General features: G+C 34.7%; 11 protein-coding genes and 1 long non-coding RNA gene across 17 annotated transcripts; 5 read left to right on the forward strand and 7 right to left on the reverse strand.

The window, feature by feature from the left end:
- Positions 1-8,600: 8,600 nt before the first annotated feature.
- LOC146740892 (uncharacterized) lies at positions 8,601-10,238 on the reverse strand. The gene is made up of 2 exons (XR_014929918.1): positions 10,158-10,238; positions 8,601-9,881 (listed from the first exon to the last, which is right to left on the reverse strand). It is a non-coding gene; the product is annotated as an uncharacterized LOC146740892 (long non-coding RNA).
- A 1,815-nt stretch (positions 10,239-12,053) lies between these two features.
- LOC100367188 (beta-1,4 N-acetylgalactosaminyltransferase 1-like) lies at positions 12,054-13,741 on the forward strand. The gene has a single exon (XM_002741392.3). It carries the CDS (start codon positions 12,133-12,135, stop codon positions 13,666-13,668), a length of 1,536 nt encoding a protein of 511 aa, XP_002741438.2. The 5' UTR covers positions 12,054-12,132; the 3' UTR covers positions 13,669-13,741.
- A 2,768-nt stretch (positions 13,742-16,509) lies between these two features.
- Positions 16,510-20,913, reverse strand: LOC100367037 (zinc finger CCCH domain-containing protein 10-like). Its single transcript, XM_002741391.4, has 2 exons — positions 20,802-20,913; positions 16,510-18,440 (listed from the first exon to the last, which is right to left on the reverse strand). The coding sequence occupies exon 2, from the start codon at positions 18,219-18,221 to the stop codon at positions 17,127-17,129; it is 1,095 nt and encodes a 364-aa protein (XP_002741437.1). The 5' UTR covers positions 18,222-18,440; positions 20,802-20,913; the 3' UTR covers positions 16,510-17,126.
- A 7,261-nt stretch (positions 20,914-28,174) lies between these two features.
- Positions 28,175-32,012, reverse strand: LOC100366883 (dephospho-CoA kinase domain-containing protein-like). Its single transcript, XM_002741390.4, has 4 exons — positions 31,836-32,012; positions 29,770-29,973; positions 28,796-28,883; positions 28,175-28,496 (listed from the first exon to the last, which is right to left on the reverse strand). The coding sequence occupies exons 1-4, from the start codon at positions 31,945-31,947 to the stop codon at positions 28,193-28,195; spliced, it is 708 nt and encodes a 235-aa protein (XP_002741436.2). The 5' UTR covers positions 31,948-32,012; the 3' UTR covers positions 28,175-28,192.
- Positions 32,013-32,103: 91 nt separating this feature from the next.
- LOC100366729 (uncharacterized) lies at positions 32,104-41,963 on the forward strand. The gene is made up of 5 exons (XM_006824855.3): positions 32,104-32,227; positions 36,924-37,114; positions 37,500-37,645; positions 37,854-38,785; positions 41,393-41,963. The coding sequence occupies exons 1-5, from the start codon at positions 32,138-32,140 to the stop codon at positions 41,468-41,470; spliced, it is 1,437 nt and encodes a 478-aa protein (XP_006824918.1). The 5' UTR covers positions 32,104-32,137; the 3' UTR covers positions 41,471-41,963.
- A 646-nt stretch (positions 41,964-42,609) lies between these two features.
- Positions 42,610-52,842, reverse strand: LOC100378935 (glycylpeptide N-tetradecanoyltransferase 2-like). The gene is made up of 13 exons (XM_006824854.3): positions 52,710-52,842; positions 49,242-49,329; positions 48,925-49,075; positions 48,510-48,634; positions 48,283-48,374; positions 47,709-47,825; positions 47,204-47,374; positions 46,859-46,967; positions 46,397-46,504; positions 45,474-45,533; positions 45,187-45,351; positions 44,183-44,320; positions 42,610-43,918 (listed from the first exon to the last, which is right to left on the reverse strand). The coding sequence occupies exons 1-13, from the start codon at positions 52,814-52,816 to the stop codon at positions 43,898-43,900; spliced, it is 1,452 nt and encodes a 483-aa protein (XP_006824917.1). The 5' UTR covers positions 52,817-52,842; the 3' UTR covers positions 42,610-43,897.
- A 2,599-nt stretch (positions 52,843-55,441) lies between these two features.
- Positions 55,442-60,322, forward strand: LOC100366575 (calaxin-like). Its single transcript, XM_002741388.4, has 6 exons — positions 55,442-55,649; positions 57,356-57,523; positions 57,913-58,017; positions 58,160-58,311; positions 58,859-58,963; positions 60,109-60,322. The coding sequence occupies exons 1-6, from the start codon at positions 55,586-55,588 to the stop codon at positions 60,184-60,186; spliced, it is 672 nt and encodes a 223-aa protein (XP_002741434.1). The 5' UTR covers positions 55,442-55,585; the 3' UTR covers positions 60,187-60,322.
- A 1,232-nt stretch (positions 60,323-61,554) lies between these two features.
- LOC100378788 (UPF0538 protein C2orf76 homolog) lies at positions 61,555-66,621 on the reverse strand. Its single transcript, XM_002741384.4, has 4 exons — positions 66,370-66,621; positions 65,253-65,341; positions 62,327-62,408; positions 61,555-61,776 (listed from the first exon to the last, which is right to left on the reverse strand). Exons 1-4 carry the CDS (start codon positions 66,518-66,520, stop codon positions 61,700-61,702), a joined length of 399 nt encoding a protein of 132 aa, XP_002741430.1. The 5' UTR covers positions 66,521-66,621; the 3' UTR covers positions 61,555-61,699.
- A 237-nt stretch (positions 66,622-66,858) lies between these two features.
- Positions 66,859-103,827, forward strand: LOC100366427 (SWI/SNF-related matrix-associated actin-dependent regulator of chromatin subfamily D member 1-like). 6 transcript variants are annotated; one of them, XM_085501410.1, is made up of 12 exons: positions 66,859-66,987; positions 89,628-89,746; positions 92,236-92,271; positions 93,771-93,936; positions 97,112-97,234; positions 98,170-98,283; positions 98,400-98,501; positions 98,989-99,150; positions 99,904-100,059; positions 100,827-100,913; positions 101,362-101,484; positions 102,453-103,827. In XM_085501410.1, the coding sequence occupies exons 1-12, from the start codon at positions 66,886-66,888 to the stop codon at positions 102,606-102,608; spliced, it is 1,446 nt and encodes a 481-aa protein (XP_085357536.1). In that variant the 5' UTR covers positions 66,859-66,885; the 3' UTR covers positions 102,609-103,827. The 6 variants fall into 6 exon arrangements, with proteins under 6 accessions (XP_085357536.1, XP_085357538.1, XP_085357537.1 ...); XM_085501412.1 differs by having other exon boundaries at positions 100,827-100,907; XM_085501411.1 differs by having other exon boundaries at positions 93,774-93,936.
- On the reverse strand, positions 75,047-81,346 carry LOC144342868 (steroid 17-alpha-hydroxylase/17,20 lyase-like). The gene is made up of 5 exons (XM_078005730.2): positions 81,267-81,346; positions 77,275-78,239; positions 76,552-76,704; positions 76,150-76,254; positions 75,047-75,499 (listed from the first exon to the last, which is right to left on the reverse strand). Exons 2-5 carry the CDS (start codon positions 78,161-78,163, stop codon positions 75,171-75,173), a joined length of 1,476 nt encoding a protein of 491 aa, XP_077861856.1. The 5' UTR covers positions 78,164-78,239; positions 81,267-81,346; the 3' UTR covers positions 75,047-75,170.
- Positions 103,828-108,991: 5,164 nt separating the features above from the next.
- On the reverse strand, positions 108,992-119,110 carry LOC100378640 (uncharacterized). The gene is made up of 5 exons (XM_002741383.4): positions 118,948-119,110; positions 113,177-113,211; positions 111,124-111,207; positions 109,963-110,179; positions 108,992-109,644 (listed from the first exon to the last, which is right to left on the reverse strand). Exons 1-5 carry the CDS (start codon positions 118,999-119,001, stop codon positions 109,477-109,479), a joined length of 558 nt encoding a protein of 185 aa, XP_002741429.1. The 5' UTR covers positions 119,002-119,110; the 3' UTR covers positions 108,992-109,476.
- Positions 119,111-125,933: 6,823 nt separating this feature from the next.
- On the forward strand, positions 125,934-136,597 carry LOC100379081 (peroxisomal carnitine O-octanoyltransferase-like). Its single transcript, XM_006824859.3, has 16 exons — positions 125,934-126,186; positions 126,915-127,056; positions 127,726-127,850; positions 128,390-128,571; positions 128,795-128,922; positions 129,033-129,144; positions 129,527-129,620; positions 129,790-129,903; positions 130,191-130,292; positions 131,925-132,008; positions 133,160-133,267; positions 133,676-133,803; positions 134,489-134,612; positions 135,054-135,226; positions 135,602-135,721; positions 135,913-136,597. Exons 1-16 carry the CDS (start codon positions 126,139-126,141, stop codon positions 136,031-136,033), a joined length of 1,905 nt encoding a protein of 634 aa, XP_006824922.1. The 5' UTR covers positions 125,934-126,138; the 3' UTR covers positions 136,034-136,597.
- Positions 136,598-144,179: the final 7,582 nt, after the last annotated feature.

Below are 144,179 nucleotides of genomic sequence, written 5' to 3' on the forward strand. Positions count from 1 at the left end.
GGCCTTGCTTGCGACACCCACGATAGTTGCAGCAGAAAATCGTAATTATATTTTTGTACTTTTGATCTTGGCTATGACCATTGTATAGGGGGGGGTGATAGTGTGACTCAGGTAGGTAGGTAGGTAGGTGGTAGGTATGTGCACCGAACGCACGTGGGTAGTAATTACTACTGCAAGTTATTATGTATGTCATTTATTTTAAAGTTGAGAATAAATTTCTAATCCCGTCTACGTAGAAGTAAAAGTTTACGATTACGTGATGTTGGGGTCGACCAAAAGTTGCCGCTGAGAATAACACGGGGTAATACGCAATGATATACAGATAAGCATGTTTTATGGTTCTAGGTCACCTCAGTGGAAATAATGGCCAATCCCTTACGCATGTGAACGTAATCTTTGAAAGTGAGATTTGTGATTCATTCGGTTCATGCATCGTTAAACAACTCAATCTAGCTAACACACTATAATAAAACTGTGCTATTAATCAGTTTTTTTTCTTAATTCAACCCATGTAGTGATTTATTTAGTGTGATGAAATTTTATCTCGCGGAAAATAAAGATAAAGATACAATTTTTTTATTTGGTGCGGGAACATATAAAATGCCATGACCAAGAACAAGAGAGAAAAATTACATAACTACTAAACTAAAATAAAAGCTCTAAAATACTAAAAAACAAATTTGGCTAAGCCTGAATAGATAAATTTATCGGTACTTGAAAACATTTCTGCAAATAAATTTGTCATCCCTATGATTTCAAGATTTGGTGCATATGTAAATAAAGTTGTAAAAAAAAATCATTTCTAAAATAACTAATTTGACTATTATTACAATTAAAGATATAATGTAACTCATCCCCAATTTCATTATTTGAACACTTTGTACAAAATCTGTTCTCTTTAGGAATACCTTTGTGCCTTCCTGTCTCTATAGGTAATTTGTGTGCAGACAGGCGAAACTTAGTCATTGCCACTCTGTGTTTTGCAGACTTAATGTCACATAAATACTTTTCCATTGCATAGTCATTTTTAAATAAACTACATTTTGTATATGTTTTTAATTTATTATGTGCTATTTGTCCATACCATTTGTCATAATAAATTTGCTTTAATTTTGTGTTGAACTGATTACCAAAACTTGGATTATTAATGTCAGCTGGTTTTAAATTAGTAATATCTAACAAATTTTTTAACAAAGCAAAACCACTGACCAGTCTCTATTAAATTGCTTGTATTCCAATATGTCAGTGCGAAACGGAGTGAAAATACGCTCGTTTCAGTTGTCCGTTATTAAACATAGCACAACAATCTAGTACCTTGTGTTATGTAAGTATGAATGAGTGAGAATTCTGAATTTCAAACAGGAAAAAAGTGTGTCAAACAAGGGAATTTTGACCGATCACTGATAAGAGTGGAAAAAACAAACTCGAAATGACATCACGAAACACGCCTTGGGATGGGAGTTACTACTCTAGCAATTCTCCAAGCCTCGACTGATGACTACCGTTGAAAATGTATTCTGGCAATAAGAAATGGTTGTGCTGCTACTTATCGCAGACCTATATTATATTCTAGACAGCGAAGATTCATTCCCTATTACTAAGTTTGGCTAAATATATATACACCTCTGTGAATACTGGATTCATTTGTATGTTGTCATTTGTTTCGTTGTAGTATGCTACGACAAATAACAGCAGCAGCTGGTATAGGTTAATAGTCGGCTAATACGAGCATGCCCCCAACGGAATATTCTATAGGCTGATGCTTAGAAAATTTGACTCCTTTTGTCGGCACCTGCATTAGTACTACTCTAGTATACAGCATATAAGTACCACCCTCATTCCACACATCTACGTGTTATATACAGCAATAACATGCATTTTATGAGAGTAGAATTTGCAAACAAACAAACAAACTGTCTGATTGTTCTTCCCTTTCATTAAAAGAAACGATCTTGTATTTGATTTACACAAAGACTGTCTTTGATTGACTTCCTGGAAAACTGCATTGGTGATGAATTAACATTGCACGATTTACTGCCAAGGGCACCACGTGACATTAAGCATCGAGCCCTACACAACATGACATAATATTTTTTTTTTAAATCTGTTTTTATTTCTACTCTTCAGGTAATTTTTAGATTATTAATCCTGCTTTGTCTAGATCGTATAGCTCCACGTACAATTCGTTGTTGTCATGGTGATATTACACAGAGTTATACCACAATCAGATGAAAAAAAAAAAACGGGTTGTTGCAAGCCTGGTGGACAAACAAATGTTAGACAAGGAAAACTCGACTGGATTAGGGACCCCCGTCTAAATGCAGTGTTTGTTATAAAGCCGGCTAGCGACTTAGTAAATTATATTTATTTATTGAGGACCTTTGACCTCTGCACTGCAAAATCATTCAATTAAAACAAATTATAACCACACACCATCACACACACCACATGCAGTTATAATCATTGAATCATGCACTACATGGAGTTGTAATCATTGAATCATGTACTACATGGAGTTGTAATCATTGAATCATGCACTACATGGAGTTGTAATCATTGAATCATGTACTACATGGAGTTGCAATCATTGAATCATGCACTGCATGGAGTTGCAATCATTGAATCATGCACTACATGGAGTTGTAATCATTGAATCATGCACTACATGGAGTTGTAATCATTGAATCATGCACTACATGGAGTTGTAATCATTGAATCATGCACTACATGGAGTTGTAATCATTGAATCATGTACTACATGGAGTTGCAATCATTGAATCATGCACTGCATGGAGTTGCAATCATTGAATCATGCACTGCATGGAGTTGTAATCATTGAATCATGCACTACATGGAGTTGTAATCATTGAATCATGCACTACATGGAGTTGTAATCATTGAATCATGCACTGCATGGAGTTGCAATCATTGAATCATGCACTACATGGAGTTGTAATCATTGAATCATGCACTACATGGAGTTGTAATCATTGAATCATGCACTACATGGAGTTGTAATCATTTAATCATGCACTACATGGAGTTGTAATCATTGAATCATGCACTACGTGGAGTTGTAATCATTGAATCATGCACTACGTGGAGTTACAATCATTGAATCATGCACTACATGGAGTTGTAATCATTGAATCATGCACTACATGGAGTTGTAATCATTGAATCATGTACTACATGGAGTTGCAATCATTGAATCATGCACTGCATGGAGTTGCAATCATTGAATCATGCACTACATAGAGTTGTAATCATTGAATCATGCACTACATGGAGTTGTAATCATTGAATCATGCACTACATGGAGTTGTAATCATTGAATCATACACTACATGGAGTTGTAATCATTGAATCATGCACTACATGGAGTTGTGATCATTGAATCATAAACCACATGGGATTACATTTATTGAATAATACACTAGATGAAATTATACTCATTGAATCACAAACTACATGTAATCGTAATCATTAAATCACACACTACACGAAATTATAATCACTGAATCATAATTTTTGTGTGATATTATACTAATTGAATCATATACTGCATGGAATTGTATTCATTGAATCGTGTATTACATAACACGGCCCGGCTAGATACTTTAAAGCGCGGTGGTCGTCGAGCAGCGCGTGTTCGAATTTCATAAATAAATAAAAAAATGTATTTTACACGCGTTGTATACGTCGCTATGAGTCCCATATCGAACAGGACGCGGCACGACGACTGCCGCCCTTTAAATTAAATTTGTTATTGAGCTTTGACGTCTGCGCTTCAAAATCATTTAATTAAAACAAATTATAATCATTGAATCACAACCCACGTGGAATTATAATCTTTGAATCATACACTACATGGATGTGTGAACATTGGATCATACACCACGTAGTGTTATAGTCATTGAAACATATGCTACGTGAAACTATAATCACTGAATCACACACCACGTGGATTTTGCCAAATGAAATCATAATCTAATAACGAACCACACATGAAATCATCAACCACGCCACGTGGAATCAATATATACAACACCCATAATTATAATCATACTATATGTAGAAGTATAATCATCAAATCATATCAACACTGCCGTTCATTCGTTTACTGACGGCTGAATATATCAAGGGTATTTCATAAACCATGGTCTGTTCACTACGTAATGGTGAGAATTGCCCAAAATCATAACAGTGACAGAGGTCAAAAGAGAGACGAGTGTCAGCTTTCCTTCTGATCTCACCCATTACTATCCAAGGACATTGAGTAGAAAGTAGATTACATCTTCAATAATGCCTCTAGCAAGCCGCATGTACAATCAGAAAATGTTGTACTGTGGCATGTATAAAGTATATAAAGGGTTTCCCCATTTAAAAACAAGGGGGAATGAAGGAGTTTGGAAAATCATAGAAAATCTGTCTGAGCCGTGCCTGTATACAGTAGGTAGTTCAGATTTGTGTCAGGAGATATCTGTGAATTAAAATAGATGTTGTCTCATAGCAGATCTTTGTCAAGTTTTGCCAATGTTTGCATCCCATTTCAACAGACAATCAGATGAACATGAAATAGCAATGCCGTATTTTTTATTTTAGAACTACATCTCCAATAGAAGTGTACATAAACCTAAAATTATATTTGATGCACCGTATTTGCTTAATTAGGAACACCCTAAGCCACAAATTACATTCGCTTTATACTGAAGCATGAAAATATTAATTACTTTGACTATATAAATATCTGTAATTTATCTATGGTGTTTACTAATAGAGCAAATACAGTATACGGAACCACTAAAATATGACTTAATTTGAACACACTGGCACGCATTCTATGTGGCAGAGTTACAGTATAACACATGTTCCATTGTGAAGAACAATTGTATTATAATTGGTTTCAAGGAGAAGTATATTAACTATCATTCAAGTCTAATCAATGCAGATTTTGAAGAGGCATATTTCACTCACTCGAAGCGGGAGGGTCGTCACCTGCGTACGCGCGGGAATTGAGTCCCAAGCGACAATAACAACACACGCTAAAAACGCAAAGGCTCATGGGTAGACGCTTGTTTGTAACAATTACACGCTATGGCCATCTGACGCATGCGCAGGTGACGACTCCCCGCTTTAATTAAGCTCCAACAATATAATGCGCTAATTGACGATACACATAAGTTTGAGAACGATTACTCTAGTTAGACACAATGAATTGTTACCGATGACGACGGCGATGCCGACGCCAGACAGACAACCTAACCTAGAGGGTCCCTTTCATTTCTTTACAAGCACAAGCAAACCAGCAATTGTCACTAGTGTAGGGATAATAATTTACACGACAACATAATGTGAAAACTGTCGCGATGTAAATGTTAAAAACATATTTGTATCGCCAAAAAAATCATTCATTTATTGCAAAGATTAGATGCAAATATTTTCAAATCTGTAGGAGAATTTATAAACAATGCAGTAAGAAATGAAAAAGATTGTTGTTATCATTTGTACTTTATTCTTGTTGTTATTTATTGATAGAAAAATGTGTAATTATAAAGATATAATAAAGTCATTATACTAAAAGGAAAACATTGGGACTGTGTCATTTATACGTGGGTGAAATAGGGTCTAGAACAGTGTTGCATACGACTTATGTACCACTTCCGTGTCACTGAGAATGTTCTAGAACCGTACTGTGTCTGGGTGGAATATTTTATATCTTTTTTAGAAACTGGTTGAATAGGTAATAGAACACTGTAGGAGGCAATGGAAGGTAATGGAACATTCTAGAAATTTGTAGTAAGTTCAAGACTCATTATGTATGCTGATGTAATGAATGGTCTATTTATAGACAGTGCGGGTATATATAGAGGAGTTGTTCAGCACTGAGATCAGATCGGAGATCTCGTTGAATTGTATTGGAGTTTAAGTATCTAGTTATTGGAGTAGTGGAGTTTTACCGCGTTATTGTACTTGATGTTTGCAGAGTATAATAATACCAGTACCAGTTGAAACCTCATCTGCTGCCTCCGTGTTCGTATTTTATCATCGCCGCCAGGGAAGTCTTTCTGTTACTGTTGCCATTTTGGTATTTGAACCATCACACCCGTACTATACCAATTACGGTAGTATTACGTTGCGTGTGAAAAAAAAGATGTGCACAGAATTCGGTAAATACCGAAAACTACATAGTTCTGAACGGAAAATGTAGCGCATGTCAACAATTAGAAAGAACACAGTTATGGCAGAACAGAAACATAACATATGCACAACATTTCTACCCGCGCTATATAAGAACAGTTCTGATATAATATTTATATTGAATTGATAGAATTCAGAATATTTAATTTCAATTTTGTATTACAGAAAAAAATGATAAATTCGCTATATTCTCTATATTTTTTGCATTTTATTTGTTTTGATTATGATCGATAGATGAAGCTGAATGGAATTACAAACTATGTACATGCAGTGTGTTTAACAAGTCATGTATGAAACAATAAATTTATTAAATACTGTAAAACATTCTACTGTTCGATATAAAAACGAAAGAAAGTCAAAATCAGAAAATCTTCAACACTTTGGGTATTTACTTGTGAATTAGTCTATACGGCGATCACTCATGGTACGTAGTAAAAAATATGTCTTTGGATCAGTCAAACTATATATTCCTTTTGATGCATCATATTTGAAATGCCGTGGTATGAATATGTTCCTAAGATCGAAGTGAAACAGACACACTCGACCGAAATGATATTCATTATCAAGGAGATCCAGCACATAGACACTTTGATCTGTGTAAGCCATTATGTACTGTAATCCCACAAAGTGTGATATATAATGTACTAGAGCATAGGTCAATCCTGACACATTCGAGTATTGAATTTTATCATTTTAATTATTACAAAATTGGCCATCCAAGTCACAAATATTTATTGAGACCACAAAACACAATTAAGTGTACGTGCATCTTATGAAATAACGTCTGTGTGGTTCGTTTCAATATAATTGGCCACTGAAAGCAAAAGAAACGGACTCTATATACTGTAAAACACATTGAAATAGCTACATGCCATTTTAGCGAATTTGACCCAATACACGAATTATCAAAATCTTAATTTAGCTAAAATGCCAATAAACTCGTTGTGAAAATATACTTTATTCTAAATTAGCGACATCTTGAATTAGCGAAATTACAGGTTAGCTAAATTAGCTAAAATGACATGCTAGCTGAAAATACGTGATTTACAGTAGTAAAGAAAATGGCTGCAATTGAGACAACTTGAATACTTAGTCTAGTAAACTAACGTGGCCGGCCAGCGACCCAATATGTAGTGTCACCATATCATACCTGGTTGCGGGGGACACATTCAAATATTTAGGTTCAGGCATATACATTAAGGCGGTCATACAGTATTTTGTTCGATTAAAAAAAAAGAATTGACATGTAAATGGATGACAAAATGTATTGGCTTTGTATAAGTAGTTGGCCGCTGTATTTCCGAGAAATAGCTCCAGACGACCTGTTTTTTGCTTCGTCCCGAACGGGGACAAACTAGACAGTGTACGATTCCCCCACTCCCAACATTCAAACATTATTCCCAGATTAGCCAATTTTAAACTGGAAACAATAACACTGGTGGAAAAAAACGACGACAGTTAATAATTTTTAACCGGTATCATTTCCGATATATTTTTTTCAATGTCGTCATGTTCATAAAAATATTTCTGCTAAATAAACTTGTATGGACTGTGTTTCATAGTAACATATTTCCATGGCGAGTTCTCCATCAATATTAGTGAAATATACGTCTGTTATCACGTGATTGGGTGTGTTCGATGTCATTCTCAACAATCAGAGTATCTCATTTCTAATTTATGCTCGTTGTGAAACATTTTTTATGATTGTTTCAAGAACCGACCTTTTTTTGAATGTCACAACGTTAATTTAACCTTGGAACCATTACTTCATCTACCAACATAATTTACATTTACTTTTTACTGTGATTAAACCAACGAAAATTCGTTAAGTCTGTTGATATTCAGAAAAAGTCTTTTTAATCGACATAGGCATTTGGGGGGAAACATTAGCTGAAAATTTAGCAAAAGTATAACATTCAATTCAGCAACGAGTTGCAGATTGCTGCAAACGTTTTTTTTTACAGTGAGATAAATCCTACATACTTGCATGTACCAATGAGATTTAATTAATATCAGCCAAAATGAAAAATATTTTTTCCGAACATCGACAGATTTCCCGAAATTGGTTTGGAACGGCGTACTCCGCACCCGCCACGGTTATTTTACAATGTGAAATATTCTAAATGTCAAAAGTAATAACAATAACGGTACACGTGCCCTCAGGCTCACTGTAAGTTAATTATTCCCATGGCGATAATATTACGTAGTCTTGTAGACAACTCAATCATTTCTCTGTTGTTTGTCATGTGATTGATATCTTTACTCGGGGAGTGAAACGCGGTGCCTGTGATGCATCAATTATCGCATAGGTGTGAATATCTAGAAAATGATAAGGTAACACGTAATTTATGAACTCCGGAAGATAGTGATTGTATAAACCATACCAGACACGCCTTAACTTCAATATAATTACCGAATGCTTTAATTGCCGATAGCCACATTGATGTGATTCATGTAGTTCTTATCAGAAAACCGAATTTATTATTTATCTAATTTAATTCAATATCTAATTCAATTATCAGTCATTGCGTGAATCTTGTGTGATGTTTGGTAACCTGTAATGGTGTGGCCTTGACTGTTTTGTTATTGTCAACGAAGCGGTGGATTTTAACTCAATTATTTGTCAGACGTACGCGTGCAAGATGACGTCATCGGATTGAAATTATACATCCGGCAGGAACGTAAAAGATGATGTCACCATATTCAAATTATTTGTCTGACATGAGCGTAGCAGATGACGTCACTGCTACAGCAATCACATACTCTCGGTTCATGACATATATATACACACCATACAATGAAACGTTCGAATCGTGGTTACATAGTCGGCAATCCTCACAAAAAACATCAAAGTGGCTATTAGTACAGTATTATACACGGGATATCACACACCTCACTTCACCTGATATATAATGTATGCACGGAAATGTCATAGTATTTACAACTGATATTCTTAAAAAAACGTCACTGACCAACGTCATATTCAGCGAAGCGTAAATAACAGAGGTCGGTGCACATCCATCTCCATGGCGACGATTCGAACTATCTTTTACAACCGCGCAGGTGTGACCATGGTGACGAGCAATGTCCGAGTCAGTTACAACACGATTGTTAAATTTTGAGTAACCGTGGTTAGAAACATGAAATTGCGCGGAGCTAGATGCTCGATCGAGACGAGCACAATTCACTCCTACAGAGAATAAAGTTTTGAAAACCGTGTTAACTTTCCATTATCTGTGTTTTACCGACGATTTGATGATGAATTTGAGAACAACTCGACATGAGAGAAGCAACAAGATCCCAATCACTGCAACAAGTACGACGGCTTTGATGAGCGCGAACGAATATGACGGTGAAATGTCCCGATCACTCACGCTGATATCCGTTGAATTCATCCGAGTTTCATTCAAACCTGTCAGGTTAGATAATATATCATTTGTGTAGTTGTTTGTCAACATGCCGAGTGTCGGCGTCGACGACGATCCCACATTCACCGTGTAAGCATTGTACGGCATTGTCGTGATGTTCACAGGAGCCATGGGTGATTATCAGAAGGATAAAATGAATTGAATCAAAGCAATTCCCGAGTCCCATTTATTTCTGACTTGATGTTAACAGCTTGTTCATGTTGACTTCGTGCTTCACCGCGTTTTCAATCCTGTTGGAACACTCTTGTATAGCTGAAAACACCGTGACATATTGATTAGTTCGTACACATACATATATACACCAATCATTAATTTGTTTGACGGTACTGACTTACCTTCCATATGCACATCAGACAGACTATTTGCGAACATATTGTGTATTAATACGGCTGATATAATTATAAATCATGCAATTATTGTTATAAATCTTATGATAACATTTTAAATGTACGAGAATTATTAAAATCAATGTTTGTTCGGAGTTTATGTCGATGGCAATACACAAACGAGCTCTACTATCACACTCACCTGCAACGTCTCGAGCGCACGCAGTGAATGGTTGTAAAGATAGAACGCATCTACAGCAAACAATACGTGAGCGTATCGGTGAAATGGGCGTGTGGGGGCGTTTGTGAATCGTAGTAGACAGAATACGAATACAAATGTATATTGACAGTGTGTTACGTATTTGATGCAGTGGAAAATAACACAGCCAATCTGTTTTCGGTGTCACGTATACAACGCGTTGCAGATATTGTGCAAATATTGTCAACTCTTGACGCCAATGTGACGATGGCGTGATGTTTCTCATATGCAAGTCAGAGACATCGCCTGGGTACTGTAATACAGAGAATAACATCACATCTAGTCTAGACCAAATCTTTGAACCGTCAATATGTCATTAAACCACGCCGGGGGTCAACATATATCCTCCTACAACGCTTACTGTCCAATAAGTTTATTGCAAGAAGGAAATGCGCTGATGTACGTCACTGATTTTCATGTTGCATGCATGCCTGTTATCATGAAGCACAACAAATCACTTGTATTACTTATTTGCAGGAGTCTGTGACACCAAAGCCATGCATGGGGGATTTGACGGATATGAAATCACGAATGAATATACTTCCGTGTTCGTATTCTGTCCGGACAGTAACCAAGGCCGTAATATACTGTCGGGAGTGCCGATTGTCGTCAGTGATTGGTCACGTGACCGCTGTTGCCGGATAGAATGTTCAGTGGCGGATCCAGAGGGGGGGGGGGGGGCAGGGGGGCCATGGCCCCCTCCAAACGCATGACGATTCATATCATCTGGATTACGCATAGCTTCTCTGCGATTTACGCTCCGTAATTTTAAGCGTAGCTTGGCCCCCTCCAATACATTTTGCTGGATCCGCCGGCCACTGAGAATGTTCATTATTTGTTCGGTGTTGTGTTTGTTGCTGATAGGTCTGTCATTTAAAAACTACAATGACGTAATTCGTCTGCGTTGAATGAGATTTTATATTGTCAATGTGAATGCTTATTTCACAGACCCACGAAATGAATGTCGAACAATTTACGGGGTCGTGGGAATTTTTTTTTTTTTAAATGAAATTAATACACACAAAAAAATACTATGGAATATCAATAATAACGCGTTATGATATAAAGCATTGCGTTATAACGACCACCCAAGTAGTTGAAGAAAATGTATTTTATAGATAAGTAGCCTTTATATGGGACTGATTAATTTACACATATGATAAGAACTTTCCGTATAAGGGTTAGATTGTCGTCATAGAATGGTATACTGGGAATAAATAATATGACGTCTATCTGAAAATGCAAATGTGAGAAAACCAGGGTTAAATAATAAACATTTGGTTACAGTGCGCAATTTTTATTGATTTAAGTCGGGCATGGTTTTCAGGACAGCGGTTTTTTTTCCACCGATAGATGGCGTACTTCCAGTCTAGTTTTTTTTTTTTTTACTAATTATTAACCCTAACACATTGTATTGGCCTTGTCTGGTTAAGTTGTCTGTTCGTCGAACGGTTGATTTTACTTCTACGTACTTACGTTAGAACACAGTCGAGGTAAGTGAGTAAAATGCATTGTATATAAACGTCTGCCTTGATCTCTAACATATACATATATATCCGGTAGTAATAGGAGCAGCCGTGGCATAATTTATTTGAATCAACGGAAAATATGCAAATTAACAATACAGACGGTATATTCTTGACACATCACCAGGTGGAGTCAAGTCAACTTCTGTCTTCCTGAAAAAACTCTTAATGAAGGAACGTAACCCCAACTGAATTCTGGAAATGACTCAGGGCATCCAACCACGTGTTGGCTCAACTGTATAGTATCTCGTGTTTGCTATAAATATGATGTTACTAACAAGAGACAGTTTGATTTCAGGGACATGGGACATTATTTAATATAATAAATGTGTTTTCATCTGATTTTCTAACAGAGATGCCTGAGAAACTATTGAAGTTGTCATAATGTATTCATGAGAAACGTTTTTGCAAGACTTAAAATGGCAGAGAAACATCATCTAGTTAGCCTCATATGTCTCTGTGGACTAACTGTGGTTGCAGTTATCTCAGTTCATGGAGAATCCAATGAACAGCCCATCAGCAATGACGATCACGCCGCGTTTCCTTGGCAACTGTTGCCATACAACGAGGAGCTTACGGAGCAGGTATCCAGATATCGGGCAAAGATGTCAATGCAAGGTGACTCTTGTTCCTGTATGACTCTGAACACACACGGGGTGTTCTTCGGCCCATTGGATGACCATTTATTACACCGGCGGACTCGGGAGATGTCAAAATGGAAAAGTGAGCAACTGCTGACAGAGGAGCCACTGAGCTTATGTCGAGGCATGTCACCGTTAAGTTACGTGGGCGGCGGAATCACAGTTGAACCACTGAAAACTGTACGGATAGTCGGTCTATCACTGCACGATACTGTTACTGGGGAAAACAACTACGAAATATCGCTGACTTCATCAAATCAGTTAGGTGTGATTTTAGTAGAGTCCCCGTATAATTCAGCGAGTTTTTCTGGCAACGGAACACACAATTTAGTGATACAGACCATCTCAGATACAACAACAGTTAATAATCTGCTCCAACATCTGCTCTACAAAAGTACAATTTATGATATTCATGCGCGCGATGTGCTGGAAGTTAAGTTTTTCAATTACAATCTAAATATCAATGTTGAAGTCAAACGCCATCTACGTCCAAGAATATATAATATAAAACGCAACGATGATATAACTAAAAAAGTTACCATTATCACAAAGACGTTTGAGCGTTATAATTGTCTTGAAACTCTAATAGAAAGCCTAAATGTGTACTATCCTGGTATGACAGTTCTTGTAGCAGATGACTCCGAACATCCGCGGACAATTGACGCGCCAAACGTAAAGCAATACATCATGCCGTTTGCCGAAGGATGGTTTGCCGGAAGAAATCTACTTCTCAGCCAACTGACTACAAAGTATTTCGTATGGGTCGATGACGACTACATATTTACAGAAAACACAAAGCTTGAGAATTTTCTGGAAAAACTTGAAGATACCAACACAAAATTAGACGTTGTGGGCGCTTTTTTCGAGGACGAGGCCGGAAATAAATTTATTCGCAACCGTTTTTATAAGACGATGGAATTAGATCCCGGGGACGAGGATGGGGACTGTATGCGACGAGACGGTACCTACCACAGAAAGTTGGAGGGTTATCCTAGGTGTATGGTGGTCGATGTGGTTACTAATTTTTTTATGGCAAAGACCCAGTCAGTTCGAGCAGTCGGGTTTGATCCGGCGTACCAACGGATTGGACATACTGAATTCTTTCTTGATGGGTTCGGCTCACTACGTGTCGCAAGCTGCAAAGATGTTTTTATAATTCATAAGCGTGACAATGCCGGGAATAAAAAATATGTTGAATTTCGTAATAGACAACGGGGTGGTGACGATAAACACGAAAATATACAACATACATTATTTAAAAACAACTTGCATTGTTTTAGACTCTGAAATAGACATTTATAAACAAAATAATGAAAAGAAACAGAATAAACAAATAAAAGCGTAAAAAGGGGACAAAAAGATTACAAACCTAAACAAAAATAGTGTAAATACCATTACAATAATACGTACTGCAGAATATTTGAACAAAAAATGTCTAAAATGCCTAAACTGCATTTCGGAAATGTAAAATTTTCAAAAATGCAATACGTGCACGCCTTTTCCCGCCTAAAGGCCGGTCTCAGAAATGGAAAACGTGCATTTCAAAAATGTTAAACGACATTAAGTTTAAAACATTTTAAAATGTCAAATGTGTAATAATTCTTTTGACCATCATTTTTAGTTTTTCAAACATTCACTGCACCCGACGGCGTGATAGCTATTTATTTGATAAAAAAATGTACAAGGTGAATATTAGTCTGCTTTTGGTCGTGCCTGGCATACAGGTCCCTATCCCAAGTACACGTTAAGTGTGTCACAAGAACATTTACTGGAACCTAACCCACATACGTTCGAGTCATTATCTTTAATTGCAATCACATTGTAGTACAGTATATGGAGAGTATACTCGTATATTTCATATCTTCCGCATAACAATACATTAAGATTTTCTACGTTATTTTTTCATTATAGAAGCTATTGTGTTTTATCATAATAAAAACATCTTTTTTTAATCAAAAATACATTGTCAGTGATATAATCTTTTTATTTTAAAATGTCCTGTAACATAAAATGCCCCGGCTAGGTGGAAATCCGTATTTGTTACCGGTAAATTGCATTGATTATTACTAATTAGGATAATTACGTAAGCCTTTGTTAAAGTTTTTGAGTTTCGACCCATGATAGAGAATTTCAAATGAAATAAACGTCTCATTTTTTTCCTATGACACACTTCTATTTCATAGGAATGGATTGAATTCAAAGCGGACGTTTCGGATAAAAGTAACCTTCCAGTTTTCTGATTTCTCATTTGATTAGACCAGACTTTTATTATCCCTTGTTTCGCGAACCCGCCGAATGAACAGGAACCGAAAAAGAAATAAAAATATAATTTTATTTCAGCGTAATTTCTCACGCCCGCCGACTTGTAAGCGTAAACAAATATTTTTATCTTCATTTTTTTTTTACCGCCCGCCACATAAAAAATCCAAGTTGCATTTTCGTGGGAGTATCATGATCAAAGTACCGAAGTCTCGCGCAGATGAGAAACAAGGTTATACATGGAATAAAATTTTATTTCATTTCTTCTCTCCGATCAATGATCTCACTTACAATTCTTTGAGAATCACAGAAATCTAATAGAAAAAAATAATTAATTTTATTTTTTTAGTGATTTAAATTTTGCACAGTATTCAATACACTATGCTAACATTGTAGAAGGTAATTTCAGGTCAAAGGTTTTTAAATAAACTTTTGTAAGGCATTGAAAATCTTTTAATTACAGGCAGCAGGATGACTTCTTTCAGTCTACTCGGAACCACTTTTAGTCATATAATTGTGCTTGAATGTTTTTTTGTTTGTGCCAGGGGACAGTTCCGGACATTGAACTCTCCCAATTTTTTTTTTTCATGTGGAAAGTGCTAACACTGATGCATTTTTATTACAAAAGCCACATTTATGTTTGGGACTACACGACAGGCCTGTGTAGCCATCTCTCTATCAAATTGCAATTTAATGTGCGATCCTGGTGTCAACCAGGCTCTGTTGACAAATCCTTGTACTACTTTGTCAATATTAAACCATTTACAGACCCTGGTGAAGATTATGCAGCTTCAGTCAAGGTGAACTACAAGGAAAACAAAACTGTTACTGTAAAAGTATTAATTATTCACTGGGTTTTAATTTTGCTAAATTAAAACCCAATGAATGTCAAATTTAGCATAGAACACATTACCTAAATGACCAAACTGTAAATTTAAAACTCTAAATATGCCTGAAATGGTAAATCTGTGAAATTTAAACCCAGTGAAAATTAGTATTTTTACAGTAACTCTTAGTAAATACACTTTTATATTATTTGAAGTACTTGCTGCTTTTTCTATTTATGCAAGTACACAAAACAACTTGCCATGCAGAAGCCAATCTTAACTACTGCAATGAGACCTAACAATTCTCTGCTCCTTTAATCTGGTAACATCCAATAAGATTTACTGGTACAGTAAGGTGAGCATAATAAAATGAAATTACTGGATCATAGGACTCATTATGACCATACACTTGTCATCAGGGAATGGCAACCTGTTAAAATACTGATGGAATGCTCAACTCTTTTGGATCCTCATCTCCATACATTTGAAAAAAAAATAATTGAATCAAGTTCAGATACTAGGGAATTTGGTTGTTGCCATTCCCCTATCCTGCCACAGAAAAAGTTTCCAATAGATTTCCCTCAAACTTAATTTTGATCACCAACGTTGTACATTTTCTGATCATTCTCCAAAAAAAAAATTAAGGTCACTAAAATCTTTTGATGACATAATTACTTTTGGGTAGATTAACACTTGTGAATTGAGAGTTAGTAACCAAATTTTAAAGAATATCTAATCCAAAACCAACGCTGAAAAGCTCATTTGTATCAAGTTCTTCTGGCCTTACTCACAGCCGCTGGCTTTCGAAATGTATACAGACTTTGCATATTAGCAAGACTAAAACATGCATGCACGCACACACTAGCTTCAGTTTTCTTAAACCTAACTGAAGCGCAGATCCAATACCAGCATTGAGCAAATATTACCGGTATGAAGATTTGGATTCGCTTTAAATTTTATATAAACATGGGTCTCATCCAAAGCTGAGTACATGTAGTTCTATTCCAGTGAGGATTTTAATTAACAGAAGACAACTTCAAAGTGTACTACAAAGCTGCAACATTTATTTCGTTGATGCTGCAAATATAGGAAAAAATACAAAGGTCTTCTTCATGTGTGCAGTAACCACAAGCAGAACAGCGATTTAGCAAAAAAAAATGAAAGTTGAGTATATATCATGTACTGTATTTGAAAGTGTGTGCATGCAGTTTACATAAAAAAATTAACATTCAAAGGTTGGTATATATTTAACAAAATATCAATTTGGACAGGTTTTTAATAGAGCTAGTTTGTAGGTACAAATGAGATACTAGAGATGTACTTTTTTACCAGGTTAATGCAGTGGATAACTAAATGCTAATATACTGTCAAGGCTTAAGTTCTACTCAATGAATATACTCGTGTACAAAATTATAGATATTGTAATAATTGAGGTTTTCAAGACCATCTCACAGGACAAGGCTATCACAACATTGAAATTTAACTTAAAAAATACTCCGTACAAGAACACTATTATAAGGGAACATGGATTAAAATATACAAGGTCATGCAAGCAACATAACCTAAAAAAAACATGGCGTTGCGACTAAAAATGCAATTTACAGCTGCTGAGAAAAGTTTTCTTCACTGCAAAACCACTCTTATTTTGAATCGTACGCTTTACTGAGATAGGCTACTTTGCGGCATACTGCGCATACTTTGAGACACTATTGGATAGGTAACCATTGAATTTGGGTCACTAAGTAAAGGCTGCTGCAAGCTTTGTGAGAGAGAGACTGGAGTCATAGCTGGCGCAATAGACGTAATAGGTGGTGCTGGTGTTATTGCTTGAGCAATGGACACAAGCGGTTGCATCTCCTGCGCAATTAACTGGCGCTGCTCAGGTGTCAAGACTGACTGAGCAGTCGTTAATACACTACTAAGCTGACTGACACCATGGGTTGAGGGGATAACCTGACTATAACTAGAAACCTGACCTCTTTCATTTGGTGTGGGACTGGCACGCATTTTAGCTCTTAAGCGGGCGTTTTGATCTAATAGAACATCATTAGTTGCTGTGAGATCAGACACTTGCTTCTTGAGCTCATCTACACGTCGCCTGAGTAACATGCATTCATCCTCCAACTCGCGGTAGTCATGGCCTCTGGGTCTTGCAAACTCGTAACCATAATCTAGCTCAGTGCGGGACCTTTTACGCATCCTATCATATTCATAATCATCAAAGCTGCGCCGTGGATCATACAGATCATCTAATCTACTACGTGGTGGTGGCAGCGGTGGCGGTAAAGAATCACGCTGACGGGCCCTCATGTAGAAATCATAATCGCCCTGGCTCATGTGTCGGAACTTGCATTTCATGCCTCTGCGGCAATCTCCCTTTAAGTAATCGCGGCACACTGGGATATCGCCATCAGATGGTAAATCATTGCCAGGCACGCCAGGGGACATCCGGTCCATCCGCGCAGGCATGTCACCAGTGGATTTATAATACTCTTCTTCATCACGTGTGCAATGAATAAACTTGCAATTGGGGCGTCTGCATTCTTTGTTTTGAAAATCATGACAGAATACATGTGATTTCTGTTTTAGACCAAGCTTCTCAGCTTCTGAAGTATCTGGGTGTTTGTATTTACAATTATTACCTCGCCTGCAAACATTGCGCAGGAAATCGCGGCATATAGCATCATCTCCCTTTTGGCCACCCTTTCTGTCATCAAAAGAATCTACCGTATCCCTAGTGAAATCAGTGGACATGGTTATCTTGTAAAAATAATAGAGCTATGCAACGCAATATATCTAATGAATTGTTAGAAATGTTCAGCCAGCAGACGCAGGGTTCCTAATGCGCTTGCTTGTCAGTGGTATTGGTTAGACTTGTTGAATCACCGACGCCAATCAACTCTTGCTTGCTTGCTGCAATTCGCTCACGGTTCGTCACTAGCTTTGCAGATGCAGATTTACACGCATACGGCGCTGCAAAAAGAAGCACAAAACCACATTAATAACTTGTTTCTCTATTACAGTGTAGAATCAAAGGATTCAAGACAAAATGTCTTATTGGTTGCACTGGTCTTAGTATTAAATTGAGCATTGAATTTAGCACATGGTAGACTTTTTGGTGGACTGATCAGAGATCTGATCAGCTGCAATATAGAATTTCAGAGTGTATCATAGACACTTAGATCACTTCAACATGAAAGCATTTTAACACAAATTTACAGAGGGCATGATCAATTAGCAAATTGAAGTAAATGCCAAAATGAAATTGAATCCTCACAATAAATTTAATTATGGCCGACCTGAAAGGCATTAAACTATTAATGATTAGTTATTCTACAAAAAAGTATTTTAAATTTCATAAAAAAAAAAAAAAAAATACTGTCAATGACTTTGTCCTAATTTGAATAAGGCGTACAGTGTTCATTACCAGACCAGAATCAAATGACAAGTCAGTTGGCACAATATTTATTATAGTACACGATCAGCGCAGGCATGTACATATAGCAGTCTCAGGTTTGACAACATAAGTTTTCAAGACCAAAACAGTTACTGGTCAGCAAAATTAGATCTGTTCAAAACAGTAAATTAATATACTTCTCATATTTTGTACCAGCTTATAACAAAAGACTTTACACTATTACCAATGAACAAATACTAAAACTAAAGGACATGCATTAATAACCAACCAACCATTATATCTTACAGCAAGTCTCAGAAGTATTGGGGCAGCCAATTTGCAAACTCGCTAGCGAATTGGCTAACTGCTTGGGTTTTGACTAAACAGTTGGCTTTCGAATCTCGCTGGCGCCGTCTTGTGATCACGCCCACTTACGGCGAGTCTATATAACAGTAGGGGGACTATCGTCATACTTGAGGAACTAATCAGATCAGCTAATCAGACTGTTTTACAGTTGGGTGGCGATTTTGCTTTCAAATATACTAGGGAAAGTGTTCTATTTCTTTCGTATCCACATAAAAATGACGAATGACTTTAGCGGTCGGCTTAATTTTACCCCAACGGATCTTTTGTATGTGAAAGTTTGTTATTTTCTCCCTGATTTGTAGGAAAATGTTTCTCAACTTGACTATTTACATTTTGTAGTTTCAAGCAGTGTTTAAGATGGCTACCCCCATATAATATCGGTGAAATAATCGCATTTATCATATTATCATTTGTACGCCAGCTGACTGGTTATTTTCAAACTCAAACCGGGGGCTCAAATTACTAATGGGGAATCCAGACATGTACCAGGCTGCGTAAAAAAGCATTGATTGTCCCCTACTGCAATATAGACTCGCCCAGAGTGGACGCGATCACAAGTCGGCGCCAGCGAGATGCGAAAGCCAACCGTTTAGTCAAAACCCAAGCAGTTAGCCAATTCGCTAGCGAGTTTGCAAATTGGCTGCCCCAATACTACTGAGACTTGCTGTAATACGAATGACTATTCCTGACCAGCAATGTCCAAGAATCTGATGACTACCTGGTATATTAAACTGTTATTTCAAAAGTAAAAGATAAAATCAAATCAAAGTAATGACGTCATGTTTGAACAGGAACTTAACAGCCAAACAGGAAAATTGTGTTTTGCTAACACACAAAACAACCCATGCACACTCTTATCCCAATAAGAAATTACTTGTAGTTACATATACTTAAGTGTTGAATATAAGCCAAAATAACAATTTAAAACACCTAAATCAGATCGATCAGTAAGATGACAGAAATCAACAAGCCCTTGTTTTCAATATGAACTATGAGTTAAAACGTAACAATTAATTAAGAAAACCTATCTTAGAATAACATTTCATAATTTAGTCTCAAACACAACTGATATTAATTTATGAGAACTAATTGACGTTCAAAATTATATAAACTTAACTGTTAGCAAATTTGACAATCTGCGCACAAACCGACAGGTAACAAGACCCCAAATGACAGCGTTTTTAATAATAGTAAATCGTCCAGTATTGAACAAATAAACAATAACGTGTTTGCCCTAATTTGCATAAACCATTCATCTTTCTTCCGTCCAGATTCTCGCGGCAATGAAATATCCAATAAATGATTGAAGCGAACAAAAAATCTAAACTGAACTTCGATGAGGTTTTGCTCATCACCAGAGCCGCAAAAAGTTGCAACAAGATAAATTGATCAATGATGACACGAACCACAGAAAACGTGTACCCACGCTGTGAGTGACTGAAAAAAAACATGTAATGGTATCGTTGATCGCGTCGCCATAGCTGAATGACACACACCGCAAATAACTGAATGTTACTTTAGCCGAATGCCGACTCAGACTGAATATAAAGTATCTAAAAGTAATTATATACCAGGTTAAAGACAATTAAGTTATAAATAGTCAATTCTTTGAGGCGTCTTCGTTCTTCCCTTCGTGGCTTCGGTATCCAAACCTTCTTTCTTTGGGTAAAATGAAAATGGCGACGCGAACAATAATTAGCATATCGCACAAACTCCCTAAGTTTATCCAAATAAGATGTGTAGTACCAAAGATTTGTGAACTAAAAGCTCCATGGTAGTACCAATTTCAGCAGCCAATTCAAATACATCCAATCACTAAGTTAAAACTTACACATCTTCTATTTTTCTATCATTTTAAATTTACGATAGCAAATATTTCACTCGGCCATACAATGAGGTCATACAACCCCTTAGCCAGGTGGTTTACGAATGCCATTCGGAATGTCAGTACCCCAGACCGCTAGCGTACGGGCGATAGCGATAACACCGACACGAATGGTCTGGGTATTAAATCTAGGAAATATCCTGAATACTAGCGGAATGTAATTAGGAAGAGAAAAAAAAAACAATTGAATAAAATGTAATTAGTTTGTTACAAAATCTATTCTTTCAATTTTATGTCCGTGTTTGTTTGCAGCACACATGTAGAAATGGGAATAGAAAATATTACACTCTGCGACTCTTTCATATGGCTGTAGCTTTTCAGAGAAATATCTGAAATATTACGTAGTCTGAATATGTGTGAAATGTGAAAAATATCTGTAGATTCGTCCTAGTTATAAATTCAATTTCAATAAACAATCTAATGGGTAAATGAAATTGCAAACATTCGAACACATTCAGTCAGAACTATTTGTCGACCGGAAATATCGTTTTGTATTGCGATGTTTTTTTGTGTGTGACTTAGATCGCGTTGGCACACTTCATTGCACTATGGCTCATATTAAAACATCTCCCAAAGACCCACAATAAAACCACGGTCGAACATAGTTTTGCTATTTGTTGTTAAAGTATATTCTACCCGATCACGGGTCAGAAGGATTTTTTTCCACCCCGACTGATATATATATGTTCCGATCGGCGGTTAGTGCTGACTAAATCTTTGTCACGCCGAGACAAATGTCCTGACCGAGATATATTTGATCTAAGGTCAGTGCCCGGGGTCAGTGTCCAAAATAAGATATGGAATGGGACCTTTTTGGTGAATATGTAAAGAATTCTTACAAATACAGAATTCAGAAATTCGGTCGAATAACTCAAGTGTATCTACCATTTTCAGGTAAAAAATTAATCCAATTCGCATGCCAGTGAAATACAATTGCTTCTCTGTCTCGGTCTTTTAGCAAGCAAATTGTATCGACATTCACAAACAAAATTATGAAATATTCACCTTGTAAGGCCCTCACATACATTAAAAAACAAAGAAAAAGTTTTGATTGACTTGCCCTTTAAGTACAGTAATGCCCATTACCCATGAGTCTTTGTGTTTCTCCCTCAATCATGGCCTATTTACAAGAAAAATAGATCTCATCTGATTTACTCAAAAGTAGTATCGTTATTACAGTTTGCTACAACATTAAATTGCAAAATTATCCTGATAGTTCACTGACCTTTCTGGAACTCTTTGACAGTATTCATCTGTTCCGACATTGTGATTGGCCTAATGTTGTTCAAACATAATTTTAAATTTATAACAAGATTATGTTGTTTTTTAAATAGAAATTATTCATGCCTTTGAAAAAAACCACGAAAACACATTTATAATTATTTGTAAAAACCATTGCTTAGTTGTCAATCAAATTTATGATTATGATTGGCTCAGAGAATGCTTGCATGTGTATTCATTTGTTCCTCTCTGGTTATAGCCTTTATGTAGGTGACCTGACGAGGTTTCAAAAAGTTTAAAACCTGCGGCACACGCATTTTTTTAAAATTTTGCATACCAGTGAAGTACGCCACTTCGTATATGGGAAATGTATATGGGAAATCTAATGCATTTATGATGAAAATATATTGAACAATCTTAAAAAAAAAAGAAAAACACAATTTTTTTAAAATTTACCTTGAACAAAATATGAAATCTTTTTTTTTTTCAATACATATTAGCAGAAACGAGTCCCACTTACAGACTCCAAACCAATTATGATGTATATACAAAAAATAAAATGTATATTTTGGAAAAGAACGCAAAACCCAGTTTAACAAAATTCAGAGTAGGGCATCTTTATAATATGGCATGTAACTGACAATTTTTTTTTTATAAATGACTAGGCTGTTGACTGGAGTTCACATGACAGGGTTCTGTCAACTTAATTAAAATATGACATCACTAGAGTGTTCTTTTTCCGTAATAATAAAATAAATCAAAGAACTCCCGTGTGCTGAAGGTATTGGAGGCACAAAGTACAAATAAGGAAAACACATTAGCTTCTATTAGAGCAAATACACCAATTAATTAAAAATATAACTGTAATATAACTGTGACGACCACCGCGCTTTACCATTCATAAATATTTAATGAAATAATGACCATATATGATGACTTGATAAGATATTACAATTATGTCTATTATTAAAGTCATATGACCATATATAGTCCTCTGAAAGATTAGTCATATCACATCGATCTCAACCAAAATCTAATCAGATTTGCGCATTATCCCAGTCTGGGAGCATCTATGTACCTACCATGTTTCATTAAAATCTGCTGAATGGTACTTGAGAAACAAGTGAAAATGTTTACAATTTGCTAAATAATATGCAAATTATGTCATTAATATGCAAAGGTTTAAAAAAAAAACCCAATCTGGTCTGCACATTACCCTGGAGGGAGAGTTCTGCGAATTTATTGAACTTCGTTGAATGGTTCTTGAGAAAAAAAAAATGTAAAGCTTTAAAATTGACTAATTATCATGCATATCAGGTGATTAATATGCAAGGATTTAAACGAAACCTAATCAAATTTGCGTATTAGCTTCAAGTTTCATAAAAAACAAAACAAGATATAGTTCTTGAGATATCAGTGGAACAGACAAACACGCATACACACACACATACTGTGATGGATTTATTTGCGTGTATCTGTTAATCGACTTAATTAGCTGATTACTATATCTGTCATCGTTTAGACCCATGCGAGGTTCTGGACGGAACTTGGTTCAGTGATTTGGAACTAATTACGATATAACCGTCGCTATTCGAACTACTATTTCTGACAGTTGGTATTAGCAGTTACTAATATAGTGAACGATTAATCAAAAGATATGACGTATTCAGTACTTAGTGTGATTGGCTGTATGATTGAAGGTTACGCCCTAGAGTCTTTATACTTCTTTGTAATTGGTTAAGGTTTTGAAAGTGAATACAGTTGTTTTAGTTGGTCTTGGCGAGTACACCAGGAAAGACGCAGTCTTGGAGGAGTTCAAGGCAGTCTTGAGGCAGTCTTGGAGAGTCTAGGGTCTAGTCTTGGGCTAGTCTTTGGCTAGTCTTGGGGACTTTTCCCCAGGGCGCTGTGTCTTATAGAGTACTCGACTTATCGACTAAAGACGAAAGCTGAAACGTATTTTGTTGTGTGCGTCTATTTGACTGTAAAGCTTAAGTGACTTTCCCGACCCCGTACCTTAAGGGGACGCGATAGAGAGACAAGACGAGATTTCCCCTTGGCACGTGTGAAAAACCCAGAGGAGAGAATTCCCCCCTGATAATACACTAACTTGCAAAAACTCAAAAATATTGATGAATTAAATGAAACCATTTATGTATTCCAAAACGAAGGGACAAAATGATTTTGTGCGAGCTACAGTTGATTGCATTGCATTCCATTAATACAAAAATTCCACATAAACGCTGACATAAAGGCCACATGTTCAAATAATTTAAGCCGCTCTGCTAGGATTGCCCTTGTGTGTGTGTGTGTGTGTGTGTGTGTGATTTTCTAGTGTCTTTAAAGGGTGGCAATCGTCGTGCCGCGTCCTGTTCGATATGGGACTCATAGCGACGTATCCAACGCGTGTAAAATACATGAAATTCGAACACGTGCTGCGCGACGACCACCGCGCTTTAAGAATATTAATTCAACTGTGATTTTTTTTGGCTTCTAGTTAGGTGATCAAATCTGAAAAAATAGCCAGAAAACTAATTTTCGAATAGCTTCGTGTCAAATGTATCTCCTCCTATAAATTTAGGATTAAACACCTCGGACATTCTACTCAGCTTGAGTGGGGGCACAAAGTAACTATTTGATTTGATCTTTTTTCATTACAGAGAAATTTGACCTCAAAGTTAGGGTAACTTCTCAAAGGTAACGGCTTTTTAACTCCTTTGTTCATATTTGATAGGCAGGTCATACCGTCACTAATTGAAAAAAAATGCCTGGCCCACCGATGCATGGCAGCAGCCAGATTGATTTTTGAGCACTTTCGCCTCTGCCTGTCTCGTAATAGCAGTGTTTTATTTTGGCTAAGTTGCCGCAAGAGATCACTGGTGCCGACAATGTTACACTGTATCAAGACTGAATGGTTTTAGTAATAGCTTCACGTTTACCATGGCAACAGCCGAAAACATGGTGTTTGTTTTTTGAGCAGAGCGGATGGCCAACCAGCCTATCGGCATGTTTAAATATATTATAAATGTATAGCTTATAATATCACATATAGATGAGAACCACAGAATTATGAAAAATATGAATAGGTAATTATAAGATAGTTATATAATAGTGAAAACCATTTGATGTTATGTTTGATTCAGTGAAAACCATTTGGTGTTATGTTTGATTCAGTGAAAACCATTTGGTGTTATGCTTAATTCAGTGAAAACCATTTGGTATTATTTTGGATTTAGTGAAAACCACTTGGCATTAAGTTCGATTTAGTGCAAACCATTTGGTGTTATGTTTGATTTAGTGCAAACCATTTGGTGTTATGTTTGATCCAGTGAAAACCATTTGGTATTACATGTATGTTTGATTCAGTGCAAACAATTTGGTGTTTTGTTTGATTCAGTGAAAACCATTTTGTGTTTGCTATGTTTGATTCAGTGACAACCTTTTGGTGTTACGCTTTCTTCAGTGAAAACCATTTAGCGTTATGTTTGATTCAGTGAAAACCATTTGGTGTTATGCTTGATTCAGTGGAAACCATCTGGTGTTAGGTTTGATTCAGTGAAACCCATTTGGTATTACATGTATGCTTGATTCAGTGCAAACCATTTGGTATTTTGTTTGATTCAGTGAAAACCATTTTGTGTTTGTTATGTTTGATTCAGTGAAAACCATTCGGTGTTATGCTTTATTCAGAGAAAACCGTTTGGTGTTTTGTTTGATTCAGTGAAAACCATTTTGTGTTTGTTATGTTTGATTCAGTGAAAATCATTTGCTGTTATGCTTTATTCAGTGAAAACCATTTCGTGTTATGCTTTATTCAGTGAAAACCGTTTGGCATTAAGTTTGATTTAGTGAAAACCTTTAGGTGTTATGCTTGATTCAGTGAAAACCATTTGATATTATTTTGGATTCAGTGAAAACCACTTGGTGTTTTGTTTGATTCAGTGCAAACCATTTGGTGTTATGTTTGATCCAGTGAAAGCCATTTCGTGTTAGGTTTGATTCAGTGAAAACCATTTGGTATTACATGTATGTTGGATTCAGTGCAAACCATTTAGTGTTTTGTTTGATTCAGTGAAAACCATTCTGTGTTTGCTGTTTCATTCAGTGAAAACTTTTTAGTGTTATGCTTTATTCAGCGAAAACCATTTAGTGCTATGCTTGATTCAGTGGAAACCATTTGGTGTTAGTGAAAACCATTTGGTATTACATGCATGTTTGATTCAGTGCAAACCATTTTGCGTTTGCTATGTTTGATTCAGTGACAACCTTTTGGTGTTATGCTTTCTTCAGTGAAAACCATTTAGCATTTTGTGTTTGCTATGTTTGATTCAGTGACAACCTTTTGGTGTTATGCTTTCTTCAGTGAAAACCATTTGGTGTTATGCTTGATTAGCGGAAACTGGGAACCATTTGGTGTTAGGTTTGAATCAGTGAAAACCATTTGGTATTACATGTATGCTTGATTCAGTGGAAATCATTTGATATTATTTTGGATTCAGTGAAAACCACTTGGTGTTTTGTTTGATTCAGTGCAAACTATTTGGTGTTTGTTATCATTGATTCAGTGAAAACCATTTAGTGTTATGTTTGATCCAGTGAAAGCCATTTCGTGTTAGGTTTGATTCAGTGAAAACCATTTTGTGTTTGCTGTTTCATTCAGTGAAAACCATTTGGTATTATGTTGTATTCAGTGAAAACCATTTGGTGTTATGTTTGATTCAGTGAAAACCATTTGGTATTATTTTGGATTCAGTGAAAACCATTTGGTGTTATGTTTGATACAGTGAAAACCATTTGTTGTTATGCTGGATTTAGTGAGAACCATTTGGTATTATGTTTGATTTAGTGAAAACCATTTGATGATATGTGAGTACCACAAATAAATTAAAAGGGATTCCACAAAAAATGCAGAATAAATCCTGTGAAACATAAAAGTCACAGCAATTTTGCATAACTTTCTTTTTTAAAATGCCTATGTTTTTTTTATATTTTATAAACTTTTATTGAGTCTTAGTACAATAGTACAACAACTTACATGTAGCACATACATTGTTTCATGGAAAAATTACATCTTTGAAAAGTAACTGTTCATACACTATGTCAAACATTAAAATGTGATTGATACAATTGTGGTCTTATTACTTTGCCAATACTGCAAGGAACTTGCCCCATTTTTAAAGGTGCTGTTCAAGTTTCCCTTTTTTGTTTGCTATTATATATTCTATTTTTTGTATATTGTGTACAAATGGTTCAAAAGATCTAAAATAGGGAATTCTATTTTGACATCTACATATGTAAATATACCTCTTTGCTATTAATATTAAACAATTTAGCAGTATTGGGAACAGCGGGTTTCCCAACACTATTGACATTGCGTTAAGGGAGCTTCTTAGCCCAATCTTCCTGCCCCAATTTTCTGAGAATTTTGTCCAAAAAGTAATTACCAATGGACAATCGACCTTGAGATGTATAATTGAAATGCCTATGTTTGTGTTGTCACCAGAATAAGTTGTCCATTTTCACATTCAGGCTGCCAAATCATTATAGACCACATCTACAATCTCCAGAAAAAGTGAACGAATTAGATGTGAGTGCTGAGTAGTACTCACACTAATTTGTATACTATATACACATATTTCATACTTGATTGTGTGATTTATTAATTATTCAAAATATTTGGGAATGTGCACAACAATGTGGGTTGTCAATTTATGCTGTGGTTTTAAAATTGTCATAGAATAATTAGATATAGCTATGGTTTCTATTAAGTATAAAAAGTTAATTTGAATAACAGGTGACACAAAAAGTATATCAAATTATAATTCCAAGTAAACATTTCAGTTTCTGAACCAAAAATAATTACTTTTTAATACCAGTAAATTGCAGAATGAATTTCACAATACTAAGAATAGAGTAAGTAAATGTAGCGAAAACTGAGACGAGAACAAATCGTAGAATCCAGTGAGTGTGGTATCCTCTAAATGTTCGATATAATTTATCAACTTGGTCTTGTGTGTTTTCGACACTCCCAGTGTTGTCTATAATATGATCACCGAGTTGTATTTTATGTGATAGAGGCATCTGCGATTCGATTCGATTCACTGCTTCTTCTTTGCTTAGCTCATTCCTGTTCATTAGTCTGTCAAGTTGCATGTCACTATCACTGTAAACAAAATAATAGATCACCGTGGTAACTACAGAACATCATCTAGAATAAACATTATCCCTTGAGGTTTAAAGTGTTGCAGCCTATTCGTCACGTATACACGTTCTTAGCTTGTAGTATTTTGCACATGTTTAAGTTGCATGGGACCCAAATTGACCATGATGTGATGTGCTGACTGTGCCCCATAAACATTTTCAAGTCTAGTCTTGATGTTGTTATTATACCGGTAATTACCTATTGTTACTAATCTCATAGTAACTATAGTACAACAATAACATTCGTTTCATTAAACTTACCAATACACTACAATCACCTCCTTAAGAAATTTCAACATTGAACTTGTCTCATACAGCAGAGGTATATCAAGAATCACAAACTGATGGCCTACAGAATGAGGAAAATAATTCAGATTATGCTAGCTTACTTGAGAAACAAGTGAAACTGCCAGATATCTAAATTTAGTAGAGTAATCTGCCAAAATATGTTTAATATTAGTAACATTTGGTAAGTACTACAAAGAATAAGTTTTATTTACTTAAATTTGTAGTTTTTATTAACAAGCATTGAGAGTGCGCAGTCCCTGTTCTGTATTAAATACAAAGCCATCACTAGTAGTAATTCACAATTATGGGGATTATTTGTGGCTATAGTGATGTATTCATTTGTTGCAAGAAAATATTTGGTTCACTGGGTGTAAAATGTAATGGGAAACCAAATACCAAAATTATACTGAATTCAAACAAATAATGTGAGATGTATCAGAGAAAAATACATTAAAATGACAATTTTCAACCACGTTATGCAAAACTACTGAAAATTGCATCAAACGGCGAAATAACAAACTTGCAGTGAATATTTCATCTCCTAATATTATATGTTTAATATATTATATGTTTAGCAATAGAAATCTAAATAGTGATGCATAAACTGTTGTGAAGTATCTTATCATCCATCAATCTAATACACGACAATATTCCAAAAAAAAAAAAAAATATTAGAATATTATATTTCAGAGAAAAATAACACTCACAAAAATAATTGGGAACATTTCAATATCTAAACGTATCTGTTGTTGATAGTACTTCTGTGACTTTTTTCATTCTGGTGTCAATCAATAATTATTATAATGGGTGTTACCAAATTGCTTCTATAAAAGAGCTCTCCTGGGATCTGAATGAAGTGGGAGTCTTCCGGGCTAAATAAATTTTAAAAAGTATGATTCCTGAGTGAAAAATCTCAATTATTTTACCTCTGATCTTCATCAACTCACCTTTAAGGAAACAATAAAACAATTGCCACATCATCATCTTTTGAATTTCGGGATGAGTCATGGAATTCAGTTTCTTTCTCTTCACAGGATCTGTAAAGACCAGCTCTCCAAGTTTGGGTCTGTTCAGTCGTCCATCTTCAAGAAGAATTCCATCTCCAAAGTATTTGACAATTTTTTTCCAAGCAGGCTTGTTTGGTTGTACAACTAGTAAAACAAGATAAAATGCTGATGCATATGCACACAAATAATGGCATAAATGATACTGTGTTAAGGTCTCATGCCTTACTGCAATACCGGTATTAGCATTCAAAACCCTCAAATCTTACGGTTGTTGTTAGCCAATAACATACTCCAATTACGTCAATTGTTAGACTTGTTACCGGTAGCTTTGTTTATTGACAAGTACTGATGACCTGTGAATCTGGACAACTCTCAATTTGAAACTTCCAAACTGGCCGTATTTCTGAGAATATTGACGGTAGAGAGCCTGACAAATCTGTGTTTTGTTTACATCCGTTTTGTAGAAGTTTGAGCTCGCCAACATGTGTTTTACTGACCAGAATTCTATTACACATACATGTGGTTTCAACAAATTAAAACAATATTTTAATCTTTGTAACCCTCTTTTTTTGTGGAGAAATTCACCCAAATGTTAACATTGTCATCTATGGAATTAGTGGTATGAGACCTAAATGCAACGTTCTTCCATCTTGGAAGAGATGAAAGCATAAGCATATGAAGTCAGTTACCGTATATTGTTAATTTCACTATGGTCCTCTCAGAATACTGTGGCAGTAAAAAATTACATAATAATTTGCATATTTATTCAAAACAGAAGCTGTGATGATTCACTTACTCAATTACACAAAATTATTGACTTACAAAATTGTTACTGCTTCAAGAGTGTTACAACTACACAGTTTTAAGTTTTCAGCAACTTATCAATTAGATTTATAAAGTCAGCTAAATGGAAATGGCACTTTGGCAGTTAGCATAACGACCGTGGGAGAGTCAATTAAACCAGTGTGGTGGTAAAACAAAGCACTGCGGCAGTCATTGATCACTTATCTAATTATTTGGGATCTGTGAGAGAATATCTTTATCAAAGTACCAATTATGCTCCAGTTGATGTCCCCAAGTCAGAGTATAGTGGGAGATTTGGAAATTATTGTTATAAAATTTGCCAAATGCCCCACCTGGAGCAAAAAGAATAGGCAAATCAGCACCCAAAACAAACCACCACATTCAACCCTGGGAAACGCCATGCTTGCTATCAGCAGAGTACTCAATGAGCGTATACATATGCGCAGCTAGCAATGACAGCACACAAAACACGGCTATTACCCCACCTCCACGAGCACAGTTTGGCAGGGGTCAGGATTGACATTGACTGGAGCATTAAAACAATTATTAAACTTTACAAGCCTACTTTCATCTCACATTACCCATGAATATTGTTAAGTGTAAATTTTGTGTAAATATTTCTAAATGTAGATTCAAATTCAAATGAGAGATTACCGGGGGGTGGGATCCACTGCTGTAGTGCTTTTTTGTACCATCCTGTGTGTGTGTGTTTGGCTGATTGGATAGCGCTAAGGTTATTTCAAAAATATATATATTTGCACCAATGATATCAAAATTACAGATGCTGTGATTGGTTGAATTGTTTTCAACTGTGATTTTATGTTTTTCAATCTAATTTAAGTATTCATAAATAACTGTATTATGCATCCTTGGATAATCTGAAGTTGGAGTAGAGGAAAGTACACTACAACTTTTGTCTGTACTTTGCCTATATTTGTTTTGTTTTTACAAGTCTGATTCTTCATGAGAATATTAATCCCTAGTTAATACCAGGTCTGAAAACAGATATCTAAAATATTCAATCTAACCAAATCAAAAATAAAATCTTTTAAACAACAACATATTACCAGTGACGATAAATATTACTTCGGTCACGTGATGGATAATTAACTTTAACCATGGATGTAAACAATCGATTAAGAAACTCGTCTCTCTCACCATGGAGGTAAAAAGAGAATTTTTACCTCCATGCTCTCACCTACCTTCCCTGGCAATTTGATCAGCATCTAAAATTGTACATCCGAGCTCTTTGAACATTTCGGCAACTGTACTTTTACCAGAAGCTATCCCACCAGTTAAACCAATCAAGAACATCGTAAAATTAGTCCAAAGGCACGAACATGTAAGTACTGTTCCGTATATCTCGTGTATCGCGCCCTCAAAATGTAAATATTGAACTATTTCGTTCGCTATAACCTACCAGGCCATTGATTGGTCCGTGAATTGCCGTTTGTCCAATCAATCAGCTCGGTGCAGAAACAAGACCAAGTCAACAAAAGCTAAGATGGCTGCGCCCATGAAACATCACCAACGAAACAAACCGTGTCACAATCGGCCAAAATACAGGGAAAGCAGACACGATAAAGCTGTCAAGGTGAGACTAATTAAACAGCTAATTCGAGGGTTAAGAGTCGAGATCATCGCGTTTTTTTTTAATGTCTCGATTTTTTTTTGCCACCAGAAGTTATAGAAAATTCACATGTGTCCAATATTCCGGTGGCCAATAAACACCTGAGACCCGGTACCACACCGGGCGGACAGTTTGATTGCCGGTAGGGCTATCTCGTACGATCTCAGACCACTAAATAAATATAATAGTTGTCTGACGTCTGATCCGCGAAACCAGGGTTTTAGTATAAAAAAAAAACACTACACGAAGCTCATTTTTAACGCAAAATAAGTATTGAAAACTTGCGTGTAAACTGCAAATATCGTTCCAGTGCACACAGGTATGTAATGTACATATTTTATAACTTATATTTTGTTTATATTTTGCGTTACAAGTGACTGTCCCTCCTCTCACCTAGAAATTACAATATAATAGTGTATACCGGTATACACACTGACAGATACACTCTGTTTTCACATCTCTGTGTACATTTAAAATGCTATTGCACCATTCATGGCACGGTTCTAGAAGCCGTACCTACACACGAATTGGTGACGTCACAAAATACATGACCTTCAATCGGGGTCGTTTCCTTGGTACATGTATATACGAATTGGTATATACAAATTACAATAAAGATTAAACATAAGGTAAAACAAATCACGTGACAATATAATTTTAATAAAGGTAATAAATCCTAGCTTAACAGTTGAACAGAACGATCATATAGTCAGTCGGGTCACGCCAAGGGTCACGCACTTCGTTGCAAAATGGCAGTGTGGTTGAAACTGGGTCATGGCGTGATGGGTGGGGAAGACATCATTAAACACTCTCAAAATCACAATAAAACGGGAAAGTGGTTGCATATTACGGCGTAGCCAACATGGGAAATAAGAAACCGCACAATACAAACGACATGGGTTCGAATCACACTAGATACACACTCACCAGAACCGAAGCAATCAGAAACGAGCAATCATTTTGGCTTTCCCCTTCAACTCATCGGTACATTGGAGTAGTTAGAAAAATGAACACCATTTAACGACCAACGTCATGGTGTGGTACACAATCGTGCCATGGAGATAAAACAAAAGTAGCTTGAAAAGACAGTGGGTTCGAGTCCCGCTCAGAGCTACCGTAAAAACGTAAATCAAATAAAATGAAATCCCTCAAACTGTAACAAGTAAACTAAAAACATCGCGAAAAAATAATATACCTCACGAAACTCCACCATGCAAAACTGAATGAATAAATAATAAAATAACTTGCGTCTTAAACTGGACGATGCGCAGTTTGTTCAGCAGTTTCCAGATTGTGACAAGAGATAAACAAGACCCAAGTCAAGGTAAGTTTTGTTAAAGTGTTGATGGTGTTCCCTATATTACGAAAACAATTCAGGCAATAGACCAATATCTTCTGTGGTGTTGTGGAATTTATACTGTGTCTGCGGAATTGTTGATTGAGGGTTCGAAGTCAGCACTTAACATGTTGTTAGAAAGTTTCACAATTAAATCAAATATCCACTGATACCAGTATATTTAGATCACTATTTTAACAACAACTTGTCATTGTGTGAATTAATCAAACGTGAGTTGTTTACACCAAAATAAGTTTCAAATACTTGTCCACACATTTATTCTCTCAATTTAACAACTTGTAATGGTGTAAAATTATTAAATGAGAGTTGTCTACACCAAAATAAGTCTCAAATATTTGCCCACACATTTATTCTCTCAATTTAACAACTTGTAATGGTGTAAAATATTTAAACGAGACTGAGTTGTCTACACCAAAATAAGTCTCAAATATTTGTTCACACATTTATTCTCTCAATTTAACAACTTGTAATTGTGGGAATTAATCAAACGCGAGTTGTCTATACGAAAATAAGTTTCAAATACTTGTCCACACATTTATTCTCTCAATTTAACAACTTGTAATAGTGTAAAATTATTAAATGAAATAAGTTGTCTACCCCAAAATAAGTCTCAAATATTTGTCCACACATTTATTTTCACAATTTAACAACTTGTAATGGTGAAAGTTAATTAAACGCAACTTGTCTACACCAAAATAAGTCTCAAATATTTGTCCACACAATTATTTTCACAATTTAACAACTTGTAATGGTGAAAGTTATTTAAACGCGACTTGTCTACACCAAAATAAGTCTCAAATATTTGTCCACACATTTATTTTCACAATTTAACAACTTGTAATGGTGGAAGTTAATTAAACGCGACTTGTCTACACCAAAATAAGTCTCAAATATTTGTCCACACATTTATTCTCTCAATTTAACAACTTGTAATGGTGTAAAATATTTAAACGAGACTGAGTTGTCTACACCAAAATAAGTCTCAAATATTTGTCCACACATTTATTCTCTCAATTTAACAACTTGTAATTGTGGGAATTAATCAAACGCGAGTTGTCTATACGAAAATAAGTTTCAAATACTTGTCCACACATTTATTCTCTCAATTTAACAACTTGTAATAGTGTAAAATTATTAAATGAAATAAGTTGTCTACCCCAAAATAAGTCTCAAATATTTGTCCACACACTTATTTTCACAATTTAACAACTTGTAATGGTGAAAGTTAAACAAGACTTGTCTACACCAAAATAAGTCTCAAATATTTGTCCACACATTTATTTTCACAATTTAATAACTTGTAATGGTGAAAGTTAATTAAACGCGACTTTTCTACACCAAAATAAGTCTCAAATATTTGTCCACACATTTATTCTCTCAATTTAACAAATTGTAACAGTGTAAAATAATTAAACGAAAGTTGTTTAATCAGTTGACATCAATGCAACTTACCTGCAGACAGTGCACAACAGAGTATCATTATTGAGAAAATATAAACAGGAACGTGTCTTGGCATTAGGGTTAGGGTCGGGTCAGGTATGGGCAACGGAATTATTAACAGGAACATGTCTTGGCATTAGGGTAAGGGTCGGGTCAGGTATGGGCAACTGAATTATTAACAGGAACGTGTCTTGGCATTAGGGTTAGGGTCAGGTCAGGTATGGGCAACGGAATTATTAACAGGAACATGTCTTGGCATTAGGGTTAGGGTCGGGTCATGTATGGGCAACGAAAATGGCAAACACTCAATTGGCAAGATGTACACTAACAGGTTATGGCATGCATATAGTTTACACAAGTAAAAACACAAAATTGTCAAGTTTTTGGACGATTGTAATATTATATACACACTATATAGTCTCATCAAATGCAAACACTACCAGTCAATTCATTGTGGTCTTGTGGGTCAATTGTCTACATCGTGATAAGGACAACCTGGGTTCAATTCCCATGTATGCCCGTCTTTTCTCACTAACACTAATTTGCAATAGATCGAAATATGACAACAAATCATTTATTTGCATGACTACCCACATGGTTTAGTGGATATGTACAATGCCAGCAATGTGAGAGATTGCTGGTTCGAATCCAGTACGGTTAGTACCATTTTTGAATTCTAATTGAGAACAGTGCTCCTATAAATAGGACTTAAATCCTATGACTTGTGTGAAGACACTCATGGTACAGTGGACAAGACAGTGCTATGGGAACTCAAAGATTGCAAGTTCAAATCACGGACTGGACACTCCTACAAGACAAGATATGAAAGTTAAATGTTAAAAACATAAACAGCAACAAGAACTCAAATCAGCAAAAACAGAACACAAGAATACTACCTCACATGTAAGCCAGTCGAAGCTGAGGAGTCATTGAAGTACGAATACAGTAGAGAGCTGAAATCACGTGCAACAACAACAGACACGCTAATGCTAATCCCCCTTTCTAACTCTTCCCCCCAAAAATAATATATCGCCCCTTTTAGAATGTATTGACCCATAAATTAATGAATATTCATGAGCACAGAAACTGCTACGTCTTGAATAAATTAGCATAATTTTAAAAACACTCAACCTGCGAAAATGTGATTGCGATTTGTTAAAATTGCATAATGTTATGGCCAAGTAGATACGTGTGCTGGGAGTAAAACAAAAGATTTAGCTGGCAAGACTTACTGTCATTGCATTGACACTTGTTGACACATTTACCAACCCAAACAGACTGCATACATACTCACTAATACATATGTATCATCTTTTTGACTCAAAATGGCATGGTACAAACTGGGAGATAACATCGTTACGCCCAATCAGGGAGCTGTACAGCTTCCTGGCCCAATTAAGCATATCAGTTAAAAGAAATTTACTCTCATTCTATGTCAGTTGTGAAAAAATGATAGCTTAGAATGTCATGAGATATTGGATAGAAATGGCATGAATATCTGTTGCCTTGGTATTTAGGGCTAACAAACTGTGTGTTTACTATATGCATAGCTCTTTGGGGGTAACATAGTGCAACATAAGCCAATCAGAGATGCTAAAATTTCAGCAATGTTTGCATCAGTTACTAGTATTTGCAACCTCTCAAAACTCTGATCTTAGGATTTAGTACACTTACGTTGGCAGACGATTCCCAAATATGTTAATTGACAATCAATTTTATTTTTACATGTCCCGGTATATCTATTTTCAAGTATCTTTGACTTGTGCTATTTCATACTGAATTGTATTGTGCCCGCTGTGCGTGCTATGCAAGACAACAAACACTGTACTAGTATTTCTGATTACGTCTTTGTTTACTTGCTAGGTGTACACTGTTAACAAAGAATCCAAGTACCTTCTAATACAAGGAGTGCCAGCAATCAAGTTAGAGACTGAGCTGATAGAGTTGTGTTCAATGTATGGCATTATTCATGAGTACAGAATGTTACAAGATTACCCAGCTGAGGAATTTACCCAAGTTTACTGGATAAAATATGAACAAATTAATGCAGCAAGGTATGTATGCTCCCATCACAAATTGTCCTTTCTATGATGACCTGACGCAGTAAGTTGAAAAACATATTTGAATTCATGTATGGCTTGAAATTAAGCCCTGGGCTCCCACTTTGGGAGTGGGTCATGTTTTCATTTACATGTTTGCTACCCTTGGATCCTGCTTTGCCTGCTAAGCCATGGTGTGATTTGAAGGATCATTTTTGTGTCTGTAACCTGCCTAGCTGCTAATTATGGAAAAAAAAAATGGCAGATTTGACGACATACTCTGACAAAGGTATCATGTGACACTGATTAATCATGTCATCAATGCAAATCAAATTTACACAGTTACTGCACATTATTGTAAAACCAATATTCAGTTCTGTATGTTTTCATTTTTGTCTAGATTTGCCAAACGAAAGTTAGATGACAAGCCATTCTTTGGTGGTATCCTTCATGTTTGCTATGCTCCAGAGTACGAGACGATTCAAGACACCAGGGACAAGTTACATGAGAGAAGTAGAGTGATTGCACGGAAAACCAGGAAGCAAGGTATGGCTTGTGTGTCTTATGTCACTACTTTGACATATTTGCTCAACTCCAATAAAAGTGCATTTCAACTAAAAATGTTGTATACTGAACCATAAATTATTACTTATTTTGACCATACAAACACCTCTGTATATGATTAGCTACTAATAGAACAAGTACGGTATTATTTGTATACTAGCTGACAATTGTTTTCTTATTTTGTTCTAAGGTTCCATCAATGAAGTCAAGTCTGATGGGCAGCAGTTGTCAAGGACTCCACATCTAGATGCAACTAACACCACAACAACATTAGACACAGAAAATAAGAAAATGTTACAGTCTGATTGTCTGCCTGGTCAGCTTTTTAACCAATCAGTGACACATACACATACATGCCAGTATCCAGAACTGCAACCAGCACATTCAAGTACAGGCCAGTATCCAGAACTACCGCCAGCACATTCAAGTACAGGCCAGTATCCAGAACTACCACCAGCACATTCAAGTACAGGCCAGTATCCAGAACCACCGCCAGCACATTCAAGATCAAATCACTGTCCTGAAAATACAGGTCTGTGTACAGACCTACGAGCACCAGATTTAGGTACACACCAGTATCCTGACCTACCAGCTCCACCAAAGGAACAACCTTATTGGAAAAGACGCCCTATACCTACTAGAAGCAGTTTCGATCATGCCAGAGTACCATCAGCAAATGCTACACTGCCTGCAAATTTTACACCATTTTTAGAACCAAGACAACAGGAAGCGGAATTTGTTGGCGCACTGCTCCCTTCAGGGGCAAGAACAAACTCTGATACACAATGCTCATATGCTGGACATGCGGCCGGTGTACAAGATGCCTCAAGGACCAATAGGAATCAACCTAGCATAGATTATTCAGGTTCTCAGGCTGAAGTAATAAATACTGCAACCTCAACCAATTGTAGTGCAGACCGACTGCAGTCGGGTGAGGCAGCAGTGCATGCAAGACCAATGATGGTTACAAAACCAAGATTTGTTCCCAGACAGACTCATGCTCTCCTGAAAAGAAAACATAGTACCGATGATCGCAAAGAAAGTGATATAACGAATCACTTCAGCACTGGTGATTCATCTTTAGACAGAACAGTCAATGTGATTAGGAACAGGATGCAATCTGTAAGTGTTGGTATAGTTGGTGGATTATTGCATTTAAACATGATCATGTTTAAATCGAAATATATTCTACCGGTAATTCAGACCTTTTTAAAACAAATCAAGGTAAATAAATGACATAGTCCCTGTCAGTGAGTTAAGTGTCTTGACATCTTGAAATCTTCACTCAGGAAGACCCCAAGATTAAGCGTAAAAGCTAAGTTTGAGACAGTGAGCCATCTTGAAAAGAATCTTGAAAAAGTACCAGTGTGCACCAGCAAACAGAAATCGGCACAGTTGTCAGAGTTGCAAACATATTACCAAAATAACTACCAGTCAGCTAAATTCGATATCATAAAAAAAAGTTAGCTGGATGTTTATCTTGTCATATTTTGTCTGCGTACACAGTCTTAACTTAATTTCATAATTACAAACCAGAGCAACTGGAGACTATAAATTAAAACAAGTAGCCTCTCAGCTGAGATAGCTCCGCAGTTAGCAATGCACATTTCAATTAAAGAACAGAAGATATCATTAGAAAATGAACAATATGCATAGTATCAATGCAATGGGACTTGCTGTTTCAAAAATATAATTTTTCACCATAAATGATTGTGGTTTTTAACAAAAAGAAAATATCACTTTTTACCAAAAATGACAAAAATATTCACCAAAATTAGATAATTAAAGATATCATTACAAAATGAACAAATCTGAGAGAGGTCCACATGTAGTACCTATATATGTAATAATATCAAAGCAATTGGACTTGTGGTTTTTAACAAGAAGTCGAAAATATCACTTTTTACCAAAAATGACAAAAATATTCACCAAAATTAGAGAATTAAAGATATCATTTCAAAATGAACAAACCTGAGAGAGGTCCACATGTAGTTCCTATATATGTAATATCAAAGCAATTGGACATACGTTTTTTAACAAGAAGTCGAAAATATCACTTTTTACCAAAAATGACAAAAATATTCACCAAAATTAGAGAACTAAAGATATCATTACAAAATAAACAAATCTGAGAGAGATCCACATTTAGTTCCTATATATGTAATATCAAAGCAATTGGACTTGCGGTTTTCAACAAGAAGTTGAAAATATCACTTTTTACAAAAAATGACAAAAATATTCACCAAAATTAGAGAATTGAAAATATGATCATGAAATGAACAAATCTGAGAAAGGTCTACCCAAGGTACATATACACCAAGTATCAAAGCATTCAGGCTTGTAGTTTTCAAGAAGAAGTCAAAAAAGTAAAACATTGACACGGACGACGGACAATCACTCATATGATAAGCTCCGCTCGACAAAGTCGACAGCGGAGCTAACAAATAAAATGGTGCCAGTTGACCATCTTGAATCAGATCTCGAAAAAAATAACAATGTGCCCTTGCCACTCAATATACACTTGCCAGCATACGAAGTTTGAATAAAATATGGACATATTTAGTTGTATTTTATGTTAAAAATGGCTAGTAAATTTGATAAAATTAAAAAACACAAGCAGCCTGCTGAGATAGCTCCGCTGTTAGCAATGCACATGGCAATTAAAGAATAGAAGATATCATTAGAAAATGAACAAATCTGAGAGAGGTCCACATGTAGTACCTATACATGTATGTATAATATATCAAAGCAATTGGATTTGCGGTTTTCAACAAGAAGTCGAAAATATCAATTTTTACCAAAAATTACAAAAATATTCATCAAAATTAGAGAATTAAAGATATCATCATGAGATGAACAAATCTGAGAGAGGTCCACATGTAGTACCTATATATGTAATATCAAAGCAATTGGACTTGAGGTTTTTAACAAGAAGTCGAAAATATCACTTTTTACCAAAAATATTCACCAAAATTAGAAAATTAAAGATATCATTACAAAATGAACAAATCTGAGAGAGGTCCACATGTAGTACCTATATATGTAATATCAAAGCAATTGGACTTGCGGTTTTCAACAAGAAGTCGAAAATATCACTTTTTACCAAAAATTACAAAAATATTCACCAAAATTAGAGAATTAAAGATATCATTACAAAATGAACAAATCTGAGAGAGGTCCACATGTAGTACCTATATATGTAATATCAAAGCAATTGGACTTGCGGTTTTTAACAAGAAGTTGAAAATATCACTTTTTACAAAAAATGACAAAAATTTTCACCAAAATTAGAGAATTGAAGATATGATCATGAAATGAACAAATCTGAGAAAGGTCTACCCAAGGTACATATACACCAAGTATCAAAGCATTCAGGCTTGTAGTTTTCAAGAAGAAGTCAAAAAAGTAAAACATTGACACGGACGACGACGGACAATCACTCATATGATAAGCTCCACTCGACAGTCGACAGCGGAGCTAAAAATTGAAGTTCATATGTATGGCATTATGTATTCATATGAACAGGAAATAGAAAGCTGTACACCCAACCATGTACAAAAGTGTTGTGAGAATTCCTAAGTATGGTGAAACATTGGAAACTCCTCCGCCCTTACACTGATTTTTGCAACACGCTCAGTCATTCGATAAATTCAAACACAAATCAAAGTAATAATAAAGTTTAATCATTATACAATCTTCTACATCTTATAAGTGTCAATTTGATTTCAGATGTCCCGGATAACCAATCAAACTACAACTCCTGTCCAGTCATCATCTAGCTCTGTGACCAAAAGAAGAAAAATCTGACTTTACACAGGATTTAACATTTACAGTATTTATATAAACATATTGAAATTTGTATTTTAATATCAAAGTATATGGATGTATTTACCTTCATTTCACTTATTAAACCCGACGCATTTTACAGAAATAAGGTTTTCTCTGCATGTAATATTGTAACATACTGTACAGCACATTTAAAACATAGTTAAACCAAAGACACTAGAGAAGATCTTCTCTAGTGTCTTTGGTTAAACTAATGACAAGTGGGGAGTGGGTAACTTGCTCAGGAAATGTACCGGTATATTAGAAAAGATTTGTTACCTTGTGAGCCAGATACTCAAACTTGTTACCACGGTTGCTTAGTAACTGTGTTACATAGGTGCTCTGCAAAGCCCTGGTTAGTCCTTGTTTAAATCTGAGCCAATTTTAGTATGCAAATGTTCATGAAATTTATTTGTGTATGGTACTTTCCATTAACTTCTCCAGAATAAATCTGTAGTTATTGCAATACAGCAAATGTACTATCATAATGGTTCTTGAGATATCGGACAAACATGCAAAGTTTGACTACTACTCAATTAGTTCACGCAATTGTATTGACAGGTGGAAGCATTATTACACGCCCAATATAAAAGCAGTTGAAAACAAAATCTTTTCGTCAAAGGTCAACATAGTGTAATTTATAAATGTGGGGGATTCAACGCAATGGTTTTCTATAATACCAGTGGCCACACAATATTGTTCCAGCAGACACAAAAATTAACTGAAAGCATCATCTTTCCCTTGGAACATTCTTAGCCATGTTTACGCACATTTCTAAAGCGTGATGCAGATGGTGCTCTGATATTTTCATGTACCGTAGTCTATGTTTGCATTATACCAGTATGGGAGTCGAGACATCACATAGTTACAAGTGTGCATTGAAAATCATAAGCCAAGAAATAGATTATGAAAATTGTTAATTTGTTGGCTATTATTTTATTTGATCACCCCAGGCAAACTAGTGGAATAATCTGTATGCAGACATGTGTGGTTTAACCCCAGTACATCTATGTACAGTATGGGTTTAATTTAAATTTGATTAGTAATTCTTAATATACATCAATGGAACAAATATATAGCCTTCACTTCACACTTGGAAGTAAAAAAATACATAATACAAGTCGGATTTCACTAGCAAAGTTTATTTCTTGTATTTGCATCTGCACGAGCATGTTACATTCAGTACAACAACATCACTATACAAATCAACATGATGTGAACCACTCTCATCATTAGTGTATCCCGTTTGGCACATTGCTAGCTCAAGATAAAACCAGTGATGAGATGGTGAATCACAATCACTTTAGGTCCAGAAACCCAGCCCCCCCCCCCACCTCCTAACAAAAAAACTTAAACATATTCACATTTAACTTTTTTTGTCCAGCACACACAGTAGAGTTGTTTTATGTGGTATGGTTATGTAGAGCTTTTGCAATACAAAGGTGACACTGAATATACAACACCGAGAAAACTAGTGATGAGAAGTGCATGATTTGTTTCATTTCATTCTATAAATAGGATTTTTCCAGGGCATATTAATACATACAACAAACTGACAATGACAGAATTACAAATAAAGCAATGCTTTTAAGGTTAACGCCATTATCCTCTGTTCCAACTGTAGAAATGCCTAACGGTGAACATCTATAAGTCCAAGAACTGAACGGAGTGCATATTTCAACGTAATAACATCCCCTGTCCTATCCCTCCTAATCCATTATACTTTGTTCCTGTATTTATTTTAAAATTACATTATGGGCATCAGTATTCCGACTCAATTTTGACAGAACACACAATTAATTTCATTGGTTACTGGCTATGCTTTACTTCCCTTGCCATGCCAGCTGATTTCTTAGATCATGAATGATTCAATTAACGGTAGTAATAGTTCCAACAATGGCCGACGTGTTAACAATATTTTTTACTTCCCTTGGCAGAGAGATGATGTTGTTTAAGTTAGGTGTGAACATTGCATGTGCTACCAATCTAAAATCAATACACAATTTGTTCTGAGTATCACAAGTTAACAGTTTTTGAGACGTGCTGTAAATGCATTAATTATTCACTGCGATTTAATATCACTACTTTTGATGATAAAGTTAAATTCGTTAAAATAAGTCTTTATAAACATGTAAAATTACAATAGCACTTATTGTTTCACTAGGAAATCTGTGAAATCATATCCAAGTGAATATGAACAAATATCAAAACAGTGAAATTAAATACCAGTTGAAATAAATGCTATTACAGTACCACTTACTGGCGAGAAAATACAGAACTTGTGTTTGTATTGACAACAATTCATTGATAGATTACATGATACTTGACAGTATAAAAAGAAAATAATAAAAATAGAGAATTCTGAAAAAGAGTTCAGACAAGTATGCTTTCACATCTTCCCTTCCTATTTCACTGGAGCACTAAACCGACCTGCAAGACAAAAATTACCAAAAAAAATGGTTGCTATTCAGTAAAATTCAAACATATCACGAGACAAAATTCGGTGTATTTACAGAGACCTGAGCATTGGTCACTGATGCTAGAGGAACTGATATGGACATAGTGAAAAATAAGGCCATTCGTCATTTGAGAACAATGCAGAATTTGATTTATATCATTTTCACTGTTATTGTTCAGCACTGACAGGAAAAGGAAGCCAACAATAAGCGAATGGTGCTATTAGGTTATTCCTACCTTAGAGGATTCCATTGGTGGACATCTCCAGTTATATAGATAATACTGCAGATTACCATCGCCGACACCAAATTTTAACTGCTCTAGGAATGACTTGTTATCCATTAGATCTAGCGCATTGAATACATCAAAATCTTTCTGCAAAGAAAGCATAGTGTGTCAGAGATTTAACCTTTTTATCACCCAAATTTTTCTGCACTTTTTTCTTTCTTATATTCGTCTGGAAATGAACCCTTATTTTGGAGCCCACAGACAAAATTTGAGTAAATTTTTAGGTTTTAGTCAAAAAATTTGGCTACTTTTGTCCCAATCCTCTGAAGGAAAGTGCAGATTATAAAATGGAACTATATTGTGAATTCGTGATGAAAAAAGGGAACTGGTGGTGAAAAGCTTAAATAAAGTACAGCAGTCACTGTCTTCAGGGTTCACATTATTTTTCTGCACTTAGTGATATCTCAATCATTTACAGAATACCATATAGAATTCCCATGATTAAAAGGCCTTGAGCTGAAATCACATTTTGCACTAAGGAGAGAAGATGCCATTAAATAAAAAGGCAACATCATACAAACCCCTTGTTAGGTCAATTTTTCAATTTATTTTAAATAAGAATTCATATCAATCAAATATTACCATCCTCCAGTATCAATTATTTACCGATAGGAATTATGATAAGATTTAATTTTAGGCGTTTCTTAAAAAAGTGAAAGTAACAACAATTTTTGTGAGTGTGTCATAGTGGCATGAACAGATAATAATGAATGTACGAAGGAAATGTCAATCTTCATTCCATACGACCCCTTATTAATTTACTGCATTGCAATTTACTGGCTTTCTTGCATTGATTTATTCATCTTGATCATGCAAATTGACAATAATTATTTTTACTATTTTTGTCATGAAAACGTATCATATTCCTGAATGCCTTGTGTGTCTGCATTCAATATTACACTTGTAGTTGTTAAAGACTTCATTGCATACGAGTAGTGTAGAATGGTACCAACCTGTTTAGCAAGAATCAGCGCATCTTGCATAAGGTCTATTAACGGCGTCTTCGTACTAACATTGTAAAATGAATAACCTGCTTTCAATTTCTTATGCTGAGTATGATGCATTATGGTCGAAGGTAATGTGTAAAAGCTAAAGAAATCTGTGATGACGCCTTCACTCTGAAGATAAAAACAGATTCATAATGTTACTTCATTACCATTCCTTGTTTTTAAGATACACAATGCAAAAAGACAAGACGCTGTAAAACTCGCCTACTTGTAAATGAAAGACTGGTACTTACTTCTACAACATATGCATCTACTATATCATCTCTAGGACAAAACCAATGTTCAAATTCATCCTGTACAGACAAAAATCAATAGTTCTATTGTCACCACTGGGCCACGTCAGCTTATGTGAATATCAGGAGGATATTGTGTGAATACCAGGTAAGATCATGTGAATACCAGATCATCGAGTCAGGTCGTGGGTATGTGTAGATACAAGATCAGGTCATGTGGATATCACGTGGATGCCAAGCAATGTCATATGCATTTCGTGTGAATACCAGATTAGGTGATGTACATGCCATGTGGATATATAACGAGTCGTCTCATTTTGATATGTGGATACCAGATCATGTCATGTGGATATTATATGGATATCAAGGCATGTCATGTGGATACCAGGTCATGTCATGTACATTTTATGGAATACCAGGTCATGTCATGTGAATACCAGGTCATGTCATGTGGATACGAAGTCAGGTCATTTGGATATTATGTGGATACGAAGTCAGGTCATTTGGATATTATGTGGATACCAGATCAGGTCATGTGCATGTCATGTGGATTCAAGGTCAGGTCATGTGCATGTCATGTGTATTCAAGGTCAGGTCATATGTATGTTATGTGGATAGCAGGTCAGGTCATGTGGATGTCATGTGGATTCAAGGTCAGGTCATGTGGATGTCATGTGGGTGGCAGGTCATGTGGATGTCATGTGGGTGGCAGGTCATGTTCTATGCCTGACATGTGGGTACCAAGTCCAGTCATTTGCATGTCATATAGATAACTGGTCAGATTATGTGAATATCTAGTGACTATCTCACACGGGCAGATCATCAGGCTATATGGATTATTCAATTTACACGACTTTAGATTATGAGCCAATGGTAGAAGTAAGCACATAGATATACACATATCACACATATACACGACTCACCTCACTAAACAACGGCGATAATGAAAAATTATTCTGATAATCATTTAAAAGTTTACAACATTGGGCAACATCCTTCTTCTGTAGTTGTCGTATAGGTAATTTGGTTTTCTGAAAAAAAGTTGAAAAAAAGTCTATGATCATTGAAAAAATCAAATTATTTAGTCGTATTGCTGAATTTTCCAAGGAAGAGATATAAATCTTGAGACAGACATAACCATCTAGTGGTAATATACTATAAGTATTACTTTGTACATGTAAATATGAACAGCAAAAATCAGCAACTACAAACATCATCTACCAAGGCCTGCCCTACTACTAAAATAATGTTTTTAGGCGATTTTTCAAATAACATTACTGATTAAACAATTCTTGATATACCTGTTTTAATTAATTAGAAAACACCATCAACATGGTGACTGAAATTGGAATCAACTTACAAGAATATATACACGATGTTCTTACCTCAGGAAGTTTATAAAGTTTGATTGTCCGCTGCATGGTCATGTTCTTGCTTAGGTGGGAGAACTTCACTTCTATTAACTTACGTGGATTTAGAGAACGATGCCAATACCTACAAGTAAAACATTCAACGACGATGAAAGTTGATTAATTTTGGATTACCAAAACAATGGTTACCAAAATAACTCAATATGTATGGTCTGTGTAGTTATAAGCATCTTGGTTGGAAAACACTGCAAAAACACTATTACATATTTCTATAATGAAAACAAGTCTTTGAAGAGTAAAAAATGTGTTTGGTTTAGACAGGTTTCCAGTTTGCAGTATTGAAATGTATACCATACTTACTTGCACGTAGCTACTGGTTTGGGTAATACCACACCTGCAGTGTAAACAGCCTGAAATATATTCTGCATATTGACTCTTCTGGTAATTTCTCTAATTAGCACTGGAGCTACTCGTTTGGATCGAAGTTTCTTATGAACACAGAGAAAATTAATTTCGACCATTGTCTGCACACTAGGGAGAGAAAAAAAATAATAATACCTAGACCACAAGATCGATAAACTGGAGTCAATGGTGTAAACCATTATATCTTGGAGTGGTTCAGTGTTTTGGGATGTTGTTAATATAACTACTGTAAAACCATTAATTTTCATGATTTTGATTTTTTGAGCAATTTCACTGGGTTTTAAGTTCACATACTTGGAAAGAAAACAATGGGTTCTTCTGTTATTTTACATGTTCATGTGTATTTAATTTAGCAAATTTTACACAAAAATAGCAAAATTAAAAAGCAGTAAATAATTAATTTTTTTACAGTACATGCTTTGTTATCAAGGTTATTACTTACTGGTCATATACTTTGATCTTAGCAGGTATAGCACTAATAAATCCAACTAGCTTCTTGTTTGACACAACACGTACACCACAATGCCAGAATGGTAAAGAACCAGGTGGTAACAGTGCCCTGTAGAAAATGAGACACTTTGTTATCATCAGTTAGGACAATGGATCAGTGCTACCGGTATTCAGTGGTTGTGGTAGACAAGTCTGAACTCATTTATACAAGAGCTAAAAAAAAGTTTCTGTTCAGCGTGTACACCGCTAAAGAAGGTGTGGGTTGATCTGTTTTCCCTTCATTTCAACACTGTACAGTGCAGAACAGCACAGCACAGCACAGCACAGCACTGGACTGGACTGTAAATGTAAATGTAAGATAACAAGACTCAATACATAGGGTTTTCTCAACTCCAAATTCAGCTTGCTAGATGTCAACACTTGTGAGGGACCCCCTCATTTTTAATATAGTAAGGGTCCCAAATATGCTCATCAATTTAGTTTTAAGTTTTCTCATAACCCTGCTAAGTAACCAATCAAGTGGTTTGAGTTCATACAATAAACTCAGAGAAAGATTAGACACCTACCATGTGAGAAATTCAGGCGAGTAATCAAATCTAAACATATTATCATCATCTTCTACATAGTTTTCATTCAGCAATGTGTACAATTCATTCAGCTGTGAGCAGAGAAAAAAGAAATGAAAGCCATCACATAAAAATACATATGACCATTAAACATCATTGTTTCAGTTCACACACATACATTAGTATTAATTATTGATACCCCACATCAAATCCTGTGGTCCACTTACATTGACAGGATTCTTGATATCTACAATATCCCACATAAATCCCTGTGGTAGACTGTAAGGTTCCTGTCTTACATCATCCCTATTGGGTTCCACAGCCTCATTTATAGCCTTGTCAATTTTCTCATCTGGTGAATACAAATACAATATCAGGCTTGTAGCATGCCACAGATTTGCATTTATCAACAAAGATTTATACTTTTTTGAGGAAATGCAATTCTAAATAAAGAATTAATGATACAATATTTCCAAGATGCTTGTTTTGCTCAGTCCTGGGAATAGGAAAATCGACTAGCACAGAACCAGTACTCTGATAGAGTTTCCAGCACAAGACCAGTACAGGGATAGAAGCCTATAGCACAGGACCAGTATGGTGCTACCCCGGTAGTATGAGACAATATAGCAATTTGAAACTTGCCTATTTTTGGCACAGGTTGGGTGTCCCAAAATTCATAATTTTTTCTTTTAGCCTCCTCTTCTGTTTTCGGTGCTGCCTTTTGTTGAATTCCTAAGAGTTCGATAGCACGCTGGATCTCCTGTAGTTTTGCAACTGATTGGGCAGACTGATTCTGACAAGAAACCAAGAAATTTTATTATTATGAGTTTGGCAACTATTCCAGTACATGTATTTTCCACAGTCAGATTTTGAGGTTGCAAAAATGTAAAAATCATTGGACCCCCAAAAAAGAAACATGCTGAAATGGAAAAAGCACAAAGACAGAGAGCAAAACATACTGGTGCCCTGGCATCTTTATCATCTTCTGTACTGAGAGCCTTCTTTTTCTTTTTCTTTTTGCTTTTTTTCTTTGCTCCTCCCTGTTCACTGTGAAATGATACGCATGATAAGTCAATAATGTTTTATGTACATGTAAGTTCCTGGTTCATGTTTTAAACAGTATTCTGACGGGACTTAAAGGCCCAATTCACTTGCCCTGGGCAAGTGTGAATTGGAGGTGTGGCTATTCTAATGCATGGTGTTAATCACTTGCATAGCCTATGACGCATCCTGTTTCAGCGGTCCAACATCACGTGACTTTGATTGACAGTGGTGATTATTCAAGATTAGTCGCGCATCCCTTTCCCCGGTTCATGTTTTTTACTTTTATCCGCCAAAATCTCAGCTCATACACTATTTATTGTCATAAATACTACACACAGTCACTGCTGTGATATTCATAGTCACATGCATCCACTTTGGCACGACATAATAGACATGTAAGTTCGAGAAAACATGTTTTTACCGGAGCTTGGCTGGAGCTGTTTACTACAGCGTGACAAGCAAGGAAATAATCCCTATTGTTTAGGAGCGTATTTATAGTATACCTGGGCCTTTAAAGTAATTACCCCACATAGTTCATCAAGTTAAGTAAGTCAAGGCATGAAAAACTTCTCAAGACATACACCTATAATGGTGTGATATCAAATGTAACAAGTGATTGTAGAGAACAGTTGGACAATCAGAATTTAGATATCATTTCTACCAAAGATCTATGTATCAAGTTTCATTGCAGACTGTTGGATAGTTCTTGAGAACAAAAAAGTGGGAAGGCTTAAAACTGGCTGAATAATATGAAAATTAATGCACTGACTTTAACCAAAAACTAATCAGGTCTGCACATTATCTCAGAGCTAAATAATATGCAAAGGTAGACTGCCGACAGTCGGTCATACCTAATATTAATTTATTAATAGTTAATAGTTATTATTAATAAATATTTTGTATACGGTAAGCGTAATAGGCGTGAATAAATTGCGAACGTCGGGACAGGAAGTATGGAGTGGCGTTACCGTTATAATCCTAATATAAACCGCATATGTAATAGTAACCGCACCCCCAATTCCGGCACTTTGGGGTTAAAGAATTATTAACAAAAATTGAAAACATGTACCTATTACTAACCCCCCCCCCCCCCCAATTCAACAAGACCGTGACTGACTTCATTGTTTCAACCAGCTGTTCCAAAACGGCATTGTTCCTAATCCTATTCTTTGTTTCGACAACATGCCTAAAAATATTCACACCTATTTATTGTTCAGCGGTGATAAGATGTCAGACAGGCAATGAAACTGCTTTTGTTCTGGCAGCAACCTCCACATGAATACGTCCGCGATTCGGAAGTTCTCGGCAATGAACTGTTATCATCGTAAAAGTGTTAAATTCTTCGTCAATCCTCAGTTTATCTTTTGAAAACAACTAATTTCTTGATTTAAAAAACACACAATTTGTTTCCCATGGAAATCAAAGCCAAACGATCGCACTACATCATCGGTAAATCTCTTCTGTGTTGCGTTCACCATGAGGTCGCTGAACTGTCATATTTAAATGAGCTATGGTAATTAGAAGACGTTGGCCTATCCGGTCAGAAAAACAGTCTTGTGTTAATTCAAAAAACATGGCAGATATCGTATCGCATCAAACGTTTACATGTGACTGAACTCACTTACTAACCATGAAACTAAGTTGAATTTTACTTGCATTTCATAACAATTTTAATGAATTCATTTTTCGTGCGTTATTATAATCACTACTGAGTAATGATCAACAATTTCAACACTTTGAAAACAAGTAAGTTATTCACTTGTAAACCGCAGCATTGCCGGATTGCGCCACCGTACCATGATCTACTAAGCAATGCATTTGTGCTTGTTTTTATTTGAAACTTCTGTTAGAATATACTTGAATATACTGAGTAATTTTTTTTATCATGTGAAGATTTTTTAATTGACTGTGATTTTTCAACATTTTGTGACGCCTATTTTAGAACCAAAGTGAGGCCTTTCACTCTTCCCTGACGCCTGTTCAAGAGATTGCAGGGTGTATTGTTTTGTGAATGTGGTGTGGGGAAAAAATGATCACGCCCATTTAGTGATTGCAATATGTACGTAATAGAAACCGCACCCCGAACTTGAGCTTTTGATCGCAATTTTTAGATTGATACATTGTAATATAAACCACGTAGTTTATTTTGACTGTGCTTCACGCGATTGCGACACTTTCCACAGTCGTTTTTGATATCATGTCACTAACAACTTAAATCTTGACGTGAACAACCAACGCATTCATGGGGTCATTTAGAATAAATTTGCATGCATTATGTTAATATAATTTATTTCGTGACGTCTGCATCAACTATGAATTATTCATATCATCTAGAAACCTGCAGACGGGCACAGTCTCTCGGGACTAAAGTCCCTCGCATGAAATGGTTCACATGTCTAGGAAATGCAATTTACATAAGGCCAGAGGACTGTCGACAGTCTAATGCAAAGGCTGCAAACAAAAATTAATCAGGTCTGTGCATTATCCCAGACTACCCATGTAACAAGTTTCATTGAAATCTCATATAAATTGGTTCTTGAGATATCAGTGGAACCATACTTTTCTGGTCCTCGAGTACAAGCCCAACCTTTTACATGTTCAGGCCCCTGGGCTTATGAATGGGGAAGTATGGTATTTCAAAATTCTCAAGGTGTCTGAAAATGATTCTGAGGTGTATTGATAAACCCAAGTGCATTATTTGGTTCGAACTGGTGTCATATGTTAACAGGCTAACTATTTCAGAGATTATTTTTCAACGTGTGATAGTTTAGGTGATGCGACTGAAACTGAATCTTGGAATTCAGCATGTTACTTTTGGAAACACAGTAATTGGATACAAAGATGAAAAACAGCTTCTTAGCAAATGATGATGCATAATTTATTTGTTTTCAGAAAAAGTAATATTTTATCACAGAGCGTAGATACAGATGGAACAAACGCATTTTTAAAAAGCATGAAGCTTGGCGATTCTAAAAATATATACTTTGCGGGGTCTTTTTGTAGCCATTTCGTCACAATCGAAAAATTAAAATAAGTACCGGTATATGCAAATAATACTCTCGCTATTCGTTTTGCATTCATACTCATTGTATGCATTTGATTTGTTTCAATGTAATTGGGCTTAACGTGGAGCTTTTTACTATTACCCATTTTTCAATTATAATCACTATTAATTGGCATTAAGAAATTAGAGCATTGGAATGCATACACATCGCATTTAACAGATAAGGTGTACTTCAACATAAAATCAGATACATGCATTGTAATGGCTTGAGTCCGAGATGTCATGATCACGATCAAGAATTCATATGCACGTGTGTTGTATCAATGTATGCACGCCAGAACAAGACCGACCCGGAAAAAACACACACTTTAGCACTCACGTAGCCTCCGGTGCACCCTCGTCTTCATTGTCACCATCGATAGCGCTGTAATCTTGGTCTACCTCTACTACCTTTCCATCGCCAGCGTTTTCGTCGGCGTCCGCCATGTTGGAAAGATTGCCGCACAGCCTCTTCCGGGGCTGGGTGTTACAGTGCGCATATTATCGATACCATTAATTAGACTTTATGAGAAATTAATCAAATTAGAATTAAATATTTAAAAGGTAATTAATTTATTTTCTGTAATAGCTGTATTCGAATATGAATTCTTATAAAACCAGAAATACTACACCAGAACGAGGCTGAGTGGGATTGTGGGAGAGCTGAACGACATTCACATCGAATCAGCAATAAATACTGAATAGAAGAAAAAATCTTAAGAAATAAAGCAATGTGGAAAAGACGATAACAATATTTAGGAAGTCACCCTTGTTCCGAATTGAGGGCGGATTATTTAACATTCTCTCGGGATTGTATGGCTTTTTTTCTCATACTGCGATGCAGTGATTGTTCAATTTGAATATAGGACGCCCATTGTGGCTAGATGTTGTTCATCAGGAAATATAACGATTCAAAAACGTTTGACCGAGCATAACTCGGCAGGGGGGGGGGTACATTCATACTGGGCTCCTGTACGGCAACCGAAGTGGCTCACAACATGGCATTTTATAAAACCATTTTTACAATTCATTTTTATTTCATAATTCATTTTTAATAACCATTTTCGGTTCTGAAATCGATTTTTGTTTCTGGTATCTGTTTTCATTTAAAAAAATGTTTAAATCCATTTTCGTTTTTTAAATCCATTTTTAAAATCTGTTTTTATTTTCAAATTTCATTGTCGTTTTTAAAATCCATTTTCGTTTTTAAAATCCGTTTTCATTTTCAAAATCCATTTTTGATTTCAAAATCCATTTTTGTTTTTTAAATCCATTTTCGTTTTCAAAATCCATTTTCATTTTTAAAATCAGTTTTTATTTTCAAAATCCATTTTTGATTTCAAAATCCATTTTCTTTTTTTAAATCCATTTTCATTTTTAAAATCCACTTTCATTTTTAAAATCTGTTTTTTTTTTTTAAATCCGTTTTTGTTTTTACTAATCCGTTTTTATTTTTAAAATCTATTTTCACGTTTTTGTTGACATTTGAAGTATAGGTATATACGTATTTTTCACGTTGAAGCACATTTCCCATCATAATTTACATAAAAATCACTGTTGTTTCCCCGCCTATCGCATTACTTTAATCGTTTTTACGGTAATTGTTTATACAAAGATAGTTTTTTTTTATTTTAACCAGTGATGTTTCCATGGTAAGACTTCTTTATGTAAGTTCTTCTTCAGGCTATAACTATAGCCGTGGTTCCGCGACGATTTTGGTCCATCAAGGGTTCTTGACTAATTCGGTCGGCTTACACTTTTGCGTCAAATGCATTTGTGGTCAGGCTTGTCCACCGACGACGTTGCCTTGTTTACTGACAATACCCTACCCGGTACCAAAACGCAGCAACACCACGGCTATAACTTATTCTAATCAACCTTGGAGCTCTCATTTTATCAGCTGTAATGTTGATACTCAGGTTAGAACAAGTTATAGCTGTGGGTTAGCCCTGCGTACAGTGACCATTTGATCGTGTGGTGGGGGTGACTGGAATATTTAATACAACACAAGCTAGACGCTGAGAGATAAAAACACATCCGTGCATGGGCGGATACAGGATTTTTTATGGGGGGGGGGGGGTCCAAACTTTAAAATCGCCAGACTACAAAAACAAATTGAATACATTTTTCAACGGGGGAGGGATCCGGACCCCAAGAACCCCCCTAGACCCGCCACTACCGTGGTATTGCAGGGAAAAAACTGTTGTCACATTCAAGAAAAGTAAAAAGTGTAAAGATAATACATCACACTGGTCACACTCTTACAGCCACCCCCGTGATTTAAAATGGTTGAACCTTAATTTATGTGAAATACTTTGGTTATTTGTCTTTTGTAATAATTTTTTTACCTTACTAAACCCACAGATGGTTAAGTTGTGTATTATTATTATTATCATCTTAAATTACACTTACAAAATTGTTTGAAAGTGTCTAAAAACGCAAGCTAAAAACGCAAAGGCTCATGGGTAGACGCTTGTTTGTAAAAAATGACACGCTATGGCCATCTGACGCATGCGCAGGTGACGACTCCCCCGCTTTAAGAAATTCTATTATATATTGAATTTTTTTATTGTCAAAATGTTCTTGAAATGTAGTCATAACATCCTCTAATCCTCGGGGGCGGAGCTACGTCGCAGACGTTCTACGTTGCTAAGACGCGCACCACTGTACATGCATTTCTATGGGCTCTGTGCGCGCTGCTGTGGAACGCCGGTCGAACCGGTGAAAATTCGAGAAAACAACACAAACTCAACTTTGAAGTAATCCCGAACAACCAAATTTATATATTTTACACACGTAGGGCTAATCTTGTTACACTGTTCAGAGGAGTCCCAACAATCATCCCAAAGTACCGTTTTCTGCGAGTTTTGGGCCTTTGTTTTCACCGCCGCGGGTTGCCAGGCGGTGCAAATGCCCGGATGTCCGCCCCGAGGATACAGAAAATATAATGATACACATACAGTTTTTGTTTTCATTAAATAATATGATTATTTTGCACACATTTTGTGTTGAATGCCTTCCCACCAGCACAAGAGCGACCTCTAGAGGCAATAGACTGTTGAACTGGGACAGGAAGTCAAACAACCGTGCGCTTGCGCAATAGACTTGACGACCGAAATACGGCAACAAGCAGGTTTTGTGGCTGCTAAGTTGTTTGTTGGTGACTTCCCTAAATTGCTGTGCTTTTTAGCAAGGTTTCCTGTGAAATCTTCAAAAATGTCCGGACTGAAGAAAAAACCTGAGAAGCAATTGACTGATCTTTTATGCAAAGAAACGCACTGTAAGTAACTAAATCCTGGCATTGCAAAATCATGGAGGTCAAATTATGACATTCAATTTCATCGCCATTCATTTCTTGGAGGTGAATGTTGTTATTAAACGGTATTTTAGGAGATCGATACACTGACTGAACTAAAGCACACCTGTGACCTACCAGAACTATTAAACAAGATAACAATCATGCTTTTTGGGGCCTGATTCAGCACATAGGAGACCGAATTACTTATAAACCCTTTAAATTTACGCCCCACGGTATATTGGGGTAATGGTCGCAATTTTATGCTGTTTTAGTTGCATAATGGGATTAGCTCAGGTTCATGGCTTCACCCTTAGAGATTTAATTCTTCAGATAAATTATAAAATGATGCTGTGGCAATATTCTGGTGTAATTACACATTTGGAAAGTAAATATTCACTTAAACTTAAATCACAGGGTCGTCCCACAGTATGTTTTTGTGTGAATTTTGTGTATACAAAAAAATAATGTATTTTACTTGTACCATGGATGTACTAAGAAGTACATCCATGCTTGTACTTTATGAAGGCCAGTTTACAAGTTCAGGTTTATCAAATTATCTGACAAAATTGCATCATGTGATTGGATTATTCAGATGAAATTGAACATGTTCGATTTTCAAAAAATCTGATCAGACGTCAGATTATGCAGTTTACATAATCAGATTGTGTTTGATAACTTTGATCAGATGTTAGAGTTCAAGTACATCACATTTTTTAAATATATTGTAACAAATTGGTTCTTGTAAACATACTATAAGTCATGTATGGGATCCATGTTGCACACAGTCATGATCAGACATTTTGTGAGTTTACAATTATGCGTATCGTCTGAATGCTATATGATTTATTGAACTTTGTAAACAGGTCTGAGAAGAAGGTGCTACAATTATCTAACATTAGGCTTGAGTAAAATTGGAATTGTAAATTTATGATTCAATGAGTTTGATTTAATAGTGTAATAATGACAAGTACAGTTTAATTCCAAATTTTGGCTGGTATTTTATTTTGCTTATACATATATTGAAGTACTAGGTATTATTTTTTTGGGAACTTTCATACAATTCATATTTTATTCTATAATATATAGTACGTGTATGATGTACCGGTAGTATTATTCGAGAAACATGTTGGCTAGTAGTTTCTTGTTGAATTTGCTTAGATATGCTGCCATACTATTATTTTTTGGCAACTTTTATACAATTTATGGTATATTATTCTATAAAGGACATTCAATGAGATTTCAATTTTTTCATGTTATTATCATGACTTCAATGTTCTTGTCCATCTACATTTGTATTTCATTGTACATGTATTCATTTTTCCCCGCATTAATTTTTGTCAGTATTTTCTACATGCAAAATGTTTTGATATATTATTGCATTGTTTAAGGACTTTATCCATGCAAAGAAAATATCATGCATCCATCTAAACACTATTGAATCTTGATTTTCAATGGACAAGCTTGTAATAGTTATGCTAAGTTTCTTGTCAGTTATTTATGTGTTGTAACCTTCACCTTGTTACAAATTCACTGTTTTAGTAACACATTTAGCTAAAGATATCAGATGTATAATGGATTTATATGTGGCGAATCTTAGCACTATGGTATGTGTTAATATGGTGTCTTCACAGAAAGTTGCGTATACCCCAGTAACACTAAATTATCATTTAAATGTACTTCTTTTACAGTCAGAAGAGAAGAAATCGAAAAACTTATACAGATATTCAAGAAGCTGCTTATTGACACAAATAAGAATGATACACTCAAGCAGGAATCTCTCAAGTTGGACCGTACAATATTTCGGGATATACTGCACAACACATTTCATATGACAGATGATATGCTTATGGATAGGGGTAAGGCATATTTGATTTTATGTATATAAGTACGAGTGTACACATATTGCAGATAGTCTTTGTAAATGTATATTTTTTGATTGTTAAAAATCCAATTCGGATACAAACATGGGAAGATTCTGATATTTCCAACAAATAAGTATTGATCCAGCATCCCAAGTAACTGGTGAACTTGATTGATCCGTTAAATATTCTGATAAGAACTTGAGGAATTTTACCAAAACAGAAAGAATTTCAGACTGTTATGAGATGCAACATCTGAAATATATTGATCTTTGCATGTAAACATAAAACAACACGATGAAACTATGATTAAGGTTGTTAACAATTGGGGATTTTGATAAAGCATAAAAATGCGTGATCATTAATACAGTGCATTCTTTTTGCAGTGTTCCGGGCATTTGATAAGGACAGTGACAGTTATATCTGTTTACAGGAGTGGGTCAAAGGACTTTCTGTTTTTCTCCAAGGAACAGTTGATGAAAAAACACAATGTGAGTCTTCTAAAAATCTATATAAGATTGAAAATGACGATCAGACTTTGAAATGCTTTCAAATATGACATTAACTATTGGTAATAGACATCATCTTCATATTCAAATAAATAGCATGATTAATTTTACTTTCAAATCGTAGATTGCTTTGACGTGTATGATTTAAATAGTGATGGCTATATTTCCAGAGAAGAAATGTTTCATATGCTCAAAAATAGTATGGTGAAACAGCCAACAGAAGAGGATCCTGATGAAGGCATCAAAGATTTAGTAGAACTTACCCTGAAAAAGATGGTAAGTTTAGGTTATCAGTCTAAAACAAATTTACATAAAAAGATGTATTTGGTGACATTGGGGTTACGGTATGTGGTACTCGTATCAAGAACATGCCTTTCCATCTTTAGCATCGTGAACTTGACAACAAATGATAATGCTGTTGTTTTTCTGGTAATTTACAATCTATTATCTTGATTGCGGAAATGTTACAAAGGAGTTAACAGCAAAATGGAAATGAAATGTCTTGTACTGTAAAGTGACTAATTTTCACTGGGTTTAAATTTCGCTGATTTACCATTTCAGGCATATTCAGTGGGTTTTAAATTCACGGTTTTATCATTTAGATAATGTGTTCCATGCTAAATTTTACATATTCACTAGGTTTTAATTTAGCGCATTTTCCAGTAAGCGAAATAAGCAAAATTAAAACCCAGTGAATAATTAACGACAGTATTCTGAATTGACAAATATGAATGAATAATTAACAATGAAGTTTAAAAGGCTTGACAGTTCTGTGACTGATAACGCAATATAGTCAAGTTTAACTGTATTTATTTTGTTTTAGGATCATGATCATGATGGCAGACTTTCATATAAGGATTTCAAAAGTTCTGTAGTCATCGAACCGCTTTTATTAGAAGCTTTTGGTCAATGCCTGCCAGATAACAAGGTATCATTCACCCTATAGTAACTATGGTTGTCAAAATCATGTATTTCAATAGCGTGACCACTTGTGTATTTTTTAGCTCCTACCTGAAGGCTAATGGACTGGGTTCCATAGAATTTTCTCCATAAATTCACTGATGGACTGTTTTTTTTTTTCAAATTTGATACATAGTTTATAGCATGAGGTTATCAACTGATGTCACTTAGTTTGTAGAGCTGATTGATACGAGTAACGAAATGGGCTAGTATTATCTATGAACTGAAGGATGTTGCCAGTATCAACCAGGTCAACGAATAAATAATACCGATATAACTTTTTTAATAACATGACCAACTCCAAGTATCAAAACGACAATTATTTTATCGTACTGTGTTATGAATCATATGCAAATTAGGCATGATGTTTTAAGCACTTACTGCTGCTTATAGTTTTGGAATCAGCAGAAATATTATCCTTCCATTGTTTTCTCTGAAATTCTCATATCACAGCAATAAAAACTGTACCGTCACACGGTTTGCTTTTCTTCGCATACTATTTGAGCACACATAGACTACCGGTAGTATTTATTGGTAATCTGCTCAGCTAGGATTTCCTTTAAAATTACTTTTGTGTGTGTGTGTTTGTGTGATTTCCAGTGTCTTCACATAATAATTATATTCTCCTGTGATTATTTTGGCCAAGCCGATTTTGCTCAAACTTGGCTGACAGGTTACACCTTCACTTTAGTTAGGTGGTAAAATCTGAAAAAAATTCTGGCTCATAGTTGCCACAGCAACAGCCAAAAAACTGATTTTTGAGTAGCTTTGTGCCAAATGTATCTCCTCCTATAAATTTAGGATTAACAACCTTGGACATAGTGATTCTACTAAGTTTGAGTGTGGGCACAAAGTTACAATGTGTTTTTTTGATATAATTTTTTCATTACCGAGAAATGGCTTTTTAACTCTTCTGTGATTTTTTGGGGTTGGGCAAATTCTTGTTAGGCAGTTCATACCTTCACTAGCCCACCATTGCCATGACAACAGGCTTACAGCCAAATATTTAGAATACTTTTGCCACAAATGTCTTGCATATGAATGCCACGTTCAGTGTGAAATGAGTAATACAAAAAATGTATTGATTACTGATTTTGTATTTTTTGTTTGCAGAGCAAAGATGCTTTTGTTAAAACATTCTCAGACTGTGATGGTCAACAAGCAGATACCAGTAAGAAAGGGAAGAAGTAGGAGGTGCCTTGAAAGAAACTCACATCCACAAGAAAGAAAAAGCACCTTGAATTGCAGATGCTACTTATACTTGTCAGACTTTACTGTGAATTGTTGGGTGAAGGCTTCCAGAAATTCAACTACCACACTGAAACAATACACAGCAATGAAATTGAAAGAAACATGTCTGCCAACATGGTCATTATAAATGTACTATAATTCAGAAAACTTCACAACATGTAAATACTATCCTTCCCAATCGTTGTCTCTGTCCAGTATTTGAGCTGTAATTTGTTTATATGTAAAATAATACAACTTATTTGGGTTGGCATAAACTTGTTGACCACTGAAGGGTTGACCATTATGTGAATTAATAGCAGGCTAATGATTCTGGTCATAGTATGTCCAAAGCTGACCAGATGGTGTTGGTTTTTATTATTTTGTTCATGGCTTTCAAAAAAAACAACAAAAACTACACCTTTGAAGTACAATATTTATTCATATAATTTTAGTTCAAACTTCTCGTTGTGTGGACCACAAACATTTCTTTTGCTTCTTATGGCTTGCATCTACGTAATATTATTGAAAACATTTTACATTTTTTCATGCCATTTGTTTGACTTAATATTCTTGTTGTATCGATGTAAATGTTTTAATAAAGATGTTTAACAAAATATTTGTCTTCTTTCCGTGTATACCGGTACCTAAAATAAGCAGAGACCATCTTCTCTCAGGTCTATGGTATGATATTGTGTTATTTCAATTAAACACAGCTAAAGGACAGTACAGCACATTAATATATCATTTGTTGTTCACTTTACCTACTTGTATTAAAAAATATTCAAAGTTGAGTGGAACCAAATCTATGTTATTGGTATAACATAGTGTTTTTTTTCACCAAAACTGGCAATAAAACTAATTTGCTAGGAGCCTATTCATAATTTTTTACAAAATTGGTCATGAATCGTATTATTTTACAGTTAAGGTTTTTGAGAAACGTATCCTAATATTTCTTGAAAATTTCTATTTTTAGAACAATCCCATAAAACGCAATGTTAAAGAAAAATTGCATATTTTGACACTTTTTAAAACGCAGATTTTTTAAATAATTCTGAACAACAAAAAGTATTTTTCCAGGCTAGATTTTGAGATATTGTATAATATCTCTGCCATAGGAACCTATGGTAAAAGTTTTATAATAGTGTCAAAATGGTGACTTTCCACTAAAGTACAACCAACTTTTTTTAGGTCATTATCCTTGTATTGCCTTGGAGTACAGTTTATCGCAAAATGAATAAATTCTGGGTATTTTATGAGTAGGCTTCTACCTTAATTTGAACTATAGGCTAAATCTGAATGAATGAAATGGCTATCCACAAAGAACAGAGGTTACTTTTATAGTCCTTTGTTTATTGCAAGTGGCTATGAGAACCAGTACTAGAGAATTTGCATGGTATTATGGGTACAACATTAAGGAATGTTTAGAGTGTGTGAATTCGTTTGCAAGGCTGTTATTTTGGTTGTCTGTAATCTTCTACCATGTTGTCACAGGATCACTCTTGTATGCTTGATAATCTTCTAATTTGAAATATGATAGTTCAGTTTCATGTCCTTAAGAAGAAATAAACAAAACACATAAGATTTGCAGAATGGAATATGAATTAGCAAAATATGCATAAATAAGGAATACATTGTCATCAATGCAAATATGCTATAAAGGGACTTCACATATCAAAATTACTATTCATTATGACCTTTTATACGTATAGCGCCCTCGAGCATTTCCTTTTTAAAAATGTAGGTATAGAAACTCCACTGACTGACAATTCACAGCAACACATCTTTGAAAGTGAATTTTGATTTTATTTTACTCATTGCTGAGCTGAATAATGAAGTCTGTACTATGTTTATGAAGTTTTCATGATAGATTTGTGTATTCTTATTCTGAAAAACAGTCTGCCATATACTAGTAGATAGTATCTAATTTTCGAAAATATTTTCTTTCACTTTACTTATATATGTATTAGATAGTGGCTCCCAGCATAACTTTGGGCAACTCTAATTATCAGGAAATAATTGATTGATAAGAAAGTGGCTTTGTTATCATGCAGCATATAGTCCATTACAGTATATGCAATTGTGGTCTGATGCCTATACTCACCAACACCACTATTTGCTATGATGACATCTTCTTTCAATATCAATTTCTCATCATCTTCAAAGTTAATGACTGAATTGTTAGACTGTAATAAACAAAATTTACATATTTCTTGTGATGTATGGTAGAGAATACAACTGTTCCTCTGGCTACGAGTAACCCTCTTTTTTTTTTAATCTACAATCAGTTTGTGACTTTTATTGGCTGATACATATAGCGTGCTTTATGAACACTGAATGACCATGACGTTGATTGGCCGATAAATATAGCATGCTGCTAATCTTAATATGCTAATTTTACAAACAATGAATGACCATGAAGTTGATTGGCTGATAAATATAGCAAGCTGCTAATCTTAATATGCTAATTTTACAAACAATGAATGATCATGACGTTGATTGGCTGATAAATACAGCATGCTGCTAATCTGATTATGCTAATTTTACAAACACTGAATGACCATGATGTTGATTGGCTGATAAATACAGCATGCTGCTAATTTGAATATGCTAATTTTACAAACAATGAATGACCATGATGTTGATTGGCTGATAAATACAGCATGCTGCTAGTTTGAATATGCTAATTTTACAAACAATGAATGACCATGACGCTGATTGGCTGATAAATACAGCAAGCTGCTAATCTGATTATGCTAATTTTACAAACAATGAATGATCATGACGTTGATTGGCTGATTAATATAGCATGCTGCTAATCTGATTATGCTAATTTTATAAACAATGAATGATCATGTCGTTGATTGGCTGATTAATACAGCATGCTGCTAATCTGATTATGCTAATTTTACAAACAATGAATGATCATGACGTTGATTGGCTGATAAATATAGCATGCTGCTAATCTAAATATGCTAATTTTACAAACACTGAATGACCATGACGCTGATTGGCTGATAAATATAGCATGCTGCTAATCTGAATATGCTAATTTTACAAACACTGAATGACCATGACGCTGATAAATATAGCATGCTGCTAATCTAAATATGCTAATTTTACAAACACTGAATGACCATGACGTTGATTGGCTGATAAATATAGCATGCTGCTAATCTGAATATGCTAATTTTACAAACACTGAATGACCATGACGCTGATTGGCTGATAAATACAGCATGCTGCTAATCTGATTATGCTAATTTTACAAACACTGAATGACCATGATGCTGATTGGCTGATAAATATAGCATGCTGCTAATCTGAATATGCTAATTTTACAAACACTGAATGACCATGACGCTGATTGGCTGATAAATATAGCATGCTGCTAGTTTGAATATGCTAATTTTACAAACACTGAATGACCATGACATTGATTGGCTGATAAATACAGCATGCTGCTAATCTAAATATGCTAATTTTACAAACACTGAATGATCATGACGTTGATTGGCTGATAAATATAGCATGCTGCTAGTTTGAATATGCTAATTTTACAAACACTGAATGACCATGACGTTGATTGGCTGATAAATACAGCATGCTGCTAATCTAAATATGCTAATTTTTACAAACAATGAATGACCATGACGTTGATTGGCTGATAAATATAGCAAGCTGCTAATCTTAATATGCTAATTTTACAAATAATTAATGACCATGATGTTGATTGACTGATAAATATATCATGCTGCTAATCTGATTATGCTAATTTTACAAACAATGAATGATCATGACGTTGATTGGCTGATAAATATAGCATGCTGCTAATCTGATTATGCTAATTTTACAAACACTGAATGAACATGATGTTGATTGGCTGATAAATACAGCATGCTGCTAATTTGAATATGCTAATTTTACAAACAATGAATGATCATGACGTTGATTGGCTGATAAATATAGCATGCTGCTAATCTGATTATGCTAATTTTACAAACACTGAATGAACATGATGTTGATTGGCTGATAAATACAGCATGCTGCTAATTTGAATATGCTAATTTTACAAACAATGAATGATCATGACGTTGATTGGCTGATAAATACAGCAAGCTGCTAATCTGATTATGCTAATTTTACAAACACTGAATGACCATGACGCTGATTGACTGATAAATATAGCATGCTGCTCATCTGAATATGTTAATTTTACAAAATGAATCATGTCTTTAATGGGGAGGGGTTGTGTATGGTATACAAAATGAATCATGTCTTTAATGGGGAGGGGTTGTGTATGGTATACAAAATCATAACTTAATTTTTTGAAAGTTTACAGATCGCATCAACAGAAGTTGTTTCAATTGACATTAATAAGCATTATGCCATGTGAATTATTCATGAAGGCATCCGATTTGAATTTACATAACCTATGTTTGAGGTAGGCATGAGATTTGAGAATGACACTTGGACAAGAAATTAGTACTCCTACAATACCTTAAACAATAATTTGTCCAAGTAGTTAAAAAAAAGGGTATGGGGACATGTACTGTGAAATACTTTATTTTAGCTGGAATTAATTTTTGCTGAAAAAGCTTATTGTGTGTTTTGTATGGAATTTATTTTCACTGATTTTTGACGAGTTGAATGTGAGACAGGAAAAAAAGTATATTCGCTGGATTTCATTTTCACTGAAAATAGCAAAAATAAATTCCAAGCAAAAATAAAGTATTCTACAGTAATCTCATGCTCTCCATGTGTATGCATCAATTGAATATATTTAACCAATATCATCCCAGATTGCAGTGCATGAAATATCATATTCAAAAATGCATGTATATAATAATTACATGTCAAGCAAATCATTTTGTGATCATCTTCCAACTTGTGTGACTTCTTTAAGTTTCACAAGATCTTCATCGTATATTCATTTGCATACCCTCCATATGAATCCTTGATGTGGCTATCTATATATTACTGTACTTACATCTGTACTTACATACTCGTATATTTTTTTAAAGTGGTACCTTGAATCCATGAGCCGTGTGTAATATCTTCAATGTATCATATTTATATTTTCTTACAGGAGGAGGAATACCTGGTTTAACTTCAATTTCTTGATTAAAAAAAAAAATACACACACTATTTAATAATATCAATTAATACTATTAATATTTTAGGTTATAATGTCTGATGTGTTTGTGAAAGTTTGAACTCGATCGGCCCAGATATGTGAATCAAGAACTGCACTCTTTGGAACAAAATGGCTGCCAGTTCGCCATTTAGAGCATGACAAATAAAATGATGTACAACAAAATATCATTTATGTTCACCGAAACATGTATGTACCAAGTTTGAACAGAATCATCTGTTCATGCATAACTGCTATTTTGCTGGATTTGTTCTCTACATTCAAAATTTGGTGACAAAATTTCAAGTGAAATTTTTCATTTCAAGTTTTTTGGTTAAGAAAGATGCCTCATATTTCACTAGTATAATGTGAATATTATATTTCTGTTGTATTAAAAAGTTTTTCCCTTATCTTAGCAATATTTTTTGATATTGTGTACATCTTTGATTGCTAATTTGTGTACTTATTAGCTAATCTATCTGCTGTGAGTGTTATTGCATCTACTTATATCCTAAAGAGGTATATTGTTCCTCAATCTTAATTAGTTAAATTGTTCTTTATTTGTTTCACATCCAGTCCTGCAGAATATAATGATTTCTGTCTTTTCTACATTTACATGTACTCGTATGCCCGACTGTTAGTACTCATACATTTGAAATTTGTAGTTCTTCAACTGTTGATCATAGAAGTGAAATGTTATATGCATATAGTACACATGTTACTAATTTTCCAAAAAAGTTCTGGTGTTGTTGTTTTACAACTTTAAGTTCTATGATGAGATCGTTTATAAATGTGCAAAAAACTGCTGAATAGAGAAGGGCTAAATGGGCTTCCTTGTTTTACTTCATTCTCAATTTTGAATTTGTCATTTAAATTTGATGGTAAAGTTCATATTTTTATACATATTCTTTATTATATTGTATACTTTTTTGTAAATTATTATTCAGTAGTTTATAATATTTTGACTAAGGGGGTCAAACATTTGAAATCATTGGAGTGTGTGTGGGACTAACCTTTGTCAATCAAACGCATAAACTCTCTGGCAGTCAATGTTCCAGAAACATTTTGCAAAACGATTGGCTTGATATTTCTATGTTGAAAAGATCGGATGAGACGAACAGTTAATGTTAGCCCTACTTGTTTCACTGATTTATCTGTAGTCATGGCGACAAAATGAACTAGGTGCACCTATTTCTCAGGTGAAAAATCCATCACGAAGCTAATAAATATGCCATCGACCAACCGAACATCGACCTGTTTGCGATTTAAACATATTTTGCGACATATGGCTCAACCACTGTGTATAGGGGTGGTAACTTAATGATAACCCAGATTCTCCATTTTTGTTATGGTGAAAGTGATATTAAAACAATTATACAGCCACCAAAGCCATGTGATCACTAAAATAATATGCTTTTTCAGTGATTTTAATTTGCAAAATAATAAGTATTAGCACAGTAGTATTGTAGACCACTTACCATAAATATGTAAATTACCCTCGCGAAAAAGTTCGCTATTCTAGGGTCAAAATGGCGACTCCGGGTTACAACATGGCGGCACTCTCCCATTCTAGATCTTTTCCGCCTAATCAAATGCCACAAATGAGACATTTTCCACCAGCAGGATTTCCGGTAAGTTTATTGTTTTGTACAATTATTGTTCATCTCTGGATTTTGTATGTTTTTCGTCAAATTATGACGACCATTGTCACACAAGACGAGTCCTTTTTGGGACTTGGTTTGAAATACAATAACATAACAAAGGATTTTTCGCGAAAATGGGAGATTGATAAAACATAAATTTAGACTACCCACTTCCAAGAAATGGACATAGTTTAAATAATAGAATTTGCTTCTCTGATTTGTTATTTTTGTCAATATGTTTAACTTTCCCCGCTTTATTTGTGTGCGGGCAAAATGTCCACTTGCATCATGGGTAAAACAGACATACCCGGTACATGTACTACTAAATATTGTTATTGTCATACTAAAAAAGCATTGATACATGTATGAAGTTTATCTTCAAATTTCAATGTGATATTGTTTTATCTTGTTTTCTAAGGTCTATATCGTTTTATATGTTCGCATTTAATCAGACAATAAAAATGCTTGGTTACATTCTTATAATGTTATTTCATAGACCCTCTCCTAGCCTGACCCTGAGGGTGCAATTCGCATGACCTTGCCAGGCTAGCCTTCTTCATACAAGTTTTGATTTTCCTCATTAACCATATAAATTTATTCCAATATCACGAAGAAAGTGGTAGTCACACATTTGTTTCAGTTCATTTTTTAGGAAATTAGCATAATCAGAACTATAATGTGTACATTGTACTACATTTATCAAGGCCATGGTTTCCCACTGACCATATGAGAAAAATCGTGGCAATTTTTTTCCAGAGTAGTATGGAGTGGGCCAAAGGATCCATGAAATAAAAGAAAAGTAACCAGGCTAAGATCAGGCTAACCTTCACCTTAAAATTAATGTTAATTTTCTACCCCAGACTATTCGTCTTGATGTTATTGTTATCAACCACACAACTCATCCTATTTTAGCACAAAACATAGTCATGTCATACTTGTAACCCCAATGGTACACTGGGTAAAATTTGGAACTATTTTTCTCAGTCGAGCCTTGTGTGGGTAATAGTAATAATATAGAAACAATATGATCTGGGGTACAAATTTTCTGACTTATAATGTCAACTAACTTTTTATGAAAGTCTTCAGAAGAAAATTCAGCAGTGGTTCTGTCAGTACGTAATTAAACTTTGAGTTGATTGCTTAATTCTCTTGATGACTACTACCACAGGGACTCCAGGAACTATAATAAACTGTACCTCTAGTGTATTGAGGTGTGGGTATCGGCTGGTATCTAGTGTATTAAAATCAGCCTATAAGGACTCCAGCAATCCCACAAACAGGCGAAAGAAAAGCTGATTCACTAGGTGTACAATTTATTATAATTTATGGGCTCCCTGTGCTTACATACATGCGATAATACATATTCATGTGCCTGCACAAATATAGTTATGTAAAATAAAAATAGTTTTTCTGTCATATTGAAAAGCTTAAGAGAGTTAGACAATGTATGCAATGAATTTGTGTCAGTGCGAGTGCACACCTATGCATATTTTAAGTACGCGACTAACAGTGCTGGTTTAGTTTAGAACAGTATTGTTCCCGACGTTACTATCTCTGACAATACCTTTGATGTTCAATGTATTCAAACATAGAGTATACTGAAGAACATATAAAAAAATCACGACACAGTGTTCTCCCCAGAAGATTGTCTCAGGGTTGCAGCTAATTTGCATATGTATCTACATACTAATTAACATAATTTGCAGTTATATTTTTAAAGAAAAATGATTTACTGCGTACACTGTTGCCCATTAATGGGATATATTACTAAAAATATATTATTTAATTGGTAACAATAATATACAATTCACATCTAGAGTTTTGAATACAAAATCATTATAACTATGAAATCATCATTCAAATTGAGGTGTTCGTCATGTAAATTTGACCTCTCTCACCCAATGCCTTGTTTTACTGCTCCTTTACTGTCATCACAAGAGTAATGCATTGAGCAATGTTGCAATTTACATCGCGGTTTTGCTAACAATATTGCTATACAATGGAACCAGCTTTTGAAGTCCTTTTATTTTGCAGATTTCAGATCACATGGATTTTTTCCTTTTTCCACAAACTGTTGCAAATGTACACCCAACCCACGCAATGCAATCTAAATTATTTACTGAAAAGGCTATTCCATCGCTTTCTTGCATACAGACTAAGTAATACATGCTGTAATTATAACATGTGTACGGTAAATGCTTACACTTATGAGTAGTTTAGAGGCACTCATAGTCTGGAATAACTGAAACATCATTTTAGCCTGATTAATTGATAAGCAATACTGATCGATGTATAGCAATGTTGCTATATAAATGGAACTTTGCCCAGCGGCTTATGTCTTGATGACAGTAATAGCTTCGTGCATGTGTTGATAATTTGCATACCACAGTAACAGTAAAACAACATGACCGCCTTCAGGAACTAATCATTTTAGTCTGTTATTTTTTTTTCAAATGTATTCCTGACCTAATCATTAAGTAAATGAACAACTGATTATAAAAATGTGTCTCTGGTGACAGGGATTTGATTGACTAATAAACCTCCTTTGTTGTGTCTAGTTGTCGTTTTTCGTAAAATCTAATTCCTGATAATCCTAGCCTAGTCTATTGTGTTGTCATGTTTATTTACTTTCAACTTTGAACCCAACACAAACTAACTTCACACTTCTTTTCAGTCTTTTGTGTTTTTTGTTTGTTTAACATGTTATTAATTATAGAACATTGACAATAAAACTCAATAATTAGATTAGTCGTGGTAGGATGTCTTTAGAGTAGTGGTCAACCAGTCAAAGTTGCATGCAAGCTGTATTGGCATAAATCAGAGTAGCAGCTCCGCTACCTAAAACGCTTCTGGGGAGAACACTGCAAGTTTATTTGATATCATGGGTCACGAATATTCTGTTATCAGATGTCTGCATTTTGCTGCTACAATGTATCGCACCAACAGAAACTAACATCAGAATCGCAATTTGTGTGTGCGTGCACTGAGCTTCTTTGCACATAACATCTCATTTGCATACAGAAATGCTATTTCTACGATGAACTTGCAGCCAATTTATCACCTGTGGTTAAACAAATAATTTATTTGCGGAACCATCAGTGTATTTACGATTATGCTTGTACCGGTAGATACACATTGCCAACATTTTTACTAAATTTTGAGGTAGTTCTTTTTGTGGTCTTCAACAGTAAGTCAGCAAGCAGTAGTGGCTGTACAGTGGAAAAATGAATCCTCTACGTTACCAAGATAAGGTTGGGAGAATTAGAAATGCAATTTGATTATGACAAGATGTGACTTTAAAACCAAAAATGTTGTTTGATAAATGCCTGAAACTATCAGTACATTTATTTAACAAAAATATTAAGTTTGATCATATTTCAAACAATTATCACTAAAATAAATTGTATAACATCGATTTAGTCTTATTAATTGATAAGCAATGCGGATTGATGTATAGCAACGTTGCGATATAACATTGCCCTGTGAATTATTCCTTGATGACAGTAACAAAAATATTAAGTTTGATCATATTTCCAACAATTTTCACTAAAATAAATTGTGCAGTCTTTCCATATTTTGGAGTTGTAAAACTAAGAGGTACAATGTGACCAGTTGGTGTGTTTCTTCGTTCAAGGACTACCGGTAATTGGATTTGCTGAGCAGGGTGTGTGATATGGAAACAAATATTACACGACAACGTCACTGATACTGCATGATACACGTGATAAATTCTGTTTTTTTAATAGCTAACCTTGTGATATAATCTTTAGAGGCCATCAATACATTTAGATTTCCAGAGACACTCAGACATATTAATAAAGTTAACCTGTCATTAACCCCTATGGAATGTTGCCAAGTGGTACATAGGGGAATTGAAGCAGAGGCAATTTTTGATTGGAGATAAATTTAAACTGTGAGCCAAAATAATGCCAATTGGTTTAGAAACTGGATCACACTTGCCTCGTACATGTATGCTTTGATATTACTTTCCATATTATGCATCTCTGACAATATTTTAACTGCACAATGTAAAAAAAAGGATAACTACCAAGTGACCCATGCTATCAAATTTATTAAACGAGTGTACATGTACAGTAGTGAAGAAGACATAAATTATGACAGGTTTAATAAATCTGATGTCACAAATCTTCTGTTATCACATGTATAAATTTGCAGCTATTGTATCTACCAAAACTCGCATCAGAATTATATTGTATGTGTGCGTACACATACCCTGAGCCCTATTGCACATTACATTCATTTGCATACTGAAACACTGCTCCTTGGATGTATTTCTGGACAGTTTATCCCTTGCGGTTACCGGAAAACAAATACTGATACATGTACTAACTCTGCATGATACATGTGACAAATTCAAGTCTTTTGTTAAGACATAATCTTATTACGGGGAACTTTATCTTTGTTATGTAGGTCATTTATTTTCAGAGACACAAAGTACATGTTACCTATTTACCACATGTTGATAAATGGTACACTGGAATTAAAGCCTGAGATAAATTCAAACTGTTAACTTGAAGCTAATTGGTTTAGAAACTGAATGTTGGATGATGCCTGAAACTACCAGATTTATAAAAAAAAAATAGATCATTGAATATTGTCTTAAAAATGAGCTATGTTTTTGGAGGTTTTGGTCACAAGTCAAGTTCAAAAGTTAAAAGTGTCATGCAAAGTACAATCGGGTAGAGTGAGAGATATCAAAACATGTTCAATAATGGAATTTGTGTGATAGTGTGTAAATGTAAAAAACAAAACAAAATAAAATCTAAATATGGCTAATAAGCGGAAAGCATGTCATTTCTGAAATTTGTATTTCAAATTTTCTTCAATCATACCTTAAAAGCGAATCTCCAATAGAAGTGCATATAAACCAACAATTGCATGTGTTGTATATGGAGTAATATAAATAATGTATGATGTTTTTGACCCATAGAAACATGCCTGTAATGTATGCAAGTGCACATTTCTAATAGAGGAAATACGCCATTTAATTTATGCTGCAGTTACCTGTGGCTGTCATTCAATGTATATAACAATTCAATATTAGATGACAAAATATGGAAAGAGTTCCTTATGTACCCTCAACCCTAACCCTAACACAAACCCTACCCCTACCCTCCAGCACTCCCAATTTCATTGCATACAAATGTATGCCTGTCCTAAGGACACCTGTAGTTATCTGGCACATATATGGTTGTATTTGAAGCCTTTGGATAAGGATTAGGGATCAGAGGTACAAAAGGAACGCTTGCTATCAAAAAATATTGTCTTATTATACTTATGTACTGATATGTTCACTTACTCACATGTCTCTCACTACAATGTAAACATCTGTTTGTATATTAATTTAACTATAAAGCACTCTGTATTGTTTTCTTGAATCTTTGTGTTGTCCTACAGGGGGAAGTGTTTAAATCACAAAATTATCACTTGACAAACAAGTCTCCGGAATTAATATCTTTTGTGTTTGTTCGAACATGTTGTATCCATCTTGTTTTCTGTGTTTTTCCAATATATGCTTTCTTTGAAGGATTCCTCTTCCTCAACATCCACCACTGCTGCTACCACAGCAACCACATCTTCAGCATCTACTTCTTCCTCATCTTCGGCCAAACAGGTATCTTTTCCTCCACTTGCTACATGGCAACCATGCTGGCTTTGCAAATACGTGTCACTCTCCTGTTGCTTGCAAAGCCATTAAAATTAAAGCGCTGCTCTCAGCATTTAACAATTTGTTGAACCAAATCATGTAACAGCTGCTTATCGCTATCAGGTTGCAAAACATGCTTGGAAGACTTGCCTGTTTGCATGCATGTATATTCGTAAACTTATTGTAGTATAAATATACATGTGAATTAAAGTTGATTGTCGTTTTCAAACCTCATTTAATTAACAACTGTTTGGTTCAGTTGTTTTCTAAGCAAAGGTAGGTTTGTTTAAATTAGCATAAAAGTGTTGTGTTTTTTGGTGTTGCTTGGTAGTGCCTCCCAATGCTTCAATAGTTGTATTACGCTCAGCAAATGAATGTTTTTAACTTATTTCTTATCTCCATGTTAAAAGATATACACTGTACATATAGCAATAGGTGGTAGGTTATCTCTTGTCCAGATTGTTATTGGCATATCATGCTTACATTTGTAATAACCAACATGTTATAATTAATGAATTTCACTAAATTGTGATTGGGTACATCTATCTACAAGTATAGTTGACTACATTCTTGTAGATGAGTGTACCAGGATATTTTACTGTATTGGTAATATATCACAGTATTGGTATTAATGGACCAATACTACTTGATAAAAAACTAGCTGCATGTATTGAAACTACCTTAGCTACGTTTCAGTTGTGAATCATCGTTTCCAAGTTGTTATTATTCGTACTGATTCTGTTGCAGATGAATTTGATACAAGTACTAGTCTTTCAATTCATGATAGTGAGGACTATTACATGTATTTATGTGAAGGTTTTTCTGCATGCATTTATATCTCAGCTGTTTAACTCTGAGGGTGCTATTCTAATGAAATTCGGTCTGTGCTGTTAACACATCGCTGATCTTCTTCATAACAATGAGATTTTTTATAATGTATCATTATATATTAGACGTTGCCGGAATAATTTCGCATTTTGTTTTGAAATAAGTTAGTTTTAGGTGTGGAGAAAGACAAATTATGTTGTTCCATATCATACAGGGATGCTTTTTTTCTTCACTGAATTCCGTTGATGTGAATGAAGGTGTTCCAGAGTTTTGCTTAATGAATGTTTATACAAATTTCTCACCGGTAGCATCGTGTTCAAATTGATTCTTTTGAGCTTCTAGATCAGTAGGTCTGAATTTCAAATTGTGCTCAGGTTTAAAACACAAAATGAAATATAGGAATGACTCGCCCACCTTTGAATGTGAGTGTGTTAGGGGGCTGTTATGGAATAAGACCAAAAAAAAAATTGTTTTGTTGCCCTCAGCGACCGACTGAAAAATATGAATTATTGGGTCGCGTTTTTTTCCCCATATACCTCAGCTATTTACGATACCCTTAGTTTTCACAAATTTAAAAAAAAAAAAGAATCCGACCCAATTTTTCGAATTTCCGACTTGAGGGCAACATAAGTTTTTTTTTTTGGCCTAATAGTAATTTGATAATTCACCTATATAGATGAATTTGTTATTGTTGTGTGTAAGTGGGTGGGCATTTTTTTTTGGGGGGGGGGGTGGGTGGGGGGGTGGGGTGCTGAATTTTTGTGTGTGTAGAGAGAAAATGTTGCCCCCCCCATTAAATGAAAACTTGACAGAGAATTACGCTTAAACCACTTTTTATTCAAGCACAATGTTCATTGAAAGAATGACCTGCATTCACATATAGATATAATAATTAAATATCTGATTGTTTTGTTCTCTGATGACCAGCATCAAATTTAAAATTTAAAACACACTTTTGTATATCATGTACAATTACTAATATTATATTTCAACATTGAAGTAAATGTCTTGTCAGAAAAAATAGTATACGAAATACTATGCATGCCATTTGTCATGATGACAGTAATATTTCAATGATTCAACATAAATATTGTTATTTTAAATAAGTGCTAGGTAATGCACAATTTTGGTTATGTAAATTTTGACCTAGGAACAAGGAATTTATTGGAATTTGTTATTTTGAAAATGTTGGGTAATTTTTTAATATGATGCCAGTTAGCAACTTCTAGTTTTCTTTACGGAGTATAAAAAATTGTTTTGAAAAGGTTTAGAACCATTTCCAGTTGAATGAATCCCTAAAAAATAAATACTAATTACCAGAAATCACGACAAGCACAAGCTTATACTAAAAGAGCTACATACATTGTATGCATTATGCTTGCACACGTTTTAGCACAATTTGGTATGTATAAAAAAAACACAATTGATATTAGCTTGCCTTCATGCCTTGGGCATTGGCATATCAACATTGTGAGAAAAATATAGACAATGAAATGGAGAGTTACAGACTAATTGTTTTGTAGTGTCAATAGCTGTTTGATAGTCAAAGTAGTTCTTTTCATCTCATCTGTCCATCTCTTACATGTGGTGGTACATGTACCCATGGAGGTATAAACAGTCTATTTATACCTCCATGATGTACCCAACTACGGTAAATGGAGGTACATGTAGTCGTTCAAACACGTTTGTAAACTACAATGTTATATGGTTTAGGAATGAGAGAAATCAAAGTCTCCCCTTCCAAATCAATCTCTTCATCTACTGGCACATCAAAGATAAATTTCTGCAACAGTCCAGCCAAGAACAAATAGAGTTCTGTTTTAGCAATACTTCGGCCAATGCACATGCGGCGTCCCGTAGAGAATGGCATGTAATTGGGAAACTCTGACATATTTCTCATATGGCCTTCATCATCAAGGAATCTTTCTGGTCTGAATTCTTGTGGATCCTCCCAACCTGATTCATCGTGATGGACTGCCCACAGATTAGCCAGAACTTGTGTTCCTACAGAAAGCAAGTACCGGGTAGGGTGGATAAGTACAAAGAGTATAAACAAAGAGATATTGTTCACTTGAGATACATGATATTTTATTTTTTTCCTTCTTTTGGATTGTTATCATTTCACTATTTTGAGTATGTAATGATAAATATGTGTACGTCACAATAAATGTTTTTGTTCAAAGTTTATTTAAAGAGGTAGCAAGTCTGGGGGTGGCCATACCTTATCACATATTATTTTCATGGACCTTTTGTAAACAGGATGACAAAAGTCTGTGGCATATATTCAGGTTTCTCATTGCAGCCAAATGTTTGTAACGAATCACATGCAGACATTGGCATTCCTTGATGGACCTTGACCCCAGTCCACCTCCAAGAAAATGCAGTCTTTGATGTCCCCTCCCCAAAGTCATGCAGGCCTTGACATCGCCCGCATCCAAGGTAACACAGACCTTGGCAAAGTCGCGCAATCCCCCCTTCCCTTCTCAAGAAAAAGCAGGCCTTGACACCCCCAAACGTCATGCAATTCTTAGGGCAAATTTTACTACATGCAGATATTGAACTTGCCCTCTTTGAATCAGTTCACTGATCAGACCATGCCATTGATCATTGATGATATAAAACAACAAAACAAATTTTGTATTGTTTACACATACCTTTAGGAATAGTGTAGCCCATCACTTGTGTATCTTCTGCAGCTGAATGTGGAAGTCCAAGTACTGCCTGTGAGCTGTATCGAAGTATCTCATAAATCGTAGCACCTACAAACAATTACTCTCAGTTAATTTATTTAGACCAGACCCACAACAAACTTACGCTGCATATTTTTCAAGAGAAAATTGAAGGATTTTTTTTAAATAATGAAGCAAAGAGTGAAATATTTTTTATATACATGTATTAAAATGCTTCAGAAAATCTTGTTCATAATGTTTCTAAATTAATTAATTAAAAAAATTTAATTAAATTTGTCCTCCGTATAAACTCACATCTCTTATTTCTACATGTATATCTTAAAATATAGACATTCTGATCGATTGCAAAGTAGAGTATGGACTTACTGAGGTAGGGTAGTGATTGTTTGTGTCCTATGGTCACCCGTTGCTCTCTTCCAACCACCTTATCAAGTTCATCATGAACCTTGGCTTGAACTTTAGGAAATGCTGCCATGTATAAGAGTGCCCACTGTAGAGTATTCATAACTGTATCACTCCCTGCAGACAGAAATAACAGTCAGAAAATATTAAATACACTTATTATGGTTTACCAATCAAATTAGGACCATTTTAAACTGCCTGTAGCACTGTTTTGCTGTGAAACCAATCTAAGTATTATTTTGAGTTTATGAAAATGCAACTACATATATGTGCTTCTACTGGTAATGATTTGTTAAATAAATCTTCGATTTAATCATATCTTTTCAGATGAGACATTTGACACTGTTTATGGCCTTGTACATGTATATCAACTCGGTTAGTTTCATTTGGGGTAAAAAATATCTTTATAATATCAAATACTAATTTTATTAAATTATAAATATGATATACAAATTTATAGTTATAGAGCTTTTATAGACTAGTTATGTGCATTAAGCAACTTGTTTTATTAATTTTTTACTCCTGGGGATAGCTGCTACGTTTTTCAAGTTATCATGCAAGTAAACAAATAGTAGGGATAGGAAATACAGAGCATTGTTTATAATGTAGTGAAATACCTTCTAAGTCACCATTTTGAACAATGTTAGTACCATTGAATTAGGGGAAACTTAACTAAATTATACTAACCTGCAAAAAACATGATCCACATGTTAATCACAATGTGTTCTGGACTGAGTGCCTTGATAGCGTCATCATCTTTATCAGCAACTGCTTTTCTTGAAGCGTGCAGCATTGCGTCTATCATATCACGAATATGGCCTTCTTTGTATGTAGCTACATGCTCCACATACTTCTTCATGAGAGTGCGATCTCTCATATCTCTAGCTTTCAGCAGAGCATCAAACCACTTGTTGCTAAAGTGTCGTAGCCATGGCATTGAATTGACTGGGTGGACCGGTGAGATAACTTTCAGGATTTCAGATGAGTAATCAAGGATTTCTTTCAGCTCAGGATCGTCTTTCTCGTAGCGTTGACAGTATACCAAGTTGCAGATTACATTAAGAGAGGCAAGGTTAAGGTCGTCCTTTGGGTCGAATGCTTTGCTTCCTTTGTTTGTAAACTGTTTGCAAAGATAATCCACTTCAACCATTACCTTGGTGCTCAGACTTGTCTCGCTCATGACTCGTATGGCTCTACTGCACAAATTGGTATGAACACGCCATTGGTCTTGGTCAGGACATGTCATGAAACCTTTGTCTCCCACCAATACATCAAGGGAATATAGTCTTGGTCGATTAGCAATATTGGCACCCTGGTAAGCTTTCTTGATGACTGCTGCACTATTAAGTATCACCACTCTCTCTGTACCCAGCTTCAAACTGAAGATGTCGCCATACTTCTTGGAAAGTTCCAGCAAGGACCGGTGTGGTGACTTCAGGTCAATGCTTAGTGCATTACCGATGAATGGTATTGAGCTTGGACCTGGTGGTAATTTTCTTACTGAGTAGTCATACTGCTCCTTAATATAGTAGAATGCACATAGTGCTGTGCCACAGAATGAAACTTCTAATAACATTTTGTAGTAGTACAAGTATATATCTTTGTAAAATCAGACCAGCTGATGTGTACGTAATGAGGTTTCTGGACTATTTCTGAAATGAGAAAAATGAAAAATCATACATATTTGTAACAAATAATAATAAATCCAAACAAACTTATCTATGACAGTGAGCTGGAGACTTACTTGTTCGCAGAAATACAAGTTTGAATGTTTCACTTGTTATGGGGGTTTCCTTATATAGTGTTTGATCACTGATAGCCCAGATACGTCCTTAATGTCGTCACTGTGATCTAGTTTACAATTACAATTGACCTACATAGACAAGGGGCACCCTTTCAGACCTAAATAGGACAGTATTCAGACCATGCGTCACCACATTGCGTTGATTTATGATGTTCACATTGTGGTTATTTGAATACAGACGTAAGTTACATCAGAATAGTGAGAATGTGATGTCACATAAACATTTCACACTTAAATAACAGAAAAACAACACTTGTTATTAAAAACAACAACATAGGATGACATACTTTATTGCTAATAAATTGGATGTTCACATTGTGGTTATTTGAGTTCACACGTAAATTACATCAGAATGGTGAGAATGTGATATCACATAAACATTTCACATGTAAATAGCAGAAAATAACACTTGTTATAAAAAAACAAAAACACAGGAAGACATACTGTTAAACTCAATAATTATTTGCATGTTTTTAATTTTGCTATTTTCCCCAATAAGTAAAATGCACTATAAAATAAATCTATGTGAACATGTAAAATAACAATAGAACTCATTTTTACCCTGCCAAGTTTGTGAAATTAAAACCCAGTGAAATTGCTCATATTATCAAAGTAGAAAAATTAAATTACACTGAAAATAAATTTTAATGCAGTATTCGAAGATTGATGGAAATCTAAAAGTCTGCTCGACTGCCAGCCAAACCACCCTCACTTAGTATTAGTAGTTTTTTTATTCATTGCCTGATATATATATATGGAAAATGTAATATTGCTCTCCTTAGGCAGGAAGAAGTTATTTCAAGTTCAGAAGCGGCCATTCACTTTTTAGCTCCGCTGTCGACTTTGTCGAGCGGAGCTTATCATATGAGTGATTGTCCGTCGTCGTCGTCCGGTGTCCGTGTCAATGTTTTACTTTTTCAACTTCTACTTGAAAACTACAAGCCTGAATGCTTTGATACTTGGTGTATATGTACCTTGGGTAGACCTCTTTCAGATTTGTTCATTTCATGATCATATCTTCAATTCTCTAATTTTGGTGAATATTTTTGTCATTTTTGGTAAAAAGTGATATTTTCGACTTCTTGTTAAAAACCGCAAGTCCAATTGCTTTGATAATACATATATAGGTACTACATGTGGACCACTCTCAAATTTGTTCATTTCATGATCATATCTTCAATTCTCTAATTTTGGTGAATATTTTTGTCATTTTTGGTAAAAAGTGATATTTTCGACTTCTTGTTAAAAACCGCAAGTCCAATTGCTTTGATAATACATATATAGGTACTACATGTGGACCACTCTCAAATTTGTTCATTTCATGATGATATCTTCAATTTTCTAATTTTGGTGAATATTTTTGTCATTTTTGGTAAAAAGTGATATTTTCAGTCCCATTGCATTGATACTATGCATGTTGTTCATTTTCTAATGATATCTTCTGTTCTTTAATTGAAATGTGCATTGCTAACAGCGGAGCTATCTCAGCCGAGAGGCTGCTTGTTTTATTTTGTATGGGCTGTGTAAGTGTGTATTCTCTTCTCTACTTCAGGTCTGGGTGATTCATCTTTCAGTTTTAAAGCAAACTCGTTCCCATGAATAAACATTGAGCAAGTAGACGTTTAGGATGTCAATTCAAATGGAAAACAAAAGACCACACTGATAATGGTATAATGGTTGACTGCTTGCTTGCTTGCTTGCTTGCTTTTGTAAAAGTTGTATCTATTAAAATTTGAATTTACTTCAGTGTGTCTTGTACTATTTTATGTTGTATTTTAAAACTCCACCCCACTCAACTCAACTCAACTCAACTCTGCATGTCAATGTACTTATGACAGGTTTTTGTTCTGTAGAAGGCCTTCTCAGATAAGACTGTTTATACGGTGCATGTACAATGTATTTAGATGAAATGCGCTAGATCTAGTTCATGATACTTTATATATATAGAGTGTGCAAATAAAAAGATATGTTTTGTCTGTAATAACAATTTGAGTGCCTCCCCAGATAAAAAATTAACTTTTTTACATAAAAAATAGTGTCAATGGTGGGATTCAAACCCATACACTACCCTAGTCTACTGGACCACCAATCCGGTTAAAAATAAATAATAATCAATTTATGAATGCAAGTCCTGGCCATCCAGTTTTTAAATTTTTTGGAATTGTGTTAAGTTTTTGTGCTGTGAAGGGGTACATGTTGTACTTCAATAGCTAACTTAATTAGACAGTCATACATTTTATGTTTTTGGAAATATTGAATTAAGAATGCTGGTTCATTTTTACAAAATTAATTAAAATTATAGATAAAATGTGTAAAAAAATATGATTCTTAACTCTAAATTAATTTTAGTGTTTAATTTTAGAATGCTAAGAACTAGTAAAATTATCCATATTTTTCCTCTTGTGTAGTACACACTCTTGTTTCATCATGAATTGGTTTCAAATTATTCCTGGATCATATTTGCTGCCATAAAAGTCCAGAATATTTACTTGTTTTACTTTCTAAACAGTATTTTGAATTGCTAATTGCTATAACTTGATTATTTTTTAAATGAAAACATTTTGGTATGATTTATTGTGAAACGAAGATAAGGATTTTGTTGCAAACATGCATGTAACTGCATTTGCACTGGGTTTTAATAACATTCCTGTATAGGTAAATCCAGTACATGTGTACGTTAGCGTTTTTCTGTATTTCAGTGAATGAATGCTGCTATGTTGCTGCCAAAACAAGATTTTTGTTTATCAAAATGCAATATCAAAAAAATATTTAAACTATAAAAAATAATACTGAGCCATCCATATTGACTTGAGTGTGGAGAAACGTCATTAAAAGTTAGAATTAAATTCATAATGAAAGCAAAATGTAACCTTACCTGTAGAAAAAGAAATGGAAGCCAAAGGCGAACCAGCGCCTTTAGAATATGAACGAGTCACTTGCCTGCACCTCCGTGTCTAATTCAAAATTTTATACTTGGTCTTTTTATATACTGTTGCTGAAAGCTACGTCATGCATGCTATTTTCATATATTAGTTTGTGTCGTGTTTGTGTGATTAGCATTACATTACAATATCTATGCATAATGCATAATTATGACTAAAAATAGTCATTCTAGTTGCATATATCTATTTTAAAGTATTTCTACTACATTGTCCCATGAGATTGTTCAGCCCAATCGACCTTAGCCACTTGTTACTGCAGTCATGATCATAGGCATGGATATTACTAATGTAAATTACACAGGTTATTCTTCTTCCCTTTTGGAAGTCCGAAACTGAAGACTTAAATTTTGACCCATATGCGCGTCTGTGCATGCGTCTTCACCAGTATAATGACATGCCTGAACTGATCACATTCAAACTTCACATGTGCATTATACATTTTGGAATACATATGTATGTCCATTTGCCCATTTTTGTTAAAATTTATTAAAATCAAGCATTTCTGCCATTCTGGAACTGGATCTTGATCATGTATAACCTTATTTTATTAAAACTTTGCACAAAACATCTAACATTATGGTACCTTGATGCATGTCATTTTGTTTGTCAGGTTGGATTCAGAATGTCCAGGTAGCCGTTTTGTTTTAGTGAATGCAGTTCTGGGGAGGGGGCATATTTTTGTATATGTATCACTGACAAACTTAATATATTTATTAGGTACTATATAATGCAATAACTTGTTCTTATCCAGTTGGTATAAATTGAAATGCCATACTATCTGTAATTACAAACATAGTTTCATGGATTTGTGGATCAGGGAAAATTGGATTTTTTTTTCTTTTTAATCAGTGAACATTTCACCCTTGCCAAATCTTCCAATCACGAAAATATTCTAAAACCAAAAATCAAAGAAGTAGTGGTTTTCTTTTAAAATATTTTTGTTGAAGACATCTGAAATTTTCGGTTTTTGACAAATATTTGTTGATGTGGATTAAAACCTCTATCCGGATTGCTTGACACGTGGTGTTTTTGTGTTGACCTCATTTCAGATTTAATACTTTCGTGACTATAAATTCTATTTTTAGACAAATCTTTTTTTTGTTATTTAAATTAAATTGATATTTATTTTACTTTGAATAGATAATCATTGTCAACAGCTGAAATAAAAAAAAAAGTTTGAAAAGCTGGTAGTCCATGTGTTTAAGGTAAAAAGGACAGCCATAGCTTTAAAAATACTGTATTTACTCTATTAGAAGTGCATCTCAAATAGAACATGTTAAAGAACAGTTGTATCATGTATTAAATTATTCAAATATGACTTGTTTTGATCATAACCACATGACCGTGACTGCTCTATCCATGTGCGTGAAGCACAGCACGCCTGTATGTCTGTTCAACCAGTATCTCAAGAACCGCTGGTCAGATTTCCATGAAACTTGGTATATAGCAGTGTTTGAAATTACAGCACAGGTCCATCATGTTGTTAGTTTTGTAACGTCGTTGTCCATCTACTTTTTGGAGCATTAGCTTATTGCTGATGAGTGTCAGTAATCAATAAACTATCAAGTAAGCCTGTTTTGCTTGTTATTCTCTTTTCCATTCCATGTTTGTCGCTTGCCGTTTCCTTTCTGATAGGAAACAGTGTCTGTCTGCACTTATGCAGTAATTGTAATAATACAAAACCTCACATAATCACTCTATGACATGGAAATTTTTTATACAAAATTTGTTATACAAAGAATGTACCAACAGTGGTTCTCATTGGCCATTATGGGTGGGTGGGCGAGTGTTTGTGTGTGTTGTCAATTATCAAATGTAGTCCTGCAACTTAAAGAGTCTGGCAACTACAATAATAATTATATGTGGACAGAGACTCAAATGCATCCATGATGAGGTTTACTGTGGTTTTATGATCTTTGATACATACCGTTAGCTGGTATCCTAAATAATGCATCGTTTTTAAGCTGGCTGAGGGATTTTCCATGGATTTAAAGTCGATCACCAGTCTGAGGTAATAATTTATTTAAGTAATGTTGCCCTTGTTGTCAATCATAAGTGTAGGAATACATGTAAATACTCAAAATATACACATGACAAGTTTGCTACTAGCAGTGCCCATCTTATGAGCGGAATGCTTAAAAAGTATAAAAGTGAAGGTCACTAATTAGCTCTAAATTTCCAGAAAAATTAAGATGCACAAAGAGGTGAAAAGGTCAGTGAGAAGCTAAATACCAAGCCATTTGATTCAGAATTTGAGAATGATATGCTGAATGATATTATTAATTAATACAACTATAAAAACTATCGCTGTGAATGTCACACCTATAAAGTATCAGTGTTACTATCTATGTTTTCTATTATATATATTAGTATCAAGGAAACACAGCATTATTGACAGTGTTGCATTTAAATATGTATACTGTGCTTTGCTTATACTGATTTTAACAGTACTGGCAAGCTGCTTTTTATCAGGGCTACTAACTTTTAAGAGTTGGTAGCCCTGCATTATTTGTGGGAATTCACTACACTGGTATATAGATACTCTGGACTAATGCACAGATATGAGTAATTTCAGAGTAAAATATGTGCATATTAATTATTTAATTTACATAATAACAATTTTCGGCTTTTCCACTTATATCTCAAGTACTAATCACAACATTTCAATTAAACTTGGTACATACCGTATTTGTCTTCAGTTAAGCGCCACCTTCAATTAGGCGCCAGTGCCACAAAAACTTTGTATTTTACACCTCAATTAAGCGCCAGACAAAGTTGAAATTTTGGCACGTAATGATCGTGAATTGGGCGCCGGCGGATCGACTACCGGTTACCGGTTCGTAGCGATGGACGCGATCGCGGAAGTCCCTCACTGTTACTGTACGAATGGCTTTTATGTAAAAAAAAATTGGTTTTGTTTCTAACAATTTTTAAGAAATCGGTCTATAATCTCTTGAAACATGTCTTTTTAGTCTACTGTAGAAAATATCAGCGTGGTTTTTAATTTCGCAGTAAGTCCATAAAAACGAAATTAAAACAATGCGAAAATGTTCTGTTTCAAATGCGCTGTTGTCACAGTAAACAGTGTTAAATTATTCTTTAAATGCTCAGTTTACTTTTCAAAAATAACTAATTTCTTGATTTGAAAAAAAAATCATGCTGTTTTTCCCACCAAAATCAAAGCCAAAATATCGCAAACATCGGCAAATCACTTCCGCATTGCGTTCATACATTATTTAAATGAGCTATGGTAATTTGATCACGTTGGCATCATCCAGCATTTTGATTGGTTAATTAACGACTTGACCTATCAGGTCAAAAAACGCGTTCCAGGTCAAGTCCTAGACAGGAAGCATGGCAGACATCGAATCGCGCCGAGCGTTTACATGCGACCAGAATCATTCGCTTACGATGAAATTAAGTTGAATTTTACTTGCATTTTATTTTTTGTACGTTATTATAACTACTACTGAGTAATAATCGTAACCGTGGAATGCAGCATGACCGGATTTTGCTACCGTGATCATTGACTACTAAGCGTTGAATTTGTGTTTGTTTTATTTTTCTGTTGATTGTACGGCAAACTGTGAATGTTTTCTAAAGAATGATAATTTTTGTATAACTTTCTAAACTGTCTGAAAATGGGTCATTTACTCAGTATTTAAAATAAAGGCTACAGTGACTAAGCGTCAGACTGTAATGTAAAATATTGTCAATAATCTATCACCAGAATGGAGCAAAAACAATGGCTTGTAACACAGTTACCGGTACTAGAACTTGAAGTGCTTGAAATAAGCGCCATTTGAAACAAAGTTGCTCAAATTTAACCACAAATAAGCGCCACCATGACATGAAAGTGTAACAAAGTAGCGCCTAATTGAAGACAAATACGGTAGATGCTCTAGGACAATTCACACACCTGATCAGTTATTAATTATAGTCTACACATATTAATTACTTAATTTGTATAATAATTAATAATTAGCATATCAATTAATTTTAATATGCTCAATACTCTCAGCACACTGGAATTCTTTCTAAACTTTCCATACTGTAAACGTATTTTTTGTTAGACTGTTATTGACAACAGTGCATGTAAGCTTTGTCTGAAAAATGCAGGAATGAAATATAGGTTACCGGTAGTACATTTTGTATTTACAGTTTTTTGTTTGTATTATAATAAAGTAATAGTTGTACACCACTTTGATACAATACAAGACAAATTTTCTTGAACATTGGTGAGACAATGGAAATCTTAAAAATTTTGTTACAGTGAAAATTTCTCCCGGTCTAATGACTGGAAGTGTCATTGACTTTTGCAAAATTTTGTTTTTAAAATGCCATGAAATCATTAAATCGAAAAACTTCATTGCAGTAAAAAATTTAATTGTTTATAGTAATTACCTCTTATTCACTGTTGAGTGATTTTGTGTTGCTCTTTTTTAATACTGCCTGTATTGAAATTTTAATCTCAATATAGCACATAGAGGTAGTATTTATAGCTGTGGATGTTGCACGCATGACTGGTGATACAGTATTTTTAAACTAATGAAACACTGTTCGATATATGCACAATGTATATAGGTTATCTGCATACTCTTGTTGTGTTATCATGGTCTGATACAGCTATTATTGGGTCGATGTGAGAAGTCATTTATTTTATCCTTATTTATGGCTATTTCCTGACAAATCCCATGGGACATCATTACTGGAATTACTTTTCTGGAATGATCACGACTAACTGAACTCATCCCTATCATGTATTGAGTTGAATTATCTGACTATGTGTATATATCAATGTGTCCAGTGTCCCAAGGGAAACCATGCTAAGTTTTTTTATAACATTGAATCTGTTGAGATAATCCCCCTGGCGTAGTAGTACACTTTGGGGAGTGGTGGTATTAACCCTATAATGGGGTGGTGCTCCTGGGCCCTGAGGGCTGGGTAGTAACCCTAATTGGGTGGTAGTCTTAGGCTCTGGGGGTTGGGTAGTAACAGTTCTAGCCAGGAAAAAACAAGACTGTTTCTTGTTTCTGCCCACCTGCCAACAAACATTCGACTGGGGTATTTTTGTTACAAAATCGCAAGTGTAAAGTTTCTGTGTCATCTTCAATGGTAATGAGTTTTGATAGCTTAATCCACAGTGAAAGTGTCTGTCATTTAAATCAAGATTACATCGTTAGTTGCATTCAACAGTTTCCTTAAACAAATTTTCAATGATACAAGAAATAGATTTTTTTCGCTGACTTTATTATTGAAGACTTAGAAGTTTGAACATTGATTGAGTTGCCTGCATCATTTCCAATGACTTGACCTCATTAACTTGGATACTATTAATCATTATGACTAATTTGTAGTATAAAACTTGTAATTGACACCATGATTATTTCATGAACTTGGATGACCGTGTTTTAAGCTCCAATTACTCTGATTAATTTAATAGCTATTTTTATCATGAGATTTGGGTCATTGGATATTTAACTTGTTATTGGTATCTTGTTTGGGTTTTACGCAATACACTTCTGTCATTGTTCTCGTGAATTTTGCCTACTCAAATTGTCGCAGGTACGATGATCAACTTATGAATATTCATGACCTAACTCAAAAACTTAACTGACATCGTGTTCCAGATACATGTAGCTCAATCAACAGTATATTGCCGGTTTTGTGGTTTCTTCTTAGCACAAAAACTCCTGGTCATGCACCTTTAAAGCTGTACCTCTTTGATGTTGCATGATTTATATAAAAATTTTAGGACAATTTATGAGAACAAAATATCATGGATAAAGTGGAGTTTTCTGATTGATCGAAGGTCACTACATGTAGGAAAATTTAAACTAAAGTTGCTGCATTTCATGATGTGGCAAATGCTCATTGCCAGCTGGACTAACTTACTGATACCCTAGTAATGAATTCAAATGCTGATTCATGCATGCATGCTTGTGTTGTTATTTGTCAATGTCCCTGAACCTAGATACTAGATCTGTCGTGTGTGTGAATTGGACATGATGCCCTGTTCTGTCAACAAGCATGGTTTACACATGACCATGTGGAAGAAAGTCAGATAGCTCATATCACATGCACTATATGCGTGTCGAATGCATGGATCATCTTCCTATATTAATTATTCTGTTAATAATTAATAATTTATTGATGCCACACCGGATACACTTTTTTTATTTGCTATTTATAGAGCAATGCCCTGTTTTCCAGGTCTGACCTGCTCTCCCCACTTAAAAATATAAAAACCTTGTCAACTTTAGTTGTCATTCATGGCATGATGCAATACCTGTCTCCGTTTACATAAAACCCTTGTCAACTTTAGTTGCCATTCGGTAGTAATGCAATACATACCCCTATTTCCATAAAACCCTTGTCAACTTTGGTTGCCATTCATGGAGTAATGTAATACATACCCCTATTTCCATAAAACCCTTGTCAACTTTGGTTGCCATTCAGGAGTAATGCAATGCATACCCCTATTTCCATAAAACCCTTGTCAACTTTGGTTGCCATTCAGGAGTAATGCAATACATACCCCTATTTCCATAAAACCCTTGTCAACTTTAGTTGCCATTCAGGAGTAATGCAATACATACCCCTATTTCCATAAAACCCTTGTCAACTTTGATTGCCATTTGTGGAATAATGTAATATATACCCCTATTTCCATAAAACCCTTGTCAACTTTAGTTGCCATTCAGGAGTAATGCAATACATACCCCTATTTCCATAAAACCCTTGTCAACTTTGGTTGCCATTCATGGAGTAATGTAATACTTACCCCTATTTCCATAAAACCCTTGTCAACTTTAGTTGCCATTCATGGAGTAATGCAATACATACCCCTATTTCCATAAAACCCTTGTCAACTTTGGTTGCCATTCATGGAGTAATGTAATACATACCCCTATTTCCATAAAACCCTTGTCAACTTTGGTTGCCATTCAGGAGTAATGCAATACATACCCCTATTTCCATAAAACCCTTGTCAACTTTGGTTGCCATTCAGGAGTAATGCAATACATACCCCTATTTCCATAAAACCCTTGTCAACTTTAGTTGCCATTCAGGAGTAATGCAATACATACCCCTATTTCCATAAAACCCTTGTCAACTTTGATTGCCATTTGTGGAATAATGTAATATATACCCCTATTTCCATAAAACCCTTGTCAACTTTAGTTGCCATTCAGGAGTAATGCAATACATACCCCTATTTCCATAAAACCCTTGTCAACTTTGGTTGCCATTCATGGAGTAATGTAATACTTACCCCTATTTCCATAAAACCCTTGTCAACTTTAGTTACCATTCATGGAGTAATGCAATACATACCCCTATTTCCATAAAACCCTTGTCAACTTTAGTTGCCATTCATGGAGTAATGCAATACATACCCCTATTTCCATAAAACCCTTGTCAACTTTGGTTGCCATTCATGGAGTAATGCAATACATACCCCTATTTCCATAAAACCCTTGTCAACTTTAGTTGCCATTCATGGAGTAATGCAATACATACCCCTATTTCCATAAAACCCTTATCAACTTTGGTTGCCATTCATGGAGTAATGCAATACATACCCCTATTTCCATAAAACCCTTGTCAACTTTGGTTGCCGTTCATGGAGTAATGCAATATTGCAACTGTTTTGATAAAACTTTTGTCCATGCCAGTTAATCTGCATAATAGATTCTAATATTCTAAAATTTGTGTAATATGGAAGCTGTATGCTCTGAAGTCTCTGAGCTGTGTTGATCAATACTAGTCATTGTAAAAGGATGACATTTAATTTTACAGTACAGTACAGTACAGTACAGTACAGTACAGTACAGTGCAGTGCAGTGCGGTACAGTAACTTTAGTGTAACTAATTTAGCTAGCTTACAAAATTGTGCATAGTTATATGTTTCTGACTAAATATGTCTCTCATGAGATACTTCAATAAATACTGCAAGGAATTAGGTGAGATTGTAAAAATTTAACATTTTTTGAAGGGAAAAAACAAAGTCAGCTTGGGATTACAAACTACTGTATCTTATTTCAATAGTGATTCCTGTATGAAATCTGAACAAAATGTGCGATTTCAGCATATTATGGAAGTAGTTATCATTCTACATATATACGTCTGTCTTTGTTTGTAGCTTTCATTATTGTGTTGTTATCCATTCTTGCATGTTCATGTCAACACATCTAAACTTAAATTGCAGCATAGTCCCTCCACAAAGGGGTGTACTGTCACTTCAGCTGTATTTTTGTAGCTGTTCTTAATTCAACTTTTCAATTTATCAGCGACCAGGGCCAAATCGCGGAATGGGTATGGGTTATGGAGGAATGCGTCCCGGCATGTCTCCCATGGACCAATCACGAAAGAGACCAATTCCACATGATAACAGAAATAGACAACAAAGGTAAGTAATTAAGTTATTACAAATTGAGTGTTTTATTCTTATCTTTGATGACCTGCCTGTGATACAATGTATTGTGGGGTATCCATGTACAAGTTTCGTGAGTGATGTCATGTTTCTAGGAAAAGCAAAAGAATAGGTGTTTCTAGTTCTCAAACTCAATTGATGTCTGTGCTATCGATTCAGTAACATTTGCAGTTTACTAGGATTTATCTTTAATAGTCATCCCGGCAATTGAAAACAGATTTTGCGAAAGTAAATTTAGGAATCATGCAAAGAATTTTTAGTACATGTTCATGTAAGATTCTATTTTAGACTACTCTCAATATTGACACAAATACATAATATTATTATACATCTGTCACCATAATACAGCGTGCCGTAATTTTGCGGTATTTTACAGGGTATTTTCATCCTACCATATAAGGAAATGCGAGTTCCAAATATGGAATGATTACACGCGTAAGCGTCCTCTAATAATAATAAAAAACCATGGCTGCCATCAGGGTTTGACCGGTCTCCACACAAAGAAGTTCGGTAATTCTGTTCTAAACTTTTTGGATTTCGGCATTCCCATGATGTATCTGTGGAAGGTAAAGATGTATAATAATAAGGTTATTACGAGAATACCTCAAAGTATGGACTCAGACAGTATGCTGTGCAGCAACCTCCGCTGCGTGTCAGTCGATACTCCAGCTGTACTGTCTTCGTGCATACTTTGAGATATTCTCGTAATAACCTTATAGTATGCTACATGTATCAACACTGCTTACTAGGATTTATCTTTGAACGTTGTCCTGGCAATTTAAAACAGATATAGCTGATCTAATCGTGGAATCGTGCAAAAAAAAAATTGCAACTCCCACTACAAGTTTTTTTTAATGGCTCTGAATAGCAAAATGAATCATGTGAAAAGGTCAAACTTATGCCATGCTATACTATGATGGGTCAACTATTTAAGACTCGTCTTGATTTGACACAAATACATAATATAGTATGCTATCAACACTGTCTTCGTATGGTAGGTTTAGTAATAACCTGAATAACATATGTTGTCTGCAATTGTCAGTAATTGAAAGCAATATCATTTTGTATTTGATGACATACCGGTAATCATATGTATGACATATGGTTTTAACTTCATGGCTGATACTTGGAAAATATATGGGAATCATTTGTACTATGAATAATAACTGACTCTTTTATACATTTAGGTAGGCAATCTAAGCAATATGAGTTTTGTGTCCTTTCTAAATTTGAGTCCTACCTACCTAGTTCTCTAATTTTGTTGTTATTTTTGGTAAAAAGTGATATTTTCAACTTCTTGTTGAAAACTGCAAGTCTGATTGCTTTGATTATATACATATAGGTACTACAGGTGGACCTCTCTGTTTTGTTCATTTTGTGATGATATCTTTATTTCTCTAATTTTGATGAAACTTTTTGTCATTTTTAGTAAAAAGCGATATATGATTTCTTTGATATTATACATGTACATAAAGACACCTCAGGTTGGCCGATATCAGTTTATGTGATGATATCTTCAATTCTCCAATTGAAATGCTAACAGTGGAAAGGTTGCTTGTTTGTACATCTGACTGTACCATTGTCTAGTTATCATTACTGCATTTGCTATGTTCACACTGCAGCATTCTACCGAAGCCGAACTACTGCTGCTGTTGTGATATGTGTTACAGTTGTTAATCTAAACCTACCAGGAACATGTCACTTTACCGTGACCGTTTCTACAATTTTTATCTCGTGTGTCTTTAAAAAGTTTCTTCAATTTTCATTGGATCTGTTCAGTCTCTTCTTACAAGTTTTTGTCGCATAATTTTGTTCGCCATTTTTCTGTTTCCTGTTGACCTATCAATCTATCGCAGTATTTCTTTACTCTGCCAAATAGATATTAGAGGGCGTACCTCTTCGTCAAATCGGAAATTGCGTGAAGTCATAATTAATAGATGTTACTCGAAGAAGACTATTGAGGGCATGATTTGGGCTCCGATAGTTGGGCCCTGCATGTGCACAGTCAGGGCCATGTCGGGGATCAACCCTATCGTAATTCAAATCCATGGGTTTATTGGAGTTGAAATTGGTTCGAGTAGAACGTGTAAACACGGCCATTTTTGCTGACTCAAGCCGTAGGGCTCAGATATAACGCTGTCGTGTGAACATAGCAATAGTTTGTTGTGTATACATACCTAATGTGTAATCAAGGATTATAATTTAGATATTTAAGTGCACATTTGTAAACAGATGTGATATACTCTATTTATATAAGGGAGTTAAAAAAAATGTTAGCATAAGTTTATCTTGTGAAAATGTTCAACACTGACTGTATATCATCGTCAATGACTTAGTTGTATATTTTTTACAGTTAAATTTCTATTGTACCTTTTGGTTTTACCGAATCATGTTTGTTACAGACATACTAAGTCCAATCCTTCCTTCCTTCCCCCCCTCCCATCCCATCCCTAAATATTTAACAGGCATGACAGAAATGCAGAGAGTCATAAACCACAGAGGTAGGTTTGTTGTATTGCCTTGAAAGCTACTTAAGTTATCCCAAAACCGTCTGATTATGTTTTACATGTTTGCCTGTAATGTATGCCTATACAAATGTATGTATTTATTAATACTTGTTGGCTCATTTTTAGTTAATTGTCATTTTTTGTGTCCTGTGATTGGCTTATGATACTTTCATGGATATGTCTGTGATTGGCTGATTTTATACTTGCATAGTCCTGTCTGTGATTGGCTGATCATACTTGTATACCTTACTCAACCGCAATAGTGCCCAGGGTCCTCAACTCAGAAAATTGTGATTTTTTAGGGGTGGGCGCTTACCTGAGCACCCTCCTCAGAAAAGAGTGCAAATGACATGTGACAGATTGAGGGGAATATCAAGTCTTTGAAGGAAAATATAATTACGAAATTAGTTACGTCATTATTGACTTTTACAATGAAGAAACAGAAATGTCACAAAAAATATGCACATTTCATTTCGTCATTATCTTCACTCCACAACTCTTGATGAAAAGCACTTTTCGCCATGATGTATTCATGATTTGACCTGCAACAACGTCATTTGACCTAATGGGTCAAGTCTGTTAACAATCAGAATGCTGTGTTGTACCGACGCAATTCTTCATAAATTTCTGGTAACGCAATGCGAAAGTGATTACCAGTATTCGTTAAGCAATGAGCAATAATCAAGTTTTAAACTAGTGGCATTTTGAAGGGGTGGGTGCTTTGCCGAATGTGACTGCCAATATAAAAATTGCGCAAAGATGGGGGTGGGCGCTTGACTGTGCATGGGCTCTAACGTGGTCGAGTATGGTACATGTAGTACCATTGTGATTGGCTGATATGATCCTTGTATAGATATGTCTGTGATTGGCTGATTTTATACTTGCATAGTCCTGTCTTTGGTTCGCTGAGCATACTTGTATAGTACCATTGTGATTGGCTGATATGATACTTGCATAGATATGTCTGTGATTGGCTAATTTTATACTTGCATAGTCCTGTCTTTGGTTCGCTGAGCATACTTGTATAGTACCATTGTGATTGGCTGATATGATACTTGCATAGATATGTCTGTGATTGGCTGATTTAATGCTTAGTCACTTTTGTGATTGGCTGATATGATACTTGCATAGATATGTCTGTGATTGGCTGATTTAATGCTTAGTCACTTTTGTGATTGGCTGATATGATACTTACATAGGTACATGTATGGGTGTGATTGGCTGATATGATGATACATACATATAGTGTTGTCTGTGATGAAGTTTTCATGGAATTCACTTTGGGCATTAATACTTTGTGTAATCAGAAATCTGAAGGGTTTCATGTACTGTATTGGATTTTCAACCTTGTCAGAACCGTGTATTTTAGTTGAAATTCTGGTATGATGGGATATTTCATCATATCTTCTTAACTTCAGAGGTGGATTATGAAATTTTGTTAAGCTGTCAAAAGATGTTGTAACCCAGACTGTATCCAATTTACATTTTTTTAGTAGGAAGAAAAAGAAGATTGCAGACAAAGTGCTTCCCCAGAAAGTACGTGATCTCGTTCCTGAATCACAGGCTTATATGGATTTACTAGCATTTGAAAGAAAACTAGATTCCACTATCATGAGAAAAAGATTAGACATACAAGAAGCACTGAAAAGACCAATGAAGGTAACATTATGTTATTATTTCTGACTTCAAACTTAAACTAGTGGCCATTTCCGTCCTAAAAAACGTAACATTGTCTGCAACCACAAAACAATGTACTTTTAATTAGTGCAGGCACAGGACCAGCTGTCGGCCAACCCTGAGCGGGCTTCCTTTTTGACGACTCATAAGCTGGCTTTCCTGTCCGTGCCCATGCAAATAAAATCTGGTAAATGATTAAATTATATTATGATTATTAAAAATAGCATGCATGTCAGTTAGGCCAGACTTTTATTATTCTATGTTTCGCGAACCAGCCAAACAAACAGGAGCTCAAAATTAAATAAAAATAAAATTTTATTTCAGCATAATTTCTCGCGCCCGCTGACTTGTAAGCGCAAAAAATTGCTCAAAAAATATTATTTTTATCTTCATTTTTTTACCTCCCGTCGCATACTAAATCCAAGTTGCATTTTCGTGGGAGTATCATGATCAAAGTATCGAAGTCTCGCGCAGATGAGGAACAAAGTTATACATGGAATAAAATTTCATTTATTTCTTCTCTCTTACAATTCTCTGAGAATCACACAAATCTAATGGAAAAAAAAAATTAAACAAAATTGCCTTATAAAAACTCGAGAAACAAGGAATAAAAAAAGTCTGGCCTTACTAGTTTTGAAATTTTTAAAGCACTGACCATGTTGTCACAATAGATATGCCATCGATATAATTTTTGGCAGAAAACATGCCAGATAGCTGGGCCATACATGGTGTGACCTCTTTCTAGTTTGGCTAATATAAACCTAGATATGATGCAAAAAACAGGTTTTAAATAGTGTAAATTGACCATAGTATAAAGAGCCATATTTCCTGTTCAACAGGGATACTTGGGATATAATCATATGATTCTCTAATATAGAGACAGATCTGTGATAAAATAGCGTGTCTGAGTAGGATAGTTTGTTGACATCAAATTTCTCATCTCATCTCATGGATGCTTGTGGCAACTATGTAAATCTTTTTGAATGTATTCATCGTGTATGTATTATGTCAATCGGATTAGGGGCTTTGCATGGCCACTCGTGTACATAGCCTCTAACTATATCTGACCAAATAACCGCGCAAATTACATTTACCGGGGGTATGTATTTTCTCTCTGACGAGTAGACAAGTTGCACACACATATAACAGAAAATGGAATTGGTTTTGGAATCAGTCTTTGATGATCCAGTTTGTTCCACATTTTAACGAATTGAATACGCATAATTGTGTTTTTCCAACCAACTTACAACCTTCACCCCCCTCACAAAATATCTTAGTATTAGTATGTACTGATAGCAGAGTCTGAGCTTCAAAACTGTCTTATTTAATTGTAGTATAAATATACCTGATAACTTCATCTCTGGTTTCCATAACCGCGAGTTATAAACTTGAATTAAACATAGTGTAATCTTCATGTAAACTTGCTTATATATGCATGAGATGCCTGGCATGTTATGTACCGGTAGCTTCGTTAAACATGCATAATACATGCATATCCTACAGCTTCTCAAGGTATCAGTCTTTAAATATTGATGTGTGATGATCATATATTGTTGAAAAACAACCAAAATCCTTCAGTTCAATTTGAACTTCATCACTATGCATGCATTTATTACCTGGACAATGGTGTATTAGTGCACCCACCTCGCATCAGGGAGTGTCTGATTACTATTCCCATAGCTGACTGTTCAGTCAGACCTATAAAGCAGAATACAGTCAGCCCTGCCTTACAATCACATGGTATTACAAAGCTTTATGTTTGAAAATGTCTCCTGGCACAAAAAGATTTAAAAAATAATAATTATTTATTAGTTATTTGATGTCAAAATTCTGCTACTAGTTTTCAGATACGGTCTTTCTTTTTTTTTGAAATCTTTCACATGCATAATTCTGAACTTCATTCCTTGGATACAGCAGCCATTGTAAGACTAAGCTTGAGATTTCCCTCAGACATGAGTGCGGAGCATCTCGTGCTGGAGGGCTTATGATATCTTGGGAGGTTGTATGACTCAGTGGTGGAATTATTGATAATACATAACTGATTACTGTAAACAGATTTTAATTTTAATTGTGTGAGTCTGGGAAACAGAATAATGTTGTAGCAGTGTAAATTTCGTTTTGAATGTTTATGGGTGGGTTGATTCTTTTGATATAAACTATTTAATTTTTTTTTTTATTTTTGAAGAGGAAATATCAATGTTATAGTGAATATTTGAACTTCCCATTTTCAGGGAAATACAATGTACACTTAAAAACAAGTCAAGAATATTACCTTTATTAAGAATTTATCATTTTTAGGACATTTTTTTGCAAAACAAATTATTTTTCATTTCAAAAAGAACACAAAAGCACACAAACTGTAGTTTGAATAATACTATTTGGGTGTTCCACTTGCATAATTAATAAGGATTGCAAATCCATCAATATAAGTATACGAGAAATATGTAACCTTTGACTCAACAGAGAAAAACTTATTATATTAGGCGGTTTGAAAAATGGCAATTCTGGTAAGAAAAAAGGTGATTATGCAAATTAGCAAATATCTCTGTTTATTTTTTAAATTCAATTTGAGATAACTTCAGAACCCTCTTTGTCTGAATTTTTTGTCATTTTCAAATATCCGCCACCTTGTATTTCTCCACAGAGCAATAGAATTAAATGTAAAACTTGCATAAGTGTAATTATATTAAATATCTGATTATCCATTTTTTATTGATTGCAAACTTATCCAGACATTGTTTTTACTGTTTTGAAAAGGTAAAAACGAGTACATTTTTGATAGGCTGCCATATCCAGGTAACAAGGCATGTCTTAAACATCATCTTCGTCATCTGTTGCTCGTTTAAAAAACATGGTTAAAAAGGTACATTTCATCCTTAGCACAGCGGAGTCACACGCAACAAAAATAAAATATGATATATTGTTATTTAGCTGTTAGAGAAAAGAATCCTCATTGTGGTACATATTTATGCAAGACATATTTTAAAAATGGCATCGTCTTGTAAGCTCAACGGCATCATTTACGTTCATGTAAGAATATACACTTAATGGTATGTTATTATTTTGCATCTCCCTGCATACCAGCAACAGATTGCCTTCTATTTTAATCATTCCATATTCTTGAATGACATTTTATTTTACTTTTCTTTATTCTCAGCAAAAACGCAAGTTACGCGTGTTTATTTCTCACACCTTTTATCCTGGTAAACCAGATGCTGAAGAAGATGAGGGCAATATACCTTCCTGGGAACTCCGGGTAGAAGGCAGGCTTTTGGATGATGTAAGTTCAGTCAAGGTGTTACAATTTTACATTGTAGCACAGTGTGCATTTGTGTGTTCGGGATTTAGTAGCTTAAGCTCAAATATCAATTTTTCATGATTTTGACTGAATTTTTGTAAACCCCCTGCAAAATGTTGGCCCAGGATATTCTTGGTCACTATAGTTATTTCTAAAATTCCTAAACTGCACTTTATTAGCAAAGCACACAAGAGAAATAATTGTCTGATATGTCTGTGTGTTTGTCTGTACAAGTAAATTTTTCTGAGTTGATCAAATTTAGTACATAGGCACCTTGGGATAATGCACAGACATGATTCGTTTTTGGCCAAGTGTGTGCAAATTTGCATATTTATTATCTCATTTAAGGCTGTGTAAGCAAAATCTCAAAATTGTATTCGGTACATACATGTAGGTACTATGTGGTATTGTGCGGACATGTTTATGTTTACAGTCATGACCATGCATATTAAGTGCTAATTTGCATATTGTCCCATTTTAGTATGTAAACAAAATCTCAAAAACTTCAGAATTGATTTTGATCAAATTTGCTGTTTATTCATGCTGAATTCTGCTGGCTGATGATCCTAATCTCTAATGCCATTGCTTCTTCACTGATTGTTGGGAATTTTCCTACATATTTCTTCATAAATACATATATTCTGTATCAACACAGAAGCTTGGCAGAGTTTTACTTTGATTTATAGCACATGATTTGAAAACTGTTGTCATAAAATAAACCTTTATAATTGTTCTCATATTTTTTCTACTATTTTGATTAAGAGTTGAAACCAATAGGAAATTAATTATCCAAGATCATCAAAAAAAATATACAACAAAAAGGCAAAACATTTCATCAAAACTTAAAAAAACGTTTTCTGTAGTAATATATATGTACATGTAGTATGTTTTGTTCTAACTGTATTTTTTTCTCATAGCCAAATGCCCCAAAATATGACGTGAAGACTAAGAGGAAATTTTCTTCATTCTTCAAGAGTCTTGTAATAGAATTAGACAAAGACCTTTATGGTCCCGACAACCACCTTGTGGAGGTAGGTTACCTAGCTATTGTTTTAACTGACTGTGATTGTGATAATCACTGTCAAATTTATGAATTGTTACTGTCACTGTTAACATGATTGATAACTGTACATGTTGTTTATTTCAGTGGCACCGTACAAGTACCACAACTGAAACAGATGGATTTCAAGTTAAAAGGCCTGGGAATGAGAACGTCAAATGTACATTACTTTTACTTCTTGATCACCAGGTAATATTTGTATTTCTGTATTTCTTGCCTGTGATATAAAGGTCATATTCATTTACAAATGGCATGTAATTTGTATACTTAACTGACATTATACATTTTGAATCAACTAATATTCAGTGAACTTGAATTATTGACTGAACTTGAATTAACTAACATTGACAGTATCCAACACTGTATGAGCATGAATAAACTAGCACTGAGCTAATGTGAATGACTTAACTAGTACTGAACAATAGCACTGTCTGAACATAAATGGCTTAACTAGCACTGACTGAATATAAATGTCTTAACTAATCATAACTAAACAAGGTTATCTCAGATGTAGCATGAATTAACCAACAATAGTGCTACAATCTAAGAAGACGACGTTTTGCTAAATTATCGACCTCTTGTATATTACCAGTATTAAAGTTAAAAACACGGAATAGCTGAATTGGTTAAAATAATACAGTCTCATACAATATCTTCTGCTTCTATTTTATTTTAGCCACCTCAGTACAAATTGGATTCTCGTCTTGCCCGTCTTCTAGGCGTTCACACTCAAACTAGGCCAGTTATCATTAATGCTTTATGGCAGTACATCAAAACACATAAATTACAAGACACAAATGAAAGAGAATTCATTAATAATGATAGATATTTCCAACAGGTAAGTGTTTCAAAGTTTATCTTTCGTACCATCTAGATTTGAATATTAACAATATAACACGTCTCCATAATTCACAGAGGCCATGAAGGTTGTTTAGCATGTGCATGTCAGTGTGAAGCAGTGAATGTTACCAAATATTTCCTGCGATCACACTTAAATTATGAAATTGCTAACATTCTACCGGTGAATATGTCATACCGGTAGTTATGTTCTTACAGTACCGGTAACCCAATCGTTTTGATATTGATATGGACTTGTATACGATTGTGAGATGTGTAAATCACGGTCCACCAATTAATTACAGTTGTACAATGAATGTTATAATACTGATACAATTGCAGATTTTTGGTTGTCATCGTATGAAGTTTTCTGAGATGTGTAAATCACGGTCCACCAATTAATTACAGTTGTACAATGAATGTTATAATACTGATACAATTGCAGATTTTTGAATGTCATCGTATGAAGTTTTCTGAGATGTGTAAATCACGGTCCACCAATTAATTACAGTTGTACAATGAATGTTATAATACTGATACAATTGCAGATTTTTGAATGTCATCGTATGAAGTTTTCTGAGATGTGTAAATCACGGTCCACCAATTAATTACAGTTGTACAATGAATGTTGTAATACTGATACAATTGCAGATTTTTGAATGTCATCGTATGAAGTTTTCTGAGATGTGTAAATCACGGTCCACCAATTAATTACAGTTGTACAATGAATGTTATAATACTGATACAATTGCAGATTTTTGAATGTCATCGTATGAAGTTTTCTGAGATTCCCCAACGATTGCATCCTTTGTTACATCCACCCGATCCAATAGTTATAAACCATGTGATTACAATAGAAGGAGGTACTGATCAGAGGAGAACTGCTTGTTATGATATCGATGTGGAAGTGGTAAGTAAATTGTATCATTGAATATTTATTAAATGAATTGTAATCATCAAAAATACTATTGTCAGCAGTGTGTATGCTGCTGAGTTTATATATCTTTGGCTTTGATACACTGTAGCAGTGAGTCAGTCCAAAGAAAGCGTGACATGTGGGTTGTAGATTGATTGTTAGCTGATGTCACCAGCACTTTTGATGAAGAAACAAAAGTCTCCGGATGTTTATGATTCTGATTCACGCTTTGCAAACTGTGATTATATACATATTTGTTGCATCATGCAAGTTCATCTTGGTTAAAAAAAAAGTTGTTCTTGATACTGGCATGATAGCCATGTTCTCGTTCGCATGTTCTCTATATGGTTCTGTATTTATTTACACTTAATGTTTTACATTAAATGTTGGTTATGTGCCAAAGACTTCAAACAAAATTTTACCGACAATACAACTTGTTAGAAGGATGAAAAACATGAATCTATGGAAAGCACTGTTAAAAAGCACTCTAAAAGAATACAGACATCATTTGTATCGTAGTGTTTTTATGTATTTAAATCACTTTCTTAATGTTTTATTTGTGCTGAAATGTTAAGCGTGTAGCCAACGCTGTCTAAATATTGAAAAATTACCAATAATAGTAAATGTACCTTTACTTCAGTGATCAATATCCTGCCCTCTGGTGGCCGAAAATTATCTTATTTCTGACTTTTGGAAGAGACCATTGTGAACAGCGCCCCCACAGAACTATGTTGCATTTTGATTTTGTTTTTTTCATTCAGGATGACACATTGAAAGAGCAAATGAAATCTTTCTTGCTTTCCACAACTAGTCAACAAGAGATAGCTGCCCTTGATAACAAGGTAAGGGTCTGTATCCTACTAAAATTCATCTGATTGTGGCTTCATGCATGCTGCATCCAATGTAAAATTTAAAGTGTGTGTAACTATTGACGTAGTTAGCTGCATGATGTGTGGCTGCAAGGTTTGTTTATGTGTTTTTTTTTATCTCAGTAATTCCTAATTTCAACATATAAATATCGTGGTATCGGATCTCACAGTCACTTGTGCAAATCAATAATTAATTTAATTATCGAACAGTCATGCAGCGCACGTTTAAATTATGTATGTTGTGTACTTCAATCGAGACCCATATGAAATACAACAAGATGCAATGACTGAGGTTTTCTGGATTCTGATCACTCAAGATTTGTACAGATTCTAGTGAAGTCTGGTACATGTGATAGTGAACAACAAAAGAAGTGATATTTAAATTAAATTCAAATTCCATTAATCAAGTCAATATTTTTGATTGTAGATCCATGAAACGGTGGAGACAATTAATCAACTAAAGAATCAACGTGAGTTTATGTTGTGTTTTGCCAGAGATCCACAGGAGTTTATAAATGAATGGTTGATGTCACAATCTAAAGATTTAAAGGTAAGCTTTTGTTGTGCATTGGTTGTATGTAGGTATGTAACAATGATATGTTTGTTATTGTTATCAATTTATTCTATACAATTATATATGGGAATTTTGAAACAACATGAAAGATGTTGAAATGAATTCTTGTTAATTACTCCCTGTTTGGACGGAAGTCCGAAAACAAAATTTATGTATTGACCTCCAGCTGACTGTACACTGAACATAATAGGATATTGATTTTTTCAAATTGGATTAATAACGGCTGACTGGTTGCCATTTTGTTTTAAAGAATGCAGTGTCTGATCCATAAATTTCAACATTCCTGGACCGATGTCAAAGTTCACACGTACATTTTTGTCACTATCAAATCAAAAACTATAGACTGGTGGTTTTATACATCAGGTTATATATATTTATCTTGCATCTATAAACAAACAGCGACTATATCATCGACAATAATGTTAATATATGTCTCATTTTGTGTTTTTTCAAGACTAGCATAAATGTGTCTGTTTCTTATATGTAGTTGCATTCCGAGATAATTTATAAAGCTCTATTAGGAGATTTATGTGAAATTTTTAATGGCCTGGACAGTTTAACTGTAATGCTAATCTGTCAAAAAGCATTCTATTTTCATCTTCTCTGGTCAAAATGAAAAGCAAAAAAAATTATGACATTAGTGTCAGCCATATTGGCTTTGAAAAGAGTGACCTAGCGAGTCAAAAAGTTAAAGATAGATCCCTGCATGGAAACATGTCATTAGAATGGCATTCCAAGATGAGTGTTTTTTGTTTTCCAAACTGAATTTATTACTACTTATTGCTAACTGTATTTAGATCAAAAATAAATATGTGTCATCGTAACCAACCGTCCAAATATATGGCTTCTAACTAAATTTTGAAGTTGCCAAATTGTAACACAAACAACAGTTAGTAATGTAGTGTAAACTATTCTTCTCATTGTTTTATATGTGGTCTCAACAGATTATGACAGATGTTGCTGGCAATCCAGAAGAAGAAAGACGGGCAGATTTTTTCTTCCAGCCTTGGGCACAAGAAGCCGTGTCTCGATACTTCTATGGTAAAGTACAACAACGTAGAGCTGAACTGGAACAAGCATTGGGTATCAGAAACACTTGAAATCTTTGATTTCCGTTATTCACTCTATCCGTGCAGCACTGCTACAAACAGTATGTTTATTATGTTGTTTATAAGGTACAAGCACAGTTTGGCTGAATTTGCATTCAATTTTAGAAAAATGAAGTAATCAACATGTATTGATGTGAAAAAATAGTTAAATTGTGCATACAATCATAAAAAAAGCTTGTTTAGATGTAAAATTAAATAATTACAAGTGTTTTATTTTATTTTATTTAAAAAAAAACAGAAATATGCTTTTCAACAGAAATTTTGTATCCTGATGTAATTCTACTTTTGAAAGATAGATTTTATATAATGTTATGCTGTTTGTATTTCCTGATGTTTCAATAATATTTGCAGATCAAATATAAGTGTCAATTAAAAGAGTTGGAATATTGATATCATGTATATTTTGCACCCATAAAGTAAGATAAAGTGGACAGAGATAGAAAACTCATTTCTTGCTAATGGGCCACACTGTAAAAAGTAAAAAATCTGTTTTGTCTTACTTGTATTCAGACTGCATGAATGATATCTACAAATAAAGTTGAATAATTAACCCCTAAGGCCAAATAAAAAAAAATAATGCATCTCCAACCTTGCCTACATTTTTCAGGCCACCTCTGTATTTTTTTGTGGCCAATGGGCACTTGTAGGTACATCTTTCAGCTCTACTTGAAATTCTTAATTTTTTAACCAAAATGTCAACCTGTTCATGCAGGATGTGGTATTATTATTTAAAAACACTCTATACAACAGTATGGGCCAAGCAGCATTGTGGGATAATAAATTGATTAATTTTCATAAAATAAAATAATACCGTACTTTTGATTTCAATATTACAAGTAAAACAGCTTATTTTATTTGGCCCAACTGTGATTGTATTAGCTTGTGCTAAAAGAAGTTAATTGTATTGCTAATATTCCGCTAGTGAAAGGTTTTGTTGTAGTAAAATTTACAGCGATATGCTGAATAGTCTTATTATTTGTATCTTTTGTCTTATCTGTCTGTAGTATTTGTATGTAATACTTTTATAAGAATAGTAACATTGTATGAATGAAATATTATAAACTTGTTGTGAGATTGCTGATTTCAAAATCCATGTTTTAATAACTGCAAGGTATTGTTTGTAAGTACATGTATCAAGTAATGTAAACCATACTGCCAAGTCATCTTTCCAGTTTTTGAAATGAATAAATATAATATTTTGTAATGCAAATTGTGCTTTTCATAATTCAATTTTTGTCTTAAGTTTGAAACCTCTTTAAAGCTCCGTTGTCATCGTAGATGACAGAGTGAAGCTGGTTAATATAGATGATTGTCCGTCAACAATTATATTTTCGACTTATTTTTGAAAACTACCAGCTCAATTGGGTTGATACATTTTATGTAGGCACCTTGGGTAGACCTGTGTCAGATTTGTTCATTTCTTGATGTCTTCCATTCTCTTCCATTTATTTTTGACTCTCGTGTGCGAAGCATTCTTTCAACACCACAAATTATAAATTCTCGTGTACTGCAGGGATCTGTTCTTGGTCCCTTACTTTTTTGCACCTACATTCCTCCACTAGGACAGCTTATCAGACAACATAACCTCTCCTTCCACCAATACGCAGATGTTAACTAGCTATATCCATCCTTTGCTCCATCAGACACTTCATCCTCAATTGACATATTGGAAACATTAGTTTGTGAACATTAAATCGTGGATGATGACAAAACTGAAGCCACGCCCAGTAAACCACACCTCTGTTGGGTCAAGTACAATCCAATTGGCAGAGTCAGCACGCAATATTGGAGTCATCTTTGATCATCACTTCACCTTCAAGAAACACATAGCTGCAACAAGTTGTTCTATCTATTTTCACCTTTGTAAATTTGTACATAAACGCCACTATCTCACCAAACACACCTGCCAAAAACTTGTTCAAGCACTACTCTGTACTACACTCGACTATGGGAAATGCACTTCTCTATGGATTGCCATCAGACCATATCAAGCCACTTCAACATGCACAGAATGCAGCAGCCAGAATTGTTTAATATGCATAAGAAGAAACATGACCATATAACACATATCCTTAAAGAACTTCACTGGCTTTCGGTACAGCACAGAATTGTTATGTGCACTACCCACAAAGCTCTAAATAGCCTTTCACCAAGTTACATATCTGACATTCTTCACTTCAAATCAACTCCTCACACACTCCGCTCTTCAGCCAAATGCTTTTTGCATACTCCCAACTTCAGACTTGTAACATCTAGTGGGTGAGCATTTTCCCAAGCAGCTCCATGAACTCTTTACCAATAGAATTGCGTCAGAAACCTACAATAGATACCTTTAGAGAGAATCTTAAAACTCTCATATTTACTAGAGTCTTTGACAAAAACAAATTGTACAGCACCTCTGAACAATAGGTCGTATTGGATACTGGCATATATACATTTTATTGATTGATTGATGGAAGTACACAATGGGAGTCTTTGCAGTTTATTAATTACCTAATTTGCATGATAATTAGCTAATTTTTAGCTGTTCCATGACTGTTCCACTGATATCTAAAGAACCACTCATTGAATTTTGATGAAACTTGGTAAATGCTCTGGGACAATGCGTAGACCTAATTAGTTTTAGGTTGAAATCCATGCATATTAATTACTAATTTGCATAATGATTTGTCACTTTTCTACTGATATCTCAAGTACTAATCATCATATTACAATGAAGAGATCTGTTAAGTTTCATAATTAGTAAATTTGTTGGTCTTTCCACTGATATTTCAAGTACTAATTATTACATTTCAATAAAACTTGGTACATAGATGCTCTATGACTTCACAGACCTGATTAGCTTTGGTTAAAAATCTGTACATAATAATTATCTTATTTGCATATTGATTAGTAAATGTTTTGGCTTTTTCACTGATATCTCAAGTACTAATCATCACATTACAATGAAACTAGTTACATAAATGTCATAGGACAATGCACAGACCTGATAAGTATTGGATTAATATTCATGCATATTAATTACCTAATCTTTATAATTAGTCAATTTTTAGCTTTTCTGCTGATGTTTCTAGTACTAATCTTAACATTTTGACTTAGTACATATATGCTCCATGACTATTCACAGACCTGATTAGTTTCAGATTAAAAATTATTATTTCATTAAATATTTATAATTGTTATACCATAGCTACTTCGAACCCCCCAGATCATTGCTTGCTGTTATATTTTTAAATGCTGTATTTGCTCTAATAACTTTATGCCTCCAATACCTTCAGCACACGGAAGTTTTTTCTAAGCTTTCTTTGATTGGTGAATATTTTTGGTAACAAAATGCTATATTCAGCTTCTTCTTGAACACTACCAACCTGATTGATAATATTCAAGGTGTACATTATTTGTATGAACAATTTGTTCTCAACTTAGCTTCCACAATGATGTTCTCAGACAGCTGAGCTGAGCTATTTTGACCGTCAAGTCATGCGCAAATTGTATGTTTTATATTGCCACTAGCCAACTACTATCACTTATTTGGATAATGTCTAACATAGAAACATAGTCAGCTGGCATACAAGTGACAATAAAATATTAAAATGCGATTAATTTACCAACTATAATGAGGGAGGGGGGGTACAAATCAGGGAAAAACTTTCACAGCCAAACGATCTGTTTGAGCAAAATTGAGCCTAATTTGTGGTTTTTGTGTGGAAAAATAGTAAATATTATTAAATTAATCTAATCATACTTATTTTATTATCACTTGTACGCCAGCTGACTGTGCAAAGACAAATTATACATTTATCGCTATTTTCACCGTAGTTCAGTAGTTTTTATATACTAAGAATTTGCTGTGAGGGTGATTGTTTCGAAAACTATGAAATTGAAAGAGTCAGCAATTCGTTGCTATGGCAGTGCACATCACTGAATGTACATAAATGCAATTTACTGTATGCTTTGTAATTTGCTCATGAATAATTCAATGTATAACATTTGACAGTGACATGACCTTTCTGACCAGCTTTTTCCCCAGAACCTCCATGGGAAATCCAATAGCTCAAGTCTTTAAAGGCTCTATTTGCAGCATGGTCCGAAGATGTTCACTGATACATGTAACTCGGCTGCCTTTCAAGCTGACTCAGTAACCTTGTAGACTGCCCCCCCCTCGCAATATTTATTCCACTAGCTTCCAGTTGTGGCTGTACATACACATGCATTGGCCACCACACATAGTCTATCACGGTCACTCAGGCCCTGAAATCATGGCTAGCTAACATTTAAGCCTTTGTCAATTCTCTAGTGTACCTTGATAGGGCTGAAACTGGACTTATAGTGTAGCTCTCTGTGCATGTGGTTGTGCATTCAGAGCTGTATCTCAGAGACCCCTGGACCAATTCCCTTCACATATAGATTTCAGGCACATGTTAGTCGATGTACATAATGGCCATTTTGTTTATGACAAATTTTATTTTAGACGTATACCTCGTACATGTCAAAATTTGGCCCAACAAAACCTACTTTTTTTAGCTCCGCTGTCGACTTTGTCTAGCGGAGCTTATCATATGAGTGATTGTCCGTCGTCGTCCGTGTCAATGTTTTACTTTTTCAACTTCTTCTTGAAAACTACAAGCCTGAATGCTTTGATACTTGGTGCATATGTACCTTGGGTAGACCTCTCTCAGATTTGTACATTTCATGATGATATCTTCAATTCTCTAATTTTGGTGAATATTTTTGTAATTTTTGGTAAAAAGTGATATTTTCGACTTCTTGTTAAAAACCTCAAGTCCAATTGCTTTGATACTATACATATTGTTCATTTTTTAATGATACTTTCTGTTCTTTAATAGAAATGTGCATTGCTAACAGCGGAGCTATCTCAGCCGAGAGGCTGCTTGTTAGTTTTTCCTAAAATAAAATAGGTGCCTTAATCTATGAAATTTTCAGTGAAAAGCAACCCATTTTAACAAACGGCACAGTCCTTCATACATGCGTGAAAAAACATTCCATGAGAGAAGTGTAAGAAATGTATCCCACGTATTGTTACAGTACTTCTTTTATTAGAAATACATTCAATATTTCATTAGAAATGCAATAAAGAATTCATTTGATATACCATATAATTTGTTCCATTACAAATTTATGTATTTTCTCTATTAGAAGCTCTCAAGCATATATAAAGATGTTTTATGATCAAAATAAGTAATTTTTTAATGATTCAGTATACAGCCAATACAATTTTGGGCTTATATGCACTTCTAATAGAGTAAATACTCTAGTTTTGAATGACCAATCCAATGTACTATAAATAGTTACATTAGGCACAAAAAAAGGGGTGGTCAATTCATATTTATTTTAAAAATGGATTTTTTAGTTTTGTTTATTCAAAAATAAATTCAAACCATGATACACACACAGTTAAGCATGCGATTGGCCAGGAATTTGATTTGCTTTTTAGCCTTACAAATGTACAATATTTTTGAATGTTTCTTTACACATGTTCTCACAAGTCCAATACATATTAAAGAAAAATCATGTTTCAGCCTCACTGAGCATTACAAAAATATACTCAACAAGCCCTTTCCGACAATCAGCTAACTGTTGCACAATTTTGTCATGTTTATTCAAAGGCCCACACCAATGGGTTTTGATTTATTGTATTTAAAAAAAAAAACTGTTTTACCAACAGTTCTGTAAATTTCATTTTAGCTCAGTAAAAATAGACCAAAACATTACGAAATAACTTCTACTATATTGTTCCAGCAGCATCAACCATTTTCCAACTTTAGGAACAAACAGTAATTAGAAACAAGAAAATTATTCACTTAATTATAGTTTCATATGATATTAATAACAGACAAAAAGACTTTCTCCTGCAAATCATTTTCTTTGTATGATTGTTAGAAATTTCTGTTACTTTTTAGCAATATAATTATTGATAAAGACTTTAAAATCAAAGCTGATTTTGGACCAAATCTCATCATTTGATAGTTTTAAACAAGCAGACAAAGTAAAAGACAAGCATGAAATGAGAGAAAAGTTTACAATGATAAAGACAATGGTTAAGATGAATAAGTGGCAGTGTTTGCAGCATCCAAGAGACAAATAACACACCAAGATAAAATCTACTCTTGCGGTTAATTGAATCAGTGGACTTCAGAGCATCTTTCGCCATTTTGTTGTTGATTAAATTACATATAACATTTCATTGGTATATGTCAAATAAATCTAATTAAATTTTTACGCAAGCTGCAAATATTAGTAACTAATATTGTTCATATACATTGTTTTATCACTAAAATGAAGGTATAAAGATCCTTGGAGTTCAATTTACTCTCCACTACACAATTAGTCAATTAATACAGAGCAATATAATATTGAAGTATTACAAAAATTACATTTATTAGTTGTGAACAAAAAAACAACAACATACATTACATACAACGTAATCCAAGTTCATTCATTCATTCTTCATGCTCACAAAAAAAATACAGGGGTAATAAATTAAAAATATCTTAGCAATTACATTTCCTTGAAATATAAGATACATACACAACTAACTTTTGCATTTTTTTTTAGTTTTAGTTTTTCTTTCATATTTTAAACATGCAAAAGATACGATTACAGATTAGCAAAACTCAAACTTGTCCCAAGTCGCATCTTGGGACGACTATATACATACGTGTTAAAGTATTAAAAGTAAAATATTTATAAAAATTGAGATACTTGTTCAGAATTGATAACATGCCAATATAAGCACAATCACATATCTAGAAATGTCCTACAACTTTAAAATGTCATTTATGGTGCCATTTACAGTGTAATTTTAAAAGTGTACTGATGACTGAACAAGTAGGACTTTTTATGAGACTGCTGTGGACGGATTGGTGTTCTGAGAATTTGATGTCTGTAAAGAAGTTCCTGTAGCGTCTTGTTGTATCGCTGCTTCATATGGCGGGGGTACTTGCATAGTGCATGCATAGGGTGGCATAGCAACAGCTTTTGGATACATGTTTGGTTTGGATGTCACCTGATAAATCAAACACAATATATTTTAATATTATTCACAGACAACAGATGTATTCCATTAACTGTTCTGAGCACATTTCTAAATATACAAATCGTTAGTCATTCCTACCTTACATAAAACAAACTAATTTCACTAACATACATACTCCCCCACTCATAAAGTCACCAATAATGATCTTTATAATGATAATGATCAATTTGGATGGCCAGAAGGTGACAGTGAATTGACATCAGTATACAGCAGCGCTCAAATTCCCCACTTGCATTGGTTGTATTGGTATTGACGGTAGTGGTGATGCATGTATGGACTGTGACTTACCTCACTGTACGGTGGTGGTGCAGGAAAAGCCCCCATTGGTTGTGCTGGTACTGGTACTGGTGGCGCTGATGTGGCATACATATCATGCGTGGAAACTGTCGTGCCAGCTATTATAAGTGTAGTTGGTCTTCCATTGTGTCGTTGTAATAACACATGACGTCGCCGATAATATCCACAACCACCAAAACATGCCATCAGAATAAAAACTACAATACACCTAAATAAAAACAATACAGCAAAAAGTTCAACCTTGTCTTTGTTGATAGATACCAGATATAAGTTTGAGTGTAATAAATTGGAAAGTGTCATAGACGTTAAAGCGAGGGAGTCAACACCCATTAGACTTAGTGTTTTAAGCATGTGTTGTTGTTATCATCAGAACTGCTTAATAAGTTAAGTTCAAAGAAGATTGGATGCATGAAATCAAATTTAAAACCAGGACAAACAAAGGTTATAGAGTCAGAGTAATGTAATGGTGATTCGCAATTCTTGAACTTTTCTTGAGTGTGGACGAAGTATCAAACATCCATCAACAGGTCATGTTGAAGCATAGTTTACCTATTTACACCCACTCCATGATAGTCTCAATAAACACTGATGTCCAATGACCTGGTTTCATGTTTTTGATGTTTCAAAAGAAATATGGATTACTTCAGTATTGCAACATCGTGAGTAATTACAGAACAGAAAGTGAGAAGCATGTTGCATTGTTCACCATGCACTGTCAAATTTATGTCAGTTTCTTTTGTAAAAGCACAAACCAAAGGGTTCTAGAACTACTGTACCAATCATGATTTTTATGCAATGAAACACACTTTTTACATTAATATTTTAGTAAATGTTAATCCATTGTTGATGCCCGATAAAAACACCCTCGGCCTATAACCAAAGATGCCCTCAATTTATTAAATATCTAAAAATATAGGGATGAGCTTATACCCAAAAAGGGGCTTATGACCGGGAAAATACAGTAGTAAAATCAAAGTGAAAATAGTAGAAAGTAGAAAGCATGTACACACCAAAAGTACCAGATGTTCCAAATACTTGGAGCATTATGGTATTTATTACAGCAGAAGTGAAGACAGCAATATTGCGGATACTCACAACTGGAAAGCAGAAATGAAAGAAGGAGAAAAAGAGAGAATTATGAATTATACTAACCAGAAGTACCACATGCTCCAGAAACTATAGTGATTGTAGGCCCTACAACAAGTATAATTGCAACAATACTCTGGTGGGCTACAACTGAAAAACAAAACAACAAAAAAACAGAAATAAATAAATTGACAGACTGAAATAACAACATGAAACAGTAATTGAATCTCAAATATTGTTTGCTATGTTTATTGTTTAAATTTTAAAATGCAGTGCTTGTCACATTGTGTTCGATATGGTTCAATGCGACGTATGCAAAATACATAATTAAAATGAAATCAAAAGCATACTGTGTGATGACCCCTGCCCTTTAATCGTTTCACCACGACTTTCTAGCCCAATTTTTCCTGCACTTTTTTCTTCTGGAAATGAACCCTAATTTTGAAGCCAACAGGCAAAATTTTAATCAATTTTCAGTTTTAACTGAAAAAAAATTGCCTATTTTCATCCCAATCTTCTGACTGAAGAGCAGACTATGAACACGACTATTTTGTGAATTTGTGATGAACAGGAAACTGGTGGTGAAAAGGTTAAATTTTTTTCAATGACGTCAACATCAATTTTACAAAATTGGCAACACTATAGCTTTATTCCAGTGGTAGTGCTCAAATTAAGAATACTTTCAAATAAGTGTTTACAAGGCACAGCCATGACAGTATCAGAGTGGGCTGCAGTAAGTATTGTCTGGCCTGCTTTATGCTATTTTGGCAATACCCTAATTAAAATTCATCTTTAAACTGACTTGAGAGGCTTTTCAAGAGTCCTTAACAATGATTTCTTCATATGTGCAAAAAGAAGACCCTTATGTCCCAAATACTAAGCATTTCAAGTCAAGAATGGAGTTCATCTCCACATGAGGATAATATAAAAACATCTACTAGTACTACAATGGTTATATTTGCCCTCAATCAATTTTAAGTACAAGATCTATATTGATGATGAACTGTGAGCTGTGGGCTTTAGAAGCATGAAATAAATAAAGCAAGTATTTATATTAATTGAAAAAAATAAGACTGGCTCATTAAACGAGAAGCCTTTGAATGCACAAGGTCTAAGAATTTGTGATCCACAAAATTAAAGTTTGGGATTGCTGTGGAACAGCTGAAAATTGGTTAATTATGTTAATTTGGTCATTAATATGCATACATGTATATATTACATCTGTGGGGTATCCCAGACCACCCATATACATGTACATGTACCTAATTCCATTTAAATTTGTTTTTGAGATATCTGGAAGTTGTCTAATTTATGCAAATTACATAATTAATATTCACTGATTTCAACAATAAACTAACAAGGTACATGTATTTGCATCATCCTACAGCATTATTGTATTAAGGTTCATTGCAATTTAATTAGTGTCACTGCAGATGTTTGTGGAAAAACTAAAAATTGGCTACCGTAATTTATGCAAAATAGGGAATACATTTCTGATGGCTGAAATTGGCTAATTATTAATATGCAAATTATATAAATAGTAGGTTATATTATATATAATATGTACATATTTCAACCCATTGTTTATTGTTCCTGGGCATCTATGAACTAAGTTTCATTGAAATGCAATGATTGGCTCTTGAGAAATCATTGCAACCAAGAGATATACATACGTAAATACACACACACAGGGTAACGGTAAAGACTCATGGGAGTCAATTATAGACAATAATGTCCACGTTATTGAAAGCTTCACACATACAATTTATATCAGCAACGCTGACATATAAATCATGTCATCGATATAATATCGCTCATGGCCATTTTAATATAATTTTCTCTATTTATACACTGTTCATTGTATGATGACATGCACTGTCATGGCAACCATTACATACATCTGGCAATGCTATTTCAGATTGCCAGTATTAAATGTCAGATCCAGGGAAACTAATACTATACACTATAAAGATATTGAGTATGGAAAGCCGGCCATAACACAGACATTCAGCTGTCACTGACAACAGACAGTGTTGTCCCTGACCACTATAATACCGGATACATGTATCACAGTTTGTGATTGAATATTTATAATGAAAGAAAAAAAAAGAATACCTACCTATGTTCATATCCAGCACATTCTTCAGCAAATACCTACAAAGATGAACAGAATTGGGTCATTACCTTAATGTATGCTGCAACATTTTGTTATGTTACCGGTAGTTGCACATCAAGTATGTCATACACATCAGATTAATATTGTATTGTCTAATGGCGAAAGTGCAATTTTTAAACTATAAATGATTAATTAATTCAATCATTTGGGCCAGCTAATTATTAAGTAAATTAATTAAAAAAACAAATAAAGCCCCATTGATTGTTTTGATTATTTCAACTGATGACTACACATATTAAACAGCCGTGGATAAGAGAAATAAGTATACAAAACATTTTTGGATCAGGAAATATGGCATCACATATGGTGTCATTTTCTGCTTTGTTAACCAGAATGAGGGTGTGGTCATTCTGTCTGGAAGCAAGTCTTAATATTACAGTTTATGAGATGTAATATATGTAGTAACGGTTTTACTGGACATGTGCTTCTGAGAATATTTCTTCAATTTTGATTTTGCACCCTCATGATATCAATGAAAGAGTACAGAAAAACTCGCAATTTTGAAAATCACTTCCAATTATATAAATTTAGCAACTGCAGTACATAATTTACCCTGATTGTTTCTGTGTACCCTTATTTTATAAACGAGAGGGGAAAAGAAACCTTGAGTCTAAAAACTGGGAATGCTTTGAAATAGAAAGAATGATAAATATGCAATAGCAATTAATTTTGTTGTTAATCAAAATTAATCACTTAATATTCAACAAGATGCATCTATAAATTGGTCATTAAATGCGTTTTTTTTAAAATAATTTAATAGTAGAAACCAATTTGCTGGCTAATAAAATCCATAGCAATAGATCTTGTTGATAGAGAACAAGCTGTGATGACGGAAAAATCATATTATAGTGAGTTTGTGAATATTAAATGATAGTCTTAACAGACATACATATTCAGTAGCAAATGATACAATGTATATACTGGTACTGTTTATTTTAAGAGAATTATTTTAGCAAGTTATTAATAATGTATTTTCATTAGAATGTTGTGACTGATGCCATCAAAAAAATACCAGCGTGGCTTGAGACTATTTATAATTGACTCAACATGCAAAAGTCACCACCTTTTTAATTAGTAAAACATTCTTAAAATAAACAAGCAACCTGTCGGCTCTAAGATAGCTCCGCTGTTAGCAATGCACATTTCAATTAAAGAACAGAAGATATCATTAGAAAATGAACAATATGCATAGTATCAATGCAATGGGACTTGCTGTTTTCAACAAGAATTCAAAAATATCATTTTTCACCATAAATGATGGTGGTTTTTAACAAGAAGTCGAAAATATCACTTTTTACCAAAAATGACAAAAATATTCACCAAAATTAGAGAATTAAAGATATCATTACAAAAATGAACAAATCTGGGAGAGGTCCACATGTAGTACTTATATGTAATATCAAAGCAATTGGACTTAACAAGAAGTCAAAAATATCACTTTTTACCAAAAATATTCACCAAAATTAGAGAATTGAAGATATGATCATGAAATGAACAAATGTGAGAGAGGTCTACCCAAGGTACGTATACACAAAGTATCAAAGCATTCAGGTTTGTAGTTTTCAAGAAGAAGTTGAAAAAGTAAAACATTGATACGGACGACGGACAATCACTTATATGATAAGCTCCGCTGGACAAAGTCTACAGCTAAAAAGGTCAATTGTCAAGGATTATTACATTTGTTGATTGTGTCTTTCATTTCTATATAGAATTGTGCTTGAAATGTAGATGAATAATTCTGAGTGCAGAATTTGGGATTGGTTACCTCATATACAACTCATTCACTGCTGTTGATGGTGAAAAAAATTAGCATTTGATTTGCATAGGGGAATAAGCGCATTCTAGACACTCCTGTCCAAAATTTAATATCTGGAACACGTGGTAAAAAACATCAAGCATAGCTGGCCAAATTAGTTGACTGCTAGTGTTTGTAAATAAATACATTTTTTTAGATTTTTTTTTGTATGGCTATATTTTTCTGTTTTGCCCCTGGCTAGTGCAGCTTGTACACATATCACACACAGTCTGAGCGAGTACTGAAGCCAAAAGAATTTTTTTATGGTTTATTTAATTTTAACATATATTATTAGGAAATCCATTGGCAAATCACCTAGTATTATTTTTCAAATACGAGGCAATTATTTTTCAGACTTACTCCTTGTAAAATAAAATACGTTTCATTGTCATACATTTTTTTGAAAACATAATTTACAGACATTGTGTGAAATATTATTGACTGCAAATTGAAATATTCATTTATTTGTATTTCAGAAAATTGTAGTTTGTAAACATAAAAAAAAAATATGGTGAAAAACTGACTGGGTATACACATCAAGGATCTATTGTTACATGAAACATATTTAAAGATATTGAATAAAATCGTTTTATTGTATCATTCAGAAAATACATTTATTATTCTGGTAAAAAAAAAATAAAATAAATAAAATGTTTAGAACGAATAAATATTGGAATAGTAATTGTTGCTTACATTAATAATCACAGTAGTTGAAAAAGTCGCATAATAAAAATAAAAACTGTCCCAACTGATAATTTTAACTAGCAAGATAAATTACGCCATATAGTTTTGAAACATGATTTTTATCTCTGCTCATCCTCATTTCATAACATAGTTAAAGTCTGGGTACCTTGCTCTTTTTTTGTATCTTGTAACAGATGTTGTCACTCATATGTTTTTTTACCTCTATTACATCGAGGACAAACAAACAAATCATGAAATGAACAAAACTGCGAAGATACAATGCTAGGTATTATTGGCAGTAAATTAACTTAATAAAATTTAACCAAATGACAAAATAGTTGCTTAAAGTAAGAAATTCTAAATAGAGAAAACTCTAAATAAATAAATAAACAGATCAAATATAGGTCTGCCAAAGGCACCTAACATACCAGAAATTATCAAAGCAGTTGGGGCAAGTACCTTTTAGGAAGAAGTTGATGATATTATTCTTTCAATATTAAATTAAAAATAAAAAAAAATTGAAATTAATGTGATGAAATGAACCAATCAGATAGTAACATCACGGTGGGAGTTTGTACAAACCGTCAGCTGTCGCTGGGTTGATGTGGTTTGTTAGCTGTTGTATATATATCTGGTAGTGTTGCTTATGTGTGGGCTTCGATTACGAAAACAACATTCAGCACCATCAGTGTGGTGAAACCTCAATGACGGTGCTGAATGTTACTTTGCATGGAACATAAACTTCAATTGATCCCACTGTGATGACGCATACGTTGTGGAATACGGAAAAAGAGCCCGAATCATTTAGTATGAAACGCCGGAATCACGTATATTCGGTCTTGACCCTAACTCTGTCTATTGCGGTTATTTGAAGATTGTAAATGCTTTCTATCATTCTAAACTGGTCACCAAATTTAACAACTGCCTTCTGAGGTTTACACTCAAATCTAAATGAGCTACGGCACGCATTAATAGATCTCGATTGTATACAGCACCACCAGTGGTTGTTTCCGGCTCCATGCGTCAAGTGAACTATGTCAAATACGATATGTCAAATAGAATGTAAATCTCATTGACACTTTGAGCACCATTTTCCCACAAAAATTTCAGAAAAACATTTTGCTTATATTTATGTATTTTCAACAACTGTTTTTCGATAATTATGGACTAAATGAAAATATTTTCTCATTGCCTCTAGATTTTGATCAAAAAAACGAAAAAAAAAACGTTTTTTATTTGTGAACAGTGACATAAGATGACTCTGTGAATACAGCGTCAGGGATTGAAGAATATCTCTTCTATTAAGACTATTCATAAATATATACATGTATTATTGATTTGTGTATATATTTTTAGTAAATGTGTATCAATCAGAAATTCCCCCTAGCAAATTGTACTGTATTCAGTTTCCACCAATTTGTTGATATTGATATTGTATTCCCAAAGGATTTAAAAATTTATTGGCAGTCATATTGGTTACAAGACAGGCATTCACAATTTTGAAGTCAGACAGATGCCTATTCCTTTCCGGACTACTGAAAGAATTGAATGTAGATCAGCTCTTTAACCAGTCATGTATGCATTTACACACACAGTGAAACAAAACAACAGATTTGAAGCACAATTTAACGAAATTTATCTTGTGATATTTATGTATGAGACGTAAGCTAATTGACCATTTTCCGTTCACTGTGAGAATCACGCTTTAAGCATGAAATCGAACGTAAAAACAGGACAAACAAAGGTCGTAGCATTGTAGTGGCGTCAAACATCCCATGGGATTCCGCAAACGCAAAAATATTTTAGGGGCATTTCCATGCTTAATAATGTGCTTTACACATTTGATGATAGACAATTTAGATTAAGTAAGGGTATTCGAACGCAATATTTCTCTGTCGGCCAGTCGATGTACATGTATGTATAAAGAAATTCAAATCAAATCGTTCGATTTTTGTGGCAGACCGTTCGGCGCGCGTCTTTCATGCATCTCGCAGTTGAACGGAAAATCACCTATTGAACTAGGACAAGATTTTATACTCATCATGAACAATATAAGAAAGTTTTATATTATTTGGATAATAATTACTTATAATTGGATAATTACGTTACCACTCACACATTACTAATATTAACCACTTACTAATATTAACAACAACCACAGCGCTGGCAGACATTCTCCCTCCCCAATATATTTTGCCCTTCGTATTGATATTACGGGCAAGACAAAAAATCAGAAAGTATTTTTCTGTAAATTAGAAAGTTGGGACTACCCAATTCGGTCAGTTAGTAAAAACTGTTCACGGGGGATAGGCAATTTGAACATTTTATCAGTTCCAGTTAAAATCAGCTGGTCAGGGACAGGAGGGCAGACCTTACTATAAATTCCAACCCCTGACCCAATTTTCGATTAATTATACCATGAACCTTATTAGAGATACATAGGCCTATTATCAAAAGATCCGATAAAGTTTGGGGTTGGGTTGGCTATGAAAAGTTTCTATCTAACAAAACTGATTTTAATTAGTTCATAATAAAGATCTAATCTGTTAGCTGGATCCCGAAACAAAATGAAGATTTTTTTTTAAATCTTACATCGATCTTTTGACGTTGTCCCGAGATGACAAACAATTTATGCTAATTAGGACCTCATGATCTATTTTGAAATATCTAAGTTTGAAAAAATGACGAGATGCACGTTTTTGGAGACGACATCTTGCCTTGACTTATTACTATTAAGAAGTTCCTTCCTGGACATAGCAATGCAAGACAAAATAAACAAAATAAAAGTGTACGCACGCTGCCATGTTTTTGCACTACTACTATTACATGACCTTAAATATCCAGTATCAATTTCTATAACGATTTAATAAAGGGAATGTGTTAAGCAGTGGTGTTGATTGTTTGAAATTGATGGAAAGACAGATTGGCCTTGTCCGATAATTTACTACTAACCAACGGAATTTACAATACCACTGCCGCTCATCTAGGTTGTTTGTTTTCGCATACACAGACTAAACGATGGGTGCTAGATGACTCGCTACTGCCGTCTCAAATGACAACTACACTGTTTGCGTCTCACGCTGTGACACGAGTCCGTCGTTGTAGGTTTTTACATTCAATATGCACAGACACCATAATTGGCAGGTTATTGTGATCGACTACAGTAACTAGTTTACGATGCTCACGCTAAATTCACACATTTACAAGGCCACGGAAATACAAATGTTAACCTTACCTCGGAAATTAGAAGCGACAACAACGAAATCAATAGGTTAGTTAAGTACGACATGGCGATAAATGTTGTAAACGACAATTATTTACAGAATTACGAGCATCAACAGAAGAATCTTCGTAATAATGCAGCCTGCTGTTGACTACTCGCGTAAACTCTATGACGTCACGACAAAACATATGACGTTTCACGGAGACTGACGGAAGCTTCCGGGAATTGTCGAACGTTGATATTTCAGTAAAACAGGACAACTAAAAAGTAACTATTAACTTCATTCACTTCATTTCAATTCGTCAAACAATCACAACTGTTCACGGTGTATTGGTTAATTCTGTGGATCATGTATTCGTTGTTGATGTGAATTCAATAGACCATTTTCCGTTCACTGCGAGAATCACGCGTTATGCGTGAAATCGAACTTAAAAACAGGACAAACAAAGGTCATAGCGTCGTAGTCGCGTCAAACATCGCGTGGGATTCGACAAACGCGAAAGTATTTCGGGGACATTTCCATGCTTAATAATGTGCTGTCCACATTTGATGATAGGCAATTTCGATTAAGTAAGGGTATTCGGAAGCAATATTCCTCTGTCGAAGATCAGCCGGTCAATGTAAGCTGCAAAATAAAGAAATTCTAGTTCAAAATCAAATCGTTCGATTTTTGCGGCAGACGTTCGACGCGCGTCTTTCATGCATCTCGCGAGATCTCGCAATAGTACGGAAAATCACCTATTCCTCTTGGTGTACCACAGTCGCGCGTATTCCGGTGACGTTTGTTGTCAATTTCACTGTAGACCAGTGGCGCAATCGGGATTTTGCCCAGTCCACAGTCTCTCCTCTTGTGGAGGGACTCTGCCCAGTCGTACGTCGATTTCTGTCAATGTTGTCTACTGTTTATGCATGCTGCCCTCAACGGTATTGAGTATATTTTGTCAGGATATTTTTTAACACATATATGAAGCTATTTTACCAGCTACATGTGCATCTTTTCTGAGATAATCCATCTTTTCTGAGATAATCCATCTTTTCTGAGATAATCTGATGGCTAAGTACAAACATAAATTCACACTTTGAAGTGACCTCGTGACATTTATACAAGATGTCATAGCCATCAGCGTTAACTTGAAAAAAAACCCACGCGTTACTATTAGCGACGTGAGCCCATCCTACGCAAAATAAATACAGAAACCATTAAAACTGATAGTATTGAGACAGTATTAATTAAAATGAATACAAAAGAATAAGTTTAAATGATTTTAGTTTTATTTATTTATTTATTTATTTATTTATTTATTTATTTATTTATTTATTTATTTATTTATTTATTTATTTATTTATTTATTTATTTATTTATTTATTTATTTATTTATTTATTTATTTATTTATTTATTCTACAGTATTTATAAATGTTTACAGGTTTCAAATGGCGAATAAAAACAACTTTCCAATCGCAAGCTTTAGAGGACGAATAACGTCTTATATATTTCCGCTACGCTCATTTAACCTTTAACCTCTCATTTGACACTGGTCGCTTTTCAAATTTAATGTTCTGTGCCAAACTGTAGTGATACTACTTGTAATTGAATTCTTTTAAATTGGTTTCAGCAAAGAAATCACTGTAATTTCAAGCGTTTTAATCATATTTGATGACATCCATCTTTTGCATTCATCTCAGTAATGTTATCATATTAAATTTCTGTAACTTGTCATTCATGCATTGAACTGAGAAATATAGAAATTATTAACAGTTTGCAACCGGTATGTGGCTTTGCCTTGGTGTGTGATGATATAAGAGCCTGCGTTAGAGTGAATGGCGACTATGAAGCTAATCACAGTCCCTCTATCCCTCTATTATTCTATTGGCATGCAAACTTTCTAATCAATGAAGGTTTATATAAGTATATTATGTTACTCAAACGGCATTGGTTCGACAACATTTATTTTTGTGCGTGTCCAAAACGCATTGTAAGTTGTTTTTTTTTTATGAAAACCTTTCCGAATTTGAGACGTTGACACAATGCGCCGACAGACACGAGTTTAATGGCAAGTGGTAACAGATTATTTCGTCTGACACGTGATTCAACAAAATTGAGAATTGATTGAAATTTATTGGAATGTGTCTCACATATAGTAGATGATTTTATGAATAATATTAAATCTCAAAAGTCCCAGAAATCATTGCGTCGGGTCAAAGTTCATGCACAGGACGCCACCATCAAAACGTTGAAGGGCATTTGTGTTATGACATTTGTGTTGATGAGCATTGATTTTCCCACAATCCAATGCGCTCTTCCAATGGAAATCACAAGTATGAGGTTTGAACTAGGCGAGACTTGCACTAATTACAACCGGTGATTCCTTCGATATCTTCCAATCACCTAAAAATACCTAATTAAAGCTTAGTAACGTCACAGTTTGTACTCATTAATCTGCGCAACAATCAAAGTCGCCATCTTTGTTTTTATGAGACCCATATATCTCGCGCATGCGTCGCGCGACGACTACCGCCCTTTAACACACCATATTACGAACACAACGTTTTGTTAAATGTCACTATTATTCCAATCGACCACTATATCAGTCGGGATTGTTGTGGTAGACACTTTTTACACATGGTAGCTTGAAGTGGGTGGGGAAAAGAAAATATACTGGGATCAATATTTTTGTAAAAGCATATAACGCTATATAAACGTGTCAGCAATCATGTATGATCTAAAAGTGTTAATCGCATTACTCAAGCAATGGTGATACTAGTACTCGAAATAAAAAAAGCTTAAATTCTTATAACTAGTACTTTTTGTTGGGAGATGAGCGAGCACATCATTTTGCTTTCTTCTGAAAAGGGTTGTTTTTATGAAACTAATATATTTATGTAAACTTCATTTCAAGATTGAACTCAAGAGGGCGTTTGCATATTTAGCTACAGGAAACATTAGTGAGTTGGTGATACAGCAGCATGACCTTTACTCGCCTGCCTTCGTAGAATATCACCAATATCTTACGGAGATAAGACAATTTAATTTTGTAGTAAACGAAACGAAAGCTTAATTTATTTACCCGTACTTCTTTAAACTATAATCCTATATTTTTTAAAGATTGGGATCATTGTGAACTGAAGCATATGATCTCCGTCTCAGAGGCTGTTTGACCTTCATTTTGTTTCCTGTAGCGGTATAATTCCAATTGCTATCTAAGCACATATAAATTCCACTCACTGGCGCCAGGGTGACGGTTTCCTATACTATTCCACGTTCTGTATGTGCAAGTTTCATGAGGGACTGGCCTGGAGTAACGCTGGGCGATGGCAAAATAAAAAAAAAATATTTGTACGGGGAAACAATACTGCAGGGACCTTTAACAGAAAGAAAAGAAAATCTGCACGCCTAAGTCTTAGAGAAAAAATATTCCACATAGTGTAAACAAAAATACAGCAAGTTCATCATGTAAACAAATAATTAGCACAGTTTTTCTGTCATCACCTCAGAGTTTCCAATGGCTCATCCCTAAGATAGACATGAGCCTCTGGCATCACAACTCTTTTATTCAGTTTCGCGTTACCCAATCAGAATGGCGGAAAGTCTGTAACAATACGGGTTTCACAGTACCTACCCAGGCACATGGGGAGACTATTCGATTAGAATTATTTTTAAATCACAAAATTGTGTTATGTAATTTGTACCTTGATAATTATATTTAGAATATATTATATTTAATCCTAATCCCTATTGCCCTGATTCTACAACATTCTTACCGCAAATAGTCCCCGTAAACTAGATCTAAATGATTTAAACCAAAACACCGTTAGTAGCATCATCATTTAAAACAAATGAACGGATAGTACTAGTGGCATATCGGATTTTATAGATACAGATGATCAATAGATAATTGTTTTTCTTCTTCGTGACGTAATTTACAGTATTTTATTAGATTTTGTTAATGTCATCAATACTGTTATGGGTATTCGCAAGGTACTTGGGAATATCGGGTACAATTATACTTCCAGTTATTAAACTCATTTATCAAGATGTGAAATCATGTGTGTGTAAATAAACAGTAAGGATCTTCAGATTTGTTCTCATGTAATATTTAAACTGAGTTGTGTATTATTTCTAATTGTTAATATTAATGAACTAAAGTAAAAATAAAATGTGAACAAGAAGAAGAAAACAAAAATAATGTTATTTGCAGAAGATGTTAGAGAGTACTCGTATGTAGATATACTTAGTAAGTCCCAGAGATTAGATTCGAGTATACTACACCGGTACAAAACCCCACACATCTATTATATGCAAAAATACGATGATGGTTTATTGCAAGAAATACAAACGGACATAGTAACTTCATAGCAAGAGAGTAACAGACGCAGAAATACATATTTACCCTATCAGAAGAACGCGTTCGAAAGCGGTACATATTTTCCCTTGGAGATATATTGCGAAGACACATACATATATCTGGACTTAATGTAACTAAAGTATTGGGGTTCACATGGGAAGTATGAGTGCCAAGTTTGAAAGCACTGGCTATCTTTATCCTGTAGCCATATTGCGAGCAAATATACACATATACCCTTGCTTCGGAAAATCTAAATAAATCTTCCGGGTCACCGTGTATGTAAAGGTTAGAAATGGAAGCTATTTTCACTTAGAACCATTTCCTGTCACAACGTTTAAACTAAATTTAATTTGATTTACGCCTGAACTAAGATTACCGAAATCTTCAGTCCTATGATCATTCAGTACAGTAACCAGGAAGGTAAACATGTCAGTTCTGCTGTTATAAAGCAATACTAAATACAATTCAGAAAGTGCGATTGCAGAATAACATCGTCAGTTCATAATGATTTTGTCGAGAACAACGTCCCTAGATGTGCTCGCGTTGATTGTCATTCCGAAAATGGTATACCGAAATGAATAGTACGAATAATGACAAAGCTTTTAAGCTTTTAGTGAGAACAAGGTGCGCCCCACTGTTGCTGAATTGAACGATATTGCCTTCACCTATATACGCCATTTTGACACCACAGAAGCGCTCCGTCACTAGAGGGCGCAATTTATGTGAATGTTCTACAGAACGAAAATAACGCAACGTAGCGACGGTAAATGGAACGGAAATGAGAATCGTTAACAGTACGTCAATGATCACACAATCGTCAGAGTTGACGGTTACGGCGTCTCTTTGTACAATACAGAAATATTTATATTTTAACACTCGCCTCTACATTCCTTCTATCATGTAATACATTTCGATATAAATTATTCTTAATATAAATTTCTCAATTACCTTGTCGAAATCAGTTTTTTCAGAGTCCCCTCCCCCAAACCGAAAGAATTTGACAATGTCAAAACCGGAAAGTCTTTATCGTAGTGTTGTATGTACTTGAGAATTTGGGTGTGTGTGTTTGGATTGGGGTCCATATACGGCGATGTACAAAGTACAGTAGCGGCGGCACAGGGCGGGCAGAGGGGGCAATCGCCTCCCCGGAAAAAATGTGGGGAGGGGGGGTGTAGCCCCTCCAAAACCAAGCTGAAACCCTTTGTGTCAGCAAAACTTGCCCCCAATGCAGGAAATAGCGTTTTAGAGTGTCTAGATTTCAAATATTTTAAGGGGGAGCATGCCCCCGGTCCCCCTAGTAGCCCTAGTAAGGTCGCGCCTTCAGCGCAATGAGGTTGGTGAGCAGGTCACGTACCCTTACCATGCAACATTTCGTGCCGCCGCCTCTGAAGTATCTCTAAACTGTACAAAAGAACAGTCGCTACTCGAGGGTTTTTAAAAACACAAAAATAAAGAAAATGTTGCCATTACATTGGCGATTAGTACTGGACTATACTTATTGAGGTTTGCGTGCCCTGTTTGAGTCCCAGTTTTGCGTCTCATAAATGAGCTTGTGTATACAGTTAGTCACAGTCCCTATAGAGTAGTAGACACCCAACAATTACCTAACCAAATCTATCTCCGGCTCATATACAGAAAACAATCCATCAAACTTGAATGCACGTAGCATTGAGGCGACGAACTCAACTTTCATTCCATATTTTACAATAGAAAGCCAATGTCACGATGTCATACATCGTCTCAAATCAGACGATAGTTATTGTGAAATAAATCCTTTTTATTTTTATTTAAATTCAAGTAAGTGTCAATGCTACATGTTCAGAACACGTCGTATCTACGTAGCTTAGGTTCTAGACTTGAACTCCAGTCTTTGTCCCTCACGTTTCCGTTGTCGAATTACAATTATACACAGAACACTACTGCTCGCCGTGGTTCACAGTAGTACAGCGGCAAGAAAATGGCACCGAGTCTACGTAGGCCCACGGACGAATGCCTACATGACCGTGAAACATACATTTGTGCGACTGATTAAATGCAGTTTTTTGCATAGCCCCTCCTCCAATAAACAAGCGCCAGGGCGACTGAATTGAGTTTGTTTTTTAATTTAAAAAATAAATAAATAAACAGTTTTTAAGAATATGTGTATATATATATTTGATTAAAATTGTCAATACTGACCATATAAATCCATGTTGAGCTGACCGTGGTTTAAAAAAAAAATGTGTGGTTACATCCAATTTAAGTTCATTTGAATTTAAATCATCAATATTAACGATTTATTGGTTGTAACACTTTCCGCACCCCAGTGACTGGATTGGGCATTTCATGCACTTAAATTACACGAATGATCGCTAATGCTACCCCTTCAAATGAGGTTTAAATGGTGTCATAGTTGAGCCCCTAGACTGGCAAAGTCGGGACTTTTTTCTGTTTTACAAAAAGAAATAAGTAATTGTTTTATGTCCTTTTAGCGTGATCACGAAAACTAACGTGACCTTGAAAGAAATCCCCACTTTCTTTCGCGGTCACGCTAGTTTTGGCGATCACGCTAAAAAGGCTAAATTGACAATTAATTTTTCTTCTTCTGTAAAACAAAAAAGAAGTCCCGACTTAGCCAGTCTATTGAGCCCCTTAAGTCGACGTAAAGTTTGACTGTATAACTGCACTGTATATTTCTTTCATCATATCCATTATATGTTTGGTACACTGTTATAGGTATGCGCGTACGTACGTGACACATGATCGGTGACCTCCGTGTATATGAGGTCATAGGTACAAAGGTTGCCGTTGCATACATAAGTGCAAACCTCGTATGGAAATCGCTCTAAGCCGAGGCGTATATGGTGTTCGGTAACCGACATGCTGTCAATAATACCACGTAGACTAGTGAGGAATACAACTTCCATGGTAGGCAGCACTTTTTACGTGTCACTTTCATTTTATTGCAGAGGCTACTTAGTAGCCTGGCGCCGACGATTATTGATGTACGCTTACTGTAGCTTCGCTGTAGTCCATTAATTCATTGCCGAGAGGGTTAATTCGTCCGTCATTGGGGTTGATGCTTGAACTCTGGTTTCAGCATTCATGAAGATAACACGATTACATGTAGCTTAGATATGCACGTCTATTAGTGCGATTTGACAATCACGTTAGCTAATGATATATAGAAGATTATTGTCGGAGTTTACCGTGACCCCTACGACTGAAACCAGGTTATTTGTTACGGCCCGTTTAATATACAAATTACCGATGCATTCCATTGATTAGATTACACGCCGGCGACGTTGTAGTTGCGGGAATTATAAATCCTCTCCGTGCAAATAAAAAAAAAACACTTCACACACATCACGTTTGCTGGAATAACCCCACCTGCGTTTACGATCGGGAGGAGAGAGAGGGTACTCTAATATTTGGGACTGCCAGGTGCATGTGAGAGTATACATGTTATTTATCAAGCCATCCTCTGCAAAGCTAAAGATACAATTGAACGCAGAATTCATGGTAATGACCTTAATTTGGAAATTTTAATATTGTATGATGTTCCGAAATTGTTGAATTCCGACGAGATTTAGATTTGTTTGTACTGTTACATTCCTTTACTGACCTATTTTAATTCATTTCATTTTACATTGCAGGTTAGGTTAAACTTGAATGTTTCACGATTATCAAGATTCTCGACTTCGACGACGATACAGCGCACATTCCAATATGACGACACACTACCGCCATTACCTGTGCCACCATTGCAACAAACGCTCAGTAAATATATAGAATCTGGTATGTAACCATATATCGTTACACCGATTAAGCTTAAAGCGAGGGAGTCGTCACCTGCGCATGCGTCAGATGGCCATAGTGTGTCATTGTTTACAAACAAACGTTTACCTACGAGCCTTTGCGTTTTTAGTGTGTGCTGTTATCGTCGCTTGGGTCTCAATTCCCGTGCGTGCGCAGGTGACGACCCCCCTGCTTTAATTCTCACATTAAGCACCGACAGATGTTGATGATTTTACTATATCTACATATATACTACATCTAACCAAGAACATCAATTAGAGCAATGTCGACCGCCTAAAATATTTGTAATAATCACAAAACCTAGACTTTTAGATTAACAAATTATATCTATAGTAGTCTGAGGTCAGATTATAGGTGAACATAACCTTGAGACCTTGACAAATTACAGGTCATTTGTAATCATAATTGTTAAGTCGACACATTCACAACATTAATTAAGACAGGCAATGCTAATTAGGTTCCTACATGTTATCAATTGGTGTAACGCTGAGCCAAATGAATACAGATGCCAAAATATGGTGAAACATGTCTTTTCAGCTAGCATTTTATTTTAGCTAATTTATGGGAATTTATAGCTAACAACGAGATTGTTTTCGCATTAGCTAATGGAGTTTCTGACATATTACCATTTTGTTTATATGTATTTAGTTAAGCCGCATGTTTCACCAGCTGAATTGGAAAACACTACAAGCATTGTCAAGGCATTTGGTGATGGCATTGGTAAAGAGCTTCACATGAAGTTATTGGAAAAAGCAGAAGCGGAAAGAAATTGGGTAACCTTGAAATTTATTTAGAAATATCAAATATATGTATTCCTTATCGGACAGCCAACAGTTACAATGCAGCCAGCAAATTAAAGGCAAATTCATTATTTTTAGTATACTTATAAACACTTAGAAGCTGTTTTATTTGTAATCAGTCTCATACAAATCCAAATATAGTGACTAGATTGGCTAGCAGCCCCCTCTATATTCCGTGAAGTATTCATACATGAATTAGGACTCGTCTTCATAACTGCTCTCGCTCATACATTAGTTTTATAATTTTCTAGGTACATACGAAATTTTAATGTATGTGCTTTAACCGACATCACTTTAGTAAATCTATCTTGCTTCAGCGTAAATATGCATTTAAATGCATGACAGCCACATAACGTATACACCCATGCATACACCCATGATGGATTTGAGGATATAATCAATTAGCAACTGATTGCACTTTGATTTATAGTAGACCAATGATATATTGTGTAAGATTCATTACGGATACTTAAATTTGAAGCTCAAAAATATATTCTTTTTTTTCTCTCTAGCTTGAAGTTTGGTGGGAGAATATTGCGTATTTGTCTGCTAGAGGTTCGACACCTCTTGGTGGAGCCAACCTTGGATTTATGTTTCCGCTCATGGACCTGTGGCCATCAAAGGAAGGCACACAAGTGGAGCGATGTGCGTTGGTATTATGGAATGTATTGAAATACTGGGAAATGCTGAGAAAGTAAGTTTTTTTTTTCGATACCCACTTGTATATGTGTGGTAAGTTTATGTCTATTGTGCCAAACATATTTTGTTTCACAGTTTGGCGATGATATTTGGTGATGCAGTATTTGATGTACCTGTAGTATTTGATACTTGGTACCAAATATACCGACATTATATACAGGTTTGAATAATTGAATAATTTTTTTCCCCAATTTGTGTATATATTTTGTAAATATTAGAGAGACGCTTCCAGTGGAAACTGATCGTGATGGAAACAAAATTTCTATGACCCAATACCTGAGTCTGTTCAATACAAGCAGAGTTCCAGGCACAGAGATAGATACCATCGTACGATATTTTAAAACTGGTAAGACGATTTTTAAATTTACAGTTAAACATATATCTTGTAATCTACTGGCTATCATCAATGAAGTTTTTAGATTACAAAAAATAACGCTTTTTTATCTTTTATTTCAGCAAAAGAAGGAAACTGTCCAGATCATATTATTGTCTTGAGAAAGGGTAACTTTTATAGATTCAAGGCCACGTACGATGATGGGAAAATACTTTCTGCTCCAGAACTACAAAGGTATTAAATTAATATACTATCTACTATGTCTTGCGAATGATACAAATCGTAATTTGTAACGCATTCATCTAACAACAATGCATTTATAAATGAGTTCTTATGCACGAATGCAATACATGTGAACATAGCACACTATAACAATGACATTGCGATTTAAGGAATTGTTAACTGATATTTGCAGTGCTGGCTGTGCGGTATTTGAATGGCCGCATATGAGCTTTAGAGGTGTGATATTAATAATTTATAATGTGGGAATGGATATTATATGAGTTTGTAGACAAAGTCAGTAATTCCGAAAGTTAGTGAAGAACCAAACGCCTTTCTGAATCCAAGCGGTCACAGCTAGCTTGTTTTAAAAATAAATATTACACTTCTTACACAGGCAATTACAATATATCAAGAGCGCATGTGATAATAAACCTAGTATACCAAGTGTGGGTATGTTGACAGCATTGGACAGAACTGCATGGGCGGAGGTACTGTACGACTCGATATGATATTAATAAAATGAATGTTTCTTACTGTATTTACTTTGTGGTCTTTTCCTATCTTGTCACTTTTGGGTCTGGAAGTGTAGTATTTATACAATTTTATATATTCATATAAGTGCTTTTATAGAATAACAGTTTTGATTTTTCTTCAAAGGCGAGAACACACTTGCGCCAACTTGATGCCAACAATGAATCTATTCTTAATGATATTGAATCCAGTTTACTAATGATAAGCCTTGAAGATACTTCAGCAAAAACAGAAAAAGAGGTAAGATTATTGTTGATACTCGAAATGCATTAGTGCGTGCATTAGTGTTGTCATTGAAAGTATGTTCAATAAAGCAGTTTTGTAATGATGATTTGTACATTAGATTACGTGGAACCATAAAACGCTCACGCATTGTACATGTTTATTACAGCGAATGTGTATTGTTACAACATTTCAGTTAGTTGCCAAACAAGTTCAAATATGACCTTTATTATTATTATTATTATTATTATTATTATTATTATTATTATAATTATTATTATTCATTATTATAAATTGATATTCAGATTTCCGAACAATGTCTATATGGTAATGGCCAAGGCCGATGGTTTGATAAATGCTATACTCTTATCAGTTTTGAAAATGGAACATTTGGTGCTAACTTTGACGTAGGTATTATTTTGTATTTTCACATCTGGCGTTGAATTTGATTTTGTTTGCGAACCTGTTTCGAAAACCTTTTGACACGTGCATATGTGTATGTTAAAGAGCTACTTATAATAATTCAGTGACGATTCCATTGTTTTAAAACCTTACATAGTATAACTTTAATTTAATCAAAAACTGTTCGAAGTTAGGTTTTCTATAATTTTCTATATGTGCTTGGGAATACCTTTTTGTAATTGTTTAAAACACATTGATTCATAAATGTACAAAAAACGTCAAACCCTTTTTTCGAACATCAGTCAATTTGCATGTTAGTTATGGTACTTCTGTACGCAGATGATCCAAGACAGCGTCAATATTATGTTATTTCTATAGAAACCATTTAATTTTGACTTAACATAATTTATCTTGTGCGCCACATTTGGAGTAGGAAGAGTTCACTGTTTCGAAACATCTGACATCACTTCGTGTATACTGTTGGAGTCAATATATGATGAAATGTTCAGTCCCGGATCATAACCGTGATACTCACCAGGAAAGTATGTTGGTTAGATCTCTCTTTGTGACAATGATTTCCAAATGGTTAATTTGATGCTAAATGTTATTTTGGGTTTATCTTGAAAACTACCAGGCCGATTGCTTTGGCATTCCATTTACAGAATGTTCTCCAAACTACTAGTTTATTACATGGCTATAAACATCACAGACAATTACAGTGATTAAAATAACGTATCACATGCAAATATTACATACATCATATCGTACATTATTTTAAAATGTTATCCATTTTACCAATAGTATCAAAATGAAATTATTATTTTTTCCATTAATTGCAGATACTTTCTATAGGATATATCATGAATGAAATTACCATGTTAACTCAGAATTTCGAATCTTTATTATTAAAATTAGGTATAAAAAGAAGCACGGACATACCCATTCATTAATAGTTGTTTGGAATTTTTAACAATAACACTATGCATTGGGCAAAGTACACACAAAGACACACACACAGAACTGTGTGTGCAGTAAAACAGACATTAGTGTACTACATGAAATGAAATGTTCAGTCCCGGCGTATTCACAAACATTAAGAAGAATGATATATAAACCTCAAGGTTAAAACCAGGAAGTGATTCTTTATCTCTCGTGTGTTTTTAACCGTGCTCGGTTCTGCTTTTGTTATTCTTTGGCACGCAATAAATAGGTCTGAAAAAGAAGTCTAGTTTTATTGTTGCTGTTGCCTTGTTTTTAGTTTCTATTGGAAGTCCGAAACGGGGGACTTATTGCTAAATGAACCACACATCATGGATATCCTGATGGAATTCGAGTTCGATGGCACTAGTTTAGGCCCTGTATGAAATATAGGACGCAAATTCCATATATGCATCCTTGTTGTGTTTGGGTGAATGACTGTTTGTATGACAATTTTGAATAAGTATAGGCGACCTTCAACTACATTATACATCCCAGTTCTTTCCTTTTTTATATAATTGCTCAAATGATTACATGTATTTATTAAATGTGTAGAATATTGCTTCATATGACTGTTAGATCATTTGGCAAACTACCAGTGTGACCATTTTCGTACATCTATGTTGTATGTAAAGTATTTCAATGTGATTAATATTCAGCACACTGTTATCGATGGAATCTGTTTAGTGAATCATGTGTTCCATACGCGTGACCGAATTTCTTCGCAAGATGGCATCTGGAAGGTACGTCAGATAAACTCAATTCACAATTATATTACTGCAGTTTGACATGAGATCATTATGCCATTAATATGGCTTCACAAAATATTACAGTTTTCACACATTACCGACGAGTTCTACTATTAATTACTATGAGTAGCTACGTAGTATAATTATTTACCGTATACTAACTAATGTTACAAATTAGCAATGAAAATTTTAAATCTGATGATATATTTCTCACCTCGAGAGACCATACGCGGATTGGTAAAAACACTCGGGCCACACTAAATTAACTCGACAACAGTACAGGTTATTTATTGTTCCGTGAATGTGAAATTGTCGACAGTTTGTGAAACGGAGGGTTAGACCAGGTGGTGTCATGCGGCGGGGACATATGCGAGCCGAAATGTTGTGGACAATGTTATCCTATATTTCATTTTTCAAGCCAGGCTTCCAGTAGTGTAGTTTCCAGCTGCATAACCGTGATACTCACCGTGAAAATATGTTAGTTATATCTCTCTTTGTGATAGTAATTTCCAAATGGTTAAATTTGTACTAAATGTTATTTTGAAAACGTCTAGGCCGAATGCTTTGATATTCCATTTACAATATGTACCCAGACTGGACTGTTAGTTTATTACATGGATATAAACATTACAGGCAATTACAGTGTAGGTCCCTTGCAACCATTATATACAAAAATACATTTCAACAAAAAGTGATTAAATATAGCGTATCACATGCAAATACTGCACACAACATATTGTATATTATTTGTGCTATCCACGTTATCATTGCCCTAATTGTGTCATAATATTTCATTCACTTGCAACATGTTTAAATTATGACCAATATTAAGCAATTTATCCTCTGAACATCTATATAACATACATGTCAGAAAATCAACACCCTAAAAACAGACCAGTCAGGTCAGGCAGATATACCCGCCGGATGAGAATTGTGCAACGCCCACGAACCAGATGGTGATTATTTGCCATTATTCGTTACGTATTCCCTATATTGACAGATGGTAGTATTTATACTAAGAACTTTTCAAACACTATCTGCTATGCATTGGGAGGACGTGATGTACAGTACATGTCAATTACAGATTGCGATATCGAAATGCATATTTCAAATGCGTCTATACTGTTTGTTTTTTTGGCAAGTAGGGGTCAATCGAGGCAAGAAAACTGCCAGATCCACATGGGTTAAATTTCTCTGTGGATGACTACATAACCAAGACAATTTCGAAAGCTGCTGAACAGTACCAGAAAGAGGTAAGTGTCATATTTTGTAACTTGTCACTACCAACAAGAATTGTAACTCGATGCTATCAACATTTGTAACCGTGCGAATTTATTACTTAATTATTCAAGAATGTGATACCATTCACTTTTACTTGTCCGTAGAACATGCACGCAATTTTTTACTAGATCAGATTCAGAATGGCCGACTGGCGGCCACTTTGTTTTAACGAATGCTGTTCCAGGACCATATATGCCTTGGCCGTTCACATTTAAACATGTACATGTTTATGTACATTTACCGAATGATATCCATTTTAATGTTAAAAAGGCATCAACATCAAGCATTTCTGTCATTCTGGAACTGGATCTTCGATGTCTGGTGTTTAGCACATGGGAGGCCACAAGGACTTAGTCATTTTCATTAACTTGGTTTTACAGGCAGAGAATGTTGAACTCACTATCAACAGAACACATTTTGACCGGGGTGTGTTGAAATCCAAGAGAGTCCATCCAGATGCTTTTATGCAGTTGGCAATGCAATATACTTACTATAAGATGTACAACAGGTATGCTATTTCACAGTCACTAAACACTGACTGATTGTCACACTATTGTGATGTGTAAAATGTTTGTATTAAAATAAATCTACTCTATATACTGTTACTTAGTGAGTAATTTGGGTCTGAATATTTGACTGCCTATATGAAAATGAAAATGACGTCAAATGACGGTAGTCATTTGTGGTTGGTCGCCTGAAACATGCTGTAACATGTTACATAATTTAGATAATGCTGAGAGAATACCAATATTATGGGATATCAATATTTTTAAATATGTTTTTGGTATACTAATAGTGTAATATAGAACAACAAAAATCTCGTACATTTACAATAGGTTACATTTCCCAACTGCAAGAGTATTTGCAACTCAGATCTAAACGTACTGTTTACCGACAATTTTTTTTTCAACGTAGCAAATCCTGGATTATATGCATGGTACGTCTCGACTGCAACTCAACTCGAGTCACTCAGTCACCCAGCTTTGAAAAAAAGGGTACAGAAGAAGGCGTGGCAGTGCATTACTGTATTACTCGTAATGTTTCTTTTTTAGAGGACGAATGTTATTTTCCTATTGCTTGTCCACTGTTTGAAAACATTTATCACAGAAAACTTATTGACGTGTCTTGTATTGTGTGATTTGCACCTTTTAAACTGTTCATGAATGAGAACTTTGACGTTGTAAATTTGACAGACCTGCTCCCACATATGAGACGGCAACAACTCGTCAGTTCTATCATGGCAGAACAGAAACATTGAGAACATGCACTGTGGAAGCAATACAGTGGTGCAAAGCTATGATTGATGTCAATGTTTCAGTGAGTATATGGATAATTATGACATAGAGTGAATATTATAATCAACAATACACGCAAATTCGATGGTTTTATTAATCTGAAATGCAAGTTATGAAACCACCTGTGATTGCCACGCAGGAATAAATCTTTTTATTGGGAATCAATGACTCGAAATAATCGATGTACTGATTATATTCGCATTCTATGTTAGTTTCTGATTTCCTTGCCAATCCAATCACATTAACCATTTACATTAAAGCCGCCTAGCTAAAGCGGATTATTTATTTTAGTATTCAAATGCAAGTGGCGGAATTTGTGACTATTATACAGTAAAACTACTACTTCCCGTTTGATACAGACACTAAGTGAAAAAAAAAGCTACGCTTGATAATTATAATTCTATAATTAGATTACATATACAATTAACCACAATACTGTCTTTTGACTATTCTTAATTGTCAGCCATCCGATAGGTTTCAATTATTTCTGAATGCAATTAATAAGCATGTGCAGATGATGGAGGAATGTAAAAACAATGAGGGATGTGATCGACATTTATTGGGATTACAATTAATTGCCTCCGAAAATGGAATCCCACTTCCAGAATTGTATAAGGACCCTGCCTATGTTAAAAGGTGAGGACAATTGTCACAGTATAATAAGTAGTGGCATGGCTGATCATCTGTATTTCAAGGTGTTTATTAGCCATCACACTTCCAATGTAATACACTTACAGTCTTAACGTCGATTCTTATATGAGAAAAAAAAATCAGATCGGCGCAATTAATATGACTATTTAGGACAGAACGTGTCAATATTATAGGACGTAACACAAACAATTATCTATTGGAGTTTCATTGAAACGAAATGCACTACAGTCGGAAAGTCTATAAGCAAAACGGTAGTTAAAGAAAGGTTTCGACATAGATAGGATAATTAATAAATCATATTGTATAAGAGTTGAACGTGTACGATATAATACATGTTTTTTTAATCATATTATTTGACAGTGGTGGAAATGGTAGTTTCATTTTATCATCATCACTGACTGGATACCAGGCAACATTGGCAGGTGTGCCACCGATGTGCACAAATGGATATTCTGTATTCTACTCTTTTCCAAAAAACGGGTGAGTTTGTAGATTAACTATTACACCTGTATCCCCCCACATATTTCATATTTACGTACTTTCTCCCGAATACCAAACTATTAAGTACTATATAGTAAATTATATCGAATTCAGTTTGGTTTGTAGAATGACTGTCATACATAATGTGCCTCTGCGTCAACAAACATATTTGCTTTTTTGTTTTGTTATAGGCTAACGTTATATGTAACATCCTGGAAGAAAGATGCGGAAACCAACGCTACGATCTACAGGGAGAATTTAGAGAAAACTGCAAAAGAAATGTTGACGATGGTTTTAAATTCCGATTCTTGAATGCTGAATATTGAGGATATTCCAACTGCGATAAAATGTTTTTGACATTTTCGATGAGACATCGCTCTGGGGATATGTGATATTGGAGGAGTGGGTGCGGTTATATTATCAATTCACCCATATGTAACGTTTGACCTAATTAACCTTATGTCACGGCGTTGGGTGGAAATCTAACCAGAACACACAATCTATATTACGATCGGTTTATTAACATCCTCCCCCCCACAATTAGAATCTTCATGGCGGATGTTATGAGTGGGTTATTTGAATAAAAGTGTACTATTTGGGGATTTGTGCATCAATTATATCCAAAATACAAAAACAAGCAAGCAAAAGCCACCCAAATTAATTAAATTATTTGCTTCACTCAAAAGTAAAAAGTCACAGCACTTAAGCACGTTCAACGCATATTCGTCTTGCCAGTAGTTGATTATCGTAGTAGCGTAGTGATTATCAAGATTTAATAAATATAATCTACTTAATTCGAGTATAAGTCGACATGTATATTAATAATTAATAAAATGAATGTCGTTGGCGATAATAAAAGAAGATGTGTCCGAAAAACTCAGGTGATTGTCGCACAATGATTCACTGATCCCTGCTCTAAGCACCGTTACCAGTTTTTTGTGTATAACATTGCTTCTGTCTCGCATTTCATTGGTAAATCACTATGTACAGTACTCGATCAGTTATTCACACTTAACTATTTTAATAGTCGCATTGCTCGATTACTGATGAAGCATACATTCCCCCGAACGCTGGAAATCATATATCCACACACTGTAGATGCACATCACTCCATCTATTGTTCACACAAATCTTTGTTTGTCATACACAGGAGTTTAAATGGTTATCTCAGTTCATCGGGTTTTGCAAGGTGCCATGTAGGGGCCAGTCACACTGTTCCCCAGTCGTCCACTAAGCTCCAATAGTTCAACAGACAAACTATCCTGATAGACTCAGATTACGAAGTATAAGATTGCCTATTAATCAACTTCTGCCAGATAAAATTCAAGTAGAACTATTCATTCTTTGGAACCGACTTCAACTAAAGTACCCGAATTTTATGTGACCTAATTTCATGTAGTTACACACTTATTACATGGACTTTTACATTTTTGGGTAGCCTCACTACCAAAGACCGCTGAACGACTAATTTATTCATGGCCACAATTTCTACACCCAATTATCACTAAAATTCAGGTACATATAGAATATATAGAAAAATGGAATTTAATTACATTACAATTCTAAATAGGGATCCAATTTAATTTGTTTGTAACAAATATTTATAAACACAAGCTAGCCAGGAGTTTAACTCAGATTTTTACAACCGTATGTAAACTGCTCCAAATAACAGCTGTAGAGAAGCCAACTATTTGCTTAGCTGAATTACTTTGTGCAGGGGAAATAATGTCCCCCTAATTAAGTAATAATTATGCACTTGTTCTATAGGCTTGACAATTGAAGAACAATACGACAGCAATTGTATTATTATGTATTATTTTGAAATAAGTATATGCCCTGTGGAGGTCAGTTTGTTCCTTACATGATAACCATTTCAAAGATTTCAGCATATCATTTGAGTGTGACCTAAGTACATACTGGAGAATAATTCTGTCAGAAGTATTTTGTAAACATGTAAGTGTTGATCCGCAATTAGACCAGACCACATCAGCATAGTAAGACAGTTGTAAGACCATCGCATTATAAATCATATTAGTAGTTTCAATTGTGAGGTACAGTCTAACCCTTTTTAGAAAACCCACTCATTGAGATATTTTATTACAAATTTCGTTTATATGAATATTACAATTTGATTCTTGGTGACCTATATTTTTAAACGAAAATGTTTGTTTATTAAGTTGATTAACATTTTAATATTTAGTTTTTTATATTAAGAGTTAGCTTATCAGATTTTCCTTTAGCGGGCATTAGTGGTAGGTATGTATATTAATATAAACAATACACCTAATATCAATGTTTCATTTACGCAATTTCTGTTTTTATCATAATGCTATTTTTCCTCGCCAAAATATAAGTGATATATTTTTCTATTTAGCACGTTACAGGCAATGCTTACCGATGACAAATAAAATGTCATTAATACTCCTCTACTGCCAACATCTACTATTTTGCCTATATGCTTACACTGAGTAGGCTATGGTGAACGAATTGCATTTTCAAAACCAAGATATTTATCTAATATCTTGCAGATAAAGACATTGTAAAGGGCGCCAGTCATAACAAATAAGTTGTTAACATGAACACGTGAGCAACACTAATGAGAAGTTAGACGCAATAAAACAATCTTCTCGATGTTAAGTAATCGCTAACTGATCTTTGAATCTGTCATTACATGATCCAATTCATTGATACCTCTGACATTTAAAGACTGATATGTGCAATGATTTGGATGAAGTTTACCAACAGAGACGAAGATTGAAAAATGACAAAGATTAAATAATTCTTTGGATTACACACACTGTTTCCCTAATCGCACCTCAAGTGTTGTTTAAGAAAAAATACATTAATAATTATATATTTTTATTATAAGCTCAACTTTAACTCATGTTTGGGAATTGTAACTATCAGTACAGGCTAGTTATATGTAGCTATATACATTCTATTACAATTGAATATTCCCTTCATGGTAACTAGATATTTCACTATTTCAATTAGCCTAATGTATTTTTCAAGATTTCCAGCTTTTGTAAAAGGTCAGAGGAATCAAGGATGTTATGTATATAGACACAAATCAACGAAAGATAAGCTATACAGAAAATAATTTATATGGGAAAATTGAAACAATTCAAAGGGTGTGTAGAATGTGCATTTGTCTTCATTCATTAATATTTCATTGTTTCATTGGTCACAAATCGTATTGCACATATTGTCAGTAGAAATAACATCCCGAAACATAGATCGTCGAATACAAGTCGTAAAGGTAAAGAACACAAAATAATGGACAATTATCGAAACAGTAATCCACATAACTGAAATAATTAGCTGAAAAGTGCATTACACTTCACTGTCAAATCGGTAAGAGAAAGAGGGAGGGAGAGGTATATGAACTCTATGGTATACATGGTGCTTTTTGAAAAATGTGAGCTTCATATGCAGCATCCATATGCCATTCTGAATCCAAAAAAAAGTTCCATGTATAAATTCATAAACATAAGGTTTTCTTTGCGATATAGTAACTTGACATGTTACAGTATCTTCCGTGCCGTAACATAATCCTTTGTTAAAATTGTTAAAACAAACAGGTGCACACACAAGAATTTCATCAAATTGTGCAAAATGTTAAAAATAATTTATTAACTTATTGCTCTTAGTAGGCTGTTACAGATATTTATTGTTATATTGAGTATAATAGAGGGTATGATATTTTAGGTACATCAAAAGAAAATATATAATTTGCGGCGGTTATTGAGTTAGTATATAAGTCGAATTTCCTTGTTCGTGTCGTGGGTACGATTTTAGGACATACTCACAGTTGGTGATTAAAGAATGCGACTGTAGCTTTGATACAACTTGGTACCAGAATCCTGAAACACAATTCATGAGATTTACAATTCGGACTAGAGAGACGTGAGTACGAGTGTATTAGATATTTGTCCATAGGGTGTGACGCATGTTGGTGATTCTACGCGTTTTCTCCGTGGAAAAACAACAAGGTAGGTAGAATCATAAGCCACCCTTACATATTTCTAAAGATTGTAACAATTTCTATTAAATAGATTGATGGGTGATGTTCTTAAAATATTAATTAATCATATGGTATAGTATATTACAAATGAATGGATATCGCTGTAAAGGCGTGAGCTAATTGGTGAAGGTAACGACAACTTCATCTCTTTTGTCATATTGTCTTGTAGAAATCTGGCACTATAGTCAAATTCACGACACAAATCAAGCAGGTGAAGCAACTTCTCTGGTCTTTTTAATCTCAAGTTCAGCTGAATATGTCATTGAAACATAAACACATAATATATGATTATTACATCATCAACATATCAGATTGTAAAGATAATGTCAACTTCAATACGGAAAAAACAAAGTAGGTGGAATTATAACCCACCTTTATATATATGTGGTATAGTAACTTAAAAATGTATTGTTATTGCAATGATTTTTTTACTTAACTGTTTTATGATTACTACAGATAAAATGACGATACCATGTTATCACAAAGTATTTTCAAATTGTAGCTTAGAAACACTTGACATTAAAAAAAGTGTATGTAGTACAGTAACCCTGTCAAACAAAATACTATATATGACGATGAATAATAGTCTAATAGGTGTATAAACATAAAGCTCCCGTAAAGGTGGACAATAATGTCGGCTGTAGAACTACGGAATAAAATCTTTTATAGGGTTCATGTTAAAGAATCGTGTTGGTTGTACAAAATCGGCAAAAAAATAATTGAAGAAGATATTTATTCCTAATCAAACATCATTTCTAAATATTAGGACACTAAACACTATTAACTAAATTCTTTCCATCATTCAGAAACAAATAAACTCAGTGTCATTGTGCGCACAAATGCCCATAATTATATTGAGACACAATTATTTGCATTGGTGTTTAGTTTCCCGACAATCGACATCCCCCAGAATACAAGACGCCGACCTATTAGTTATATAGAAACGGGTGATGGATGATATTAGGTGTATTTCAAACTAAGTAATAATTAAAAGTAGTATGCACCTAAAAAAGGAAACATGTCGCTTATCTGCTTGTTAATAGTATGCGAACAGTTTGTGACTGATACACACCAATTTAATTACGTGAACGGAGAAATCATAAGTCTTCATAATCATTTTGTTGACACGTGATTATTTTGTAAATATACATAAACACACTCAGTGCATTTTCAAGTCCACATTTTAAAACTATGAATGCTATATGTTTAAACTACTAATAATAGTACAATTCGATTCTGTAATAAAAAAGAAGGATTTGTTGAGATATCGTTATTTTCTTCGTGGAATATTGTGAATTTTTAAATTTATTTTATGAATCACTCAAATGTGGGTCATTGATTTCAACTGTACCCAATCCATTGTGTTTATTTTCAAAATAATCGAGATTTTATGCAGCTGGTTGCAAATTAGACGGTTTGTTATTGGAATATATCATCAGTAGCAAAATGGCAAACATTAGTCAATACATACACAAGATTGTAATGAAATAGCTCAACTTTCCCTTCAACTTTCCTTCCCGTGCATAAAATTGACCACTGTTCATCCGCGTCTACCCATGGAATATCTGCCTCAATATCACGACTGGGTAATTATATCACCGTTAATCATATTTACCATTTACCATATGATTTCCCCCAAAATAGATTGTAACAACACTTTTCAGACTCAAATACGACGACGTTTGATTAATTGGCCAAACTAAAAAAATAACATCAATTAAAACACCGTTAGCATATTACATGTCTTAGGATGAAAATAGATATGTGCAACTTAAATACATCACACGTTAGATTCATTTAACATGAAAATACTGTTTTAGACATTGTTTTACATTTCACGCCTAGTTTATACAAGCCAGTCTAAAATACCTGATATGCCAGTAACACAGTAGCGTTAAATCCTCCTGTCAAATGAAACCGACAAAATTATTATTTTGCGCCACAGGCATAAAGCGCGATGAGTAACATTGCGACCATCCATCATCATTTTATGTTCAAAGGAAAAGCATAAGAAAAATAATTTTACAAAATTACGTAAACAACGCCAAAAAATGGTTGTGACGATCCCTAAAACGCAATCGGCGCTAATCAGCGTTTGCATTTTGTTGTTGAATTTATGTCCAATTTTAAAACATACTAGCAATGCTTGCTCATAAGAAACTACACAAATAAACCTTGCAACGCCGTAATACAAATCTGAATTTGCGTCACCACTCGATTATCTACAATCTATTTCTGGACCCACTCCATTAAGTCACGGTTGCAAATAGAACATTTCGGATCATGTATCACGGGGTTTTGGTGATTTAAATTTATTTCTGTATCTGAGAATTAGATTTAAAATGACGTTGGTATAATATAATATGGATAAGCACCCCCCAGAAGCGGAGTATATGTTGTGAAATTAGTCTCTAGGTTGGTTATTCCTGTTATAAATACCCTATATCAAGTGATTAGGTGCATGACGTTCGTTGTTCCCGTGCAAATACACATAATACATGCACCATTATAACTATGTTTTCAATATTAACATTTGAGTTGCTGGGATATTGGAGATGCACAACAGTCATAAGTTATTTACATATGATTACTGTTGTCATGGTGTTGGCATAGTTTAGCGTCGAACTTCAATAATTTCACAATACGAATACACGTTCAAATCAGAAGGGCCAACGTTCTAACAGATATTATAGTTTGGGTCTTCCTCACCAACCAAAAACACAGAATAATATATTTTAAAACATAAAATTATGTATAGCAAATGATTATATTAGAATTCACCTTCGAATACTTGTAATTCGTATAAACAAATGATTGTACGTATGTAATGTCACTCTGCTAGCGTTGTATAATTAGACACTTTAGAGCACAACAAAACCAACTACAGTTTTACAACCTAATGTATGTCCTTCGATATAGAATAAATGTACACTAACATTGAAATATTTGGTTCAGCATGAATCGGAAAGTGTTTATTTTATGGTATAGGATATTGACTAGGGGTGTTAAAACGGTTACGTAGAATGCACTAATCCCACTGACAAATGTCAAACGAGAGAAGGAACGCTTCTGATGTTATTTTATGTGGGCTTCATGAGTACCACTTCAAATACTGTTAGGTATGCCCAACCCTCACAAAATATGCGTAGGCAACATTTCAGAGAGAAGTTGCTAACGGAAAACCGTTAAAACGTCAGAAAGGCACTGCAGGTACTATTTACTTATACAATACATTTACAAACCAAGTGCATCTGACAACTATTGAATACACACATGGGAACCATCTTTATATTCACTTACAAATAACAAATGTTTGAAAACAATATGAAATCAACATTTCTCGCGTAGAGGAAACCAACAAAAGGACGCTCGGCAGCAACACACAAGTCTGTTTGCCATGGAGAGTTTCACGCCTGTTTTTGTTTTTGACTCTCATATCCTATTTATATTCAAACGGGACGTTTGGATTGGCCTAACCGCTACCACCTCCGATTTCGCAAAGCGTTTAAGCCATGTTCTACTTTCTGAAGATTCATATGACATCATTTCAAATGTTTGGGGTTAAACAATTTAAAACCCTTAGTGAATTTTACTGTATTTGCCCCGCCAATTGTTATTATATCTCATTACATATAATCACGAGTTTTTAAGATGCTGCTCATACAGAAGGCAACAATAAATAAGCGCTTAACACAGTGACGACAGTCAATAACTATGATTAGTATTCACTGCCGTCAAATATAACCACTTCAAATGAGTGAACTTTCAATGCAGTTAATGTACAATTACAGACTGTGTGGTTATTATCTTTCACAAGAAACTGCTCTTCAATGTCATACATTAAAGCTAGGCGGGGGTCGTCACCTGTGCATGCGCCAGAGGGCCATAGAGTGTCATTGTTTACAAACAAGTGCCTACCCATGAGCCATTGCGTTTTTAGCGTGTGTTGTTATCGTCGTTTGGAACTCAAATCTCGCGCGTGCGCAGGTGACGACCCTCCCGCTTTAAGGTGTATATTGCTGTATATCATCATCTAATCATGTAGTTTATGAAATGTAATAAGTTCGGTAAAATCTGGGTAAATAAGAGCCTACGCTTAAATTGTGATCAACTAAATTACATCATTGCAAGCCGCTTGCTCATCTTCAAAGAGAGCGAAACATAAGCTAAATCAGGAAACGTGTTCGTTTGTGATACGAGATTGGTTGGAGGGATCATTTCAATCAATAGGCAATCCACAGAGATATCCTTTCATACATTTTATTTATTGAAAATCTCAGGATGCTGGAATAGTTACAACTTGCGCCCGCTAGCTATTTCGTAGAATCCATTACGGAGTTGTTGACAACAAGCAACGTATTGATGACTCAGACCGAATTACAAAACACCTAATCGATGTATTTTTATGGTCAATTCCTTGCCTTCAACTAGAAT

Source organism: Saccoglossus kowalevskii, chromosome 7 (assembly GCF_978046115.1).
Source record: "Saccoglossus kowalevskii chromosome 7, keSacKowa6.1, whole genome shotgun sequence".
Lineage (NCBI taxonomy): Eukaryota > Metazoa > Hemichordata > Enteropneusta > Harrimaniidae > Saccoglossus > Saccoglossus kowalevskii.

What these genes read in the sequence shown, in the direction of transcription:
- LOC100378788 (XM_002741384.4), bottom strand. Translation starts at nt 66,520, where the DNA reads ATGACTACAGATAAATCAGTGAAACAAGTAGGGCTAACATTAACTGTT. An exon ending in TATGCGTTTGATTGACAAAG is followed by an intron (nt 65,342 to 66,369) that starts GTTAGTCCCACA and finishes TTTTTAATCAAG; the next exon opens with AAATTGAAGTTAAACCAGGT. An exon ending in CATAGCAAATAGTGGTGTTG is followed by an intron (nt 61,777 to 62,326) that starts GTGAGTATAGGC and finishes TTTCTTCTTAAG; the next exon opens with GACATGAAACTGAACTATCA.
- LOC144342868 (XM_078005730.2), bottom strand. Translation starts at nt 78,163, where the DNA reads ATGTTATTAGAAGTTTCATTCTGTGGCACAGCACTATGTGCATTCTAC. An exon ending in ACAATCACTACCCTACCTCA is followed by an intron (nt 76,255 to 76,551) that starts GTAAGTCCATAC and finishes AATTGTTTGTAG; the next exon opens with GTGCTACGATTTATGAGATA. An exon ending in GGGCTACACTATTCCTAAAG is followed by an intron (nt 75,500 to 76,149) that starts GTATGTGTAAAC and finishes TGCTTTCTGTAG; the next exon opens with GAACACAAGTTCTGGCTAAT.
- LOC100378640 (XM_002741383.4), bottom strand. Translation starts at nt 119,001, where the DNA reads ATGTCGTACTTAACTAACCTATTGATTTCGTTGTTGTCGCTTCTAATT. An exon ending in TGTGCTGGATATGAACATAG is followed by an intron (nt 111,208 to 113,176) that starts GTAGGTATTCTT and finishes TTTGTTTTTCAG; the next exon opens with TTGTAGCCCACCAGAGTATT. An exon ending in TGGAGCATGTGGTACTTCTG is followed by an intron (nt 110,180 to 111,123) that starts GTTAGTATAATT and finishes GTTTTTATTTAG; the next exon opens with GTGTATTGTAGTTTTTATTC.
- LOC100366729 (XM_006824855.3), top strand. Translation starts at nt 32,138, where the DNA reads ATGGCTGCGCCCATGAAACATCACCAACGAAACAAACCGTGTCACAAT. An exon ending in GACACGATAAAGCTGTCAAG is followed by an intron (nt 32,228 to 36,923) that starts GTGAGACTAATT and finishes TTTACTTGCTAG; the next exon opens with GTGTACACTGTTAACAAAGA. An exon ending in GAACAAATTAATGCAGCAAG is followed by an intron (nt 37,115 to 37,499) that starts GTATGTATGCTC and finishes ATTTTTGTCTAG; the next exon opens with ATTTGCCAAACGAAAGTTAG.
- LOC100366883 (XM_002741390.4), bottom strand. Translation starts at nt 31,947, where the DNA reads ATGTTCTTGATTGGTTTAACTGGTGGGATAGCTTCTGGTAAAAGTACA. An exon ending in TGATCAAATTGCCAGGGAAG is followed by an intron (nt 29,974 to 31,835) that starts GTAGGTGAGAGC and finishes TTGTTTTACTAG; the next exon opens with TTGTACAACCAAACAAGCCT. An exon ending in GTTTTATTGTTTCCTTAAAG is followed by an intron (nt 28,884 to 29,769) that starts GTGAGTTGATGA and finishes CTCATTCTGTAG; the next exon opens with GCCATCAGTTTGTGATTCTT.
- LOC100366575 (XM_002741388.4), top strand. Translation starts at nt 55,586, where the DNA reads ATGTCCGGACTGAAGAAAAAACCTGAGAAGCAATTGACTGATCTTTTA. An exon ending in TGATATGCTTATGGATAGGG is followed by an intron (nt 57,524 to 57,912) that starts GTAAGGCATATT and finishes TTCTTTTTGCAG; the next exon opens with TGTTCCGGGCATTTGATAAG. An exon ending in AACTTACCCTGAAAAAGATG is followed by an intron (nt 58,312 to 58,858) that starts GTAAGTTTAGGT and finishes ATTTTGTTTTAG; the next exon opens with GATCATGATCATGATGGCAG.
- LOC100378935 (XM_006824854.3), bottom strand. Translation starts at nt 52,816, where the DNA reads ATGGCGGACGCCGACGAAAACGCTGGCGATGGAAAGGTAGTAGAGGTA. An exon ending in CCAACCTGTGCCAAAAATAG is followed by an intron (nt 48,635 to 48,924) that starts GCAAGTTTCAAA and finishes TGTATTCACCAG; the next exon opens with ATGAGAAAATTGACAAGGCT. An exon ending in TATCGCCGTTGTTTAGTGAG is followed by an intron (nt 45,534 to 46,396) that starts GTGAGTCGTGTA and finishes TTGTCTGTACAG; the next exon opens with GATGAATTTGAACATTGGTT.
- LOC100366427 (XM_085501410.1), top strand. Translation starts at nt 66,886, where the DNA reads ATGGCGACTCCGGGTTACAACATGGCGGCACTCTCCCATTCTAGATCT. An exon ending in CCGACAACCACCTTGTGGAG is followed by an intron (nt 98,284 to 98,399) that starts GTAGGTTACCTA and finishes TGTTTATTTCAG; the next exon opens with TGGCACCGTACAAGTACCAC. An exon ending in CCCTTGATAACAAGGTAAGG is followed by an intron (nt 100,914 to 101,361) that starts GTCTGTATCCTA and finishes TTTTGATTGTAG; the next exon opens with ATCCATGAAACGGTGGAGAC.
- LOC100367188 (XM_002741392.3), top strand. Translation starts at nt 12,133, where the DNA reads ATGAGAAACGTTTTTGCAAGACTTAAAATGGCAGAGAAACATCATCTA.
- LOC100367037 (XM_002741391.4), bottom strand. Translation starts at nt 18,221, where the DNA reads ATGTCCACTGATTTCACTAGGGATACGGTAGATTCTTTTGATGACAGA.
- LOC100379081 (XM_006824859.3), top strand. Translation starts at nt 126,139, where the DNA reads ATGCTGTCAATAATACCACGTAGACTAGTGAGGAATACAACTTCCATG. An exon ending in TGAGGAATACAACTTCCATG is followed by an intron (nt 126,187 to 126,914) that starts GTAGGCAGCACT and finishes TTTACATTGCAG; the next exon opens with GTTAGGTTAAACTTGAATGT. An exon ending in TACTATAAGATGTACAACAG is followed by an intron (nt 133,804 to 134,488) that starts GTATGCTATTTC and finishes TAAATTTGACAG; the next exon opens with ACCTGCTCCCACATATGAGA.